The sequence below is a fragment of the Leptidea sinapis genome, chromosome 40 (genome assembly GCF_905404315.1).
Source record: "Leptidea sinapis chromosome 40, ilLepSina1.1, whole genome shotgun sequence".
Taxonomy (NCBI): Eukaryota; Metazoa; Arthropoda; class Insecta; order Lepidoptera; family Pieridae; genus Leptidea; species Leptidea sinapis.
The window spans coordinates 728,823-873,001 of NC_066304.1; the positions used below are offsets into that span (position 1 = coordinate 728,823).

The window sequence follows — 144,179 nt, forward strand, 5'->3', positions numbered from 1 at the left end:
GCTGACGGTTCAGAACACTGTCAATAGAAAAAAAGTTGAAGTAAGTTTTCGGGAGTAATGAAGCCATCGGAAATGTGTAATGAGTTAAAAAATGAATCAAAAACGTATTTCTGCTTTTTTTATCTATTAAGGAGTAATTAAGTTAAATGGATTAGGACAAAATAAACGCCGAATTCACACTCTATAGAAATAATTGACACCTTTTGACAGTAATCGTCAAGTCTACATTAATATATATATCATCTGCGGTCTTCCATATGACATCGAAAACTTCAAAAAGTTTTTGGAGTCGTCGACATTTCTATAGAACTATAAATTCATTCAAAGTTTAAAGTTATAAAAGTTCTTGATGCCATTTATGCCCGATAATGTTAAGTTTAAAATTGAAAAACATTATGTTACGATAAAGTGTTATTAAAATTTGTAGTTATAGAAAATTGCTACACTTTTTTAAGAAATTTGTTATATCAACTTCTAATAACTGTTTATTGTTTTGTGTAGGTGGCTATGTCGGTATAGTTTTGAACAGATGTGAAAGTGTATTTTCGCATACAATTTAGACCCCATTGTCTAAACTTTCCGGGTGATTGTTGAGTTATTATGCCGAGCAAGTGCTATGTGTGATATATTTATTATTTAGTGATGCATAGTGTTGAATTTCAAATTTAAAAGATCTGAATTGGTAAGTACTTTTTTATCCAAACGGTAGGTAATCAATCTAAACATAGATAACAAAGTATTTGTTTACATCATTACATGAAGAAAGAAACTTATATGAAAACAGCTATTTCAGTGACATTAATTACGTTTTGAAAATGAAACTATCGAATTAATTAATTTAATTACTAAACTTATGTATTGTTTGGTTCATGTAATTGGGTGGTAAGGTGAATTGATTCAAGTTCATGCAGTGGCCAAGCAAATAAATCTGGTTAAGTTTGCAACACATAATATGGCTGACATTTATTTAAAAAGAAAGTATTTTCATTTGAAAGAGCAGGACAAATGCATGGATGGGTCACTTGATGGTGAGTGATCACAGTTGAAATTGTCACACACCCTTGTTGTACTTACTTTATTTCTGGTACATAATGTATTATATCAATTGGAAAGCACTATTCAAGGAAAGTTATTTAACAATTTAATGATTTTCAAGTCTAGAGCATCAGGTAGCTCAAAAGGCAGCAACATATTTCTTTACTTTTGGTATTGCAGATGCCTTTAGGTGGGTAGTTATTTTAACTTTCCATAAGGAAAAAAAAACTGAGCCATATGACTGCAGATCAGAAGTGAAAACTTCCAAAGTAGTTGTGAAGCTATCTTCACAAATTTTTTAACATTATTTTTGTGTTTGTATGGCATGTTTTAGGAAGTTTTTTAGTAGAACTTATTAAACAGCTATGGCATTATTATCATCATCTCTAAAACTGATACTATTGGTTAGTAACATAAGAAATTAATATAACAAGCATGTTAAGATCAACAGTTAAACTTTTCTCATTTCATAAATGGGAAATAAAGTTTTGACTTAAAAATTTATATGAGGCATAACTGTGCAATCAGAGTTTCCCAGAACGAAAAGGATAAACTTGAAAAAATACTTGCTGATTGGCTGCTTTTGTCCCATTTTCTCAGGTACCCTGTATTTTATCTAGGTACCACCAAGTATTATTATATTACTAGGTATAATTTGTAAAATGAATGTAAAGATAAGTGTTAAGTATTTAATGTCTTTATGTTCTTCCTTCATTATTCATGTTGGTAACATATCTTTCTCAAAATAATATTTCATACATCTTGTACTAGAAATATTTTTTTTATTTCTTTTTTCTGACCCAAGGGTATGTCACAAATTGAATGAACTTTATCAATTTTCTTGCAGAAGGGGATCAGACATGAATTTGCCATCACAGGACAATGTTGCTGCATTATCATCAGGTTTTTTTCTTTAATCTTATTATTTGCCTACTCTTTCCAATTTTAATTTTTTGAAAATTTTAATTTTAATTTATATCTGTGGGTGAAATGGTAGTGTATGGGTGTTACAGATCATAATATATTGTTTGTTTGTGTGTGCAACAAACATACAATATTTTATATTATTTTGAACCAATAATCAGCTTTGAGATTTTACTAAGAAAAAAAATTTTTGCATTCGTTTTTTTTCTAACAACATTAAATATCACCTTTCATCCAACCTTGTATGGATCACAAAATCTTTACAATTTTTTCTAGTTATTTTGACTTTTGTTGTTAATTTCATCTATCCATACATCTTCGATGAAAGGTGGTTATTGCTCCAATTCCTGGAATAGTTGGATGAGGGCAGCAGAGAACCTGTCATAGTGAACATCTTTGAGGAGGCTTTTGTCTTGCGGCTGAAATGAAGCCCATGTTGTGTACAATGTGTTGCCGCCGTATCATATATTTACACATTAATTATTTATAATATTTAACACCGTATACCCCATTTACGGGCTAACTCAACATGCAATTAATTAATTAAATTACAAGTATACTTAATAACATTATAAACATAAGAGAACTTCCTTGTTTACTTACCTAGATTACTTTAGAAAGTAGTTACCTACACAAAAATATAAAAAAATTATAACTATTTTATATAAACTAAATTTAAAGTACAGCAACTATTATTAAATACGAAAAAACGAATGATATTATTTAATTAAATTATTTTTAATTTTGCGCTTGGAAATCGATGCAGAGTTCCGAAATATGTCCGATTCTGCTATTTTAAATATATTGTTATAGGACATTACAATTCTGTTAATGATGATGATGATTGCTCCAATAATGTAATATAATAATACTTAAAATATGTTCGTCTCCAATACTACAGTGTTTGAAGACAAAGGTCAAATCAGTGTGTGTTCCTAGTGATGACTTATGGTATGCAGACATGGTCGCTAACTATGGGCCTTATGAGACATTCTTGGTCGCTCAGAGGGCAGGAGAGGCTGGAGAAGGCTATGCTCGGAGTTTCCCTGCGAGATCGAATCAGAAATGAGGAGATCCATAGGAGAACCAAAGTCACCAATATAGCCCAAATAATTGCGAAACAAATATGAGAGAGTTGACCAAGACATACCAAGATTTATGAACCAGGCGTCACTCGAACGGTTGGCTCAGTGGAAGAGCGCTCGAACGGAACCCGAGAGGTCACGGGTTCGAGTCCCGCAATGTTCATAAATTTTGGTTACAAATTTAATTTGTTTAATAAATCCCAGAAGTGAGTGATATCACTTTAAAAGTGAGTGATATAACAGATTGTTTAAATATGTATCTTGGATTATTAAACTTTATTTGATGGAAATTTAACTTTTCTTGTGTTGTCGAAAGCACATACTGTTTTTTATAAAAGGCATAAAAGGCATTTATTTTCTCAAAATTGATTCCTTTAGAATTCTTTTTGATGTCATTTCTTATACTACTACCGCTTCGGAAACAAATGGCGCTCTGAGAGAGGAAGCGGCGCAAGAAACTCTCCCAGCATTCTTTTTTTTGCGCTCTTTTCAATTAAAATATACAATACAATATATTCAAAAGTTTGTACAAAGGCAGCCTACGTTTTGTAGTGATACATAGTGGTCATTAACAACTTATCTTAAAACAATGAGTGACTGTTTTGAAGTCATAAAACCTGTGATAATTGTGGTATGTTAGGAATGCTGTATGCATTTTTAAATCTTACTGGAAATAATTATTTATCAAAAGTTATAATGATGTTAAGATGATTTTATTGAGATTTTCAGTATTTTGTGTGAAGTTTTCATTTTATTTTGTGTTATTACAAAGTCTCAATACAGTTATTATCTTTAAACAAACAGAATTCACGCTCATGAAAAATGACTCTCAAACTTTAGCCGAAAAACTGCGCTGATATTTAATCCTTATACCAGTGGTGCTCAAACGGTCGATCGCGAGTGCTTTTTGAGTCGATCTCGAGAAAAAAATCCGATATAGAACTATTCACAGATTTAGTTGTAGGTAACTAAAATCGGTAATTACCTACGATCTTATGATAAGTATGCTCAGGACATGCAGTGTCATGCAGATTCAACATCCGAAGTCACTCTTAAGTTTAGAACTATAGAAACTAGAATGCGTTTGTTTTATAAGAACTAATAAAACTTACGAGGTTATTTCATTGATGTTTTAGAGCAGACCTACGCTTACCTTGACCAAAAAAATGCATATTATTGTTCGCAAAACACTTGTCATCGTGACACTCCACATACGATAGACGACAATCTTTCATCACACATACTTGAAGCTTCTCAGAGTCGATCGATCGTAGTCTAACAATTTTGAGGTAGATCGCTAGCAGTTCAAGCTTGAGCACCCCTGTCTTATACCCTTTTCTATACCACTTACAATAAACCCATATACTGGTGTCCCGCAAGGCTGCGTGCGGTGTACAATGTTTCTTCTGCATATCAGCGGCATTCATTGCTATGCAGATGACAATACAGGTTGTGCTTCTTACAACGGCCACAAATATCTCTCCTGATTGCGTAGAGAAGAACATGAACAAACTTGAGTGTGAAATCGAGTCTCACTACTAAATAGTATCCCTTTTTAGTATCTCCTCGGCTTACCACAAATTGTAACTCGACGACACGTCGATGCCATGTATGCCAATACATACTGTATGATGACATCGATAAATCGCGCGTGGTTTAGAGCTCTGGTCACTTGGAAAGGAACGCCAGATTGGCCACAAAAATCCTGGTGTGCATAGAATGACGAGACAGTACTTCAAGCCATCGCCTTCATTTATAATAGACGAATTTGACCTCACTTACAGTATTTTTGAACTCTAGACCAATTTTGTATGATAATGATATCAATATCGTCATCATATGTGCCTTTCTGTTGCTTTTGATATTTTTGTTTTTCTAGGTGTGTATGACTTGACTAAATCGCAAAGAGAAGCCTTGTAAGAGAGCGAGTAAAAATAGAATAGATTAAATATATTAATACATTAAAAAGTCCGACACAGAATATATCGATATCGATATATATATAGAATGATGAACATTCAGTTTCCAAACTTCCGTTACGATGTTTTTGTACCCAGGTATTTTAGCCTAAACTGTTTCTTATTGATCTCTATTTTGTGCCACCCGCGATTTCGCGACAGTTATATTCATTTACAATCCTTCAATTTGAGACGCATTACTCACCAGTGGGAAGGTACCACAACGGCGCCTATTTCTGCCGTGAAGTAGTCATGTGTAAACATTACTGTGTTTCGGACTGAAGGGTGCCGTAGCTAGTGAAATTACTAGGCAAGTGAGACTTAACATCTTACCTATGTCTCAAGGTGACGAGCGCAATTGAAGTGCCGCTCAGAATTTTTAGTGTATCAATTCCCATTAGCTGGACCTCCCGCTCGTCTTGTCCCTTATTTTCATAAATAAAAAAAAACTCTGCTAGGTGACGCAAAAGAAATTCTCGATTTTTTCGAGTTAATTATTAAAAAGTAAATAAGTGATAAAAACCCTTAAAACATATTTTAGAGAACAGTTCTCGCCAAATTTTATCCGCTCTGAAATAAAGACTTGTAACAATAGCAATTAACACTAAAGGTCGGGTTATTTGCTATGCCGTTTATTTGTACAATTCAACTTCAAACTTGATGTTATCATATGCAAGTTCTTCCCTGCGACGATGTTCGGAGCGCTATGTCATAATCTTTGACGAGAACGAATGCATTAACCTATAAACACTGTGAATAAATTAAGATATCAATTTGGTACCTATATAGAGTAGCACCCGCATAATGCCCTGAAACTTAAGACATGTTTTCATAAATTTCTTAACGCTGCATACGATTCGTCATCCCTTTTAATACGCCAACGTGAAGCAGTAATGTGTAAGCATTACTGTGTTTCGGTCATAAGGGCGCCGTAGCTAGTGAAATTACTGGGCAAATTAGAATTGAGACTTCACAGCTTATGTCTCAAGGTGACGAAGCAATTGTAGTGCGGCTCAGAATTTTTGGGGTTTTTATTAAAACCTGAGCGGCACTGCATTGTAATGGGCAGAGCGTATTAATTAACATCAGCTGAACGTCCTGCTCGTCTCGTCCCTTATTTCATAAAAAACCGAATACTGCAGGGTTTTCCTGGATATTCTACCATTGACGACAATGTGGCACCCTTCGAACTTCAATGAATTGAAGATCTTATTGAGAATGTGATTAACACACAAAATGGAGCCCTAAGTGAGAATGATAAAGACGAAGAGGAGTCAACTCCTATTTTGTCAATCGGCCAGGCATTATCAGCTGTTAGTTATTTAAGACGCCTTGCAGCTTCTTTAAATCAAAGAAGTGTAAAAGTTAAATTATGTTGAAAATCTTGTAATTGCTAATAATAATAATATTGACACACTTTTACACCAATTATCTTGCCTCAAATTAGGCATATAGCTTGTGCTATGAGTTTCAAGACAACGATATATTTAATACAATATACTTACTTTAACATACATAAATAATTATAAACATCCATGACCCGGAAACAAACATCCCTATTCATCATATAAATGCTTGCACCTACCGGGATTCGAGCCTGGGAGCTCTAGCTTAGTAAGTAGGATCGCTAACCACTCGGCTATACAGGTCGTCAGGCTAATGCATCAAAATCTTTATTTCAAACCAACATAAGTGATTTATTCAAATAACGTAATATAAATTTCATTCTGTCTTTAATTTATTAATGTATAATTAAATACCTAAATACATCGATATTAGAACATAATACCTTTTTTATATATAAAACATTTTATTACCAATAAAAGCAGTGATAGGGCTAAACCGTTACACCCAAGCAGCATTCGTTCAAGAGCATGACGCATGGATCAGCCAGCGCTTCCCTCGCCCTATCTTAGGGAAGGCAACGAAACTGCTGCAAGCAATGACATTAAGCAAACAATAATTATATGGTTGTTGGTATATGGTTGTCAAACCATGTGTAAAAAAATAATTCATAGATTTATTCTAACAATAAATAAATCTTGAAATCTGAATCTTGAATGAAGTTGAAATAATAAATAATATTTAATAATTAATTATTAAAAAATAATTCTTTTAACTATTTCAATTTGAAAAAAAAATATTTTGGGTCTCGACTCGAAATAAAAACTATCCTATCTCTCAAGTTGGATCAATTAGTACACAGTGTGCGAAATTTGATTAAAACCGGTTCAGTAGTTTAGAAGTTCATCGCGGGCAAACAAATGGATACGAAATTTTTATACATAAAGATATTGTTCGTGAACCACGTCTTCTACAGATTATGTATAGACTAGCTAAATACATAAAGGTCACTACTACGTAAAGGCTTTCTGAAATGTTCAGGTAATAGTTGCGGATCGATTCCGCGCAGGCGCCTCACTCCTCACAGGCCCACAAAGACACGCCAGCAGGCCTTCGAAATGGCCGTGCAAAAATACAATAAAAACACCACGAAATCGAAACAAAAATAATACAATAGTGTAACGAAAAAGATAATAGTGCAGCGGAAATACTGAACGAATACAAAATACTGATATTAGTGATGTGCTTGTATAGTGTCGAGTCATCACTTGCTTATATCGATAAAGTCATGAATGTGTATTTAATATGAAGAATTCTTTATTGCCTTGGCGCGAGCTAATATAAAACATAATCCATACACTTAACGGCATTGTAAATGACACGAACCGTAATACAGGCGTTGAATGATTAATAAAGTAGTTAGACCCCGTTTGACCTCCATTGGTACGGGACCCAAATTTGGCAACTCGAAGATTGCACTTAAAAAAACTCGACATGTTTGGGTAAGTATTGTTTTTTTCACTTGTAGAGTTCACTTGTTGCATCTCCATTTGGCACGAGTTTTTACGCATTACGTAACTTGATATTTTAGAGCGCTGCTTACGGCGGACTATTTATGAGCCATGAAATGAATTTAGTTCGGTTTAATGGTAAATTTAGATGTATAATCTATATATTAGTTATAATAAAACTGTAGAGTCGACGTTCATTGGATATTTTTTTGTTTAAACGGATAGTTTAAACAAATTTTGTTTAAACTTTCCTGTCCTTGTCCGCCTGTCTGTTCTTTTTTTGTACATGCCAATCTCTGGAACTACTGCATAGACTTTCATAAAACTTTTACGAATACCTAAGCTGTGCTTAAGCATATAAGCCTGGAGCAACATTTAAGCACGGACTCAAGGAGCACAGAGAAAATGTTATGGTTTAATTGCATGGTTTACATTAATAATAGGGATTCATATATATGCACCCTAATTACACTATTGTAGTTGCGGGCTCAGTTAGTATTATTTAAAATACGATTAAATGTGAACATTTAAATGCTTGGGGTTGTCTCAAGGTGAATTTGTTTCAATTTTCCACGTCTTTACTAATTAATTTTTTTTGCATATAAAGATCATTAAGTTATTAAAGTATATACCTAGAATATATACGTTAGGTCCTAGATCATAACTAGCAGCTAAGCATCTAACAGCTGTGAAAACATCGAAAAAAATTGAATGTAAAACTACCCTCTATTTTGAGAAATGCACCCATACTAACACAAAGTGTCATACAAATCACGAGTGTAAGACGTAGTTTGTCACGCACACTAAACTAATATTCCTGGCCTGTTGTTATCGGTTTTCTTCCAGCAAGAGACTATCTAGACGTTTAATTTATCTTAGCGTTAAGTATAGAGGACCTGACAACCTGATAATTTGTGACTCAATATTCAAAATGATTCAAATCGTGGCTGACTGACCTCACCCCTTCCCATCACAATGCCCCTTGCCCGTTTGCCCTCTCTTATATACAGAAACATGACTATTAGCTTAATTTTATTGTACGGAACCCGCTCCAAGTGAGTTTGCCTCGCACTTGTCCAGTTTTGTAGTTACCCATGTCTTGGTGTAGAATTACCTACTGCAGAAGAAAGTTCGTTCACAATTTGATTGTCCGTGGAAGAGTTCGTTCACAATTTGATTGTCCGTGGAAGAGAGTTTCTTGAGAACCCCAGTGTGTATCAACGCCACAGAGCCATTAAGAATTTATTTTAGTGAAATTACTGAGCCCCACAGATTCTCAGTATGATTTGCGTAGGGCGTTCAATTGAAAGTGAGAATACTTAAGTTACCGGTAACTTTTATTAAAACTAATTTTATTTTTGGATACGGACTATTGTGTACCTTAGAAATTCTTTTTTATACACTTAAAATTCCTTTTTTAAGTAACTCTTCATCCTAATCATCAGCCGGAAGACGTCCACTGCTGGACAAAGGCTTCCCCCAAAGATCTCCACGAGGATCGGTCCTGCGCTGCCCTCATCCAACATATTCCGGCAATCTAGATCGTCGGTCCATCTTGTGGGGGGGCCTACCAACACTGCGTCTTCCAGTACGTGGTTGCCATTCGAGGATTTTACTGCCTCACCGGCCATCTGTCCGTCGAACTATGTGCCCTGCTCACTGCCACTTCAGTTTCACATCTTCTGCCCCACCGGCCATCTATCCATGGAACTATGTGCCCTGCCCACTGCCACTTTAGTTTCGCAATCATTTCTGATGTGATCTCGCAGGGAAACTCCGAGCATAGCCCTCTCCATTGCTCTCTGAGCGACCTTGAGTGATCTACCTATGGATGGATACTCTTGGATGTCTAATTTGTGTGTGTGTATGTTTAACTAAGTATATCGTATTAAATATGTCGTTGTCTTTCAACCCATAGTACAGGCTATGCCTAGTTTGGGGCTAAATAATTTGTGTTAAAGTGTGTCAATCTTATTATTAATTACCCAATAAAAATAATATGGTTATAGATCGTTTTAAATATTTTACAAAGGGAACCCTTAAATAGAAGGGAACATTTAAATGGAACGGGCGTATATCAAAGGAAACGCTAAAAGCTTTGCGGTTAATGCTTTTTAATAAACTTATCACTTCATTTTAGTTGCAGCGAAATGTGCAGCAGTTTTAATTTAATAGAAACGGTATTGTGGTCGTTTATTCATAACCATCCGTTGTTCATTCTAACTCGGATGTGCTAAGTATAGACAAAAAATTTTTTTTTGATGAATCCGCCGATGGCTAAAGATTGTGTAGTATTATCGTTTCTTATGACTACCTTCTGTCTCTTGGACGTCTTAGATCTGGAATCAATATAAAAAGGCAAAGTTTACCAGTGGGAGGCACCTTTGCACAGGATGCCGGATTATGGGTTACCACAACGGCGCCTTTTTCTGCCGTGAAGCAGTTATATGTAAGTATTACTGTGTTTGGTCTGAAGGGCGCCAGACAACTTGCAACACGTAAGGAAGGAGTGTGCGCTTTTTTTGAAGGTACCCATGTCGTATCGTCGCGGAAACACCGCATAAGGAAGCTCATTCCACAGCTTTGTAGTACGTGGAAGAAAGTTTCTTGAAAACCGCTCTGTGGAGGACCGCCACACATCCAGGATTATCATAAAGTTTAGAATTATCATAAGATTATCACACACTATCATAAACTTGCTCACGGCGCGGAGTCATTCTTTTTTTACTAGTCCGTGATTTGCTTGGCTGCTACTGGTTTTTTACCCGCTTTTTATTAGCTTCACCTGCATGTATATTTGTTTGTAACCGACTCATTTGGGCGCGATTTTGACCCACTTTTAAGGGCCCGATTTAGTTCAAACTTCGATATTTATCAAGGACCGATGACAATATAAAATGATTCAATTTTTGAATTTGCCAAAATAAGATATTTGTTAATTTATATAATTTTCATCAATCGTCTATAAGGCAAGAAATGGTGTTATTTTTTAATTTCAAAATAAATTTCAATTTTCGGTTTTCTATAAAAAGCTACATGCAGCTAAAATTATTTATTTTAAATTTAATCTATACTAATATTATAAAGCTGCAGTGTTTGTTTGTTTGTTTGAACGCGCTAATTTCTGGTACTACTGGTCCGATTTGAATGATTCTTTCAGTGTTGGGTAGTCCATTTATCGAGGAAGGCTGTAGGCTATGTTTTTTTTTTCAAAATTAGGGATCCGTAATAAAATTGCTATTTTGTAACACAAGGTGTAAAATCGAAAACCTATTTTTGCGTGCGCTGCAAAAACTATTGACAATAGAACAAAATGATGTACAGGCTATAATATAGGCAATATTTTATTACTTATAAAACTATCGCGTGAATTATACTTTATATGGGAAAACAACGTTTGCCGGGTCAGCTAGTATATTATAACGATCATTTTTACCCAGAGATTCTTAATTTATTTGTATTACAGTCATTTTGCGCACGATTGCTAAACACTGCACAATTCTCCCATTATCTGGAGCGTTGTAGGCTTCCGGAGCAATGTAATGCAATATACCTATGAGATAGTCGTCCTCCAAGGAATTAGTATTTACAACATTTCTATTACCTTCTTATAGAAATTTCTATGGTTCGGGAATACTCAGCTGTGATTTCACAAAGTGGCTGAGCGAGGCAAGAAGTTTTATGCGTAACGAACTGTTTTGAAATGCAAGGCCTCAACGTGGTGCGGTATTAGCCTGGACAGTTCCTTCGAACACTCCTCGTGATAAAACGGTGTCAAACCGATTGGAGAGGCTCAGGATCGATTGCTTAAAGTATAAATGGGGGAATAATTAAAAAAAACCGTTGAAGTAGATTTTCGTCCAGGATTCAGGACTGAGCAAATTAATTAAATTTTTAAAATAAAAGAACACTTACCATATGTTATGCTGTTGCTACACTTTGTGTAAATAATGATGTGTTCACGGTCGTCTAGTACATTATCTTATTCCATCATCAATGGTCTTGGAGGCGCACGCGATATTTTTGTTATGTTTATGAAAATGATACGTCATGCCCATTACAATGCAGTGCCGCTTAGGATTATTGAAAATCCCAAACATTCTGAGCGGCACTACAATTGCGCGCGTCACCTTGAGACATGATGTTAAGTCTCGTTTGCCCAGTAATTTCACTAACTACGGCGCCCTTCGGACCGTTACAGTAATGTTTACACATTACCGCTTCACGGCAGAAATAGGCGTCGTTGGTTGGTACCCAGGAGCCTCCTACTGGTATAAAGAATATTTTGATGTAAAGAATATTTTAGCCAGTTTTTCCTGCGTGGTAGTCATCGCACCCTTATTAGGTACACGCTCGTTTGTCCTCCTCTTAAAAATACAAACCTTTTATCATATCTATTATTGTAGATTGGGCTATTTGACTGTTTTTTTTGAAATTACCTAAGAAATCCGAGCAATTTTATTACACCTAACAATACGTTGCTATCTTAAATCAAGATTTAACTATTAAATCGAGAGTTTCTTGCGCCGCTTCTTCTCTCTCAGAGCGCCATTTGTTTCCGAAGCGGTAGTAGTATCTAGTAGTATAGTATAAGAAATGACATCAAAAAGAATTCTAAAGGAATCAATTTTGAGAAAATAAATGCCTTTTATGCCTTTAATCATACTTATCAATTCAGTTGTAATTTTGCTGTAGGGGCGTGTTGATTGTCTTTTTTTTTAAACTAATGAAATCTAGATTAAATTTCTATTAAATTGCCAAATTAATTGTAACGCGGGCGAATTGACTAACTCTAACTGCCAGTATTAGACTATATTTAAATAACAATAGTAAAATACTGCCACCACATACTGTATTGGAAATGCTGAAATAAATTAAAAACAAAAAAAAATGTTAAAAAAACAAGTCAGATTACTTTCATTCTTCGAAGTGGATAGATAAATAATACAGTGTTATTGAGTCGGCGGAAGTTGAACTCTTTTTGTGAAAATTGTGCAAAAATATTTAAACAAGTCTATTTTATTGCAGACAAACGATTGGTTTGAAGGGAGACATGCCCGCTAGCGGCCGTTTTCAATAACGTATCTCTAGTTACGGATACATTGCTGTCACCGTTTAATGACAAGATCTTATCTATCCATAGTTATGTCCAATATAGGTAGTTATATAACCGTTCCCAATATACTATCTACAGATAGAGATAAATTACTACCTTCTCCTGTCAGTAATTAGCTGTCAATAGTCTGAAGCTGTCCCAATATACCCGATAAGTCATTCTTATCGCCTTATATTGGGACGCGTGAATTGCAATTTCCATACAGACTTTATATCGCTGGTAAGCTATACGTCGTCCTATTGACAGACAGCGTGCATGGATAAGGTGAGTTACCGTCGATATGTTTATTGGGACAGAAAAGTCAAGGATAGTTACGATTTTTATCTCAAGTGATAGACTGAATATTGGGAACGGCCGATAGTCCAATACTATCTGTCAAAAGGTTATTGATGTGTAAGTAAGCGTAAAAGGATAGATTTGTCTATTTCTAGTAAGTTTAACTAAGGATAGATAGGTTATTGAAAACGGCCGTAGATCAGTACCAAGCATAAACTTACATTATATCAGCGTATAGACAAAATAACTAAAATACCTATGGAGGCTAGTCTCTTCGGTCGGGCGGTCTGAAACAGAAAGTAGCAGTATTACAATCAAAATAAAATAAACTTTATTCAATAAGGCGTAAACTGTGCGCTTTTGAATCGTCACTACAAAATATATATCTTTTAAATTACTGAGTTTACCATAATATTTTTGTAAAAAGTTGAGCTCGTGAGAAGAACATAATATAAGAAACTCAACGGCCGCTCTTTTCAATCAAATAGAGTAATTTAAAATGGCTGTAATGAATAACAAATTAGTCTGTAAGGTGCTGCATCCAATATATGAGTCCTCTTTAAATGATATATAAACTATTTCATAAAAAGTAATAAAGAATGAACTGTTTTAATATAAATTATCTTATATTGGATCCATCAACCTTAAGAGCTTGAATTCGAAATTTGAATTGTTTGTGTAAGGATGCTTCGTGAACATTATAGTCGTGATTACTGTCACAATCCGACTAGTAAATACATAGATAAGCGCGTTTAAACTATCAATCAATTCTTATTTAGAACTCTTCAGCATATTATAGTATAGATTATGAAATACCGACGTGAAGTAGCCTAACGCCTATATGTTTCTCAAGGGTTGGTGCCGATAACAGGCAGGCGGCGAACCTATCTGCACCCTATACTTAGGGCAGGAGCAAAGCCTTTGAATAACCCCGTGCCTGTAACTTTCAAGTGGCCATTTAAGATACTACAGTGGATCGATTGAAGATCACAGCACTGCTCCAATGTGTCAGTTACAGCACAGGTGACTGCCAAAGATCGATTTAAACGTATGAAATTTGGGATATAGATATTTAACCGCCAGCCCTTGTATACTTACGGCCGTTCCCAATATTCAGTCTATATCTTACTTGAGATAAAAATCGTAACTATCGTTGACTTTTCTGTCCCAATAAACTTATCGACGGTAACTCACCTTATCCGTACACGCTATCTGTCAATGGGACGTATAGCTTACCAGCGATATAAGTTTGTATGGCATATACAATTCACGCGTCCCAATATAAGGCGATAAGAATGGCTTATCGGGTATATTGGGACAGCCTCAGATTATTGACAGCTAATTAGTGACAGTAGAAGGTAGTAATATATCTCTATCTGTAGTTCGTATATACCACAAGGCGTCTCTCCCGAAACTTATCGTAAATTCTCTTGGGAACATCCCGCAATGTGGTAAAAGGAACTTTGTTTTTTACTACCTTCCAAAAATGCTGATAACGCACCTGTGATTTCTCTGGTGTTGCATGAGAGTGTGGTTGATGACTTACCATCAGGTGACCCTTGTGCGAACTCTTCAAAAAGCGGCCAAGTGCGAGTCGGATTCGTCCATGAAGGGTTCCGTAGCAGCAAATAACATAATATAAAAGTTCATAAAGTTCGTTGTAACGATTTATGACGTATTAAAACAAAAGTACTTACTAGATCTCGTTCAAACCAATTTTCGGTGGAAGTTGGCATGGTCATGTACATCATATATTTTTTTAGTTTTATCATTCTCTTATTTTAGAAGTTATGGGGGGGGGGGGGGGCACATTTTACCTGTATGGAAGTGTCTCTCGCGCAAACTATTCAGTTTAAAAAATGTAAAATATTTGAAACCTCAATATCATTTTTGAAGACCTATCCATAGATACACGTATGGGTTTGATGAAAAAAAATTTCGAGTTCCAGTTCTAAGTATGGGGAACCCCCAAAGTTTACTGTTTTTTATTCTGTTTTGTGTGAAAATCCTAATGCAGTTCACAGAATACATCTACTTACTAAGTTTCAACACTATAGTCGTTAGAGTTCCGGAAAAGCTGGCTGTGACATACGGACGGGCAGGCAGTCATGATGAATCTATAAGGGTTCCGTTTTTTGCCATTTGGCTACGGAACCCTAATGAAAAACTTGAAAGTGAGCTAAAACTCGATATAGGGGTACAAAATGTTACTACAATACCAACTGCAGTAAAACAAAACAGATTATTGAATGATAATAACGTGAGAGATATTGCACGTAGTTTTGTAATATAAGATTGTCTCGACTGAAATGCGATAGCGACAGTTCCCACAAGGGAGCATTGTGTGCCCTGCGTTTAATACTGTGTGAAATTGTTGCGCCCGCAAAAAACTTTATTACTCGCTACTAATACCTTTACATTTTATGTCGAAATTTCGTATCCATTGAGAGGGCTATACAATAGAATCAATCACGTTTGTCGCACAGGAGGGTAGACAGACATTTGCCAGGGCACTGACAAATTTGCATACCTATTGCTTTTGCCTTATGGAATAGCTACATTTTAATGAATTTATCATTGATATTACAGTTTCTAGAACCTGTTACACTTAGCAACTCCTAAAAATAACAGCACGCTACATAAAATCAATAGATTGCTTTGGATTTAATCTTCAAGATATTAATTTATGATAAATGGCCTTATGAATTTAAATATTTCTATAAAACTCGAAATTTAGAAATGTTTTAATCTATTTACAATAATATAGATGATTTTCTTGTGTTGTTTGTTCATTATCATATCACGGATTGGAAATGAACCGACCGCCCTCAGGCTATAAATATATATTTTACTGTAACGAAATTTTATTTAACAAAATGAAGCTCGCTGAGTTTCTTGCGCCTGTTCTTCTTAGGTCTAAAGCATTGAGTTTCGAATGAGTACCTAGTTTTTGACGATCAATAAGTGACTTAAAATCCTATTTTGAATAAAACTATTTAAATTTGCATTTAATTCGTCAATATCCTTTTCCTTATCCCATCTCAGTTCAAGTTGAGATTTTATTTCTCTAAATTGTACTAGACTAAAGATAATGAAAATAATTGCAGTCGAATTATGCAGATAATTAATTATTAAAATAGTTTGATTAGCTTCTGTATCTCATGACGGTAATGTATTAATGGTGTTATTAATAAAGATGATTGCATAAAATAATTCGATACCAAAACTGAACGATGCAGTATTCGAACTTGCGCCTTTTTAGTACACGACTCCAACGGCCTAATCGCAAAGCTAAACGTCTGAATTACACTTCCCTACTAATTTTATAAATGTGAATGTTAGTTTGTTTGTTACACTTTCACGCCGAAATTACTCAACCCTTTATCATGATATTTAGTACAGAGATAGACTAAAGTTTCAGAAAGGACATACATTAATAGGCTACCATTAATCGCAAAAAGAAGGTTTGGAGGGGTTAATATTGGGGATGGAAGTTAGTATGGACGTTCTTCATTTTTGGAGATAAAACCATGTAAATAAAATAATGAAAGCAATTTATTTACAGTTAACCACAGCAGTTTGTATGTATATTTTTGCAAATTAAGTATCATAAAAAATAAATTTTGCCCAAAGTAATTACTCCACACAGACTAAGTCGCGGGTAAATAAAAGCTAGTAATCCATAAATCTTGGTATGTTTGTTCAACTTTACAGTTGCCATAACTGTCATCAAGGATACAGGATCTAATATACAGTAGACCTGCTCATCCCTAATAATTGCATAATATAGAAAGTTAACTTGAGATATCATTTTTCAAATGTAAACGGAAACTTCAGAGACGCGAGTATGGATCACCATCGACCATACATTCTGGTAAAAACTACTACATTTGTATAATATAAGCCGTAGAAATGAGGGAAATAAATTAAAATAACAATTATTTTTCTTGTTAAAAGATTTTACAGCTTTAATGGACAATAAGCTACTAATAGACAGACGAACATTAAAGTTATCCAACAAGGGTCTCTATTTTCCTTTCAGAAGCAACCCTGCAAAGAAAGTTGACATAAAAACATAGGAAACTAAATCCGCTAAAGATGAAATGAAACTGATATTGAAAAATGTACGAGTCGGGTGCCAGGATATCATTTGAAAAAAGTATAGATGTAGCACCTTCACGTCACCGTCATCAACTTTCTGTTCAACTTTTCGAAAAAGATTGAATTTTGGTTATTATTTAAAATATTGCCAAATATATTGGGGTCAGAACAATTCGATTTTAGTTTCAGTGTGAGTGTACTGTGGACATCTTTTTTGCATGTATAGTTGAATATGCGAACGTGGACAAATGCTCCCTCATGCTCAACTATCTTTTGAGTTTTGGCTTACAGTAGATCGAATTACTTTGGAGAGTGCAGTTGCAACAGTACTGCGAGCCCCTTTTGGAATTCGCTTTACTACTGGAACCGAATTCTTTAATTTTCCTAACAATTCCGAAAAAATGTTCATGATAATCGTTATTTGTCGAGAACAAGGTGCTATGATATAATATATCCAAACTAACACGGAACTGTGCTCTTAACCGGTATGAATTTTTAAGCATCTTGCACCTCTAAAGTAACGTGTAGGAGAGCATAGGTCACAATTCATAAGATTACTGGCTTGGCTACAAACATTGTATGTATTTTGATTATTATGACTCATATTTCACTATTGGTCCATTAAACAGTCACTTCACACACAAGCTCAGCTATTGGTTCTCGAATTAGAATGCAGAAGATAAAATCTGAAAACAATAAATACCTTAGCAACTATATAAACAGGACAAAAATACTTCGGAAATATAGTATCCTAAAACATTGTGATGGGTAGCCACACCGAAACACCAACACTAGAACCGGATGCAGCACCACTTCATGAGGCTGGAATGGGGCAGCAAGCACTGATTTGCAGCGAAAATAATCAGAAACAGAATTAAAATATGTACCAGTAGTATGCTCTGTGTGACAGCTCAGTGACAACAACGTATTAATAATTATTACACACAATAATCAATTTAAATGTTTTGTTTCACCCTTGGGAATAAGTGAGTTAAAAGTGAGTTAAAATCCGTCGGAAATTTGTAATATAAAACATTTAAGATTTAATTTTGAATGATTTATAATAAATACTGGTGTGTTTCAGACGAAGGTGGCGGAAGTTCGGATAGCCGCTCGGACAGCAGCGAGGACGAGGTCACGGAGCACGTCGCTGTGACCACACCCACCAATATGGCCGCTGCTAGGGCACAGGTGAGAGAACTTTCTATTACAAAAAAAATTCAAATATGAATCACTCCGCAAAACCCGAGGGTTTCTGCTCTTCTTCCCATCTATGTTAAAAAGTAACTCACACGTGCCTATTTGGCGCTTTTTAAAGTCCATTCCATCTAATTCCGGCTTTCCCAGATGGGGATGTTTATATAAATATAAGGGACGAGACGAGCAGGACGTTCAGCTGATGGTAATTAATTTTTATTTAGATTCTTTGACCTGATATCCGATCTGAACTTCTGCCGTTCTGTTAAATTTAAATTATAGCAAAAAATTCTGTTAAAAAGCTGAATATCCTATAGGTTCAGTTTGTCGAGCTTGTTGTTATTTCAAGCTTAATCCGTTCAGCAGTCTTTGGAATGTATCTGTTATTAGCTGACAACTCTGTGACTATAGAGCAAAAGGTTAATTAGCGGCATATCATGAAATGAATGAATCGCGAAATTTAGCATTCTGACGTAATGTCCCGTGGTGGAATTAGACTGCAGCCAATATAACGCGTCTTTTTTAAGGAGTTTCTGAAGAGATGCCGAGACGCCGATGATCTGTCAGGAATTAAAATCGTGGCATTATAATATACTAAACGATTATACTATTAAAGTCACCAAAGTCCGTCGTCGAAGATCTTCAGTTCATTTTATTTAAAACTTCATCTGTAACCTAATCTAACAATAATAATAGCCACGACCAGCTTAACAGCTTTATATCACACATTGTTCTCCGTTCAGGTACCAACGATAAGCGTGACGCCGCATAGTCCCGGTGTGCTAGACGATAGCCTGCAACAGCTGCGGAGGTTACATGCGGCAGTGCAGCGGATGAGGGCGGCGCCCTTGCCTTTACTGGTGAGTCCTTGTGAAGAGAGTCATACACGAAAGACCTACTTTTTGGAATGTTGATCGGCACTGGGTAGTGTTATTTTGTCAGATGAATAACAGATGACCAAGTTCAGTTCATTGACGAGGTCATTTTTCTCTGCTTTTGATTAATAAACAAACCCCATATAATGTTTAATTTCTTTTTTCTGAATGATAGTCGAATTATGACCTTATAGAAATACGATATATATTTGTAAGAATAAGAGACGGCCATATAACCTGCTCCTTATGAGTCAGCCGGGCTCGGAGTTAGCTCCATACTATTTTGAATATTAAAGTAACTTACCTCTAGCTAACGCACACATTGAGAAATCAAAATTGGTCATGCATTAACAAGCTGTGCAAGTAAAGAAATTCCTCATAAAATACGTGGTTTTGGAATGTGAAATTCAGCTGCTGGTATCAACCCGAAGAACTTATCGGAAGAAAATTCCGGGAGATTACACATTTCTACGCAACGTCAAAGAAAGCCACCACAATAACAATATTTTGATTTTGAATCAAGCCGATCGTCGATCAAGATGACGACGAACGAAGTTCATGATTCGAGCCGCTCTTCTTTGTATGAAGTCAAATGGAGCGCCTGCCTAGAGGTGAGAACAGAACTCCATATTGGCCGAATTTGCGCCTTATGCAGTTGCAGGAGGTGGCTTGAAGTGGAGTACTGTCTCGCCCTACTGAGCACACCAAGCTTTTTAGAAGCCCATCTGGCCCCAAGTGACCAATAAACTGTACGTATGTTACGAGGATTGCCCTCGAATTGAGAGGATAATGCAAAAAGAGACTTAAGAAAGGACTTTAGGAAGGTTTAGGTCTGGACTAAATTTTGTCGGCCCCACTCCGAGACTCGATTTCAGACACAAGTATGTGTAAGTAGGTGTAAAAGGAATACCCTGTGCTATAGTCTGCATAGCAATAAATACCGGTAGTTTGCAGCATATTATTGATATAAAGAAGATACAGTGTAGGGGATAGCACGCCTTGCGGGACACCAGCGTTTATGGGTTTTAAGTCGGAGCATGCCCTGTTGATAGCCTTGATGCTCCGTTTAGCCACAAAGCTAGTGACCCATTTGCGCAACTTCTCAGGAAGCCCATAGGTTGGCAGTTTCGCTATAAGCACTTTGTGCCACACCCGATTTAAGGCCTTCGCCATGTCCAAACTCACCGCCAACACCTTTCCCGTCTACTCCACCGCTAGTGCTCATTTATGGGTGAGATATTTAAACCGTACTGGCTGTCGCTGATCAGCTGATGTTCTTCCAGGTATCCAAAGAGCTGGCGGTTGATAATCGACTTCATAACTTTTGTTGAGATAATGGCAAGGGGGCGGTAGTTGGACGGATCCGAGCGTACACCTTTCTGAGGGTTCGGGTGCACTAAAGCCACCTTCCATAATTTCGCGACTACGCTTCCACTTCCATTATACTTGCTTTAAGTAACTTAGTTTCAATAATAATTGTAATACCTGTCAATTGTATGTTGCAGTCTACCGGCACAAGTCGTCTAAGCACATCATGTCCTTCCTTGGCGAAAGATGGAACCGTGGAGACGGAGTGCTCTTCACCGACTCATCTTGACTTCTATCCGCAAAGCAGAAAAGGCAGCAGTAAGTTATATCTTCTGTTCAACATCGACGTAATGATTTTCACAAAAATTGTCACTAAGACCTACGTTCTAGAAATGATCCAAAGTTGTTTGAAACGTCTGGTCTTTGTACCAGTAGGGAACTAAACTACTGTTCCATTAAGTGATGAACGTTAAAAGTTCTTCTAGCCATAGATATTAAAAGATACGACCACTTAACACTTTCCATTGATAGAAAATTTTATTTAAAACTTTAAAAAATTTAGGTGAGTCTCGCCAATGGATTTCATGGGATCGGCGCGAGGAGGGGAGACGCAGTTCCTGGGCGGCATTGGAACCTTCGCCTCCTGTGCTCGACACGCAGCGACAGCGCGGGTATGTGACTATCCCAACATAATAATTTTTTTAGACTCTTTCGTATCGAGTAGGTATATCATAATATGTATAAAGTTCGCAAATTGCGCTTCGCCGCCATATCAGTGACCTTTGCCTCAGATGCATGAAAAATTAGTACTGTTCAGTTTTTATGTTTTCATTTTAATTTGTTGATAATCAGCGTTATTATCGTTAGTAAATATTATATTTTAATAATATATAGGAGAAATAGCTTCATTATCTCTCACTACAATCTTTAAATGACCTTGGCATGTCGAGATCTGCAGTAAGTTCTCACCTAAAACGAACAGCTAAAGCTGCACTAAAAGGTTCTTCCCAAATTCTCCATTCGACTAAGGAAGTGCGATCGGTCAGAGAACAATTTCTTTTTATATTAAAATAAAAATAAATAAAAGTTTAGTATCGTGTGTGATTATTATTTATTGTATATGTATTGCAGTTTTAAATCTGTGTCTGTTTAAATTTATTTCCTTAATACTTTGTACTCTACGGCTCTTTTCGTAAAGCGTACAACGGATGTTGGAATTCAAATTGAATGAAAAGTAACTTATCGAAAAATGTAAACATTTGCCATGTATGTTTTCGAATGAAATTCCAGTGCTTTGAATGGTCACAGCGCTTCGCTGTCATCGATGGAGTCGGAGGGCGAAGTTCCACGACCGGTCCGACATTCGACGCATTCGCTGAACGACAATGATCTCGCGGTAAGTGTTAATAAACACACTAACATACACACACATTGTTGTATGGAACACGATGGTACGTCATCATCACCGCCCGCACTCTCTCGTGATGCTGGAGGAATCACAGGAAATTTACCAGAGTTTAAGTTGGGTTTTATACGATATATGTGCCATATAGACCTAAAAACAACAACAAGCAAGGAAGTTAATACCACAGTGGAAATACAATCGCACTCTAGTGCATCAATCCAGGAACGGGCGTGTATTACTTTGTATATTTACCGTACTCTCGTTGTTTCGCGAGTCAACGGATCCTGAAGATGACGTAGAGGCGATACACTCATCGAAGTGATTTTGTGAAACTCAGAAGAATGCTACAGACTATAATTTATAATATTTTAAACAGGAATAGATTGCCGCAAAATAGCTCCTCATCTTATTCATTTTCGGCTTTATCCAACCTAGTAGGCAGAGATTCATCCGGATCATTCACCGGACCATCATCATTTGCATCGATCCCGGCATATTCTTGGCTGATTATAATCGTAACGCTTAATAAAGTATTGATGTCGGTAAAAAGTGGATTATATTTAGTATAAAATTAGTAACATGAATGCTTGGAATTTGTAAAATTGAGGATATAATCAAATTAATATTCATTTAAAGTAGCATAATATTCAGAAAAACATTAGAATATTTAAATAAAATAAATATTGATTATATTGCAGAAAGAATTTGAGAAAGTAGCTGCGGCGCTCCGTGCGACAGGTCCATCCGCGTCGAGCGCTGTGTCGCGACTGACCGCGCGCTTGCCGCTACAAAAAAGTGTATCTACCCCCAGTATTGTCGCTGCCATACAACCACCACAACCTGCGCCGCCTGACATGTGAGTCAACCTTCTTGCACAATTTCATAAATAATTTAGAAGGTATAGAAGTGTTTATTTACTACTGACAGCGTAGAAGTATAAACTTAATGATATTTAACCGTCACTGATAACAAAATAAACTAACAGTTATATACTGTTATAGTAGGAAGTCAAGATACGGTCTACGTGTATAATACGTATAATAGTAACTGATGAATTAGAACACAACCAGTAGGAATACCTACCTTTAAGCAATAATTTCGATATAGAAACAAAAAGGGGAAACTATTAAATGGTGTAAAATGTTCACACTATTATTTAGTAATTAAGTTATTGTAACACTGTAAGTTTTCCAAATAAAATAAAATAAAAAATAATAACATAACGATATCTTTATAAGTATCACTTGTTCATATAATATCTATTCCAAAAAGTTTATAATAAATTAATGAATCGTCAAATACTTCTACGCTACTTCGATGCTGTATGATTTCTGATGATTGAGTAACATGAAAAAAAATGTGCGTTGTGCTCATATAGATTATTGAATTTTTTTATGTGAAAAATACAGTATAGAGCAAACGTCACATTTGTATGCGATGGTGATGGTTTATTAAAAATAATGATAGTATAATTAACGAAAACATAAGTAAATACTGATAAATAAAATACTTATTAAACGAAAAAAACTATATTGTGAAAGTGCAATTGGACGTTGTTCCTGAAAAATGTTCCAATTCACAAACATCACATTTTAAGGAATTCGTCTTTAAAGATTAATAAATATGAGTGTATTCCATACATGTGGGTTGGGCTACTAAGTCATGAGGTCGTTTAAAGAGTGACAGTAGGGCTGGCAATTTTTGTCAATCCGTTAATATGAATCACGTGACCAGTTTTGTGTTCTTAACTCAATTTCGACATGTTTGTGATTTGGAATGTTTTTCTGGAATTACGTCCAATTATAACAGCTAAATTTCAACATTTATTATTTCGAAACATTAATATGATTATTATTATCCCGACGTTTACCTTAACTTGTTAAAAATTCAGTTATAATTACCACGCAAATAAGTCTTTAAAAAGTATTTTACTTAAATGTATTCCTTTGTCGCGTTAATCAAATAAAATACTCTAAGAGAATACAATATTACAAGATTTTTAGACTCCAAATATCATCGACCTTATGATCCAGGAACCTACCAATGCCAATATTATATTCGCAATACCAAAAGAAAACGGTCAACTGATTGAATTATTCCCAGGACGATATGATGTGGGTACATGCTCAAAAAGACTCGTATATCTTCCTAAAAGGATGGCAACGCTCCTGTGATTTCTATGGTGTTGAGATTTCTTCCCATCAGGTGATCAGTATGCTCGTTTGCGATGGAAGACCTTAAAAAATGCTCATTCTTTACATAACGATGACAACATATCGTTATTGGTCACGTAAAAATCACAACATATCGTACACAATCGCTACTTTAACTTTGTTTAACATAGTGGTCCTAATGTTATACCTGGAAGCATTCGCTCTTTACAATGGTATGGATAATAAGGTCTATGTTAAATACAGATTAATTAAATTACAGTTAATTTTTTTCTTGTTTTCAATGATAGAAGGGCAATTGTTAAAATTAAAATTAAATGTTGATAATGAAAAAAGTGTTTGCATGTTTGCCGTGTTTTTTATTTTAGTATTGTGCTATTGCAAGTTATTGTATCACATGTGATGTTTTTTAAATTTTTAATCTTTCTATGGTTATATAAAGGCCGTTAATGTTAATCAAGATAACATGCAATAACATAATTTCACTTTATAATAAATACAGTTCTCTTTTGTTAACTTTTGTTTTTCGTTTGATTAACTATTAATAATTTTTGCCTAATAACGTAGTCCTTCGTAGGCTAATAAAGCTTTTCCCATTTCAGATGGTTGAAAGACTTTAGTGGTGATGATAACTATCAGATCCAAATTAAAATTTTCTAGATTGATTATTAATGAACTCAAATAGAGAACTGAATTTTTATAAAATATGCATAATTCTGCGTTTTATAACTGTTATTCTTATGTTTGATATATATTACTGGAGGGGTCCTAGAATCATAGAGTTCAGGGTAAAATTATTTATTTAAAATTAAGCTCAATATTAAAACACTAATTCGGTTACTCATATAATTATCTCCAATTCGAAATCATAAAAATTGAGGGAGCGGTATTACCTATATACCGCGCTCGCTCGCAACTTTGAGGTTATTGAGAGATGGGTACAATATATTATTTTCTGGCAATTTATTATCTACCTGTCTCTTGCCTAAGTTAAAATAGTGCTTGCAAGTAACAAATTTGAAATTGAATTGGATTTGCTTAACATAGTTTACATATAATGTCAAGTAATAAAACGCAGAATTCAAAAAGTTTTTAAAGCACATTTTGCTTTGCAGTTTATGTTGTTTCGCACCTAAAACCAGACGCTACTGGTTCTGGTTGTGTTTTGTTTTGCGCCAAAATGTGTTTTGTGGGACGCCATTTTGGACCCGGGTGGGACTAGTGTTTGTGCCGTAAAGGTTTAACAACTCAACGGTTCGTAGCTGTAAAATGTTTTTCGATATTTGAAAGTTGTCTAACTTTTTATTGCAGCATGTAACTGTTTGAGCAAGCATGCATCGGTTTTTGTTATTGACAAGGAAGTTTAAGTGACTAAGATCGCGTCACCACGATGCAGCCGATTTGATCCTTATGTGTTTTCAAAATTCATGTCTATTCTTACAAGGTCGGCATTGCTCTTGATAAGAGAGGTGTTACATATCTTTCATATATCTAGTGTTACGTTTTTAATCTATATTTCGAATAAAGTAACAGCCCTGTGCATCCGAATGGCCTCTCACAACAATATCATGGTTAATACATCAACGAGTTTGTCCAACTCGTTGGGGTACCGCTTCATTCGTCCGTCCCGCTCTATGTCAGCTTGTCCGCCGGCGGTGCGAGCGAGACGGAAAGTGACGAAGACGCTTCCTCGGCCACGGTTAGCGCGGCCCAACTGACCAGTCGCCGAAATAATGCGCAGGAACATTTGGGATTGCATCGCTTGGCATTTTTGGAACAGTGAGTTTGGAGTTTGTGTCTATGGTGGTTAGGTCTAATTTAGATTGCGAGCTAATTAATAAACGCAGTCAGCTGTGAGGGTTCAATATTTACTTTATATTTCGTAAAGGTTAGAGAACGTGAATTATAAATTTAGATTTGTTTTGATTGTGCTAAAACAATAGTGTTATTAGGGTCCCGTCCAATGTTGTTTTTGAAACAAATATGTAAGTTCCTGTTATTATACTAAGCATACTTAAGGTGCTATTGAGACTTCAAATGTAAAGAAATTAAGGTATAATTCCTGTTTGCACCTGTCTATAAATATTTTATCCTTTATTAGCTCTATAGAATTGATTGGAATGCAGATAATAATTATTTAATCAAGTATTATTGTTTCGTATTTATACAATGTTCAATATATAAGGCTACCTCATTATTAAACTTTGAGATAAAATTTACCCTAAAAGAGGCAAAAAATATTTATCTGTTGGTAAGACTCAAACTCAATTATCATTGATATAAGGTAAGAATTACTTTACGCTTAGTGCGTTTTGAATAGGACATTAGTTGAGCGTTGCACAAAAGCATTTGTTAAGTCAATTTTTGTTTAAATTGCATGGTAATAAGGCACATTTTGCTTTGTTTTTGTCTTAGTTTTCACACCATATTAAGAATAATTTTCGCATTGCAATTGAACGCTTTCTGTTTCATAATGAGTTGTAATTGATTAGCAGAGCGGCTTTCGACCATCACGCTGAGAAGAGAAGAAAACGTGGAAGTTTGTTCTTCAGGAAGAAAAAGGTATTTTTTTATGAACAATTTAATTTAAGGAGGGCCAAATCCTTTGGGTCTTTTCTTCATATGAATGTCAATCACGTCGCCGAAATAGCCCAAATGATTGCGAAACTGAAGTGGCATTGGGCAGGGCACATAGTTCGACGGACAGATGGCCGGTGGGGCAGTAAAGTCCTCGAATGGCGACCACGTACCGGAAGACGTAGTGTTGGTAGGACCTCCACAGGATGGACCGACGATCTGGTCAAGATCGCTGGAATACGTTGGATGAGGGCAGCGCAGGACCTATCCTCGTGTAGAATTTGGGGGAGGCCTTTGCCCAGCGGATGTTTATCGGCTGATGATGATGATGAAAATATCATTAGAATAACGATTTCATGGGAATAACGTTTAGTTGGGAATGTCTATTTAAATATATATATATATATAGCTCCAGACTTTATATAACATAATATTGATTTGATTATGATTCCGTAGACAAATTGACCTAAGTGAAAAATGCTGACCGTATTACAACAAAGTCTAAAAAAATCCGACTCTTGTGATATTGTTTGGAACTTCATTGGTTGATACATATATATATATTTTATCTCAATACAATCTCATATAAATAGATAATTCAGACAGATTCTTTCGGTAACAATTACGCTCGCTTCTTCTTCTCAGAGATACCATTTCTGGAAATGTTTATAATTTTTACACAAATTATCTTGCCCCAAACTAGGCCTAGCCTAAAATTAGGGTGCAAGACAATGATGTAATATTTAATACGATATACATATTTTGTTTAATTAATGTATCCGAAAAAAATTCATCATATAAATATTGGACCTTTGGATTCGAACCCTCTAGCTCAGTGGAAAAGGTCACTTAACCAGTGTTATATGGCTCATCTATACTATCATGAAATAAATATTTTATGTAACGAAATTTTCCCAGTCACTTGACTATTTCACACAATATCTGTTGAAATTGTGATTTTTTTTTGTATAAATCTTGTCACGACTTTGAGATTCTATAATCTATAATCTCATGTAATGGTTCCAGGATAAGAGTCGGAAGGCGACACACTCGTGGTGCTCTGTACAGACCAGGCCGGGGATTTGTGACTGGTGCCAGCGGGAGCTCGGGGACAAACCAGCCTTGTTCTGCGATAGTAAGTATTTATTATGAGTATAAGTTATAATTAAATAAAACAACATTACTAAGACAGTAAGTAGTTAAATAATTATTATTAATTGTGATATCACGTGACAGTGCATGACGTTGGTAACGCTTGTTAACACATCAACTAATTAATATAATATTGCTGACACAAGTATTTTTTCTGTGAAAATAAGGGACGAGACGAGCAGGATGTTCAGTTGATGATAATTGATACGCCCTGCCCATTACGATGCAGTGCCGGTCAGGATTCATGAAAAACATTCTGAGCGGCACTACAATTGCGCTCGTCACCTTGATAGATAAGATGTTAAATCTCATTTGCCCGGTAATTTCACTAGCTACGGCGCCCTTCTAACCGAAACACAATCATGCTTACACATTACTGTTCACGGATGAAATAGGCGCCGTTGTGGTACCCATAATCTTGCCGGCATCCGTTGCAAAGGAGACTCCCACTGGTAAAGACCTTGATGTGGTATTGCAAGACATTATAACAGGCCTATAAGCTCGTATTTCCTTTTTTTTCGTTTAAAAATAATTACATGACCTACCACAGAAAGTTGAAAGCTTATAAATATATTCTTTAAAAAATGTTCGCCAACATGCTGTATCATTATTTTATCTGTTCTCAGATTGTACAATGACGGTACATCAAAATATCTGCAAGGACTACATAACCGAGTGCAATAAACCAAAATCATCAAAGGTTTGTAAAATATACGATAAAATAGAAAGTCATATAATAATTGAAGCCTACACGTTGAATTTATCGGATCCGACAGTGTGGGCAATGTTTGACATTGAAATAATACAGAGAATAAAAATAAATTTGTTTAAATAAAATACTTTTAAAAGGATTAATTAAAAGCAATTTAAAAATAAATTTTCTTACCTAACCTGTTATCAAATGAATTAAGTTAATAATAACATAATACCGGGAGACCTTGTAGAACATTCGTCGACCAAATTGACGACGTTTTGAGAAAAGGAAAGGTCCGAAGCACCCGGAACCGACGACCATGTATGAAAAGAGTAATGAATGTAGAGGAACCGAGTGAGGTTTGTAAGGATAGAAGCAAATGCATTATATTGTCTCTGCCTACCCCGACGAGATGTGGACAAGGCGTGAGTATGTGTGTGTGTGATAATAACTTATCAGTTAACATGGCCTCAAGATTCTGAGTTATAATAACATGAATTTGTATCCATTTTAAAAGTAGTTTAGTAGTAGTTGTTTGCCAACGCTTAACGCTTGAATACTAGGTTTGGTGCCTACGATTTATTACAACGTGACCTAAGAATAGAATAGCAAAAGTAGAATGAAACTTAGTGTGGCATTGGAAATTTTATCAGGAATAAATATCACATCATCCAAAGACTGGCAGAGTCTGTTCTGAACTTCGTTTCGTACGCCGTGTAGAAGCGCGTTATCTCATGCAAAAACAACACCAAATGAACGATAGCAAAAGGAATCTAACAAATGAAAGAAAAAGAGTGGACGATTCACGGAAGGCGAGAGAAAGATAAGGGATACGTTTTGCTGGCTTTCGATCGCCCTTGTTCTTTATGTGTTTGACGAGGCTTAAATTGAAACGTTATAATTCACTTTTTTAAATTTGTATCATGAGATTTATTTTTACGTTAATTAAATTAGTACCACCGCCTTAAGAAATCGCGATGTGAGAGGGATGAAATGGTGCAAGAAACTCCCAGTATTTTTTTTTACGCTCTCTTAATAATGTTACCACTATATTGAATAAGTTATCGCTAACGACAGTCATACTCTAGTCCCAAGCTGTCTCCTCTTTAGATAATCTACTTTGTTGAGTAATAAATCTTCATTGTAGTTTGGGTCAGCGTCCGAACATAAGCTAGGGATTTATTATAAAAGTGTACTCAAACAATTTCACGTAAATTTTAAATTTTCGTTTACATTTGACCTTTTATGAACTCTACTAGAATTATTAACCAGCAAGTTGCTTTTCCCGTAGCAACTATATCAATACTTTGAGTAGAAAGGTTCCGATCTTTATAAAATAGTTATTTATGCAACTCGTGTGTAATAAGGGGTATTAAAACACGAATGTGGGTTTAATCGGCTTCGCCTCGTGTGATAATGAGTGAAATTAATAACTAATTATCAACAGTTGTATACAAGACTTTATCTACAATCATACTATGAATCCTCTATAAAAGATTCTGAAACAGCTTACTGCTAACATTAAAAAAGCCATTCCTAGTAACCATCATACAAACGAGTGTTGTAATGTTGTACTGAATTTCATTACAACACTCGTTTGGATGATGTAAAAATGGCTATTAGGACATTGGGTGTATTAATGTTGGCAATAACTTAACTGCTTTAGAATCTGTAATAGAGGATTTAAAGCATGGTTGTAGATAAAATGTATTACGTATAGAACTAATCCAGCCACAGTAAATAAACTAGCAATGATTATGAAGGGTGCATAGCATTCCCTGTGTGCCAAAAAAGGAGACAGACCGCAATTTAATAAGAATAATAAGTATGTTAGTAAATATATTAGGTGTTTTATAAATAATATATTAATTATAATATATATTTCTGTTTCAGACTTCTGTAGCTAAATCTCTTAGTGCGACCAGTGGGAAGAGCAGTAAAAGAAGTTCAGTTTCTGGACAGTCGCAAAACTCGAATAGGTGAGCCAAAAGCTTTGTGTTGCCTCTAATTTCATCCCCTATGCTCGAAAGATACAAATATGAATAACTTAAATGAACTTATGTAATATAATTAATATGCGTGACTATAGATTTAATAATATATTTTATAGCTTTTGTGCAAATATTCTGCTGCGGATTTTAGTGTTGATTCGCTGCCGTTTTGTTACACGCATTTCAAATTAATTTGCGTGCAAACATTTTTTTAATATTCGTATGAGGAATATCTTCCCACAGTCACATTGACTTTGAAGTTGATGTCGATTATGAGAAGATACACAAGTCTGTATGTGTGGTTTGTGAAATGATTTTCGTCTAAGTGTTCCAATCGATTAGGCTGTTTTTTTCCGATTTTGCCTTCTGTGTTGGCGTTTCTTTCCGTTGTCTTTTATGTTGAGCTGTTTTCTTATTATTTTACTTTGTTTTTATTGGTTTGTGGAGTTTATTTTTTTTCTAAGGTATGTCTTTTTCATAACTTCTAATATAATAAACTTGTTTAGTCTCATGTTGGAATTTAATATCAGTGTAAGAAATTAGAGGATGTATTAATTTACAAATACATGTCCTTTTTCTTGGAATAAGTTACAGAAGCAAAGTTTCCTATCATTTGTTTCTTTAGTTTATGTCTCAATTCATGTTAATTTATTGGGACTTATTTGTTGAACTCCAGCAAAAATCGATAAATACTATAAAGCAACAAAATTACAAATGCTATGCTAAAGTGTTGGCTTTATATAATAAATAATATTACAATTGTAATTTATTTGTGATTGTTACTATACAGTACGTTAAGAATGCTTCTAATATTGCTAATATGTATTAGTAATACATTATTGTAAAAATAAATAAAGTATTTATAGTCAATTTATTTATGAGATTACCGTCACGTTATTGTTATCATGACGCCTAAATAGGACATAACATTACTGTAATTCCACTGCTATTACCTATAAGCAAGGGCCGGTGATTGCTTTTTAAAAGGTGTTAACAAGACCCTGAACAAGACATTCGTATTACGTTTTAATGCGTTTATATACGCGCAGCAAGAAGTCGAGTGGATGCTACTCGCCTTGGCGTCGCGTGGCCACCAAACTGGGAGTGCAGTAAGTGCACTTGAGAACGCATACACCTTTCTGTCATTAATTGCACTTATAGATATGTACGCGATTTTATCCAATGCACTTTTAAACTGATATTGATATTCATTTAATCCAGCTTGAAGGACCAATAAATAAAAGTTATGTAACACGTCTTACGTCAGTTTCAAGAGTATTTTTTTTTAGTAAATATCGTTTCATAGTTATTTTAGTACGGGTAATCATGAAATATAATATTTTATTTATTTGAAGCCGATATTTCGATCCAATTCCATGAATCGTGGTCACAGCGAAACTGGAGGCAATTCCCGTTACCGGTAATAATAACTATGTTAAAATTCTACGACAATATAATTTAAAAAATATATTGTTTCACACTTAAGTTTATGTGAGAGAGCGCATAATTTAGAACATACAAGATAATTTTTCAAAACAACAACCTGCAATTATTTATTTTGCTATTCAACTTGTCATAAAATATTTAATAACGGCGGGACAATGAACGCGTTATGAAATCCATTTCTTTATAATACAACAATTACATTCAAACAATCCCAAAATATTTTCATATTAACATAAAATAAATATTTTAACGAAATAAATTATATTATATATGCAAAATTAAAGTCGCGTTACATATCTATGAGTAGCTGTTCTCAAAACTATTTCAAAATTCTTCGGCATCGACGTTCTCATACTGTACTGATTCTGTTAGGTTCAAAATGTTTTTGTTATAAGTTTTGTATTTATTAATTTGCAATCTTACATCGATAGCTCTTAAAGTTTATGATTGAAATAACTTTAATGTCAAATCGATTCAATAAATGCTTTTGATATTGTTTATGTATATACATGCTAGGCCGAAAACCTTAAAATTTTTGTTTGTAATTTATAATTACTATAAAATAATAAATTTTTTTATCAACATATTATTTAGACTGAGAGGCGTTAAAATATCGCTGAAAATCTAATGATGAAATACTGGTACGCCTCATGGTAGTTTATTGGTACCCATTATTAAGTTTGCATGTAAAACTTTCGGAGCTGTCGCAAACATATTTATAATTCGTTATAGTCATCGTATATTGAATTTTAATCCTTCTATATCGATCGCCAATCATGATTAATATAATAATATGCCTTTCTTGTGTATCGTTCTATCTGTTGGTAGCCTGAGAGATTTTTGTTACAGATGTTGTTGTAGCAGTTAAGGTTTCGTGATTATTGTTTATTTGTTGATAGTTTTGTTTTCTTGTGTATGTGTGATACTTTTGTATTTCGATGTGTTGTGTTTCGAATGTTGTCGTTTTAAATCGATTAATTCAAATATTTGCTGGACAAAATATTGTGGGTTTTATGATTTGTATAAGTATTATTTTATCTGGTTGTTCAAAACAGGAACAATTTTCCGAGACTGTGGCAATATTATTAGTTGAGTATTGTTTCGTAAATAGACGTAATAGAATGATATTTTTTTAACTACATTATTTTGTTATATTCATCACATTAGTATTTTCAAATAAAAGTATATCTAAAAACATTTCAATTTAACCACATTAATGTAAATTGTAATTATATATACCATCCGCTAATTTATTATATAAGGATAATGCAGAAGGATAGTGCTCATGTTATCATAATTTCTTTGATGATGATTACTTTTATGGGGATTCAATAATTAATTAATTAATTTTATGGGGATTAATAAATGCATTATTTGAATGTAATCCACTTCAGTATGCATGTATTCTTGGGCAACACTCTGAGCTTTTTCATTATATTTTCGGCTTTGCTGAACTTCTGCAATATTTAATTAGCATGATGTTAAACCATTTCTAATCTTTCCACTGTTCAGTATTTTGGATATTCCTTCTCTTTTTTCTGAATGGCAGTAAAGTGATCGAAATTGTTTGGCTTATTTCGATCTATTATCGTAGTGGCCGTCTAAAATAAAACTTTAAGACCGAGTACTTTAAAATAATTTTTCGATATTTTCATTTTTTGAATCATTCACGGATTAGGTGCTAGCTAATAATTTTTAATACATATCCAAATAGCCGCGCAATATATTCACCTGTTTTAATCAATTTGGTGAAAATTAAAATTTGGTACATATTGTTAATATCACTTTGAACAAGTTGTTCTACACTTGGGATAATTCTAGCAATTAATTGAATGATCTGAAGTGAATCCAGTTCTAGTTTAGACGATCCCTACCTTTATTGCCATTCAGTAAGGCTCATTTTTATTTCTGACTATTTGTTATTTAATTTCAGCACAAGTATTTATAATGACGAGAAAGATGGCTCCGATCATAAGCATGACCAAAGCAAGTGAGTATTTTTTTTCATTTGGCCATATTCTTAATTTGATAATATGAATGCTGTATTTAGAAGCTGAGATTCGCAGCTAGTTTTCCTGCTATATACATGCAATCACTTGATCATCTACAGGCGAAGCAAATCTAAAATTAAATAGATAAATAAATACGTTATTTGTCATTTCGATTTTAATTGATTATAATTTTATGCTTTAAATAGATCAATGTAAATAAGGAAATGGAATGTTTATAGATAATTAGTGAGTTATAGGTTTGTTGGATCTGAATTTAGGTTAAATTTGAATTAACAATTTTGAAGGTAGTTAATAAAAAGGTGGCATGGAAGTTTCAGTTTTTATGTTTATTGATAGGAACCTTGAACACACTTGGCGGATGATCACTCAGGTTAATAATCAAGAGTAAATAAATTTCTTAAGTGTTTTTATTTTTAAATAAGTGCTGGTACGACTTATTAGCGGTTGGACGCGACAATTCAATAATATATTAATTTTTTTTGTTACTTCCTAGTTAACCGGGGTCGATTCCAGCCGAGTAATCTTCAACTGTTTCCTGTCTTAATATCTGTTTTATATTACGGGCGGTTTTATAACGGGATATAATACAAGAGTCATATTGCGGTCATAGTGATCAACACCGCCCATGTTACACCTCAAATAGTTAATAAATTACTTCTTATGGGGCAACGAATTGTACTTTACATTTGTAATCGCTTACTTTTTTGTGCACTGTTGTTATTAAGAAGGGCGTAAAGATGGAAATAATGTTTGATTTATATAAAATAATCAAGCCAAATTGAAGATATGTTTTTTTTTTAATATAATTTATTTTAATAAATTGGGGTCAGTACAATAGTTATACCTAAATAAAGAAGGAGGTTTGTGAACCAACATAAATATTTGAAATAATTGTTCTAAAAATATCATGTTATTATATAATTTGTGCTGTATGATTTTTATGTGTGCCAGTTTGGTGCTTATCAAATATACTTAATTGTGATTTAATATAGTAAAGTTGTAATCCGAGTACCTTTCAATTACACCAACTGTACGATGGAAAAAAGTATGACGTGCGTTTGCCTACAATTTTGCTCTTCGATTGTCTTCAAGCAAAAACTACGTTTTTCCTTTTTCTGTATCCTGCTTCTTGGCAATCTGTCTGTCCGATATGTTGACTGAATATGTCTGTATCGTGTTGTATTTTTGAGGCTTTACCATTCAATAGTGTCTCATTGTCCACGAATCTTGCTGCTAGTCCTTGAATGGTGTTGCGTTACTGCCTAGAGAATTTAAAGCGCCCAGGACCCTCTACGTTTAGTATTAAGTTCGTTTCTGATTCTGTTGTGTCTACTACGTATGTCACTAACCACCCAGAACCTTCAACATTTTATTCTTCTATAATTTCAATGCCTATTAAAATTATCGTTAGCGAAGGTTAGTAGACCGTTCTTGTACCAAAATTGGGCGCAAACCCCATCAGGTAAAAAGGCATAAAAGGCATTTATTTTCTCAAAATTGATTCCTTTAGAATTCTTTTTGATGTCATTTCTTATACTACTACCGTTTCGGATACAAATGGCGCTCTGAGAGAGAAGAAGCGGCGCAAGAAACTCTCCCAGCATTCTTTTCTTTGCGCTCTTTTCAATAAAAATATACAATATTTTACAGTCATTTCTATCGCTATAAAATAATCACAATCTAGTCCCAGGCTGTCCGATCATTTAGATATTCAGCAGTGGAGTAATAGGATTTACGACAGAGCCATTTTTTTATAAAACATTTAAATTTATTTGTAGATAATGGCTGAACAGTGGCTGGGACTTTATTATAGAAGTGTATACATTTACCCTTAAAGCTATTATGTATCTTATGAAGCCTACTAGAATTAGTTACAAGCAACCCCTTATTTCTAGTGTTATAATGATGAAAATCACTATTAAGAGCAAAAAGGTGACGATTTTTGTGAACATATATTAAATTTTCATAAATATACTGACAATGAACAGTCATAATATTTATTTCTTTAAATTTTTCTTTGAGAGACTGTCTATAACCAAACTGATATATAGCACGAACAGCTCTCTTTTGCAGAGCAAACACTATATCAATGTCAGCAGCATGACCCCATAGTAATATACCGTACGTCATGATGCTGTGAAAATAACTGAAGTACACTAATCTAGCGGTCGCAACATTCGTGTACTCTCTAATCTTTCTAACTGCATATGCCGCAGAGCTGAGTCTATCTGCTAGATGGGCAATGTGTGGACTCCACTGAAGCTTTTTATCTAACGTGATACCCAAGAAGACCGTAGTGTCCACAAGTTCCAATATCTAGTCATTTATAAGTACGTTGGTTTGTACCTCCGCTGTGTTCGGTGTAATGAACCGTAAACACTTTGTTTTTTTACTGTTTAAGTGCAGATTATTCGTCTCAAACCAACGCAGTATCTTTGAGAGTGCATTGATTACCTCGTCATCAATATCCGCACGTCGCTTCACTTTAAAAATAAGTGAAGTATCATCAACAAACAATACAATCTCATGGCTATCATCTACCACAAACGGTAGATCGTTAATATATATAAGAAACAAGAAAGGACCGAGAATAGAACCCTGTGGAACACCTATTCCCACAGGTTTACCCGAAGACCGTTTGCCATTTACATCGACTATCTGAACTCTTTCGCTTAAATATGATTTTAACAGATTTAGGGCTCTATTTTTCACTCCATAATGTTTTAGTTTTAGGAGTAAAGTTTCATGGTGGGCGCAGTCAAATGCTTTGGACAAACCACAAAAAATGCCCAATGCATCCTGTGACTCTTCCCAGGTGTCAAAGATGTGCTCAATGAGTCTAGTACCCGCATTAATTGTTGATAAGCCCCTGGTGAAACCAAACTGATTTTTGTTCATTAATTTACAAAAATGCATTTGTAGAAGTAAAGTTTTTCAAAAAATTTTACTAAAAACAGGCAGCACTGAAATAGGTCTGAAATTAGCAGGGTCAAAAGAACTGTCCGATTTAAACAAAGATATAACTTTGCTGTATTTTATGAGGTCACACACCTTCATCTATGCATTCATTAAATATTATTGCTAATTCAGGTGCTATAATGTCAAGTATGCAAAGTAAGCCCATCAAACTCGGTACCTCTAGTTTTATAATCAGTATCTATAACCACTGGGTAGGAATTAAAATAATATGTACCTATCACTTATAAACATTGCATATTTAATATGTTTTTTTTTAAATAAGTGGGTGACAATCTGGTTTTTATCGTATAGTTTGAACCATACATCCTTCCCATACCATAATTGACCCTCCACCACACGCCTCTTTTCAAATGATTTTGCTCTGTGCGTACCGCACTCCCGAGCATCTCCACACTTTAATCCGTCTATCACCTGGCACCTTCAAGTCCTTCAACTCCCATCCTAAAGGCCGGCAACGCATCTCTTGACCTTTGGTATTTCTGATGTCTATAAGTGCCTGTTTTTTATATTGTTTAGTTGACGATCTAACGTTAGGGTGTCGAATTAGGGAATCCATGTCGGTGGAAGGGCACAGTAAAAATTGCCTCTGATAATTAAAATGCAATAAGCATAATGCGCAAATAGAAGTATAAACTCAAAAAATCTATTTAAACTTTGATGCTGTTGGTTGCAGTGCGTCCGACGACGGAGTGACGGAATGGTCGGAGGTGAACATCACGGCAGACCAACTGGGTGATGAGGCGATCATGTTGGGCTTGGGAGCCTTGGAGCCAGACACGTGGGCAGCCGGGGCGCCTAAAGGACTCGCCAAGTAACATTCTTTTTATGAAAATAAAGGACGAGACGAGCAGGTCGTTCAACTGATAGTAATTCAAACGCCCCGCCCATTACAATGCAGTGCCTTTCAGGATTCTTAAAAAATCCAAATATTCTGAGCAAGCAATAAGATGTGAAGTCTCATTTGCCCAATAATTTCACTAGCTACGGCGCCCATCAGACCGAAACACAATTTCAAAAATGCCTCACGTTATTAATCCACGCCCTATGATCATTTTGTCAAAATACTGGAGAACTAGAAGAACCCCATTAAGTCTACCTAGGTAGACCTCCATTATTTCCTGATTTTTCACTTACATGATTACATGTGGTATTAAGCGCATACTGTTTCTTATTTCTTAGGAGTCTTGGCGAAAGGGAGACTAAGCGTCAGGAGCACATCTACGAACTCATATTGACGGAAAAACATCACTGTCTTACGATAAGACTCATGCAAAAGGTACTTCTTTATTTATGTAATACTACTCCGCTATGTTATTAACGCCGCTATCTGTCTATCCTTTCCTTCTTCTATCATACTGTCTTTCTTCCACACTACACTGCACCGCGCCATTTTGAACGACGGAACTAGTCTTCGCCGAGGCACGGTGCTCGCACGCGTTTTGATACCAAGTGAACCCGCTCGGCTAGCAACTCGCAAATTGACGCGCCGCCAAATGATTTGTGAAGAAGAGGAAAACCGCTTGAACCAGTTAGACTACGAACAAGGACCAGATTCAGTGTCGCCAGACACAGCACACACAGACAGCTTCATCGGGTTAGGCTGGTGCTACATTGGAAGCAGAATTTCTCCCGACAAGACGGTCTGAGCGGGTCTGGTAGGGACTGAACAAAACAATCATTGACGCGCCGTGTCCTCTCCTACATTGGAGCAAGTGCTCGCTCCGGGGAGGGGGAACAAGTCTGAACTGGCCTGACAACAACCAAAGAGGTTTGTTTTGCGTCTAGTCCAGACTCCAGTTGCATGGAAGCTTTGGTAGCTTTCAGAATGTAATCAAAAGTTTCGACGTTCATTCTATGATACTTTTCGAATTTATCAGGGTGATTACGCATAGGCAGGCAGATTGTGTAAAATTCACTTTTACGGTGGACTTCATTGAACTCATGAAACATTTTCTTTTACGTGGTTTTAATAATATGTTCCTGTCCAATAACATGAATTATAAGTTCGTCGTCCATCTTTTAAAAGGTCAAAGGTATATATAGAAACCAATGACGTTCTATATATATGGACATATCATTCGCAGTCTGACAGTGGAACGGCAAAAGTGTGCATAAAGACAATGTAAGCACCACTTTTCTCATTAGTCGTGTGACACCTATGTGTCAATCAACAAGCCTAAGTGTGCTATAAAAAGTCCTTAAATAATACATTAACGACTCATAAAACAGATGGTGTGACTTATCATCGGTACGGTTATTTTATTTATATAAGATTGATATGCAAAAAGCGGAAGTAATTTAATAAAATGAATATATTTCATTAAATATGGTACAATATTATTGACAAGACCCCACACAAGACCCGCTTGTCAGAATGGAATTGATGAAAAGACAGTAAAGACAAACAATAGAGTCGCTCTTTTTAACCGACTTCAAAAAAGGAGAAGGTTCTCAATTCGTCGGTATGTTTTTTATGTTTGTTGTCTCATTTATGTTTGTTACCTCAGAACTTTCGACTGGGTGAACCGATTTTGATGATTCATTTTTATTTGAAAGCTGGTGCGTCCCGTGTGTCCCATAGCAATTTGGTCCAGATCTGACAATGGCAACCATGACAAAACCATAAAAGTCTTAAATTTGCTATAAGTATGTGCGCAACAAATATATGATGATGATCAATGGAACTCCTTAACGACTGACAGTAAGGGCTCGATCTGTGACAGAATTTCTGTCTGTAATAAAATTGCAATGTGCTTACGTTCATTGCTGCAGTGCAAAATTGAGTATATCTACACAAATTTAGACAAATTATTAGTTAGTGTACTAGTTCAGAAATTTCACTAAAAAAATAAAAATAAAAAAGTAACAAAAAAGCAACCGACTTCAAAAAAACTATTCCAAAACAATAGATATGATATGCACTAAAAGTTATAAAAATAATTACGTATTTTTATACAATCTAATTAGTAAATCTAATTCTAGTAACGATTATTGTAATTTTTGGAGTCGGTTGTTTTAATGTTAAAATATTTTTACGGGCCTAGTGAACAATGATTTGCAATATTGTACTTTGTGTAATGTGAAGGGCTTACAATACGTGAACAATTATATACTTGAGCTATTTACACTTTATCAAGGAAGTATCGTTACCTAGTGATAATTGATAGATATTTACTTCGCAAATATGTAAAAGCTTATATTTTTCAGCATTCCCGTACACGAGAGAATAAAAGAGAATTGGCACCAGTTGGTAGCAAGAGAGAGATGTGAAGAAATTTACAAACCAAGCATTTTATATTTCACATATTTTGATTTAAGTTTTTTGGATTTAACCACATTGGAAATTTGGCAAAATTTTTTACAAATATATTATGTTGATGTCCGCTTACACTACATATATGAAAAAGATACCCTGGAAAATATATAGTCTAAAAGACAGATTCTATTTTATTACGGGAACTTAAATTTAAATAACCAGTTAAACATTTTTTTTTATGTAATTAAAAATATTATATTTGTGTATTAGGAGAGATTAATGAGAGAATTATTAAATGTTAATCCAAATCCTTTTAGAACGTAAAGAAGTAACAAATATAAGCACAAGCAAATAAATAAACATAAAAAAGCTTTTTCCATTATGCACTCATAATGATTTATTATTAAAAACCTCCAACTGAACACGGATCAAGATCTGTGTTTTAAACGTCAAACTTATACCAACCCTCTTTTTCGTCTGGGTTTAAAAAAATACCTAACTACTCCACTGATGTCACTGTCCAAATCGGGTTCTAAATTCAAAATTCGCAGCTGAAACTGAAATAGTGTTTACATTGCTGCCTATTGACCAATATAATTTAAAAAACTGGAGTAAACACAGAAATATATAGACATAGCAGTCGAAGGTTATTATGATGTCATTTGTGGCGTGTACCGTATTTTGGCTTTGATTTTGTATGAGGTGCATTGTCTATATGTATGTATATAACGTTAGTGATAGAAACTCACAAAATTTGCACTTTTCACTATATAGACATCTTTCCTTGTTGAGAGTTCACACAGTACTCTGGATCTGACTGGTTCGTTCGCTTCTGTGTAGGAGCGCCGAGTTTGGATTAGTTTGGTCTGGCCGGGACCGATTCCGCTTGCAATGTAGGATCGGCCTTAGTTTACTAGTTCTTTTGATACAGCCCATTTTGCAAGAATTCCGTTGAATTACGGTTGTGTTGCTTAGTCGACACTGGTCTTTACAGCTACTTTTATGTAAATCATTATTATAATAGTGTTACATAATGCAATTTTGTCTTTATTATTTTACTATGTATTAGTTTATTGATTTTTATATTTTAGGTCTGTGGTATACTCGGATGTAATTCAAAGGTGTTTGATTTTTTCTTAATTTTCAATAAGTAATTTGTAATTTTTTATCATGTTTTGTTTTCAGCGTATTAGTTAAAGATTTATCATATATATAATAATATTTTTTGATTATTATTAGGGTTACGGATGTAATTGTTAGATGTTGATGAAACATGTAGGTAGGATGGTATTATTTTACTAAGAATTTTACATTATATGAATATGTTGTTTAATAGGGGGTTAATAATGTGATTTGCCCACTACAAAACAGGGCTTATACAGATTATTAAAATTAAATTCAGGCATCACTGTGTTTACGCTAGGCATTGTTAAGTCGGGTGTACACGGGTGACTCTACCGCGTCGCTGCGGCGTAAATCTACCGTTTAAATGGCAATTCTAGTAGGTCGGAAGTGTTTAAAGCCGCAAGCCCCAAAGTTGGGTAGCATCCGACTTTGGTCGCGCGGCACTCGGCCACATGCGACTGGTAATTAAAGTCGATCGTATAAAACGATCAGTTAAGGAGGGTTAACCGAGCCGCATGCGATTTATTAACCTTTGGCAATGGGCTCGTCGAGGCAATCTGTGAAGCGACTTGCCGCACGGCGAAAATCGAGTTGCGGAAACGCAGCATCAAGCATCAAGCATAATATAATGTTAACACAGTGTGTACGCGGCAGATGTTCGCGGCGGGCATGAGCCGCCTGGGCTGCGTGTCGGCGGCGCAGGTGGCGCGCATGTTCCCGCGGCTGGACGAGCTGTGGTCGCTGCACGCGGCGCTGCTGGCGCGGCTGAGGGCGCGGCAGAGGGCCGGCGCCAGGGTGGCCTCCGTGGCCGACGTGCTGGCCGCCACCTTCGGGGGGCCGCAGCCCGCGCTCAAGGCGGCCTACGGTACGTTGTAATACAGTGACTTCAAACATAATATTTAATATAATACAACTTTCACATTATATATCGACACTCCTTCTTTATAATATAATATCAAAATATCTCAAACACGTATTCGAAGTTTTCGCGTCGCGTGTTTGTGTTTGAAATAGGAATACGGCGAGATATATTATATCCACCGGAAACAATGGTATAATGTTATTGTACAGGAGAGTTCTGTTCTCGTCACCGCGACGCCGTGGAGGTGTTCAAGGACTGCTGCGCGCGGGAAGCCAAGCTATCGCGCTTCATCAGGAAATGTCAACAGAACCCGCTACTCAGGAAGAAGGTTTGAACTGGAATACATATTCATGTTTCACTGTGCTGCCCTGAATGCTCTTTAGTTTTTTATAATAGACTAATTAAATCTATCCGAGGCGAGGCAATAACACAAACAAATCGCTTCTCGTTTGTGTATAATATCTAAAAAAAACGCATTGTAGCATTTTTTATCTATATCGTGAATTACATTTTCATTTTAATAAAAAAATAAAGTAACAAATATATTTTGCAACTTTCTCACTTATACCGGAAGAAACAATATTTGGACCGAAATTTAATTTATGAACCATCAAAAAAATTATATGGAAACTTCCACAGCATACATTTTGGTCCTTCGAGCACGATTTAAAAGTAATGCATGTTGAAGAATCTCATAAAAGTTAGGGGTCTTCTGGAATTATACAAGAGAGTATAATTTCCTTTAGATTCGATCATTTCTACACACAGTCCTACATAAATGCTAATCTTATCAAAAAGGGAGTTCAAATCAGTTAACTTAATCTGGCACGTTCTCAATACTTAAAGCAAAACCATTTAATTGTACACCTTATCTTCTTTTTATAAACAAAACAATAAAAATCTCTGCCATGCTTCTAAGTTTGTCTGGGTAACAAAGAATCGGAAGACATATCAAAAACTTATGTTTGATAAACATATTGATTATATTCTAGGTAAGGCTCCTAAAACTCTAGGCTTTGTAATTAGAATTTCCGCTGATTTTAAAAAAGCAAAAACGTTTAAAATTTTATTTTGTGCTTACGTACGCAGCATCATAGAATATGCATCAGAAATATAGAATTCACGTTATGATAAATATATATCCAGAATAGAACGAATACAAATGAAATTTTTAAAATTCTTATGCTACAAATTACATGTTCCTTACAAATCTGAAGATTATTTAGATGTCTGAGTGAAAGATTTCACTACTTACCTCTATCATACCGCCGTGAAATTGCAGATATTTTGTTGCTTATAGCCATTACAACTAATAAAATAGATTGTCCAGATCTCTTATCGAAAATATCTTTTTACACACCTTCAATTTTAGCTCGTAAATATGCTCCTATCTTTATATCCCCCGTCAGCACCATCTATCGTCAAAATTCATTCATCGTACGTGTCAATAACTTCAACAAATTATCAAAACAATTAGATCTTGACTTATTCTGTAGCAGCTCTGATTCCATTGAGCGTCAATTAGGAAATGAGTTCTTTGGTCAATTTGGTGGGGGAGCTGTTAATACGTAATTATATAATTAATACAATAGTGTTAAGCATTTGATTCGTATACGTAACTCTCACTTTGTTTTTGATTTATATTTTACATAGCTACTCGTGAGAATCTGTAAATGGCTTTCAGTTATTTTATCATGTGACTATTGTAAAGTATTCAGCTGTAGATTCTCCAATAATATAAATAAAATAAAATAAATACTCACGGTGCGGGCGTACAGCTACGACGTCGCGCTTTCTTCTTAATCATGAAAAATACGATTTATGTATACAGGGTGTTCCGGAATGTGTGTTGTTTGTAGCACAACGTCTCACAAAGTACCCGCTGCTGTTAGAGCCGCTGTTGAAGACTGCGGGTGATGACGCCACAGAAAGAGAGCTGCTACAGCGGGCGCTTTGCGGCGTCAAGGTGAGATTGAGATTAGTTGAACTTGAAATTTGTACACCACTATACAGTGCCGCTCCGGATTCTTTAAGCTAATTTTTTCTTTTAATGAAAATAAGGAACGAGACGAGCTGGATGTTCAGCTGATGGTAATTGATGCGCCCTACCCATTACAACGCAGTGCTGCTCAGGATTCATGAAATACTCACAAATTCTCTGCGGCACTACAATTGTAGTGTCGCACTGCAATTGCGCTCGTCACCATGAGACATAAGATCTTAAGTCTCATTTGCCTATCTTTAGTCTAATTTAACTAGCTACGGCGCCCTTCAGACCGATACACAGTAATGTTTACACATTACTGTGCAAAGGAGCCTCCAACTGGTGCGCAAATTCAGGTATCACTTTGGTGACGCTCGCAAACTTGAGGTATAAAAATAATGTTTGTCATACCGATAAATACTGCTAAATTCTTATAATAATTTTTGCAGTAGCAAAGGGGTGGTTTGAGAATTCTTTTTAATCGGGTCCCAGATAGTAGCTGCGCTGTAAATGTAAGGCTTTGTTTTTCTAAATGAAAGTGCGATGTTAATATATTATTTTATACAATAAGCTAGTCTTTGTTAGCCCGAAAAAATAATTTCTATTAAGTTTTTACTTCATTTCAGGAAATCTTGGTGGATGTCGACAACCAGGTAGCGGCCAAAGAGCGCGAGGACAGGAAGCTCGAGATTTACCACCGGATAGACGCGAAGTCGTTTGCGAACTTCCGCGGCGTCAAGTTCAAGAAGAGCGACATACTGCAGGGAAACCGGACGCTCATGTATGTTGCTGATGAAATCACGACCCGTTTAAAGAGTTTTAAATTCATCTTTTTTACTTGCCCTTTTCTTTTACTTGGTGTCGGCCCTCCTCCTTCGTAAGCCGTTCTGTCGTGGATTTTCTGTGTATGCCATTCCATTTAAAATCTGTCTTAACATTTGTCCACCATCGGCAGTCTTCCCCTGCTCTTTTTCATGTCGGGAATGGTCACTGATTTTTTAACTCTTCATTTCGCCTCATCACGTGCCCGAACCATATCATTCGGCTCTCGACTATCTATCGCGCAATATTAGCTACTTTGATAGATTAATTTCGTTGTTCCTCTTATCTCTTATATTTAAAAATATTTTATATCAATTAGAAGTTATTCTGTTATGTTTAAGAACTATTCCAAAACGAACCTATAGATTTGTTGTTGAGTTGAAAGTGTAACAATTATCTTCTCAGATTCGAAGGCGTGGCAACCCTAATGCAGGGTCGCAGCAAGATGCAAACCCTACTAGTGATAGTGCTGTCTGATGTGCTATTCTTTCTGCACGACAATAATAATAAATATACGTTCTTCACACCTGACAATAAGGTATGTTTTACTGTTTTTCATTTATTTTCATATTAGAATAAAATTTGATTAAATACATTCGAGTCGTTACTTACCTATGGTTTCGTAAGATTTTGTGTAAATATATACTGTTTTGTTTATATAATGTTTTTTTAATTGTGATAGTAAGGGTAATCTGTAAACTATAGACCAGGGATTCCCGAAAGTGGTTAAAGTCGGTTATCTAAGGGTCGACGAAAACGAAAAATTTGGTAGATCGGACTAATCATCGACCCCTATTAATCAACTCAAGTTCCTATTGGAAACTTTTGAGATGTATGTTGTATTACGTGTACCAACTTGTTATTAGAATAACTAATATTGCAGTAGGAAATATCACTGTTGTACTTTCAAATTTGGTAATGAAGGTCTAGAGATATCAGTTGGTATATATATTTAGACAATGGTCTCTTTGCCTGAAATAGTTTGGGAATCCATGTTATAGAATATATGGATCATGTATAACCCTACATGAAATAGAGCAAAAATAATTTTTATGTTAAATTAACTCGCGTATTATCTTTAGGGATTTCCTCATACTATCTGAATTAAAAAATCAATCTGTATCTACAAGAATTGCTTTAATGAGATGTAATTAATATACAATGTAGGAATTGATTGAATAAACTATTCGATTTATTCAGACGGGTGTGGTATCGCTGAGCAAGGTATTAGTCCGGGAGAAGGCGGGCGCGGAAGGCCGCGGACTCTACATCATATGCAGCGGTCCGTCCGACCCGGAGATGTTCGAACTGCGTGCTCATAGGCCTAAGGATATCTCGGTGTGGATACATGCTATCAGGTATAATAATAATAATATTGATACACTTTTAAACCAATTATCTTGCCCCAAACTAGGCATAGCCTGTGCTATGAGTTTCAAGACATTGATATATTTAATAAAATTTACTTACTTAAATATACAAAAATACATATAAACATCCATGACTCGGGCACAAATATCCATATTCATCATATAAATGATTGCACCTACCGGAATTCGAACCCAGGACCTCTAGCCTAGCAGTCAGGGTCACTAACCATTCGGCTATATGGGTCGTCTCCTATTGAATTTTATTTACATCAATCATAGATAGCGCTGGTGCGGCCACGTATGGAGTATTGCTCTCATGGCTTATGCAAGCTAGTATCAGCTCGTTTTCTCTTAATTGCCAGAGATTCAATAATCTGTGCACTCGATCGATCGAGGTTGCGTAGAGGCGACATTCCAATGTGTCTTTTACTACATTAACACGGGGAGTATTCCGAATTTTTTAATAATTGTGTCTCCATTGGCTGTGTATTTATACGAGGAAGAAAGTTTAAAACCGCTAAACTTATGTATAAGTATGTTTGTTTTTACTAATGTGTAAAACATTCTTAAATAGATATCCGATATCTTTTATATCTAGCTGGTATCACCGGATGTATGCGGACCCGCAAGAATTGTCATCATTAAAAATTCCATTTCAACCCAATAGCCAGCCAGGTCATCATTTAGAAAGTTATTTATCATATGGTAACGCCGTTTTTATTAAATTTAGAGCCGCAGTACAGAACTGTCCGGAGGAGAACGAACAGAATGAGAACAACCAACACGTGCCGTCTGCGGAGGAGAGACAGAGGATACTGGAAGCGAGGCACGAGAACATCGCAGCTATTACCGGTAAGCCACCTCACTTGCAGAGGTTTTTGTGATAAGAAGTGGTGAGACGCTTAAGTCGTCAACCCTGATGGTAACTGATACTCTTTGGGCATTGTTATCAACGCAGTGCCGCTCAGGATTCCTGATAACAGATAATTTTACAACTGCCACCTTGAGACGAAATGTCCTAGTAGCCTAGTAATTTCAATTGATACTTGCGGTGTGCATTGTGTGCTGCTAATCTTAAGATTGCCTGAAAATTTTATCAATATAGGTTTATAGGGAATATATACACATCGTCGTTGTAAAATGTTATTGGTGTAGTGTTTTAATTTCTTTTCCTGCATTAATGTGGCGTATTTTGTGTCGTTACTGTAAGTTTACATAATATAAGCGTTTATCTTGCCCCATGTCTTGTGTCCAACATTTTATTTCTCTCAATTCACATAATATACAAGTGCAAGTCACATAATATGCAAGTTTCTTGCATCGCTTCTTCTCTCTCAGAGCGCCATTTGTTTCAGAATCTGTAGTAGTATCTAGTATATTAGAAATGACATCAGAAATAATTCAAAAGGAATCAATTTTGGGAAAATAAATGCCTTTTATCCGTATAACGCGGTCTTTCGTCTACTACTAGACGTCTGCTGTGCTCTAATTTTGCGTAAGTTTTATCAAGTTGAGATTTATCAAACCTCTTATGTCACCATTGACCTCGGTGACCGCATGTGTTTGGCCCGATATGTGGCCTTCTGCCTCCATGCACGCCCTTCACAGAGGATTGTCGGTGTCACCTACATTAAAATATGTTTTAGGGCCGTAAAGTAATCACGTGAGTTATTTTGTGTTGCCTTGGGCGTTTAAAATAGCTGACATGATGAAAATATCCTGATCCTAATTGGTTTTGTTTTTGCAGATGCACTTCGGCTAAAGGACAAAGAGCACGCCATGTTGTTAGAAGAGAAAATGGCGCTGCATATGAGAATGGTGGGGTACACCGGGACCTCTGCACTGGAGTTGCCTAATACGGGTGTGTAATAATAGTTAAAGTATTATAAAAAATATCAAGTGGTATGTATTATGCAGAAGAGACATAAAAAGCTGGGTACACCCAGTGTTTTCAGCGATATAAAGTGGAAAATCGTTGTGGGAAAGATTAAAGGTTGCCCTGATAGAATCAAAATATCGAGGGCTAGAATTGAAGAAAGAAACGAACCAGAAATATAGATGGCAAGCGTTGTCCATTGTCAAGCCCTGCATAGGGGATTGTCGGTGGTACCTATATTGAACAAAAGCTCGCTAAAAGTGCCCTGACCCGTTATCAATCTTATGACACAAGAAAACTGTCTTAATATATGGTTGGGATATTGTCGTTGCGTACCGGCTCAGACGTATTATGTAGTGTATTCTGCAAACAAATAACTAGTTCAGAACCAGTATTTATATAGTTTAGTTCTCTACCAACCACGGGGTTTTATACGCCACTTTATAAATAAATTTAAACATCAATAATAGTCATGCAAACCTAAAAATCGGGCTGATCTATGGTTTGTGCGGTAAATACCGCCGGGACCAGACTTCGAGTTGCAGCGGGCAGCATGTGCGGAAGCTGACCATATTTTACTCAAGTTGCGTTCAAAATATTGTGTACCCGGCTTATTGGGTTGATGGATGGTGTTGCTAACAATAGGCCGATCATGTGTTAGCTCATTTTATCCCTTGCCCCTTTAATAAATCAGTTGTATGTTGGTTGTTTTCAGGTGTGATGCCAGTGTTCCCCGGCGGGCTGTCGTTCCCGGACTACGTTCGTTTCGCGGCGCCCTCGCCAGACTCGCACGCGCTGTGGCAGGAGGTGTGCACGGTAGTAAAGGTTCGTCATTTTACTTTTCTGATAAAAGGCGTCTGTCGCAGAGGCTAGGGCCGTTGTCTTTTATCCAAGAGGAGTCGGTTCCAATATATTTCTGAATTCATATATATGTTTATTTGATGCCCTGTAGGTGTAGGAAAACATAGTGAGGAAACCTATACACATTTGCTAAGATATTCAGAGGTTGTGTGTAAGTTGACCAACGTGTATTTTACATGGCAAAATATTGTTTGACCACACCAATACAGAGTAGGCTGGGGTCTCTCGGTGGAAAAATATGACCTGATAACGGCTTTTGTAGTAGCTATTGACAGTTTAGCGTAACTTTTACTGCGTATTTGTAAGATTCTTAGCTCTGTTTTAATTTCTTTATTGAAACTTGTGGTTAATATTACATAGTTTTATTTTTTATGCCGCTCCGAAACAAGTCAGCCATTTTTTTTAAATGTTGTCTATAACTCGCATGACCTATATTGATGATGTTGTGTATACAACGTGAACCAGAAAGGGTATAACATCCCTTCAATGGTACGTTATTTGGGTCATATGCAATAGTTTGGTGATGTTTAAGTTTTAATAAAGAAATAAATTAAAACTTCCCTACGAAATAAAACTATTATTTTTCAATTTCTTTTCTTAGACAACCCTAACTTTTAAATAGACTGCCATTTTTAGGCGGGGGCCTTTGTTTGTAAACAGAGTGAGGTCACCTACATATGGACTTAAACATAAACAAAGCGTAGGTACGTACCATTCTTTTTATTTGTATCTTGAGCAGCTTTTAAATACACCTGGAGTTACACAATAAATACACAGAAAATACCACATCACTTCTTGTTGATTATGTTTTAGGTACCCGGTTATTTCATCACTAGTATCTTCAAAACAGCCCAGGTACATCATGCATACACATGATCAAGTGAAGCATTACTCCTCTGTCTTCCACCACGATCAGAACTACAAAACGACCCAGTTGAGTGGAGCCTGTGCACCAACCTCACCGGACCTATACACAATATCATGTCGTAATATTCATTGTTCCCATAATCTGACATAATTATCACACGAAATCACTGCAATCAAAATTCCACGCGACGAACTGACAAACACTACACCAGGAAGATAACTAAATTTTAAAACTATTTACTTTGGTAAATATCCATTGAAATTGGATCTATGATTAAGGAGTATGCACACTACATGAAACGTGGCTTGTGTCTATGTATTTATTCATTCATTTTTTACTTCCAGTATTGCGAAACAAATAAACAAAATAAGAAATTACATAACATTACACAGTTTCACGTCTGTATTCCTGAAGGGTTAAAGGTGTATTTTTTCCACCCACGTTACACTATGTTTAATTCCCACGTAATAGGGGGCGAGCCTCTACATTTCTGAACTATGAGCTGCTAGTGAGAAATTTCCTACGAAAAACTCAATAACTACCCCATTCCATACCCAGGCTGGGTAAAAAGCCCGACCCGGAAATGGAATACGTACGTACCTATTATTAATACGAGGATGGTCAAAGATATCCATATTTGACAAAAAAAAAATCCGTGAAGAACAATTTCTTAATAGGAGCCTATTAGAATTATCTTTATTGGCTAAAACATTTTTGAATTAAGATGCTAAGTCTCATTTGCCATGTAATAATGCCAGCTACAGTGCCATTCAGACCAAACGATAATAATACCTACACATTTTTGCTTCACGGAAGAAAAAGGTGCCGTTGTGGTACCCATAATCTACAATTACAAATTTGGAATTATTATCAATGTCACTTGAAGAAAACTTCAAATAATTTGAAGTGCTTACGTAATAACTTATCAAAAATGTGAACTAATTTAATTTCGAACATAACAAAAAAAGCTTGAATTAAAAATGGTGCAGTGTGTGCCTTTAGAAGCGGTTTCGTTTAGTGAATGTCGATAGAATTTGAGTGATTGTGATTGGATAATGTCTTTCTCACATTTTCACACACACACAGCAGTAAATATCGTGTTTGAAAGCACAGTTCAAAGAGTATTAACACAGACAGGCCGATCTTTGCATGTTGTTGATTATGCACCACTTAATTAAACGATCGATATCACTTTGTAGTAGCTGAGCATCTGCAGGATTTCTAATCACTCGTAATAGTTTGAGATCATCGGCAAATAAATATACTTTTGAAAATTGAAATATGTTACTTATGCTGTTAATAAAGACATTGAAAAATAACGGTCCGAGCACTGATCCCTGAGGAACTCCAGATGTTGCAAGGTAAGGTTTTGAACTAAATCCATTAATAACAACAGTGTTGGGTCGCTTACAAAGATAAGTTTCACACCAGTTTAACAGGGTATCTGTTATCCCAAAATTCTTTAACTGCGTTAGTAGCAAGTTGTGGTTAACTTTATCAAAAGCCTTTGAAAAGTCTGTGTGTATTGCATCTGCCTGCTGATTGTTGTCTAGTGCATTAATTACTTCATTGGTGAAGCTAAATAAATTAGTATTCGTTGATTTACCTTTGATAAAACCATGTTGATGAGGAGTAAAGTTGTTTTTAATAGCTGTAGTGATATGCTCATCTACTAGGCTTTCGAAAACTTTTGACGCTACGCTTGAAATTGAAATTGGTCGATAATTAGACACGGAGTTATTGGACCCTTTTTTAAATATAGGCACAACTTTTGCTTCTTTCCATTTGTCTGGAAAAGTACCGGTGCTCAAGGACTAATTATAAATGATTGCTAGCGGAACCGAGAGAACTTCAGAACACCTATTAAAGAAGAGTGGAGGGATATTGTCCAGACGCTACCTTTGGAACAATCAAGTCTTTTTAGTTTTTTAGAGACGTCACCAGCAGTAAGATATATATTTCCAACATATATCTTAGGTTCACTGTTAGTTAGGGTTATTCTATTATTTAAAGTTGAGCTATTGTCATAGACGGAAGAAAAATGAGATGCAAAAAGATCAGTGATATTTTGAGTGTTGGAGGCTGTAATTGTACCTAAATTCATTGTGGAGGGATAGTTATTAGTGCTCCTACGCAAGTTCTTAATATGAGTCCAGAAGTATTTGGGATTATTAGCTATTTTTTGTTCGATTGAGCAAATGTAATTATTGTACGAGGTAGTTATTAAGTGGTCACAATCTTTTCTTAAATATTGGAATTCAATTCTATCCATTGGGTTATTGTATTTTTTTAATCTTTTGTGATATTTATTTTTCAGCCTAAGCAGGCGTATGAGATTAGGTAGAAACCAAACAGGATATTTACAGCTGCGTGGTTTGGTTTTAGGCACGTGCTTATTAATTACAGATTCTAGAATTATATAAAATTTTTCAATCATTATATTAACATTCTTGCATTTGTTCAGTTCTTCAAACCAATTCACTTGGTTGAGGTTATTTACAATATTTGTAAAGTTAGATTTGAAGAAATTTTATCTGTATCGAGATTTCATGAAACTGTTGTATTTTCGTAAGCTAGTGCGGATATTAATATGAAGCGGAGGGTGATATGGGTCTACATCCCGCAATGGAGAAATTCAATGTCCAAACGATGATTGTACGAACGAAACATTTTTCGATATTATCGGTCCTAACCCTACTCTTAGTTGAAAATGTCAGAGACGAATATTCGAATTTGACAAATAATCAAACGTCACTTTCACGATAATCTCAACGACACCTTCTAGGAAACGAGGACACGTTTCAAGTTGTATAGATATATTTGCCATACAATATACATACTTAATAAATATTATTAAAATAATTACATGTGACTTATTATTATTTTTTTACTAGTAGTTTTAAGTCATTTTGTTGATCGTTTATGCGTAGGAAGTAATGCAATTGGCCGCCTGAGAAATAGGAAGTCGACGAGAAGGGTTGAGTTACTTTTTTTTTACATTTTATTATCCGCAAGTTTTATATTATTTATTCAATTTTAAATGGTCATATTATATTCACTACGTAATTTTTGAATATTTACATTTTGTGTAAATGATACCAAATTGGTGATGCAGAGTTTGACATAGTCCTTAACACCTAAATTATGTTTTGGCTTTTGACACTTATCAGCGACATGGCACAGATAATATTTAGTTTTTCAAGGTTTGCGCATAATTCATTCACCCTAACATCGTAAAAAATTAAAATATTAGTCTATGGTTACGATGTTGTTACGATAAACGATATGGAATGAGAACATTTGTTAGAGTAGGGTATGAGCGATATATTCGGAGTATTATCGTATCGTTCCGAATATATCGTTGTCGATATTGCGAGTAGACCTCCCGAGTCGAGGCATCGGTTCGAGTCCCGAATCATTCATAAATTTTGGTCACAAATTTAATTTGCATAATTAATGCCAGAAGTGAGGGTTATCATTATCTTACCAATTATCTCCTTTGCACGGATGCCGGCTAGATTATGGTTACCACAACAGCGTCTATTTCTGCTGTGAAGCAGTAATGTGTAAATATTACTGTGTTTCGGTCTGAAAGGCGCCGGAGCTAGTGAAATTACTGGGCAAATGAGACTTAACATCATACGTCTCAAAGTGACGAGCGCAATTGTTGTGCCGCTCAGAATTTATGGTTTTTGAAGAATCCTGAGTAGCATTGCATTGTAATGGGCAAGGCGGATCAATTACTATCAGATAAACGTCCCGCTCGTCTCGTCCCTTATTTTCATAAAGCAAGTTTCAGTTTATAAATAACAAATTGTACGTAATAATGGTAACAGGAGGCGTTGGAAGTGTGCAACGCCTACGGCTCGGCGGGTCCCGCGGGGGCTGCGAGCGGCGCCGTGCTCGTAGGACGCAGCACCAGCTCGGCGGGCGAGCGACACTCCGCGGCCTACGAGAGCCCCGCGCTGCCGCGCAGAGCCGACACCTTCGCCGGCTTCGACGCCAGCAGGCACAGGAGCCACGGTACATTACTATTTACCCGTCCTGCATCTAAGGATGCCATAAGTCTGTTTGAATCCATAAGTCTTATTTGTGAAAACTGTTTAACTTGCTTTTCTTTTTTATTAATTTTTAGCCGACTTAAAAAAAAGGAGGTTCTCAATCATGAAAAAAATATACTACTTGTATGGCTTTGTCTTAATTTATTAAACGGACAATTCTTGTAAATCTCGGAATCTCTAACTACTTGCATGAAATACACTACACGGGTATCATCAGGGTGAAAGATCTCTTCGTCTGAAAACAGTCTTTCCAGTACCTGTTTTACTTTTTTTCGCTACTAGTTTAGGTCAGCCATTACCTTGTAGTACCAAACACGTTAACCTCAAAAGTTCACCCTATAAATTGTAAACATTTTACCAAGCCCAATTTGGTAACGAGTGTTTATGTTGAACACTCGCTGCCCGTGGTGTCTTCATCATCGGTTTGCATTGTAAAATTGATTCCGCTGGTGATCGATTTTAACCTCCACCCATCCATGCTGCAGTATCTCCCCATAATTAAGTCTTTAGTGGCCCGTTACTGTTCGAATAAAAACTATTTGGTCTCTGTTTAAAGAAAGTTGTTATCAAAACTTTTGAAAAATGTCTTGAAAGATTGTTATATTAATAAAAAAGCAGACAGGCAAATTAGGCAGACTGCAGATGAAAGATAAATTTTAAATTTTGTGGAGTACCATAAATAATAAAAATTATAAGTATCTATAAGTTATCACTATCTATATAGGGTGCTTTTTTGTCCTTCTGTTCCATATATAAATCGACGTTAGGTAATATATAACTACAGCCAGTACGTTTACGTTGTAGGTGTAATTCCCCGTATGTCAACAGACGGGAACGATCGCGACGCGGGCACGGAGAGCGAGACAGAGCGTGGCGCGGCCGGTGAGCGCGAGAGAGACGGAGCGATGCGGCTCCAGCACGCCATATACACGCTCACTTGTATCGTGTGGCAGCAACTTACTACGATACACAGGTACAGACTGTAGGGGAAAGTGGGGGAATTGGGAACACTTAACTCTTCCAACGTTCAAAAATAATAGAAAAAAGTCAATGAGATAATCAACTTTTATTAAAAATTAACTTTGCTTATTTATCGACTTATAAGTAACAAAAAAAATTTAAAAATCAACGGGTTATTAGATATTTGCATGAAAACAAAATATATTGTAATCTAATTTTACCCGATACCCCTACTCATCTCTGGGCAATAGTCTCCCCAGTACTAACTTCGTCCATTTGACAGCATACAATGTACAGTAGCTTGAATCATCGATAGTAGGCTTATGATCTGTGATCCGATACAGATGTGGGGTCCTCTCCATGTTCTACCGCATACATTACGGGGAGTTTTGTTTATGAAAATAAGGGACGAGATGAGCTGGACGTTTAGCTGATGGTAATTAATACGCCCTGCACATGACAATGCAGTGTCGCTCGGGATTCTTGAAGTACCCCAAAAATTCTGAACGGCACCTTGAGACATAAGATGTTAAGTCTCATTTGTGCAGTTATTTCGCTAGCTACGGCGCCCTTCAAAGGAAACACATTAATGCTTATACATTGCTACTTCACAGCAGAAATAGGCGCCTCAAATTAGGTTAATATAGGCATTTGTATTTCACCAAGTTGTTTCATCATGTAGATGTCTGGTGTTTACAACCACGGAACATTTAAAACAAGTGACAGTGCCCTGAAACTTTCTAAGTATAGGGACCAATATCGCGACAACTGACACTTATTTCGCAAATTAAAATGTATTTTTATTAATGTTCAAAATTTCCTTAGTTTGTGTCTGGAAGAAAGTATTATGAGAAACGCGACGTAATTGAACCCCATTCGGAATGAACCCAATTCGACGATAATCTCGTGACACAGCTCTTCGGAACACTCCCTGTAATAGATTTCTTATAAAGGATCGGAGGACGAACAAGTATGTGAGTCACCTGATACGATCTTCTCTCCTAATTTTTGATAATATATATAAAACAATACAGAATCGCGTGGGGTTTATACACCAAGATAGCCATCATCATCAGCCGTAAGACTCAACTGCTGGATAAAGGCCCCCCCTAAAGATCTCCACGACGATCGGTCCTGCGCTGCCCTCATCCATCGTGATCCGGCGATGTCGGCCAGATCGTCTGTGTATCTTACGGGGGGCCCACCATCAATGCGTCTTCCGGTACGCGGTTGCCATTCGAGGACTCTACTGCCCCACTGCCACTTCAGTTGTTCGCAATAATTTGGGCTACGTGTTTGGATACCTACGGCTCTCCTCATTTGTAAAGAGGACACTTCAATTGGAAAGAGCAATTAGATAATATATGTAAGAGAATAAATAAGTTCGTATATGCGCTTAAGCAAGTCAAAAGAGTAACAAGCTTAAAAACTGCTATAATGACTTATCACGCACATGTAGAATCGGTACTGCGCTACGGGCTTATATTATGGGGACACAGCACAGATATCAAAAGAGCATTTATTGCTCAAAAAAAGTGTATTAGGGCAATGTACGGGATGCATCCTGAGCAATCGTGTCAACCCATATTTAAAAAACTAGGATTGTTACCTTTGCCGTCGCTTTACATCTTCGAGATATGTATGTTTGTAAAAAAAAATAAAGAATTGTTTAAATCAGCTAATGATCTAAATCCGCGGAAACGACGTGATCCACAAAGACTCGTTCTTCATGATGTTCCAAAAATTACCAAATATAATAAAAGTTGTGTATGTAATTGTGTTCGTATTTATAATAAGTTACCGAGTAGCATAAAAAATTTAAATTCTAGATTATTCAAGAATAAGCTATATAGTTGGCTAAATGATTATAATTTTTATAGTATTAAGGAATTTATGGAAATGAAATTCTGATTATATACATTGTGTTTAAATATTTGCATGCTAGGAATAGTGCTGGCAAAACATGTAAGCTCTTATTATTTATTTAAATTTAAACACCATTGTATACTATGTTTTTTGCAAATAAATATATTATTATTATTATTATTATTATTATTACAATCTCTCTCTGTTTGTTGTAGCTTGGAGGCGCAAGTATCGGCGTGGCGCAGCAGTGGCGGCAGTGCGGCCCGGACACACGACGCGCAGCTGGAGGAGCTGCGCCACGCGCAGTCGCGGCTCACGGCCGAGCGAGCGGCCTGGGAGGCGCAGCGGAACGCGGACAGAGACGCCCTGGCGTACGGTACGGACCGGCCAGAGACTCTCTCATAAATTAAATAAGCTGCGCCACGCGCAGTCGCGGCTCACGGCCGAGCGAGCGGCCTGGGAGGCGCAGCGGAACGCGGACAGAGACGCCCTGGCGTACGGTACGGACCGGCCAGAGACTCTCTCATAAATTAAATAAGCTGCGCCACGCGCAGTCGCGGCTCACGGCCGAGCGAGCGGCCTGGGAGGCGCAGCGGAACGCGGACAGAGACGCCCTGGCGTACGGTACGGACCGGCCAGAGACTCTCTCATAAATTAAATAAGCTGCGCCACGCGCAGTCGCGGCTCACGGCCGAGCGAGCGGCCTGGGAGGCGCAGCGGAACGCGGACAGAGACGCCCTGGCGTACGGTACGGACCGGCCAGAGACTCTCTCATAAATTAAATAAGCTGCGCCACGCGCAGTCGCGGCTCACGGCCGAGCGAGCGGCCTGGGAGGCGCAGCGGAACGCGGACAGAGACGCCCTGGCGTACGGTACGGACCGGCCAGAGACTCTCTCATAAATTAAATAAGCTGCGCCACGCGCAGTCGCGGCTCACGGCCGAGCGAGCGGCCTGGGAGGCGCAGCGGAACGCGGACAGAGACGCCCTGGCGTACGGTACGGACCGGCCAGAGACTCTCTCATAAATTAAATAAGCTGCGCCACGCGCAGTCGCGGCTCACGGCCGAGCGAGCGGCCTGGGAGGCGCAGCGGAACGCGGACAGAGACGCCCTGGCGTACGGTACGGACCGGCCAGAGACTCTCTCATAAATTAAATAAGCTGCGCCACGCGCAGTCGCGGCTCACGGCCGAGCGAGCGGCCTGGGAGGCGCAGCGGAACGCGGACAGAGACGCCCTGGCGTACGGTACGGACCGGCCAGAGACTCTCTCATAAATTAAATAAGCTGCGCCACGCGCAGTCGCGGCTCACGGCCGAGCGAGCGGCCTGGGAGGCGCAGCGGAACGCGGACAGAGACGCCCTGGCGTACGGTACGGACCGGCCAGAGACTCTCTCATAAATTAAATAAGCTGCGCCACGCGCAGTCGCGGCTCACGGCCGAGCGAGCGGCCTGGGAGGCGCAGCGGAACGCGGACAGAGACGCCCTGGCGTACGGTACGGACCGGCCAGAGACTCTCTCATAAATTAAATAAGCTGCGCCACGCGCAGTCGCGGCTCACGGCCGAGCGAGCGGCCTGGGAGGCGCAGCGGAACGCGGACAGAGACGCCCTGGCGTACGGTACGGACCGGCCAGAGACTCTCTCATAAATTAAATAAGCTGCGCCACGCGCAGTCGCGGCTCACGGCCGAGCGAGCGGCCTGGGAGGCGCAGCGGAACGCGGACAGAGACGCCCTGGCGTACGGTACGGACCGGCCAGAGACTCTCTCATAAATTAAATAAGCTGCGCCACGCGCAGTCGCGGCTCACGGCCGAGCGAGCGGCCTGGGAGGCGCAGCGGAACGCGGACAGAGACGCCCTGGCGTACGGTACGGACCGGCCAGAGACTCTCTCATAAATTAAATAAGCTGCGCCACGCGCAGTCGCGGCTCACGGCCGAGCGAGCGGCCTGGGAGGCGCAGCGGAACGCGGACAGAGACGCCCTGGCGTACGGTACGGACCGGCCAGAGACTCTCTCATAAATTAAATAAGCTTTAGAAATCCAAGCAAATCATCCCGTTCCCGCAATTCATTTTCCACAGATATGTGTCATCCCAACTATGCAAAGAATACGTCTTACATTGCTTTGTGATACGTTACGACTCAGATGATGTGATGTATGTACATAATATAGTTTGTGTGATCTTATGTAGTCATATAAGTAGTGAAAGTCTTTGGAATAACAAAAAAGAATAACTTAAAAGCTTTTACTTAGGTATATGTAACACTGAAAATGTTTAGAAAATGAAAAACGACAGTGTAGATAATTGCCAATACTTTTATTGTTTTTCGAAGTAATCTCCGTTCCTCTCTACACATCGTCGCATTCGATGGAAGCACTGAGAAAAGCAGTGGGCCCGTTCTTCCTTAGGGGTCTCTTCTATGGCATTTTTGTACGCTTTCACCGAATCTTCAGGGCTCGTAAAGCGAATACCTCGAATTTTATCTTTAGTTCTTAGGAATAAATAAAAGTCGCAGGTCAGGACTGTATGGCGGATGACTCATTATCTCGACACCTACCATAGTCAAATATTCAACAGACCATTTGCAGAGTGCGCTGAAGCATTGTCGTGGTAAAGGAGTATCTTGCTTCGAGAGCTGTGCCTTCGAATTTTTTCCAAGACAACAGGCAAACATTGATTGACATACGAGTCTGCAGTAACTGTCCTTCCTTCTTCTAGCACAACTGTCGCGAACCTTACCGACCAAAGAAAGAGGCAACCATCTTTTTTCCTTGACTTCTTTCTTTCTTTCTTTAGCTTTCACTGAGCTGATTGTCTTTTGGTTTCAGGTTCTTAGTAATATATCCAGCTTTCATCACCTGTGACGATGTCAAATACAGCAATTGAGTCACCGCCGTTGAACTTAACTAACATTTGGTGGCACCAGTCCATGCGGAAGTGTTTCTGATCGTCGATTAAAGTATGGGGAATCCATCTAGTACGACGCTTCCTGACACCTAAATGTTCGTGTAATATTTTTTGAACTTGACTCATACCAATGCCTAGGCTTGCCCGTATCTGCTGATAGGTCACTCTCTTATCTTCCTCTATCATGCGTCGCACAGCACTGATTTTATCTTCAGTAGTCGCTGTTAAAGGACGTCCCGCACGCGGATCATCATTGAGATTGCTACGTCCACGCTTAAACTAGTTAAACCAATTGCAAATAGTGGCACGAGATAGGGCTTCATTAAGAAATGCTTATCGCAGCCTATCATAGCTTTGTTGTTGAGTAAGCCCACAACGAAAATCATAATAAATCATTGACCGAAAATTTTCTCGCGTAATGTTCATTTTCACGTGTAGTTTTAGATTTGCCGCCAATTCACAAAAAAAAAATACTACAGTAGGTTAACAAAGAGTTCTAAAATTGAAATCCAAAAAAGTTTTCATTAGCAATGTTTCTAACTGGCCAGTTCTAAACATTTTCAGTGTTACCCTCGTAAATGAAATGTTGATAATGCTATATATGTAATGTTAACACTAAGAACAATCAACAAACATAGACCGGTTATGACTACTAATAAGTAAAGTCGAGATAGTAAGTCTTTTGTTGGGCGATATACATTTGCTTTTACAACACGATCCCAGATAATGTAAAAAACTGACACGGGAGTGAGTCAGGGATTGGAAATAATACTCCGCTTATAGGAACGAGTCTTTATTTGGGTTCACTTTTTCTGAGCTTGTACTTCGCCGGTCTGCCGCTGTTCCTCTTGTGGGCGGCGGTACCTTCTACACGTCTCATCGCACCGAACACTAAGTCTCTTCTATCTTCTTCTTCACCTGGATCACTTTCCACTTTTCACTACTTCTTCTTTTCTTCTTCCTTTACATTTTCCAGTCAGAAATAGAACTGCCGTAGGCCACGCTTAGTACGGCTTATATACCCCCGAACTGTTCTATTTTCAAAATGATTCTCCCATTCCATCTTTAAATTTAAATTGTACTAGAAAATTCTTTTAACTATTTTTATCCTCCTTACACATTTTCCATCCCTTTTTTTCTGTTCGATTTGATCCTGAACTTACTAGAAATTTCCATTTACTTAACAAAACCCAAAAAATTCCATACACTGGTAGGTGTATCGAACCCAGGTCTACAGCGTTTAAAGTAAACACTTTTACGCTGAAGCTACGAGTATTGCTGACGGAGCTGTTTAAATTATCAATGTCTTGAAGTTTGACAACTCTCGTCGTTTACGTCGAAGCGTTGCTACGCGACAAAACAAATGTATAAGGAAATACAAAAGAATTGTAAAAAAAAATTGTGTGGTAAAGGATACTAAAACATAAAGGATTTTCTTAATGTTACCACAGATTGGGAATGAACGACCGCCGTCAGGCTATTTAAATTAACATTTGATTTTATCGAAATTTTATGACAAAGAAAGAACCCCGCTTAGTGTCTTGCACCCGTTCATCTCCGGTCTTAGTCAGGTCTGTTTCGAATGGGTTCTATTTTAAATATAGCGATAACGCAAATTGTGATTTTGTACGATCAGGTTGCCTAAGAAGTTTAAGCTATTTAGTAAACAAACCGGCTTAGTACTGTAACGTTTTACTTACCATAGTTACCCATTCTTATGTTCATCACATCGGGCTCGTATCATAATAATATGTTATACGTACCTTAGGTCGCTTTATATTGTATTACGACAGTGTTATGGTAGGATATGATGCTTGACATTATTTTGGATTTATTGGATCATCTTGTCGTACTTATTTATTGCCATAAAAAACAAACTTATCTAAATTTAACTAATCAATTCCTATATATCTCGGTAAGAATGTTAAAATAAATTTTGAGTTGGCAACAAAATATGATTTACACGAGTACAAATTTTTTCTTAATTCTATTAAATACTTTCACAGCTTCGTGAAGTAGTAAGAATAACACTAAAGTATTAGATACTCTGGGTATTCTAATATTAATAGTTTTTAAAATATTTAGTTTACGAAACCTTCATTCCATATCGAGAAGTGCTTACGTTTTGGTTTTGGGGAGCGCGCTGCCACTAATATATATCGTGTAACGGTCCTAAATCTGACGTTTTCGTGTAACGCAGACTAGACAGCCTGCGTATCGAGCGGTCCAAACGTCCGTTCGGATTAAAAAAAATTATTTCGTTCACAATAATAATGTCGTATCTGTACAGACAAGCGGCAACTCCAACTTCAACGGCAGCAACTCGAAGAGCAGCAGAAAGATGTGGAGCAACAGCGGGACAGACTCTACCGACGGCTGGAGAGGTTACAACAACATGGTAACTTTATATACTCTTTTCAACATTCACGGCTATTTATAGAACTTAAACAGTCTATTAACAGTGGGAGGCTCTTTTGCACAGGATGGCGGCTAGATTATGGGTACCATAACAGCGTGGTTGTGAGCATTATTATGTTTCGGTTTGAAGGGCGATGTTGCTAGTGAAATAACTGGGCAAATGGGACGTAACTTCTTATGAGTCAAGATGACCAGCGCAATTGTAGTGAAGTTCAGAAGTTTTAACATCAGCTAAACGTCCTGCTTGTCTCGTCGCTTATTATCATAAAAAAAAGTCTCTCACGGATAGTTTTCGTTAAGCTCCCATGTTATATTACGTTATTCCATGATTACTGCGGGTTGACATGAGTAGACTCATTTCTGCAGTTAAGTGGTGATTGTGGCGCTTTACGTCCTCATCGAAAATCGACACCAGAGGCGATTTTTCTGTACACAGTAGCTTGTTATCTAAAATATATAATTATATTGTAAGCTTACGAATTTTCTTTAAACTTCTAAACTATATCCCTGAAGTAAGGGAAATCACTTAAAACTAACAAATTGATTATTTTAAAAGTGCCACAATCCCACAGTTAGCTAGTTATTTAACCTCATTTCTTGTATTAATTAAAATGTTCGGACAGGATGTTCTTAATCTAAAGATATAGGAGGCTTTAGAATTAGCAGTGTTCCCGATTCTTTAGTTAATTCCAGAATGATCGGTATTTAAAATTTGTATGTCTGTTAATAGTTCGCCAACTAGTTTAGAACACACTTATTTAAATGAAATACTGTAATTGTACATCAGATTATTGCGTAAAAGTTACATTTTATTATTATTTCATCAACCCGACTACCTCAAATGGGGGAAAGTGAGCTTGCAAATAAAATATAATAAGATGTGTATATACAATCCATCACACATTTTCAGACCAATCTTCATAAGACAGCTGAACTACAAAATTTCATAAAACCTCAATCCCCTTATTTGATTAAGATTTACAGATCAGATGTAACAATGTTAGAAATAAATCCATTGATACAGTTGTCTACTATTAACCAAAACCTTTGTTTATATTTCTCAGCAACTTATTGCAATATTCTTAAGACATTTTTAAATCATTGCAATATTCTATACTCCATTTTAATTGTATATATTAAAATTGTAGGTGGGTCACAAGAAGAGATCGCTAGTGTGGGAACTCTGTCTCCTGACTCCAGCGTGAGTGATACCAACAGGCGGAAAGAGCCCAAGTGGAGAAGTGAGTTTCATTGTTTGATAGGAATCTGTAGTAGATAAATTCCGATCGAAGTATCGAACCCTAACTAATTTAAAGTCGGTGACAATCCCTCTCGCTAATCCATGTACTATTCTTTTTTACGTATAGTGTGGTTATTACTTCCAAGTTCAACATTTTATGGGTGGAATAAATCGCCCCAATATATTATTTTTATTTAATTTTTGCTGACTCAGAACTATTTAAGCCAAATTCAGCCAAATTCAATATCCGCCTGATGTTCAATTTTAATACTTTGCTTAGAATTTATATTTCCATTTTGTAGTTTTTCCAGTATAAGTAGGGGTCGTTGTTTATTATCTATATTTGTTGCCAAATGTTTGCAGGTAACCGAGGGTCGACGGGCTCGGAATCGTCTTCAGTCGCTGCACTGCCGCCGCCTCAGCTGCTGTCGGCACAGAACGAGACCCGGGCGGTGGTGCGCGCGCAACAGGTGTCTATATATCTATATCGCAGTATAACACGGACCTCGCACCCATAAGTTTATGTAGTCTTGCACCCGCAGTGTTGTTCCCATCACAGTAGTAAATCAAGTCACTACAAATAGCATATTATTTTCATAGGGTATGTTCCGATATGCACTGCGAGCACTGCACAGTGCTATCACTGTAGAAAGAATTCGTTCCGTTATGGACTGCCAGTATACTGCCACAGTACCCAAGGGAAATATATGACGTCATAAATCGCCACCATATTCTACTGTGAGCACTGGCGATTTCGAAGGTACTCGCAGTACTTTGATCACGTGATCAGTCAAAACCACTCGAGTGCCTAACGTTTTATAAACAATACCTACAGTTTAATACCAAAATTATTTTTAATTTGACAGTACTCCAACAACAGTTTTTTTTAATGAACTAGAAAACTTTAATACACTCATTTGAATGCTGTGTCAAAAAATGCGACTGACAGTATACGGGATTGCGTTCCGTTTTAAATAGTAACCAGTATAACTGGCTATAAAGGAACGGCTTCACAGTATACTATATTGACGTCACACTGTACAGTGGTCGCAGTGCATACCGGACATACCCTATGAAAATAGTTTAACTAGTTTGTCAAAAATCACAATAATTATAAATATGGTATTATTAGTTATGTGGTGTCCAACGGTGTTACAGAGAAAAATCACATATAAAACGTGAATCTGGTGATAACTTGACTAAGATATTATTGAGATACGTTTGATTATTAAGTACATTTCCACAGGCAATGGTCAAACAGCAACTACCTCTAAAGCTGGCAAGTGGTAAGACGCAGCAGATGCCTGCGACCACCGGATACCATCGCTTGCACGATTCTCCGAGTGACGTGAGTACATCTCTGTCTGTGCTTAATATGTGTATATGTAACAAACGATTGGTGTCCTTGAATGAACAATTCATGAACTCTGGTCTTATTTTGTCTTTGGGGAAACCACTTGTCTTAGTATTTAATAATCATAAAAAGAGAGTGATAACATAAATTAAGTTTTGTGATCGATAGAATTATGTGTGCACTGGGACACTGACTACCACCATATCTATTTCTTTCGCAAAAACTCGATTAAACAATAGTAAACAAATTAAACAACACTCAAGACATGGCTATGACATGGCTGTCTGGCCCTTTATCATTTTGCGGGCAATGTGTGACATATGACACCGCTTGACATCAGGTGAATGATTTGTTCATTTTAATCATAATTGAAATTTAATTACAATAACAAAAACTAATAAAAATAACTTTTTACTGTAATATACCTACCATTTTTGTAAAAATAATATTGTTGACCTCATTAAACGGATGAAATGGTTGTGTTTCAGGATATCGAATTTCCGAATGTCTTTTAGGATAAATTGTTTATGTCGTAAGTAACACCCAACACCTGTCAAATATTTTTTGTAATTTTTGTTCAAATTTTTTTGGCGATAGTTTTTCTTTTGTGAAATTGGCTTTGGTTTTGTTTTCTTCACCAGCTGTCAACCATTTTGTCTGTTAGAAGCTTTTGATGTTGCATGAAATAGAGTTGATACGATTATAACTTGGCGATGTTAATGTTTCTTGATTTAATATCAATTGGAGGGATCGCTTTATATTTTTATGTATCTGGAAATGACAAAACTAATTCTTATCGAATCAGTTTTTTTAGATTATCATTAATCTAATATTGAACATCTTAATAATATGGAACAGTCCTGGCCAAATAAAAATATTATGTTTATCATGATATTTACAGAATAATTTTTTTTTATAGATATTCGTCGACGTTTTTCAATACAGTTGTGGGAAATGGTAAAAAACAAATCAATGTAATGAAATATGTTTATTTCTACATATTTTCAGAAAATGGCCGTTTTTGCAACAGGTATTTTTTTAGAACGAAACTAGAGAACGGGATCGTACGAGTATACATATATATATTACGACTCTATTGATATTTTGCAAAATAAATTTCCTAAAAAATACCCAGCAAGAGGTTCTATTTTGACTCTAGAAACAACCGGATCTATCTATCTGTCAAACTCAATATTTTTCGACGTTTTCACATCAGTCGCAGTCTATCTAGACGTACCTATACGTATAGATAATCTAAGTTTTAAATACATTTTTACCAGTGGGAAGTTCTTTTGCACAGGATGTGGGCTAGATTATGGGCCTATTTCTGCCGTGAAGCTGTAATCTGCAAGCATTATTGTGTTTCGGTCTGAAGGGCACCGTAGCTATTGCAATTACTTGCCAAATGAGACTTCTTATGTCTGTTGTGCCGCTCAAAATTTTTGGATTTTTCAAGAATCCTGAGCGGCACTGCATTGTAATAGGCAGGGCGTTACAACTGCCATCAGCTAAACGCCCTGCTCGTCTCGTCCCTTACTGTCATAAAAGAATATCGTAATGCACCTTCTTTTACTTCACACTGCTCTCGAAATTGCAGAATCAAGGTCTGGTCATACAACACACCCGCACTGGCAGTTCCCCTGCGCCGCTTCCAACGCAACAGCATAACAACAAAGCAACCAGGTATGTATTTGATATACTGGATATTCGGATGTCTGGTGGGGAACCCGATGCTTGGATAGTAGGAGAGTCTGCCTAACCAATTAAAAAGGCGATATTTATTCACTGTTGCATATGATTATTGACAGTAAGAACTTCTCATTCATAATACGGTTATTGCTGTTTCAACTTTTATTATCTCGATTTATGAACTATACGTCACTCGAACGGTTGGCTTAGTTGGAAGAGCGGCCGGATGGAACCCGAGAGGTTCCATCCGGCCGCTCTTCCTACCAAGGTATCGTATCCCGCATCGTTCATAAATTTTGGTCACTTTTTTTTCTTGTGTGGTGTCCATAACATATTCCTGGGTATACTAATTCGATGTCAAATTTATGAAATTCTTTTTGTCAAATATATTGAAGTGAATCGGGCTTCCTGGAGGTGTTAAAAATTAAATTGAAGGGAATCTCCGTTATATAGATAAAATGATATTAACTAAATTTAAATCAACACAGTCCGTCTTATTAATAAACGCAATGTAAAGCTACTCCAAGTTTAAAATTACTTCTCCCTGTCATATAACTCTGTAGTGACAATGTTTTTTTTTTTTAATTTGGAATAATTTTACTTCGCGTTTATTAATAACCCAGAGTATGAATTGCTCATATTAATCTTTTTCAGGACAAACACATACCCCAAGCTGCCGGATAAGTTCCGCGTCCGATCACCCGATACATCACGTGCGTCTCTTCCGCAGAGCGCCATCAACCCTACACAGGCCCCGGAAGAAGAAGTGATATACTTCTGACATACGACCCCGAAAAGCAGGCACTCGACGTCCTGATATTGTCGAGTGACGTAAACTATCTATACGAGTGCAGCCTTCGTAGCAGCGTTTAGGTAGACCAATGTCTCACAGTGCGTAGTTAAACTTAACATACCCCGGAAGATCCGGTCGTAAAATACTATTGACAGTAGACGTCAAAAAGTAGGTATTAGAAAAGTTAAAGAATTTATAACTGCGTGTTAGCTACACGATAGATCAATTTTTAATAGTTCGTAATTAATCAATAGTATTAATCTCGGAGGAACAATTCATTATAAATTTCTTAACATACGACAGCAAAAACTAATATTTATAACTAGTCAGTATTAACACCGTTTCAGATATTATTGTAATTTAAATCTTTAAATAAGTCGTAAATATAATCTTCACAGATTCTCCTCGGAAAATCAAGTCATCTGATACAAATATTAGATGCCTCGACATCTTCAAGTGACTACAATTATCTATAACAATACAGTGTTAGCAGTATTTCGACAATAGATAAACTGCCCAGAGATCCTTATTATATATCTACCTTTATAAACTTATTGGTCCTTCGAGCCGGACACAAAATATTTTTAATTTTTCCTAGTGAACAATTAGTACTTATTATAGCATGCGTTTAATTTGGAGGACGGATAAAATAGATATAGATTTACACTATATTATATAAATCAATGAACGAAATTTTTGATGGTATAATCTTACTAAGTTATTGGTTTATTAAACCAGACGCAAGCAATAATATTTTTATCGTTACAAATATACGCATTACATACTTACTTAATAAAATGAATTTGAAAGTCGATTTAAATTGTGATAAATTGAAACTTCTTCTACAATAATCCGCCGATAATATGTTTACCAATATAATCTGATATGTTATTGTTCCTTCAAGTCAGACGTAAACCAAAAACTTATATCGTTGCAACTATGGGCAGACATTATCGAAAATTATACTCTAACACGTATCTCCCAATAATTTTCATAGTAGGTTCACCTATCTTGACATGAATATCTTACATAGAAGAAGGGTGAATTTGCAACATTTCAAATATCGGTCGCGGTTTGTTAAAAATTCGTTTAGATATAAAATGCATATTGTGTACAATAGTAGTGAAAGTATCAATAATAAAGTTAAAGGAGAAACAGATATAATGTACGGCCATTACTTGTTGATTCAGCATACAAACATTTATCTCTGTATGCTACAAATTTGCAGAAAAGAGACAAGATGTAGCAGCACAGTTGCTTGGTATCCTTAGAGTCATTCATCTTTGTACGGGTAGGCGTGTAATTATTGTATGACATTTTTGACAATTTTGAAACACTGTCATTTACTATGTGCCAAAGAGTATATAAAAGTTGCAAGTGAAGTGACTGTCTGTATAAATTAATTTTAAAGATCGGAATTTTCCTATTGCAAGATTTATTTTTATGAGAAAAAGTGGGGAAGATGTTTTGATGATTATAGGATTAACTACATTTTTTACTGCTAAATACTAACACTGTTGTCTTGACGTCTAATTGTTAAAAATATGCAAGAGTTGTCACAATAGTAGTTTATGTGACTGTACATAATAAAGGTAATTAAACACGAGTGGCTCGTTTCATAATAATAACACACGAGTGTTTTAAAGCTTAATTATGTATATACTACTTTATCTACCCACATATCATAAGCCTCCATGATGCATTCAGGAGCCGCATATTATGACCACCATAAATTTATGGTAATGGCGGTAATGAAAAATTTTCTGGCAGCTGTCATAGTTTTGTTAATTCAGAGACAAAATAGAGTCGGCCCCAACTATCGTTCGATATCTTACTTACGTGCAACATAATTATGCCAAATTTGTTTGCAATTTGACATTTCATTTCGAACTAAACGTCATCTCGACTGATATTAGCATCGAGTTTAAATCAAATTTCTTTGTTCTTCAGAGATGTTCGAAATTTGAATGATATTATAATATTATCGAATTCGTTGTTATTATTTAGCAATAGTAACATTTTTAATGATAATAATTTTGTTCTAATAAAACAGCAGCGCCGGATTAAGCAAACGCGGGGCCCGTAGCAAATTCTTTCAAAGAGCCCTTGATCTGTATTGGAAATCTATTACCGAGTGTCTGACGTGGATTGTCTTAGTTGGAAAAGTGTCGCGTTTTTGTGACATCAAGTAAATTCAATATACCACATCTTTAAAAGTTTCATTGAAAAAAATACGCTCAAGCAGAGATGAGTGTGTTTAAATATGCGAGGCCCCCTTTCGAGCGGGGCCCGTAGCAATTGCTACTTTTACTACGTGGTTAATCCGGCACTGAAAAATAGTCTTATTTTTATGGTGGTCATAATGAGTAGCAACATAGTGGCATTAGAACACCAAACACGTAAGACTGATTTCATGAAGGTGACATTCTAAATACGTGTACCGAGATGCAATTAAGCTAACCGGTATGATCGAGGACATCGCGGGTAGGAGGGGGACGCCGCTCTCATACCGCATCTATTCGACGCTCCGTCTAGCCGATGAGTTGACTCGCTGTATTAATATACTAATTCTTATAGTGAATGCGGCAGAACAAAACCAGCTCTGTGGTACTCATTTATTCGAAATCTCGCGTGAAATCATCATAACATAATTAAATACAATACAAAACTACCTTCAAATCCTTTAGTAAAAGTTTTATTACGTAGGGACTTGTCACAAAATACAGTTCATTGTTGTATTTCAATTTCTTATTCATTAATTAATTGATTTTGTTGAAATTTATTTTAGTTTTTCACATATGCCATTACGCTTCTGCAGTTCTGTTGGACCAAAAGATCTCTCAACTATTGGTTGTTGCCAACCAACTTACCATGGAATGTTTACGGCCCGTAAGTCAAAAGAGCACCCAATGTAATGTTTTCTTTATATAAATGTAAGATATATTAATTTTCCATCTATAGCCGTAATGTATGAAATGATTTTGAGCTTACGCGTTAAATTTTGTGAATGAATAAAATAGAGTATTTTATATGTGATATTTACGAAATCCGCGAAAATGTATAGATACAAAAATGAGCTTAAGTGCGCCGTAATAATGACTATTACTAACCCTACTTACTACTTATAATCTTATCATTCCTGAACATATTCCTATTTTACTATGATCTCTTCACTGTCTTATTTATAAAAACTTAGTTTAGTCTGACTACTAGATATAATGCAGCTAATTTACTCCTTACTACATACAAAGAGGCAACATATTTTTAAATGTAAAGCCATATAGACATAAATAGATTATGAATCCGCTGTTTGGATTTACAAGTTAAGATTTTTATTCGATTATAAGCATGTAGGTCAGATTATTATAACTTTCGTAAAACATTGTTAACTTATTTATTAATAGGGCTTTACTCACGATTTATTGGTGTGGGTACCTACTAGTTTCAGACCATTCGGAGGTCCTTCATCAGGGTGAGTGTAGAGCACAAGTCCGCAGTAAGAGACGTGACGTTATCGGGTACTGTATCAAAATATAGAATGGTTATTTGTTTGTCGGTTTGACTGTGCATGCTAATCTCAGTCAAACTTAATTTAAATAATTCAATGTAATCTATGCGAGGAATACATTATTATTGGTATACATTAATATAATAAATGCTTTAGCGACAGAACCAATATCATTCGTACTGGAATAGTAAATCAATTGGCTAGATTTAAAAAAATAAAATTATCGAATTAAAAAAATTCCAACTACATAGCACTTAAGGATTTTTAAATATTACTAATATGGGATGATAATAAGTAAATAAAATCAAATGTTTGAATTATCTACAATGTTGTTTGTCATATTTTTGTTAATTTCTTACATACTCATTTTACGCAGTTTTGGCAACAATAATAAATTAACAAAAAGTCAACAAAATAGGATAGCGAAAAATACATAAAACAATATTTGCGTTTATTTGCGAACTGTACAAATTTTTTCATGTGGTCTGGACTTGATTTTGGATTTGTGATGATGGTCATTCCCCTAGCAATTTGCGGGAATTATAAGAATGCAATGGGTTTTATAGGAATATTCTTGCATACAGCTAAATCATGACTTATTATTTATGTATCAGGCTTTGTGTGATTATTTTTGTGTAAATGTCTTCGAATGCATCTTTTGATCTAGTTATATATTACTATTGTTTAGTAGATAATTACTTCCTTATTGTAAGTATAAAAAAGTGTGGCAAATGCGTGTTATGTAGGTTATACTTTTAATGGATATAATATAAAACGCGGGATATATAAGTAAGTGTTGATTTGTAATATAAATATGAGAACATACGGATAGTAATAATTGTTGAATCATGATCGCAAGCGTTCCATTGGCACTCCGCCATTACGTTTGCATAAACAAGATGGCGTCGAATTAACTGTCAAATTTGTTAGTTTAATAATGAAAAGTGAAAACTAACCGTTATTAACGCTTAGCTGTTGTTAATGTAACCTAATAAGACTATTTAACTATTTTTCGTGCATTTACTGTAATCATTTTTACTATTTCGTCTTTTGAAGAGGTGATATTTTTAAACGATAGATGTCCGCGCGACACTTTCTCTGTATATAAATGTTGATGTTTGAAATTACGTAGATTTAGTGATTGACACTTAGAAGTTTTGAACACGCATTGTCTCTCCGACTATTCTTAAATACTGCCTTGTCGCAATACGAAGATCTATACAGTCGTGCAAAACATTGTTTTAAAAACACGTATCTAATTGATTATATATGTTAATACTAACATTAAAACTAAGTCATAAAACTAAAGAGCCTAGGAATTATAACCAGGTCAGGCCTTCTCTGACTCTCTTTTTGCAATAGATAATACACCTAATCTACCTAACTTAATAAGCATAGTTCCTATCGTGGTAAGACTAAGCATAGTTAAAGAACCCACCAGTGATCCCCAGAAATTCGGGTCAGTTCCAATATTCGCTGCTATATCAGCAAAGCTCTCTGATTGTATACTCCTCATACTGCTAATCTCCCCTCGGAAGACGTATTCAAAATCAAAATCTAAGGTTTGATTAAGCTTTGGTATTTCAACTCTACAATTTTTGTTTGATGAAATTTGCTTGACTATGTAAGGCTCATTAGAACATTGAAAGAATGGCACATCCCATGTGCAGTTTGATATGTACTCCACTGCACCATCTGTAGTCATCTTATCTGAGGACATCACGGCAAAAGGCTTATCTAAACATCCATCACAGGCAGATGTCATTATGATACTGACTCTGCATTTTGCATCAATAACAACTAGTTCCTTGAGCTGCACACTTCCAAATGATATTGTCACTGTCCCTGTGACATCTTCATTCCTGCTCACCCAGCTCTCACTTTCAGATACCACAGTTTTGAAGTCATCTTTGGACAGTAAATATGGAGAGTTTGATGTGAGCCTGTTTAATGCTGGCTCCTTAGTCGTGCATGATACTACACAACCTGCAGTAGAGCAGGGAAGGTGAATTTCACTAAACACAATGTCCTGAGTAGCACCAAGTGATATCTGCAAGTCACCTATTATGTTTTCCTGAGGCATGTTTAGTGCACTAGCAATTACTCCATAATATTTCCCCCTATATGATAACATGGTTGGACGAGAAGCTGGTCTTTCATATGTGAAGGTAGTTATCACTAGTGGTATGTTCAAGGCAGTTGAAGGCATCATTGTCTCCATGTTTACAAAAGGTGTGTTGCTATTCAAGGTGACAACCTTCTTGATGCCTTTGTAAGTTGTTTCCATTTCTACAATCCACAGCTCAGAAGATTTAGCATATACAAACCCACAGTTGCTGTAATCAGGGTTGACCTGCCATCTATACCACACACATCTAGATGTGTAATGGCAGTACACATCACAGCCTAATGAGTCTATTTGGCATCCATATCCATGCGGCTCTTTTGTCACTCTACTCAGCATATTTAATTCATAATTGACAGTGCACCTATTTCCTTCCCAGCATGCACCACTGCCTTTGCAATTATACCATTTTGTTGTCGTCACATTGTAAGAACAGGTCTTATACAGTTTGGTGTACCTAGAAACATGGGTTCCCTTTTTCATTCTAAGCTTAAGCATGTCTCCGTTAACGTCATTGAAGCATATTACTTGACCTTGTGTTATAGTAGTCATATATGTGTCTATAGGTTGGCACTTTTCTTTTACACATACTGTCCCCTTACTAGAAAGATACAAAACCTTGTCACATGCATGAGTTAATGTGCCTGACAGGCTTACGATAAATAAGCATGTTAGAAGATACATATTAGCATCACAGCCCCTGTAATAGACACATCTTGACTGATTCGAGTTTGCTCTTGGTGGTAATTCTGGCAATGATGGTTCTGTTCTTGGCTTTGGTAAATTCTTTGGTTCGTGGCTTCTGTTTGTGTCAGTTCCCTTCCTTTCCTTGTAAATGATGTCTCCATATAATGGCTCATCACCGTTGACATTTTTTCTTAGTGCCAGTCTTATGTCAATAATTCTGTCCATTAGATCATTGTTGGGAACATTAAATTCCCTGAACTTAACTTGATCATTCCTCCCAGTTATTTTGTTGTGTCTCTTCACCTGAGATGCTCTTCTTTTGTCTGATCTCGTCAACAACCAAGCACCCACTTGTATGGATATGGTGTAAAATGAGTTGTTGAAGCAGCACAAGAATGTTAATATAATGACAAGTGCCAGTATTGCTGCAACGACAAATCCTAGAATATATATAGTCCAATCATTTCTACATTTGATAAACTGCTGGTTATATAGGCAGTATGATCCGCATGGCATACATTCAAATCTGGAGACAGTTAATCCGTTCGTTTGGTTATCACAAGTCCATGTTATTAGCCCAAAATGGATGCCAGGTACAATAACATTGCCGTCATTGTTGATCGTTCCCAAAGATAGTTCATTATTTACCATCATGTCACAGTGCTTGAAACCATGAACAGTCACCTCACCGTAGCGAGCAGTCACTGTTTTCGAAAATATCTCCGGCGTCTGAGTTGCCATGACCAATATAATCAAAATGATAAACATTTTTACTTTACCCCTGCGTGCTGCTTAACAAAGTGCCATCGAACTCTATCTATCACAATACGTCTATAAAGTAATAGTAAAAACGCGGTGGCGCGATAGTTAAAAACGGCTGACTCACATCACAGTGCCCCAAATTCGGTTCTCGCCCTATACGTACCAATTTGTTTGGTTTTTGAATTCATGACGCTCCTTTTATTCTTTTGGTGTTACAGTATAGGCCGCGGTGTGTGTGCCATCAGGTGACACGTATCTAAGATAATTTATACTTACGTCTAGATAGAGACAACCGATGAAAACAGGCCAGGTTTATTACTTTAACGTGCGTGACAAGCTACGTCTTACACTCGCGAATTGCATCAGTTTTTTCGACGTTTTCACAGCTATCAGTCTATCCAGACGTAAAAATGATCTAAGGTATATATGCTCATTTGTCGTCCTCTTCCATAAATAAAATTAGCCTTCCAAAATTGGGAAGTGCCCCCGCGCCGCGGTTATCCCTAGATTCGCACAGCAGCCTGACAAAGCGTATTACGTTACGTGTGTTAATAGATTGCTTATAAATATGATGATTTGAGTGAATGTATGAGGAGACTATTGCAAAAAAGGTATAAGACCATGCAAAATAAACCATCTTATAAACCAAATGAGGATCAGAACTTGGCGAGGGCGTAGTGTGACGTACGGCACTTCCGATTTTGGTGTATCTGAAATATCTAGTGAGTCTAATTATCAGGGTTAAATTGACACCGGCTCAAATTTTTAGCACACTGTATGGATGTTTGTAGTGTGATATTGTTTAATGTTAGGATTGTAGAAAAGCATTAAAGTTAAATCGGAATGGTGAACATCATGACAATAAGTATTAATCTATTTTTCTGAACGGTGAACGCAGGGCAGCGCACGCGGCCCTTGAGAGTGATATTTTTGATGTATTAAAAACGTCTCGACACTATTTTCTTCGATGGCAATACAGATTAGCTATATTTAATGCATTTATCGTATTTTTATTATAAAATTTATTCTATAGATCGTTAAGCATAATATTGCATTTAAAAATATTTTTCTGCGTAGATAATGTTTATGGGAATAAAAAGTGTTAAAAGTTGTCAGTGTAATGACGGATTGTATTCAAATTAAATCTAACCTATATAGATCTAATGTTTTAACTTATTTGAATGCATTTAATGAAACAATAATATCACTTCCATTTCGATTAATTTTTCTAGCATATATAAATAAGGACTTCCTAATATTTTTAACACTATGTAATTATATGGTAATTTAGCACGTCTACGAAGTTCGGTTTTTTGATTGATGAAAAATACTAAAAGATCATATTGAAAGCACAGACTATCTTTGCTCGTACTATGGTTTATCTTAACGAATAATTCCTGGGTTCATTAAAAGTAGAATAAAAGAAGCAATAAATCTAAATAAGTTTCTATGTATATTTGTGATATTTGGGATGCTCTATGCAACTATGAGCAGTACAAAGATTATCTTTGAATTATTCTATTTATATTGACAGCTCAGCTTAAGTTTAGTGACTGACCTCTACTATATACCACTGGACTGGCGGCTGTCAAAGTACTTTATTGCCTGTTTGTACGTTGTAGGCCATGAAGCGAGAGTCTGCGGTACTAAAACTAGTAATGACAACCTCAGCAAACATCGAAAGATGGTGGGAAACTATTACAAAAAAAATAAAAAAAAAATGTGTACTTTATTACGTTGATTTTTGAAGTATAAATAACACGGAAAACGAACGAAATTAATTTAAAATACTTCAGAGTATTGCACGTTGCTTCTCAGCCATTTGTAATATACGTCAAAATTATTTCTTAGGACGCTCGCGAGTGGCGCTTCAAGTAGGCACAAAAATTTGCTGTCAAACATAATATGGAACAGCCTGACCAGTGGTATTTATACAGGTCAGTGAGTTTAGTTTTATGACTCCACAGAGTCTGTAGTCAAACATGACGCGTATCACAGTATTTTTGTCGCTCATGACAAATCATATAGTTTATAGTTATTATATTTAGTGAGATATTAGGTACTTCCCCGTTTTGTGATGTGGCAATACATGAGTAAGCTTTAAGTGTAATTATCATTTTAATTATATTGAATTCCCTCCAAAATTATTTTACTTGTAGCAACATTTATCTATATTTGCTCAAGTGTGCTTATATTATTGTTTTTTTTATGTAATCAATATTATTTTATACCTAAGCGAAGAATATACTGCTACCATGTTTTTCAAGGCTAAAATAAAATAATTGCAACTTTATTATTTGTAACAGATTTTTGAAAATCTTAAGGCCAAAAAGCATTTCAGTTCTAAAAGTTTCGTTTTGGTAAAATTTTACTCTTAAAGGTTCTTCCAACTGATTTTTTCTAGAAATACATGTGGTTTTACGGTGTGGTGTACAAAGCCTTACTTGTACCTTACATCTGATTGTAAGTTACCAAAAAACAATGAATTTAAGTACTCTTTTAAATTGAACTTACAGTCAGATGTGGTACTTACACACTTAATATTACTGTATCACATATTTCTTTTACAATGTTTGTCATGATCTGTAGGGCCCTGTCCGTTTGTGTTTAAAATGAATGAATAAACGTTTACTTAGAATATTGTGTGATTTTTATTGAAATATTTAATTTTTCAGCAAATATTTCGGTTACCATCAAGCATAATACTATAAACAGTATTTTGTGTGACATGTCGCGTCTTGGTTATGCCTTCGATTAAACCGAATGTAAAACGAAGTTCGGCCCATCCCTAGTATTTTGTTTACTTTTTTTTATAGAACAGTAAAGAGTATTAACGAGCGAAAAAAGTAATACTGTTTTTAACTTTTAACAGTATGGTTGGCTATCATAGGGCATGTAGTGAGTAAAGCAAGCTCGTGATGATATTATTGTAGATAAATACATATTGTAAAATAATTTTCAGGGGTAGTTTTCACACATTCCCAATCGAGTCTCAGTTTACAAGGAGTCAGCACAGTGCTGCCCCCTCCATAGTACACACAGCAACTCGAGCTTTCACAATCAGCCACTACTCCTGCTGGAGAACTTCACAACTAATTCGTCTGGGAGTACTCCATTTAGGAACGAATGAGATATTTTGCCTATCTTACAATATACTTATTGCAAGATAGTTTTAGTACTCTAAAACACAAAAATAATAAAAGCGTCTCATAGCCTATTGCGAAATTCACCCTACAAGCCGTAGCATGTATTTCTCCGGACATGCCAGGCCAGCCACTAAGCACACAGCTTTGCAGTTGTCACGACCAATCATATAATATATAAACAATATTAAAAAATACAAGTACATTGGCGGATGTAGCTGCGGTAAACCACGCTGACTGTGTGTCAGTGCGTTTAATTCAAATGACTACCCTGATATAAACACAGTTGGCTTATACAGTGTGTATAATATGATGTTTACGTAAAATAAAATATTGTCCTTATATATTATTCGCAGTTTCATAGCGGAACAGCAAATCTGTGCTTAAAGACACTGTAAGCACACTTTTGTCCGTACTCGTGTGTCAACTTTGTGTCAATCACCAAGTCCTGAGATGGCTAAGTGTACTATAAAAAGTGCTCAAATAATACTATGACGCAAAAATATATGGTGTGCCTTATCACCGGTAAGTTTATTTTATTTAAAAATAATAAGTTCTGTTATTGACGTCATAGCACCATATCTAGCACTAGTTTTTAATAGCTATATTGAACATGGCGTGTTTCCTGACCTTCTGAAGTATAGTAAAATTACACCAATATTTAAATCAGGACTCACTTCTGACCCGAATAACTATCGCCCTGTTCCGGTGTTGCCGACCCTTAGTAAAATTTTTGAAAAAAATATTTTAAGCCAAATGCTTACTCACTTTATAATATATATTAAGAGAATTAGACGGTTAACTGACATAGATACGGCGAGATTAGTATACTTTAGTTATTTTCATAGTATTATGTCCTATGGTATATTGTTATGGGGCAGTGCGGCCGATATTAATACTATCTTTGTGCTGCAGAAGAGGGCTATTCGCGCGATTTATAACCTAGGTCCTAAAGAATCATTAAGAGAAAAATTTAAAGAAATAAACATTTTGACTGTTGCTTCTCAATACATTTTCGATAATGTTTTGTATGTTCATAAGCACATTGAGGAATTTTCTAGAAACTGTGACATTCATAATATTAACACGAGGAACGGTGGCCATAATTTTGAGGGTAGGGAGGTCCCTAGACTAGAGAGTGGACAGGTGTCCACTCTCTGGCTCCGCGTAGATTTAGAGGACCGCGTCCGCATCTATGCGTGTGTCTACAGGTCCCATAGTGGTAATGCAGAAACCGATCATCTCATGGGCTGCGTTCAAGCGGCAATTGACGACGTGCTTGCACAGATCCCCTCCACTGAAATCGTAGTCTTGGGTGATTTCAACGGGCACAATGTCGAATGGCTTGGATCACGTACCACAGACTACGCAGGGCGATCTGTGCATAATTTTGCATTGGCGTATGGTCTGTCCCAATTGGTTGAGTCGCCAACGAGGCTCCCGGATGTGGATAGCCACATGCCGTCCTTATTGGATCTTCTGCTGACTACACATCCCGATGGTTACCAGGTCTTTGTCGACGCCCCTCTCGGAACGTCCGACCATTGCCTGGTCAGGAGTGTAGTGCCTATCCGACGCCAACGTCGCCGACCACCAGCGACCCGCCGCGTTTGGCACTACAAGTCAGCAGATTGGGATAGGATGCGTTCCGTTTTTGCATCCTTCCCTTGGGGCAGGGTTTGTTTCCCTTCGGATGATCCTAGTGCCTGCGCCGTTGCAGTAGCCGATGTGATACTACAGGGTATGGATATTTTTATACCAAACTCTGTAGTACCCATCGGTGGCAGATCACAGCCCTGGTTCGATGCGTCAGTTAAAGCAGCATCTGACTGCAAAAAACAGGCGTATCGAACTTGGGTTGCGGCGCTGGGCACAAAGGATCCGAACTGCACAGTTCTTTAGAGGAAATACATCCGTGCCTCCAGATTTTTTAAGCGGCAAATCGCCCGTGCAAAGTCAAAACACGTCGTCAAAATCGGCGAGCAGCTTTCCAGTTACCCGACCGGAACACGCAAGTTCTGGTCGTTGTCGAAAGCTGCTCTTGGTAACTTCAGCCAGCCGTCCATGCCGCCGTTGCACATGAGGAATGACACCCTGGCCCATACGGAAAAAGAGAAAGCCGATCTCTTGTGCACTCTTTTCGCCTCACACTCGACTCTTGACGACAACGGAAAAACACCGCCGACCATCCCGCGGTGTCAGAGCTCTACTCCTGAAGTACAGTTCAGACAGAAAACTGTTAGGCGAGCTCTGTTTTCGTTGGACGTCAGGAAGTCGAGCGGGCCGGATGGCATTTCTCCAATCGTGCTTAGAACGTGTGCCCTTGAGTTGATGCCGGTGCTAACGCGTTTATTCCGGCACTCTTATTCTAAAGGCGTAGTCCCTGACTCATGGAAGTCTGCCCTTGTCCATCCGATCCAAAAAAAAGGAGACAGTTCGGATCCGGCAAACTACAGGCCTATTGCTATTACCTCCCTGCTCTCCAAAATCATGGAGAGCATAATTAGCCGTCAGCTCTTGGTATACCTAGAGGGTCACCAGTTGATCAACGACCGACAATACGGGTTTCGCCATGGTCGGTCGGCAGGTGGTCTTCTGGTATACCTGACACATAGATGGGCTGCGGCTATTGAAAGCAAGGGGGAAGGCCTGGCAGATAGCCTGGATACAGCGAAGGACTTTGATCGTGTATGGCACAAGGCGCTCCTCTCCAAACTTCCATCATTTGGGCTTCCCGAGAGCTTGTGCAAGTGGACCTCCAACTTCCTCACTGGGTGTACCATACAGGTCGTTGTCGACGGATATTGCTCGAACTCGAAGCCCGTGAATGCTGGAGTGCCCCAAGGCTGTGTGCTGTCTCCTACGCTGTTTCTTCTGCATATCAATGATATGTTGGACACCTCCAACATTCATTGCTATGCAGACGACAGCACCGGTGATGCCATATACACGGGCCATGCAGGTCTCTCTCGGGAAATCGTCGACCAGTGCCGGGAGAAACTTGTGTCTTCTATCGAGTCCTCTCTTGAGAAGGTCGCGGAATGGGGAAAATTGAACCTTGTCCAATTTAAACCCCAGAAGACTTAAGTTTGCGCGTTTACCACAAAAAAACCCCACTTGTCGTATCACCGCTCTTCGACAACACTTCCCTCAAAGCCTCGCCTAGTATCGGAATACTGGGTCTCGAAATCTCGAGCGATTGCCAATTTCGTGGTCATCTGGAAGGCAAAGCCAAATTGGCTTCAAAGAAACTGGGCGTCATTAATAGAGCACGGCAATACTTCAAGCCGGCCCACATACTAGCGCTCTACAAAGCGCAGGTCCGGCGACACATGGAGTATTGCTGTCATCTCTGGTCTGGCGCACCCCAGTATCAGCTCGATCCATTTGACCGCGTGCAACGCAGAGCAGCTCGAATTGTCGGGGACCCAGTGCTCTGTGAACGGCTGGATCACTTGGCGTTGCGTAGAGACGTCGCTTCATTGTGTGTCTTCTACCGCATTTATCACGGGAAGTGTTCCGAAGAGCTGTTTAACCTGATTCCTGCCGCCGAATTCCACCTTCGCACGACACGCCACAAGTTAGGATATCATCCTCACCATCTGGATGCGTGGCGGTCCTCCACAGTGCGGTTTTCAAGGAGCTTTCTTCCACGTACTACAAAGCTGTGGAATGAGCTTCCTTGTGCGGTGTTTCAGGGACGATACGACATGAGTACCTTCAAAAAAAGCGCGTACACCTTCCTTAAAGGCCGGCAACGCTCCTGTGATTCCTCTGGTGTTGCAAGAGATTGTGGGCGGAGGTGATCACTTAACAACAGGTGATCCTTACGCTCGTTTGTCCTCCTATTCCATAAAAAAAAAAACAAAAGAACAAACATAAACTTGTTATGCCTACTACTCGGTTGGGTCGAGTTAGTAAGTCTTTTGTTGGGCGATGTATATGCTTCTACAATATGATCCCAGAAAATGTACAAAACAAATGTGTTACGAAATTTAAAAGAATTGTTAAAAAACGTTTGTGTGGGAAAGGTTATAAATTTATTGTACGATATTACATTGTAATCCATATTTTATATTAAAAAAAAAAGCCCGCTGAGTTTCTTGCGCCCATTCTTCTCAGGTCTGAGGCAGTCTCTTTTGAATGGGTGGTAGATTTTGACGTTCAATAAGTGATTTTAAATCCTATTTTGAATAAAAATATTTGAATTTGAATTTATATAGGTAAGATTGACTAGTATTCGCATTCCTTTCTCTCCCGCTTGTCAGAGAAGAGACAGATGAAAGGACGCGACCAGCACACAGTCAGTAATGAAAACAAGAGAGTCACTCTATTTTTAAAAGGCCCAGTGAACTATGATTTGCAATATTTGATTTGGTGTAGGTACAGAATGTCATTGCCGGTGAATGTCAGCTTACTTTGGAATTGTTCACAATTACAAACTAGTACTATTTACACGGTATCACAGACGTATCGTCGTTACCCAGTGATAATTGTTACTTGTTTTACACTGCAAATCTGTACAAGCTAATCTTTTTCAGATTTCCCGTCAGTGAGATAATGAAAGAGAATTGTCGCAAGAGAGAGATGTGTAGAATTGTACAAACGACTAAAGGATTTTTATATTTTTTATTTATAATTTCTATTTCACCACTAAAGGATTTAGGCGTTTAAAAAAGACAGCTATTCCACACTGAGGTCAGTAGTGACTAATGTTATAGACTAGTCATATTCAAGTTTGCCGGTCATATTATATGCACACAGTCTACACAGCGATAGCTACTAACATGTGTGTGGCGAGTTGTAAGTGGAGTACAGCCACATTTATAGTTTGACAAAAGCTGTCATCTTTGTATGACAGCTTTTGTCAAACTCTTAAAAATATCTTTATATTATGTTGATGTACACTACAGATGCCAACTTGATACCCTGGTCAAGATGTCTTAGGCTGTAATCTATAAAGCATACTAAGACTTTAATTGCGTAAATCCTAGCTGAGTGTGATAAATCGCAAACCTAGCTTTTGCATTGGGCTCTTAGCTTAAACTCAGTATAAATTCAGCTGTCAAATGACTATAAAAACGAAATCAAACAAGCTAAGTTTTACGTAGGTAAGTTTTACTAAGTACTCTCTATAGATCTCAGTCTTTGTCTAAAAAATACATACAAATCAATAAATAAACATACAAATCTTCGCCTTTATAATGAGAGTGATTTTTTATTAAATATGAAAAAAAACCTCCTGAACAGATCTTGATGAGAAAATGGAGACAGACTGACAAACGTAAAACTTATAGCAACCCTCTTTTTTGTCAGGGTTTAAAAAATATCTAACTTCTACTCCACTGATATCTCTGTCCAAATCGGGTTCTAATTTCCAACATACACAGCTTAAACTAAAAAAATCGCAGAAATGTATACAGCAGTCAAAGCTTAATTATTATATTAAGGACGCGTATCGTAAAACAGAGAGGTATCGAATCGCACCACTACACTGACACCGCCCAAACTCATACACGTACTTAAAGTTAATTGCGGGAATAAAATGAATTTGATACTTTAGCAAGTTTGAATTTTTTTCACAGACAACTGTTTTTTTTAATTTTATTTTATTTATTTATTTACAAGTAGGTACAATAACAGATAACAAGATAAAACTATCATCTAATAACAAGTACAGCATATTTTTATGATCCTGAGATCCAATTAAAATTGTACACATCATTCACCAAATACAGTAAAAAAAAATAAGTGGACACAACAGTAATTAGATTATAACGAAATTAAGTTAAACGTTAAATTATTTTACGTAAACTAGAAAGTTTTATAAAGAGTATTTTTAAAAAAGTCCATATTTGAATATATCAAAATCAGCACACACTTCGTTTAATTCTCTACAAATTCTCATAATCGGGTTGTTATGCGTTACATTATTATTTGAGGAATTGATCGAAAATAAACATGGAATACGCACAGATCGTGTTGGAACTTTAAAGTTTATCAAACTTAATAGATGACTGATGATCCATAAAACCATTCGCGATGTTATGTAAGATGCACATATCAGATACCCATCTTCGTTTATCAAGACTATGCATCTAAAATTACGTAAGCACTCAGAGTATTCGGGAATTTTACGTCTAACAGCCAACCTGCTACAGAGAACTCTTACAAACCGCCGCTGAATTGACTCTATTCTATCACGGTGAACATTATAAATTGGAGACCAAATCACTAAGAAATATTCCAGGATACTTCTCACTAAACCGTTGTATAATAGTATCCAGGAGTTTTCCTGATTAAATGGTCTGCCGAATCTAATAACAAAGCTTAACATCCTATTTGCCTTTGAACAAATATCATCGTAATGGATTTTGAAGGATAAATCCGAGTCAAAGATGACGCCCAAGTCCCTTATCACATTCACACGATGTAGAACATTACCGTCGATAACATAATCATGAACAAATGGATTTTTCTTGCGAGTAAATGTAATCAGTTGACACTTTTTTATTTTAAGCATCATGCGGTTACTTTTACACCACTGCCAAATAGTCTCGATGTCCCTTTGGAGCAATGAGGAGTCTTCTGGACCTTTTATTTTACGAAAGATTTTTATATCATCGGCGTACGCCATTATATAGGATAATAAGCCATTTATAAATGCCAAAAAAAGCAAAGGACCTAATTTTGAGCCTTGAGGCACGCCAGAGCTAGCAAGAAATGGGACTGATTCGAAGCCAACCAACGAAACTAGTTGCGTACGATTTTATAAATAAGATGTGAGCCATCTGTGAAGATTACCATGAATTCCCAGGTGATGCAGCTTACATAAAAGCACTGAATGGTGAACGTAGTCAAAAACATTCGCAAAATCTGTATATATTGAATCAACCTGACTCTTATCGTTAATTGTGTCACATAAGAATGAAATACCAGTAAGTTAGAAACAGTTGAACGACCCGCAAAGAAACCTACATAAACGATATAATACTACCAAAACATACCTATCTATTTTTGATAATAATTGGTTGATGTGTTCGTTTAGTAGTTAAATATTAGAACTTTAGATGGCAATTCTGTCGCATAACGTCGTGTGCAGTAAACGCAGTATTTTATTAAATCCAAGATGGCCGCCGTTAACAATTATGATTTCAACATTATGGATATCGTATCCGAGTTTCTCGAGGGTGCAGAGAACGATTTTGAGATCATTTTTGAAATCCAAGATGGCCGTCGCGCAAATTTATGAATTCAACAATATGGATACCGAATCCGAGGTTCTCGAGGGTACAGAGAACGATTTTGGGATCATTTTTGAAATCCAAGATGGCAGCCGCACAAAATTATGATTTCAACAATATGGATACCGAATCCGAGGTTCTCAAGGGTACAGAGAACGAATTTGGGATGATTTTTTAAATCCAAGACGGCCGCCGCGCAAAATTATGAATTCAACATTATGGATATCGAATCCGAGGTTCTCAAGGGTACAGAGAACGAATTTGGTATCATTTTCGAAATCCAAGATAGCCGCCGCGCAAAATTATGGATATCCTATTCGAGGTTCTCGAGGGTGCAGAAATCGAATTTGGGATACATTTCTAAATCCAAGATGGCCGCCGCGCAAAATTATGATTTCAACAATACGGATATCGAATCCGAGGTTCTCGAGGGTGCAGAGATCGAATTTGGGATCGCTTTTGAAATCCAAGATAGCCGCCGTGCAAAATTATGATTTCAACAATATGGATATCGTATCCGAGGTTCTCGAGAGCGCAGAGAACGAATTTGGGATAATTTTTTAAGTGAAACTTCTTTGCCCGCATGGGGGTATAATTTTTACGGATGAAACGGAATAAAGTGGAAAATGAAGGACGTTTTTATCCAAGAAGAGGGGAGGGAGATTGAGTCTGATTGAGATAGAGTGAGAAAGGGCGAATGGAGCATGAAGCAGATGGTACCGCTTTGAAGTAAAACAACCTCACTACTAGGGTTGTATCATGCAGGTTTAGCGCGCGGCCGCTAGTAAGTAGAACATCTTCTCTACTAGCTTTGTATCGTGCAGGTTTAGTGCTCAGATGCGAAAAAGTAGATCTTCCGTATTAGCGTTGTATCGTGCGGGTTAAGCGTACGGCCGCGAGTAACTAGAACACCTTCGCTTCTAGCGTTGTATCGTGCAGGTTTAGGGTGGCCGTGAGTAAGTAGAACATCTAATAATTTCTAATATTGACAAAAAACAATTGGCTTAGAGAACAGATTAGGATAATTATTAACATAAACGAGATTTAAAAATTAGTTTTCACAAAGAAGTTTCACTTGTGTACTTTGTACGCACGCCATTTTTTGTGTTGTCTGATGCTTTAGACGTAGCTTCTCCCTAAAAGTGGAGATGAAAAAAATACTGGAGACTTACCTTGTAGGGTATCTTTGAAAGTTAGTTTCAGGTTTGATACATGACATTTCCTCTGGTCTTTTGAAAATAATGCATGATTAAGGAAAATATACGTTTATGTAATAGCTTATACCTTATGATTACAATATGTATTGAAATAACTCTTCTTGACATAATATGGTGGTAATAATTTATAAGAGGGGTAGAGCTTCTTGTGGTTAAAAAGGGGATGAAATTTTATTTGCATGTAGTGTATCATTAGATAGGTCTTTCAAAATCTAATTTTGAGATTTTTTTATTAGATTGGAAACGGAATGTGTTATGTAAATATTGTGGGTGAAAAGTTATGTGTTGTCTGATGCTTTGGACGTGCCCCCCCCCCTTGCGGTATCGTAGGTTAGTAAAATTATACAATTCATAAATGATACTTTATTGGATATAATTAACTTTTTTTTTCTAAGGTATGGTTGCAACTCTCAGCTTATTTAGGGAATGAAGAATTGATTTAGTATATTGTTGGACAGGCCTTTTATAATAAAATTTAAGTTTTTGTATGAATTCTACTTTTGACGCTGTAAATGACACCCTTGAAGAAAAGTTTGTAGATTTCATAGGCGCCATGATGGATTTTGATTTTGACCCGATATTCGTTATTGTTGACCCCACCAAAACCATGAAAATGACACCCATGAAGAGAAGTTGGTAAAGGAGAATGCCGGAAAATGAGCTATATAGCTCACTAGCATGCGTCTGAACCAGATATGCATACAAAATATTCTTTTAAATTATAATTTCGCATATATTTATTTTAGTCAGATGCGAACAGGGGTTTAAAAGTTATATGAATAGAAAGTAATTTATCTTTCGAAACAAGCGGAACTGCCATATTAGGCCGGAAACGTCATTGTCAGTAAAACACTCGCCGAATGATACCAATATATTATGAACTCCCTTTTTAAACGGAAAAGCAAGAATAACTACATATTATAGGAAATAAATCGAATGAAAACCGAAACAAACCTAACTCTTAGCATATAACTGGTTGAATATTATTTTATAAAATCATATGAATATGTCCGAATATTAAAAAAACTGTACAATGATAAAAATTAATATCAGTATTCATAGAAACGTATAATATGGATAGGTAGATCGATATCTATATAAATGGTAGCTTTGGTATGAGAATTAGATCTGCATTTCGTGTTTCTTCAACTTATTTTCGTAGCTGTTTATTGAAAAGCAATTTATGCTTCGCGGAACATTTTAACTGCGGCAAACAGCAGCGAGCAACTCCATAGAGTACTTTACTACTACTACACACGCAACAGACTCTTTATACATATATTGTGTTATTTGATATATTAATGCATACCTAATTTTAAAGAAAATATAAAACATACCATCTAGATCGTTAATAAATACGTGGCTTAAAATCTATTCATTTAAAATTATTATAATTTCCATTAAACAGTTGACTCTAAAGTTACCCATCGCCACCGTTGAAACTAGGGTAAAACCAAAATCGTAAGTAGAAACACTGGTTGAATAGCCATGATGACAGGTTTTGTCTATATCTGTATGTTTTGACATATTACATTGTCATCAATCAACTTATCACTGATCGCAGAACCGTTGGAAAAGAAAAGTATTAAATTATTAAAGTAGAATTTCACATATGGAAAAATTGCAACACCCAGAGATTTTCTGGATTTACTTACTCTTGTGGTCGGTGATTAGAGTGATGAGTGTTTTCTTGCTTAGTTTAACGTTGAGTCCAGCAATCCTACACTGAAACTAACAACATGTTTGTTGTAAATTGAAATTGAAAAAATCAGATTACTACCAATGATATTATAGTATTAAAAGAGGTAGATATGTCACCAGCGCGCTGAAAATCATTCCCCTAAATTGAGTCAATTGGTTCCTTTGGTCGTAGTCACTCTCTCGATTCGAAAAAGGTACACACGCGTTTGTTGTTGACAGAATTGCTTACAATTTGATATAGGTACAACATTAAAATGCCGTCTTGTGCTATGGGAAGATGCACTAATTACGAAAGTAAAAAAAAATCATAGAATTACATACCACAGTTAAGAAATCATGAATTATAACATTTTATTTGATTTCATTATTTATCCAACAAAATAAATATGTTGCCATGACAGCGCCGATCGCTGCCAAGCCGATCATAGATTAACGTCCAGATATAACAAAATATTGATGCTGTCTGTTGCGGGATGATCGAGGTAGAATATTTTAGGAAATGATGTAAAAAAAAGTCATTGTTGCAGTGAATTTAATAATTTTAATAAACAACAATAGCTGAACTATATAACTACTAAAACAAGTTTTAGCGTAGGTAGCGGATGTAGACAGTGAGTGCTATTTGTTTACGTAGGAGTTTTTTCAGTATATCCCTTGCTAACTGCAAAAGAATCAATCATTTTCTTCTTCTCCCATTACCTTATTGTAATAAACCCAATAAAACAAAAAGAAATTCATACATAATATAACATACAAAATATAATAATTGTAATCATAAAACATTTTGCGAGCAGTTGCTAGTAACCCTTACTATAGATACCTTTCGATTTTGTTTTGGTGTCTGTATGTTTTTTTTATTATTTTACATATAAATAATTAATATCATCAATGTGGCTATATATTATAATCAATATTTTTTTTTATAAAATCAATGACACATTATCTACCTTATTTCAATGCAGTTTTTCTACTTTATAGCTTTTACTACATGAACTCATGAATGAATCGTAATTAATGCATAAATCACGGTGTTCGGTAAAAAATCATATCTGATGAATTAACTGTATCTCTATACAAATACGAAGCAATTAGCAAATTAGAGTTATCTCTTTTTCGCTTGCGATAATTGCATTTACTATCCTTCTTTGACGTGTAATTGTAATGTAGTGTGCTATTGCAATGTTAAATTATTCATGTTTGCGTTAGTGTATCATTTTCAAACACCGAATGTTGTCTAAGTAACCTATCTATACTTTTAAATATCATTGATTACTACAAAGTCCCTGTTCATATCTCACTGATATTTTTTTTACTTAATCTTGAGAATATTTTTAATGATTTACCAATGAATTTTCATACAAGGATCGGCATTGTCCTTTCATAGGCGCCATCTTGGATTTCAATTTTGACCCGATATTCCGTATTGTTGACCCCGAAAACCATGAAAATGGCACCCATGAAGAGAAGTTGGTAAATTTCATAGGCGCCATCTTGGATTTCGATTTTGACCCGATATTCGTTATTGTTGACCCCGAAAACCATGAAAATGACACCTATGAAGAGAATTTGGTAAAATTCATAGGTGCCATCTTGGATTTCGATTTTGACCCGATATTCGTTATTGTTGACCCCGAAAACCATGAAAATAACACCCATGAAGAGAAGTTGGTAAACTTCATAGGCGACATCCTGGATTTCGATTTTGACCCGATATTCGGTATTGTTGACCCCGAAAACCATGAAAATAACACCGATGAAGAGAAGTTGCTAAAATTCATAGGCGCCATCCTTGATTTCGATTTTGACCCGATATTCGTTATTGTTGACCCCGAAATCCATGAAAATGACACCCATGAAGAAAAGTTGATAATTTTATAAGCGCCATATTGGATTTCGATATAGAACTTATTTATTTATTTATTAGGAAGACCAACAGCTATTAGCTACCTTATATGTTAATTTACATAACTGTGAGCCAATTATAGGTCTCCGCCAGTAGCTACAGAATAATTAATTTCAACGATACTAATAAACACTAAAGTAAACTAATAAAATACAATGCACAATTTAAATCAATTTAATAATTAAAACAGTTAATACAGCACTAAAGATTCAGTGACATAACAGTACTACTTTAACTACTATCTTAATACTTATTAAAGAAACACCGGCTTAACATGCTCCTCGCTGACATAAAGTTAGTCTGGAAAAGATCGATTGTATTATCCCTAGATAATTTATTGAAATTATTACTTGCTCGCCAAAGGAATGTATTTTGTCTATAGTTGGTACTAGTATGAGGAAGATATTAAAGTGGGTTGAACCTAAGCGGCCTAGACGGGATTCTGAGTCTAATTAAGGATAAAAGTTCGGGACAGTCAATAAAACCAGAGGCTATCTTCATGAGAAATATTAAATCGGCGATTTCGCGTCTTTTTTCAAGAGGAAGTAGATGGTGCCTTTTGCAAATATTAATATATTCAGATGAGTCATAGGATTGACCAGTGCGGAAGCATAAATGCCGCACAAACCTTCTCTGAATGTTTTCTAAACGGCTAACATAAGTAGAGTACACTGGATTCCAAACCTCAGAGCCATATTCAACATGGCTGCGCACAAATGTGCAGTACAAGATTTTAAGTGTCTTAGAGCGTTTAAAATCTTTAGAATTACGCAATATAAATCCTAGTGCCTTTAGCGCCTTGGCTGTGATGATATCAATATGACTGTCAAATATTAATTTACTATCATGGTGCACTCCAAGATCTCGTATGACATTCTCTCTTTTCAGTAAATGACCTTTTAGCTTATAATTGAAGAGAATGGGGTTGCGCTTACGACTAAAAGTTACCAAATTATATTTGGTAGGGTTAAGATCCAAACAATTTATATCACAATAGTTCTCCAAACAAGACAGATCATATTGTAGTGCTTGAGCATCTGATTCAGAAGATATAGTGGCAAAAATTTTCATGTCGTCAGCGAAACAGAGAAGCTTGGAAGATCGGAGACATAGGCCGATATCGTTTACAAAAATAATAAAAAGTAATGGCCCGAGTAAAGAACCTTGTGGGAAAAAAAAAAACCTCCGCTGCGAACGATTACCCAGCTAGAAATGTAGTTATTAACCACCACTGCTTGTGAACGATTATTTAAGTATGATGTAAACCATCTAAGCAAGTCACCACTTATACCAATGTCACAGAGTTTCGATAATAGCAGGTTATGGTTAATTTTATCAAACGCTTTGCTGTAGTCTGTGTATATGACATCGACCTGTCCACCATCCTCCATAGCCTCGGTTAGTGAATTGTTCAGGAGCACTAAATTGGAAACCGTTGAACGACCTCTAAAGAATCCATGCTGGTTATAGCACAGGGAATTCTTTATTGACGGATACATATAAGTATAAACCAGCTTTTCGAATACTTTAGCTATTATACACAATTTGCATATCGGCCTATAATTAGTAACATCATTCTTTGGGCCCTTTTTGTGTACTGGCGTGATATAAACACGCTTCCAAATTTTGGGCACAACGCCTTCAGATAATGATCTGCTGAAAAGTATTGATATTGGGACAGAAATTACATCAGCACAAGCTATAAGAAAGGCGCCTGGTAGTTGATCAGGTCCTGCCGATTTGTAAGGATCAAGGTTTTTAATTAGTGTGCGCACCATATTGACATTTACCGGTATTGTGGATATACCCGAAGTGGTCGCGATAGTAGAAACGGAGTCGCGAGACTGCCGTTGAACGCAAGATTGTACTATAGAAGATGGACTCAAGAAAGTGGAATTAAAGTATAATGAGAATAAATCACAAATTGACTCACCCGTATTAACTGTTACAGTACCATATTTCAGACAGCTCGGTAACGAATAAGATTTTGATTTTTGTTTAAAGAATGACCAGAAGTACTTTGGATTGCTTGCGATGGAATCCTCGACAGTTGAAATATATTTTTCATAGCAATCTTTTTCAAGAACTCTCATTCTATCTCGTAGTAATTTGAATGACTCATAATCAGAGCGGTTACCGTAGATCCTATATCTCTTAAGATGTTTATGTTTTTCTTTTATCACTTTCTTGAGAGCGGGTGAGTACCATTTGGGGTATGTATCATTCTTAATAAGCTTTACAGGAATATGTCGGTCTCTCAATTCAATAAATACTTTATAGAAAAAGTTAACGGCATCCTCAAGTGACCTTGAGTACAACTCATTACTCCAGGGAATACCAGATAAACTCTTGTTGATACTTTCGTAGTCGCCCTTGTGAAATAGAAACTTGTTATAGGAGGGGCTAGTCATGTAATCACTAGTGGATATTGTCATTAATTGTATAATAAGGGCAGGGTGATGGGGATCTATTGGTAATGATAATGGATCATAACAGTTCATGACAGTTACCAAATCGTTAGATAAAACTAAGTCTAATATTCTGTTAAGATGATTTTTAATACCGTTATATTGACTTAGATTATGTAAAATTAATTCTTCTACTAATGTGCCCTCACAATAGCTGTGGTAATTCGAGGGCTGAAATGTGTTATCACCGATATTAGACGGCGACCACATAATGTTACCCATATTAATATGGGTGATATTATGTGGTCGCCGTCAAATCACCCGTAATTAAATAGGTATCCTCCGGGTGCTCAGACATAATAATGTGGAGTTTATTGAAAAAATTAGATAGTTGTTGAGAAAAGGTGAATCCTAGGTTTTGTTCGATTAAGTATAATACAGATATGTTAATTTTAGTAGGTACACTAGCATTCCGTTGTTTAACGAATAAGGATATCCAAAGATCTTCAGCACTGGAATGAAAGTTAGGTTGAGGTGTAACAGAAAGTTCTCTTCGAGTAGCTATTAAAATACCGCCCCCTTTAGTCTGATGCGTTAATGCATAATCACGGTCTCTTTGCCATACAACGTACCTATCATCGAATAATTCGGTGTCTAGTATGCTACTTACTAACCACGTCTCAGTTAAGATAATCACGTGATAATTACTAGCACATAAATTACGATAAAATGTTGTAGTTTTTGTACGCAAGCCTCGAGTATTTTGGTAGTATATATTAAGCATACCGTTAATAGCAACTGTAAAAAGAAATTAACAACTCCAAAACTAATCCCAATGAATTAAATTCTCCGTTTAGATATACATTAATCACCGCAAAACATGTATAAATTGATCTACAGTAACACATGCAGTTTAGTTTCCATGAGTAAAATAAAGATAATATAGGTATAATTATGCAAGCGAGTAAGTAATAACGCGATCGAAATAACAATATACAAATTTTAAGCAAAGCAGTTGTGAGTAATACAATAGTTATAAATAGTAATACTAATTCTTCAAAAAACTACAGAAACATAATTTTTAGAAAATCTGACTGCGTACAAAATATGTTAAGTATCAAAGACAGTATTGTAGAGCTTATAAAAAATATTCATGTTCGTACAGAGATCTTTCCGAGCACGTACTGCTGGTTACAACCGACACAATGTCCACCCACGACGGCGGACTGACGTTTTTTCGATAGATCTTTCTGGTCAATGCGTACGGAGTGACAAAATAAAATAACCCTTAATACCACACATTAAAGCTCATGCTTATCAGAAAAATATATGAATTTTAGACGATTTTTTTTTTCTGAGATTATTTATAGCATATTCATTAATTCATTTCCCGTGTTTTTGAAAATATTATATCTGCTTTCCTTACGTATTTTTTAAGAGACAAAATTATGACAGTAGTCGCAGAAAAATGATCCTGAATGAAGCCCCATTTCGTGAATTTTGTGTGAAGAGGTAACGGATAATCGTTTTTACGACAAAACATCAAAATTTCAAATCATAAATTGCCCGCAAATTGGAGATAAAGAAGTAATCTATTTGTGGCAGTTTTTAGTTTTGTTAGATTTAGTTTCATTTCATCACAAACTCTACCGAAAAATATCTTATTTTTGTCAGATTCGCAAACGCGTCCTTAAGCAGGTGTAATTTGTGGCATGTGCCATATTTCAACTTTGATTTTGTATGGCATGAATTGTATATTCATTCGAAGTCCCAAAGTTATGGTACATGAAGGGAAAGTACCTTAAATATCGTAGATAGGGTATTTTACTGAAAGAAGACTTTATGTTATTTTTAAAAGTTAGTTATTCTGCATTCAAAGGTTTTCTAAAAATTACTTGCCTCGTCTGGGACTCGAACCGACTTAAAAGTAAAAAAAAAACACCCTAATTTTATGATGCCAATCGTAAGAATGGCCAAAAACTAATAAATCTTCTTATGTAACATAGTATTTTAAAAGAAAGGAGCAACGTAAAATGTTTGAGTCAAATTTCAAGAAAGTCAATCATTGCCGACGACGACGTTCGAAAATTAGAGATATTATCATTCCATAGATAGCATTGATTATGCGTAAATAAGTACCCACTTCATAATTAATAGTTATTTATGCAACTGTTGTGTAATAAGGGGTATTAAAACACGAATGTGGATTTATCATAATATTATAATTTATGATAATAGTATCACATGAGTGTTTTAATACCTAATTATCAACAGTTGCATACAAGACTTTATCTTCACCCAGAATATGAATCCTCTAAAAGATTCTGAAACAATTGGCTTACTGCTAACACCAAAACACTAGTCCTTGTAGTAACCTAATATCATTCATTACTGATTATATATACATATAAAGTAAGTATTGAAACAATTATTTATTTTAGTAGTAATTTACATTTTGTATAGTGTTAAAATTCACTCGAATATAATGTTCTTTTGCAGCGTTTAAAATGAATCGCTCATTTTTTGTAAACAAAACAATAAAAATATTGAAAAAAATGGCGGGGATTCGAAAAACGTACTTTTTTTTACGGCGTGCGAAGTTCTGGTAGTGTGGAACGCGCGTAAACGAAAATGTTCTTTTTTTGAAATTCATACAGATACCACGCATCGAGCAATAAGAATGTTGCTGTCTGTTGAAACTCTATGCGCATGGGATCGAAAAAAAAACAGGAGTGTTGTTATGAAATTCAGTACAACATTACAACACTCATTTGGATGATGTAATGGTTATTAGAACATTGGGTGTTTTAATGTTGGCAATAAGCTAACTGTTTCAGAATCTTTAATAGAGGATTTAAAGCATGGGTGTAGATAAAATACTTTACAGCATAGTTTTAGTTTAAAAGCGATACGAGAATGTGGGTGAGTTACAAACAGAATTGTGCCATATCATATCGAGTCGAGTATTCACCATAAAATGATAAGAAAATCAAAAGGCAGCGGACTCATTAAAAGATTGGCGATTTGCGTAAGACATCACATTTTGATCATTTAAATAATTTATTAACAAAAAAATACCCAGTAATAAAAGTAGGGGTGTTTTTTTTAGAGATGGGCCGAATATTCGTTTTATATTCGGCAGCTTTACCGAATATTCGGCTGAATCACCTAGTATTCGGCAAAGTGATACTCAAAGTTTTTACTGTTATTGACCCGTGTATTATCATGATTTGAGTGTACAGTGTAATGAGGTAAGTATTTTAGAGTATAGCTTTCTGTTTTTGTCGTCACTGAAGCTTTATTTTCAATTAAAGTAGGTTGGTAAAAAGATAATAATTTAATGCAAAATATAGGTATCTACTATCTAGCTGTTTTGGGATTAGGCTGCTGTGTAAACTCTTTAGAATAATATATTATAATCAGGTCTTAATTGAAGGAAAATAAACAAGATATTTATTTCGATCAGTCTTTATTGTGTTAGAGAATAGCTTAATCAAATCACAACACCTTAGTAGATTATAAATAATATTTTTTTCTAGTTTCTACTCAGCATAGCGTCGCAAAATATATTAATTGATATTAAACTTTTAAACCTATCCTATTCAACCAATATAGTTCTTTATAAAGAAAATAAGTAATTTGTTTGTACTTTTCAGGTTGTAATTTAAGGGATCAATCACTCAATCTACACATTAAGAGTTAGGAACTTAATTATAGTCTACTGAGATATATGACATCTCATATAATTATTTAAGATAATTCAAAATGTCATTAATTACTTAAGTATGTAAAATAATAATATAGGAAGATTATTCCTAAAAAATCACAATTCAAATCTTCATTGACTTACACGAAAGTGTTTTGTTTATCTATAAACAGAAAAAATATAGTTCTTAAACGGTAATGGAAACTACAATAAAAAGAAACGTAAACACAAATGTTTTGTTACATAATTAGAAAATAAGCCTGGTGTAATTTAGTATTTAAAATTCACAAGTGGCAAGTTGTGGTGTAAAAAAACAAGATGCTCAGCTTTATTTGGCAATAGTTTGTTTCGTTTTTGCTCATAAACGTTGCCTGCTTCGGAAAACAAACGTTCACTGTAAACGGAGCTTCCTGGAGCTGAAAGAAAAATTTTAGCCATGTTGCTCATAAGAGGAAATCGGAATTTATTTTTGGACCACCACTTGTAAGGGCACATATCCCTTGACAGCAAGCTATCTGCAATGTATCTGTCTAATTCGATAGCTATTGGGCTTTTTTGTTCTTCGAACTCAGGCTGCTTTGCTGATGCTTATTCTTCATAGCACGTCCAGAGGGCTTTATGAGTACCTTCCTGTGATTGAAGACCACTGTACGGTAACGGAGCTGGCGGTTCACTCTCATTTTCACTGTTACTCGTGCTATCCATATCTGCGCTTCTTCTAACGTATTCTGCAAGGAATTGGCGTCTCACCCACGGAACTTTTTCTGGAGTGAAAAAATTCATCTTGTGCCTTGGGTCGAGCAGTGTAGCAATAGTGTAATTCTTTTCATCTTCAAATTGTCCGACTCGCCTTTCCAATCCTTCTTTTAGTGCCATTCGAATCCACGTAGCTGCACGTTCTTTGCACTTCTTCTTTGATTAGAAACTTTTGCAAGATTTTTGTGTGGGGGATCACCTCTGAAATGCAAGAGTATGTAGAGGTAATTTTTGGTAATCTCTTCTACCAAACAATGTTGCAGGAACATCCACTCTCTTTCTGACAGGTTTTGTATATTAATGGAGCCACTGATGTCAGAAATGTACAAGCTGTACATGTAATATTTACTGTTCCACCTTGTAATTACATCTTGCACAAGTTTGTGTTTAGGCAAATTTAGCTCTTCTTGAATTTTGCTGAATTTTTCTTGTGCTTGAGTTGAGTGATTAAAATGTGAGACTATTTTTCGTCCTTGAGCGATGGCTTCATCAACTTCCTGTTGAACTTGTAAGGCTTCGAGGATGACGCGTTGTAAAATATGTAGAAAACACTTCTGACCGTTAAATGGGCTGTCTCTAACAGCTTTCACCATGTTACTTCCACTGTCTGTCAATATAATATGGATCTTTAACATTATTTGCCAGACGTCTGCTATTTCCACAAATTGTGTGCGTATGTTATCAGCATTGTGTTGGCCAGCAAATGACTTCATTTGAAGCACTCTGTGCTGAAGTGTGAATTCGTCATCCAACCAGTGGAGAGTTAAGCTCAGGAAGGAAAACAAATTATTTAAGTTTGTCCACATGTCAGATGTAACCGTTACGGTGTTGGTCTTAGACAGCTCATCTTGAATAGTCTTTTTCAATTGTTCATAAAGTTGTAGAATGACAGTTTCACCTACGTGTTTTCGGCTCGGCATTTGGTATTTAGGTTGTACTAACTGCATAAGACGATAAAAACCTTTATCTTCAACAACGGAAATTGGTTGGTTGTCTACTGCAATCATTTCCGCTATTGATTTCGTAATCGGAACTGATCTTGGGTCGTCTATTTTCCATTTAGATATAAATGAATCTTCTAGTGTGGATTGAGTAGTAGTAAAAGTTTTAGAATTTGAAGGTTGAGTACCACTGGTTGACGGTTGGACATCCTGTGCTGCGACAGGCTCCTGCTGCATCGCCTCGTCATCTGGAGTATTCGAGCTTACCCGACACACAGCTCTTTCAAGGTTAGTATATTCCATAGCGTGTTTCAATTTCAAGTGGTTGCTCAAAGCTGAGGACGAACCCTTTCGGCCACTGCCTCCCCGTGAAATCATTTTATCACAAATTGTACATTTCACTTTGCTGCGGTCTTCTTCACTCTCCCGATAATAAGTCCATACATTTGACCTTTTTCTGGCACTCATTTTAACGCTCACGATAACTAAATCACGCAAAAACTGTTCAAAAATGAATCAAAACAAACGCACGTGTCAATGGTCTACTCGTTACTGCATGACGTAATTCTTAATTACTTCTTTCAGTAAAATACCCTATCTACGATATTTAAGGTACTTTCCCTTTATGTCCCATAACTTTGGGACACCCTGTATATTATGTGCATAAAGAACATCATTGATAGTAAAAAATGGGATTCAAAAAGCTATTCCATTAATTAATCCCTATTTTATTACTTAAAGTAGTAAAGATGGTATAAAATATAAAAAAAACGATCAAAAACAACATTTAATAAAAAAACCTTAATTTGAGTACATTTAATAGCTGTATAACAGGCATTTGCATTATGGGGATTATTGCATAACAATCAATAGAAAATGGTGCTATTCTGTATTTTATTGTTGAGTTAGTAGTTCCTTAGCATAATTATATGAATATCTCACAACCAACTACTAAACTCACATTGCACTGCAGATGGAACTATTGATTTTAGCTCATTTTTCATAATTACAGCAGTACACACAGGTACAGTAATGTGTCTAACTCTAAGATGCACTTCAAATGTGTGGTTTGAGTAGAAATTAATAGAATCAAGTTATTCTCGCCAACCACTTTTTGCTTTTTTTTTAACAAGTAACATCAGATTTTATCATTGTAGTTGAAGAATCAAATAATTTTAAATACATATTGTTTTCTTGATAATAGATTTGCAAACTTTACTGGTAATATTGATGTAATAATATGGTAGATTTCTAGTGAGTATATATTATAAAAGACATAATAAATTACTACAACATATCCCTGACTACTTCATTGTTAGGTTTCTCCCAAATTTGACCTGACCTATACAATCTATATATCTTGTTACTGATTAGTCTCTCTCCAAACTTCATCATGGCTCCTTCAAACTTATGTTGGAAAACCTGCATTTCTGTTTCATTATAACCTTCTGAGTTAAATTTCTTTGCATCCCTGCATACTATATACTTATGAACTCCTAGTACATCTACAGGAATATTTTTAACATTAGCAGTCAGATTAAATATGTCATCAAAAGTAGTCATTGTTTCCAAATTCCTAATTGCAATTGGTGTCTTTTCTTGAGGCACATCATAGTAATGGGTTTTCTTCATGATATCCGGATATGCTAAGTCTATGTTGTCATCATCATTTTGATTCAGACAGAATAACAAGGGCTTAACCATGGATGTATGCACAGTCAGCATTGGATCATCATCTCTTAATAAAGCTTGAATTGTGTTATGTACTCTCGGAACTAGGAATTCATCCCAAGACATAACAGCAATATGAGTGACTTTATTGATTTCTTCCTTGTCAAATTTGAAGTGACGAAACATACAATCAAGTTCCACAGCACTTCTTATAATACCATAAGATTTTGAAAATATAAAAGGATAATTTAGTGGGTAAAACTGTATGTTCCATTCTGTTAGGTCTGCTGGAAACAAATTCAACCTTCTTATAACATCTTCAGAAATCATACTGTCATATATTGTGAATGAATTAACACCAGCTATGTGATGATAAACTAGAAACTCTATAAAGGCATCTCTAGACACAATTGGAATATCATTAGGTATAACACATATTGCTGGGACCACAGTGTTAACAAATCTTATATTGCTGTGTTTCCTAACCAATCTCTTTGTATTTATTCGAATTAATCTATTAATTGGTGCATGAAGAGGATTTACATTATAATCATTAATATAAAAGCTTACACCAATTGGTTTACCAAAGTTTTTATTAGTCACACACTGAAAGACATACAAACGGTAGTTGTTGATTGGTTCAGACATTATTTTATAACTAAACCTTCCTGATTTTGGTTTTGAATCATTTTCAAGCCAAATATAGCATCGAAAGTTTGGTGTTGAGTATGCCTTACCAACAACGATTGTATCAATAACATGTGCGGAAGTTTGCTTTAGGTGCTCATATTTTTCATAGGAATGCAAAAATGATGAATATGAATGGAAATTTTCATCAATTTCCTGAAATAGTGATGGTGTTTCTTTGATCTCCATCGATGAATTTCTTAATAACTCTGACAACATCGTAGCATTGAATCCAGGGCCACAGAATTCTATCTCTGATAACCCAGGTTTTCCGAAAAAATTGAGAACTTCGAGAACATACCGCAACTTGTAATATTCATGACGGTACATGAGTAATGTGACGATACTCACGCAGCACACGATAATGAGGATTAACTGATAGTATTTCCTCATGATTCCCACTGACGATTTCCGGTGAGTCTTCATTGATTTAGTGCCTCTTTAATTATCATACGTAAACAGGCACATTTTTGTTTCTAAGAAAGAAACAATAAAAGCATTGATAATTCCTCGATCCTCCTAAATTAAACACTGTAATGCAGTCTTTTAAAACCCAATCAGATAAATCTTATATTACTTGGGTTGGATCGTCTTACAGATTACAATGTTATTATTCATTAATTAGGTCACATAATAAAAACCCTTGCAATGCAATGATAGTATCAACAGTTAATTTTATTTGGGTACTTCGTAGTAGGAATTCAATCAATAATTGAATAAATAAAATAAGAAAGCTTGATAATTTTATAAATTTTCACGCGTAAAACTTTAATCTAGTCGTTTAATTTTTTTAATGGGTATTGACAATTGACTAGGTACTTTTTTTACTATTGACATTCAGTTGACATTGAGTACCTATTTTGAGTTGAGTGAGAATTGAGTAGTCAGATATTAACATGAAACTTTGAAAGACTTGACGGTGACGTCGTTGACATGAGCAAGGTACGATTTAGAGATCAATCAAAAAAGAGAAAGCTGATCTCCTGGGCTCCCTCTTCGAGTCCAAATCGACTCTGTATGACCAAGGTGCACCACCATCGCATATTCCGCGGTGCGAGTCATACATGCCGGACGTAAAAATCCGGCATGGCACCGTGCCTAAGGCGCTTCTCACCTTGGACATTCGTTGGCGGTGAGTTTGGACATAGCGAAGGCCTTCGATCGGGTGTGGCATAAAGCGCTTATAGCGAAACTGCCATCCTATGGGCTTCTCGAGAAGTTGTGCAAATTGGTCACTAGCTTTTTGGCTGATCGGAGTTAAGAGACTGAGCGTTTGGCGATTAAATAAAACAACTGCTTGACTGTGAGGAATATGTGTAAGATGATTTATTAGAAAGTTACATGATATATATACAAAATCCTTAAAACTAGTTAACCAATTACAATTGTTACTTAAAAAATATTTACAAGTTCAGAAAATACTAAAGCTTATATTTTGAGCAATAGTAAAACGCTTCATTCAATAAGAACTGAGAATAATATTATGTGGTCTATCTCGCTTTAAAACTAATGCTATCGCAGTAAACCGGCCAGCGAGCGCGGGCTTGTGTAAACTCGCGTCGAACCTCGATCAAACGATGTCAATGAGTACTCTGTCGCTCATTGATTAAAATTGCATGAATAGTGATCGACGCCCCGACGCGTCAGTCGAGTACGCTCGGCCTTGCTATGCGGTTGTGTAACGCGGAGCATATGACTGATCACGTGAGTATATCTGCAGTCGTCGGGAGAACGTGACGATGCTTGTACTTCGATGAGGTGACTACTGGTGATCTGTATGATTCTATGAGTTGATGTACAGCATTATGAAATGGTTCTTATCAGAGCTAATATTACGTTATATAAAATAAAATGTTCTTTTCGGAACGAATCTTTCGTCATACGCTTATTAAAGTTATTATGCACGATTAATTTATATGATCTATAGTGCTACGAAGGTATTACGTTACAAGTTAGATATTAGACATTTGTATTAATTGATATTATTGGTTGTAGGTACAGCTACAGGAGTCCCCTTCAAGTGAAACGCACCGGCATCTTGATGTGTAGGCCTGTCCTTGACATTTTGATGGGCTGGGACGTCAAGTTGTTCGTAGGGTCTGGTAACTTACGAGTAGTATCTTGGGTATTGGTGGTATGTTTGTCAGGTATGGTATCGGTAAGGTTTTTGGTAATTTGCACAGGTAAAGGTAATGAATATAATGTATTGTTTTCTTCAGTTTCATTTAATAAATATGCAGATTTTAAACGGTCGATCGATATGTTTGTTTGTCGACCTGGTAACTGAATGGTATAAACTTTACTGCTTCGTTTGATAACACGGTACGGTCCTTCATATGGTGTTTGTAATGGTGGTTTTACTGAATCTATTCTAATAAACACATGACTGCATGTATGTAAGTCTTGATGAACAAATATGTGTTTGTTATTACGATGTGAAGTTGGTGAGTATGGTTTATTAGCTGCGATATGGGTATGTAATTTATCAACGTAGGTATGATCCAATGAGGTAGATAATGTTGGTGTGCTTATGTCGAATAAATCACTTGGTAGACGAAGGTTATAGCCGTATGTTAGTTCAGCGGCGCTAACGCCTGTGTCCGATCGTAGAACTGCGCGCAGGCCGAATAATACGGTTGGTAATTCATTGATCCATGAACAGGTTTTTATTAACCTTGAACGAAGGGCTGTCTTGAAGCAATGATGAAAGCGTTCTACCTTTTCGTTATTCTTTGGGTTATAGCTAGTACTTCGTATCCGTTTAACTCCCATAGTTTTTATGAGGTTGGTAAACAGAGTGCTTTCGAAACGTCGACCTTGATCACTTGTTAGTGTCGCTGGGCATCCAAATCTTGAGATCCAGTGATTGTATATGATATCTGCAATTGTCTCGGCTGTAATATGGTCGCTAGGGATTGCCTCAGGCCAACAAGTATGTTTGTCGATCATTGTTATCAGATAACGATGTCCTTGAGCAGAGGTAGGTAGAGGTCCAACAATATCTATGTGTATATGCTGAAAACGATCGGTTGCGTCAAAACATTGAATTTTGCTGACTGTGTGGCGTTGTATTTTACTTTTCTGACAATTTATACAAGTTTTACTCCACTTCCCGATGTCGATATTCATTGAAGGCCAAAAAAATTTTTGAGATAATAATTTACGTGATGTTCGTATTCCTGGGTGAGTAAAATTATGTACACTATTAAAAATTTGTTTGCGGAATTCTGTAGGTATGTAAGGACGTACATGACTTGTTGATGTTTCGCAATATAATTCTAGGTTCGTGTTAGGTACATTTATTTTTTTGAAGGTTAAGTTTGGTTGTTGAATGAGTTGTGTTATGCTGCTGTCTCGCTCTTGTGCGTAAGCTATCTCGCTGTAATCGATCGTTTTATTCATAGCGAATGTGAGGGGTTTGTGGTCTGTGAATATAATTAATTCACGTCCTTCAAACATCTTACGGAAATGTTTCACTGACTTATAGACAGCTGAGAGTTCTCTGTCATACGCTGAGTATTTCTTCTCCGCCTCTGAGAATTTCTTTGAGAAGTAACCTAGTGGTTGCCAATTATTTTCGATGTATTGTTGTAGGACGGCACCTACTGCATTGTCAGACGCATCGCAGAATATTGCGATAGGGGCATCATGTGAAGGGGTGAGCGAGTAAGGTAGCTTTGTATATACTATTCTTGCACTCTTCGAATGCTTGTGATGCTTCGTCGATCCATTCGATTATTGTTTTATCACGTTTCTTATCATGGTGTAGGTAAGCGTTTAGCGGAGCTTGTATTGATGCAGCATTCGGTATGTGGTCACGATAGAAATTTAACATGCCTAGAAATCGTCTTAAACCTTCTATAGTTTTCGGATTTAAATATTCGGTAATGGCTTTAATCTTCTCTTCTGGTGGTGGTGTATACCGTTTTTTGATACGATGTATCCAAGAAATTTGACTTCCGTTTGGCCTAAGTTACACTTCGCAGGGTTGATAGTGATACCGTTTTCTTCCAATCTTCTAAGAACTGTTCTTAGGTGATCGCGATGCTCAGTCTCGTTTGCTGAGGCTATGAGCAAATCGTCGATGAATGGGAAAACGTAGTCTAATCCACGGAGCACTTCGTGAATAAATCGCTGAAATGTTTGTCCCGCATTCTTCAGACCAGGACACATGCGAGGAAATTCGAATAAACCCATTGGTGTGATGATAGCTGTCTTCTCTATGTCCTGTTCCCTGGTCTTCAATTGTTGGTAAGCGCGGTTAAGGTCGATTGTGGAGAATATTGTTTTGCCAGACAGATGCATGCCCTGTACTTTCCCCGGGGCATAAAAAGAATAGGGGAGTCCCAGGCCCATGGGTGTCGTAAGAGGTGACTAAGGGCTTTTTAGAAGTGGGAGAGTCACGCTGCCGTCTTTTGACGTCAGCACAATCGGGCCAGACTCGTCCGGGTTAAATACCACACTCGCACAGAATACCGGCGTTTCGTATAGGTTAGTGTCGAGGACCGGAGGCCATTTCCCCCCCCCCCCCTCTCCCCTTCCCCAACAAAGATTATGAAAGCGGTCCCTAAAGAGATAGTACCCCAAGAGGGCACAGTACCGCGCATGACCAAGGACAAACGAGGCAGTAACACCACGGCACCCCGCTCCACACTCAACGTGGACTTTTGCAATATCAGAGGAATTCACTCCGAATTAAACGCCGTCCACCACCACCTTGAGACGGCGAAGCCGGCCTTGTGTTTCCTTACGGAGACGCAGATATCTCGACCTAGCGATACGTCATATTTAACGTACCCCGGGTACAAAATTGAGCACAATTTTTTGCCTCACGCCGGGGTTTGTGTGTACGTTAGGGAGGATATCTGCTGTCGCCGTCTGCGCAATTTGATGGTAGGGACCTGTCCACTCTCTGGCTCCGCGTAGATTTAGAGGACCGCGTCCGCATCTATGCGTGTGTCTACAGGTCCCATAGTGGTAACGCAGAAACCGATCATCTCATGGGCTGCGTTCAAGCGGCAATTGACGACGTGCTTGCACAGATCCCCTCCGCTGAAATCGTAGTCTTGGGTGATTTCAACGGGCACAATGCCGAATGGCTTGGATCACGTAACACAGACTACGCAGGGCGATCTGTGCATAATTTTGCATTGGCGTATGGTCTGTCCCAATTGGTTGAGTCGCCAACGCGGCTCCCGGATGTGGATACACATGCCGTCCTTATTAGATCTTCTGTTGACTACACATCCCGATGGTTACCAGGTCTTTGTCGACGCCCCTCTCGGAACGTCCGACCATTGCCTGGTCAGGAGTGTAGTGCCTATCCGACGCCGACGTCGCAGACCACCAGCGACCCGCCGCGTTTGGCACTACAAGTCAGCAGATTGGGATATGATGCATTCCTTTTTTGCATCCTACCCTTGGAGCAGGGTTTGTTTCCCTTCGGATGATCCTAGTTCCTGCGCCGTTGCTGTAGCCGATGTGATACTACAGGGCATGGATATTTTTATACCAAGCTCTGTAGTACCGATCGGTGGCAGATCACAGCCATGGTTCGATGCGTCAGTTAAAGCAGCATCTGACTGCAAAAACCAGGCGTATCGAACTTGGGTTGCGGCGCTGGGCACAAAAAATCTGAACTGCATAGTTCTTAAGAGGAAATACAACCGTGCTTCCAGATTTTTTAAGCGAAAAATCGCCCGTGCAAAGTCAAAACACGTCGTCAAAATCGGCGAGCAGCTTTCCAGTTACCCGACCGGAACACGCAAGTTCTGGTCGTTGTCGAAAGCTGCTCTTGGTAACTTCAGCCAGCCGTCCATGCCGCCGTTGCACATGAGGAATGACACCCTGGCCCATACGGCAAAAGAGAAAGCCGATCTCCTGTGCACTCTTTTCGCCTCCAACTCCACTCTTGACGACAACGGAAAAACACCGCCGACCATACCGCGGTGTCAGAGCTCTATGCCTGAAGTACAGTTCAGACAGAAAACTGTTAGGCGAGCTCTGAATGCTGGAGTGCCCCAAGGCTGTGTGCTATCTCCTACGCTGTTTCTTCTGCATATCAATGTCAATCCAACATTCATTGGTATGCGGGCGACAGCACTGGTGATGCCGTATACACAGGCCATGCAAGTCTCTCTCGGGAAATCGTCGACCAGTGCCGGGAGAAACTTGTGTCTTCGATCGAGTCCTCTCTTGAGAAGTTTGCCGAATGGGGTAAATTGAACCATGTCCAATTTAACCCCCAGAAGACTCAAGTTTGCGCGTTTACCACTTAAAAAAACCCCATTTGTCGTATCACCGCTCTGCGACAACACTTCCCTTAAAGCCTCGCCTAGTATCGGAATACTGGGTCTCGAAATCTCAAGCGATTGCCAATTCCGTGGCCATCTGGAGGGCAAAGCCAAATTGGCTTCAAAGAAACTGGGCGTCATTAATAGAGCACGGCAATACTTCAAGCCGGCCCACATTCTAGCGCTCTACAAAGCGCAGGTCCGGCCTCACATGGAGTATTGCTGTCATATCTGGTCTGGCGCACCCCAGTATCAGCTCGATCCATTTGACCGCGTGCAACGCAGAGCAGCTCGAATTGTCGGGGACCTAGCGCTCTGTGAACGGCTGGATCACTTGGCGTTGCGTAGAGACGTCGCTTCATTGTGTGTCTTCTACCGCATTTATCACGGGGAGTGTTCCGAAGAGCTGTTTAACCTAATTCCTGCCGCCGAATTCCACCTTCGCACGACACGCCACAAGTTAGGATATCATCCTCACCATCTGGATGTGTGGCGGTCCTCCACAGTGCGGTTTACAAGGAGCTTTCTTCCACGTACTACAAAGCTGTGGAATGAACTTCCTTGTGCGGTGTTTCCGGGACGATACGACATGGATACCTTCAAAAAAAGCGCGTACACCTTCCTTAAAGGCCGGCAACGCTCCTGTGATTCCTCTGGTGTTGCAAGAGAGTGTGGGCGGTGGTGATCACTTAACAACAGGTGACCCGTACGCTCGTTTGTCCTCCTGTTCCATAAAAAAAAAAGTTCATAGACTCTCGGCACTGGATAACGATCGGGTTTGGTTATGCTGTTCAATCGTCTATAATCACCGCATACCCGTATATCGCCATTCTTCTTAGGTACTATATGGAGTAGTGAAGACCATGGACTTTTACTCGGTCTGCAGAGTCCTTGTTGCATCATGTTTTCAAATTCTTTTGTCACTATTTCATATCAATGAGGTGGAATGGGACGAGCACGGCAATGTAATTCAATATAATGTTCCACGTTAATTTTTGGCGATAATTGCATCGAAGTTAATGTCGTGGTACCGGGGAATTCAGCGAGTATCGCGTGGTACGGGGCCTGTATATCGATACTTCGTATTGTGGGTAAGGTCGTTGACATTACTGGCGCGTTGATTTTAAGATTTGTGACGGCATCAATTAATCTTCGATTTTTTAAATCTACGATGAGTTGATGGTGGTTGGGAAAATCGGCACCTAATATTGGTTTCGTGACGTCAGCTACAATAAACTTCCACTTGTATGGTCGACGGAGGTTGAGATCGAGTTCTAATATTTTTTCGCCATAAGTTTAAATTGTTGTGTTGTTTGCAACGTACAATTTAAATGGTAGAGGCGTTGCTTTCAGGCCTAGTTTTCTTGACGGATATATTAGCACCGGTATCTACTAAGAATGAAATCTTTGTTTTCTTGTCTGTGACAAAAAGGCGGTATGAAGTGTGAAGGACGCTGGGTTCCGCCGCAGCTAACGTCCGTTCTAGTTTCCCGATGGCTCTTTCTTGAAGCTTTCTTTAATTTTCTTTCATAAATTATATAATTTAACTAAATAGTTATATAAACAAAATATCATAAAAACTTTAACATAGATCCCCTGACGGTATCAGAAGCGGAGCCATACTCAAGCTACTAGTGGCAGGGCTATAGATAGAGGCTTTACCTGATTTCTGAGCCAACCGCTTAGCGAGAACCTCTTTATATATTGATCTTCTTCTTTGCTATAAGACCGTTCACCGCCAGGACTTTTTTTATTAAGGAAAAGGAATTACTTCTGCGTCCGTCGTCATCAAGCGTGAGAACTGTATTTAGAACCCTGCGACTTGGGTACACCCCAAGGAAGCTCTCGCCGTCAATTTTGCTGCTCCAAATTCACGCGAGATGCTCACGTAACCGGCTCATATTGAAATTTTTTTTATGACAATAAGGGTTGAGACGATCAGGACGTTAAGCTCCTGGTAATTTATATGCATGAAAAACCTAAAAACTCAGCGGCACCACACTTGCGCTCGTCACCTTGAGACATAAGATGTCTTATTTGCCCAGTAATTTCACTAGCTACGGTGCTCTTCAGACCTAACCACAGTAATGCTAACACATTACTGCTTCACGGCAGAAATAGGCGCCGTTGTGGTACCGTTAATATAGCCGGCATCCTGTGCAAAGGAGCCTCCCACTTTTATAATCGACGATTCTCTCGCTACCGACACGGAGCAAAATGCGAGTGAGGAGTCAACAGAAGTTCTCGTCTGTTCTCGCGTTCTTAGATGTTTTGTCTCACGCCAAAAAACCGATAAAAATTGGAGATCAAGACGAGAAACGGCGTAGATCATGAGTTCTACATTAGTGTTTTTCTCGCTTTATCGCGAGATTCTGGCGTGAATATGGACGGGCTTAAGATTTACGTCAAATATTCTATTTGACACCATACTATTCCGTGTTTGACACATGTGAGATTTGACTGTTGACAAAGTGACAACCGTGACTTGCGTTGATTTCATGCAAATTGAAATTTTCATGTTTTTGATTCAACTGGCTGCTTGTGCATAGACAGAGTTATATAGTTAATTTATATATCTTTTGTCGAATGAAGTTCTTTGTCGGCAAGTTTTTGCTGTATGTTTACTACGATAGTTCTAACTTCTGTTCGTAATAGATACACGGTTTCGAAATGGCTGCGAACCGGGAAGAAACATTGAGACAATTCTGCGACGTGACTGGTGCGGATGAGGATAGAAGTAAATTCTTCTTAGAGTCCTCCAATTGGCAGCTCGAAGTGAGTTTTGATATTTGATTCAAATTAATAAAGAAACTGATGATGTTTTTTTTCACATACATTTATTCAAAAATTCTCGCTCAATAATTGTAGGTAGCATTATCGAGTTTTTATGAACACGGTGGAAACATTGATGATGCGCCTGCAAATGCAGCCCCAACTTTGGCATCGCCACAGCCAATGTCGGAAAGTGATTTGGAGTCACCACCAGGCTCACCCGAGAAACCAAAGAAAAAAGATGTTAAGAAAAGGACGAATACTAAGTTTGCTACACTGGATTCTTTGCATCAAGACAGTTCAAGTGATGAAGAGGAAGGTTTGTACAAAATTGATTGTCTTATTTCACTTTAACTTTAGGTTCTCTGAACGAAATTGTATATAAGATAATGTTTCCTACAAATTTTATTATGTTATGAAGTATAAAATGTAGTTATAAAATAGAATATTAAAATAAAATAGATGTTAAATTTCATATTATTATTATAAAGTTAAAGTATCATAATATGTTATCATCTTAATTTGCAATATACACATGAAATTTTGATTTTTATTAATAAATGTACACAAATAAAAAATCAATAAATATATAAAAATATTCAACAAAAATATAATATTGGGTGAATAGAGACAACTTTTGAAGACCCATTTCAATCCTCCTTCCCAAAATATAAATTTCAACTAAACAAATCCCACAATAATATGTGTCAAGAAAAAGAAGCAGAAATTTCAAACCTCAAAGAAGAAATAGCAAAGTTGAAAAAAGAAAATAATGTACTGAGAGAAGAAATAGAGAAACTGAAAAGAGATTCTGAAGAGCAAGGTTTGTTTGTGGTATAGCTTAGTTGGTTATTAGAATGTGGTACTTAATTACAGCGTAATTCTCTAAGAAAAAAGTGATTCGTTTGTTTGTATGAAAAGTGCAGTCATTGATAGATTGACATATGATAGCTATAATCTTGTAAAAGACGGCGATTGCCGACATCCACTATATCCTAAGCAACTGTTCCCTTCCAATCTGCTGGATTATACTTTATTGCCAATCGCCAAACTGTAATTACTACTATATCAAATAACTGCATGTTTCATACTAAACTAAATTTCAACTTTTACTTTGGCAGTTCTCACTCTTATGACATAGTATGTACACCCTTTTCGCTTATTTATTAAAATTCATATTCACAAATTGGAGGAATATTGGAAGCAAAATTGATATCAGAATAGCTGTAGTTAATAAATGTTTTTTATTGGTATGATTATGATTTGAATTAAAGTGAAGAATTAATTTACATTGTAGTGGTATCATATTAATATAATATCATAAAGTAAAATAGAATACAATTTGCAAAGTTTACTGCGTAGATAGAAGCTCAAATATTAAAAGATAACTCTTTATAACTAAACAAACTCACATTTTTCATCCTCTTGTAGTAGGTAGAAATCAACATAATACACTTTAAACTAAAACAATATTTTGTATCTTTTTCCTCTATGGAGAGTAATACACATAATATTATAAAATACTTTTAAGAAATTTAAAGGACAGTGGATGTTTCCATAAAAGTTACATTTTAATTTGTTTCCGACTCATGGATGTTTATATCTTTTCCTTTGCATGTTTTAAGTAAGTATATTGTATTAATATTGTTATCTAGTAGCCATATTACAGGCTATGCCTAGTTTGGGACAAGATAATTTGTATAAAAGTGTCAATATTATTATAATTAATTATGCACTAGTTAAATACAGCCTTGCTTCATCCATACATTTAACTTGTATATAGATTTATTAAAACTTACTCATATACAAATAATGTGTAAAAATAGCAAAATGATTGACTTGAAGAGATTTGTTTTTTTATAAACATAATATTTAATTTTTGTATACCTATTAGGTACTCGATTTTTGATTATAGGTCTAGGGCCTAGGCTGTCTTAAAGTATTAGCCTTAAGTAAATGGCCCAACCTCATTTGATTGATTTAGATGTTTTTGTTATAACTTTATGTGTATACAAACAATTACTTGTATTCAAGATAATTTTATTTATCCACACATTACAGAGAAAAAATAACAGACTTAGACAGACTGAGTATGTAGTAGACTGAGTAGTAATGAAATATTAGGAGTGTAGGGAAACATTAAATAATTGTTACAACATATTATATATAATTTTATAATGTAATATAGTATAATAAGTGTTTTTATATCAGTCAGTTCACATGAGTACTTTCAGTATCTTGTTGCAGGGGAAGCATTTTACGCAGGAGGATCTGAGAGGTCTGGACAACAGATTATAGGCCCAGGAAGAGGTGTGACGGATATTGTCAATGATATGTTTAAAAGTGTCAGAGAGTGAGTATTTTTTCCTAATAAAATGTTTTTGAACGAATGTGAATGTACCCATACTTTGTATTGTCTGTTGTTTTTGTTTTTAGGTGTACAACATGGACTTTTGCAATATCAGGGGAATTCACTCCAATTTAAACGCCGTCCACAACCACCTTGAGACGGCGCAGCCGGCCTTGTGAGATGCAGATATTTCAACCTAGCGATACATCATATTTAACATACCCCGGGTACAATTTTTTGCCTATGCCGGGGTATGTGTGTACGTTAGGGAGTATATCTGCTGTCGCCGTCTCGGCAATTTTGAGGTTAGGGACCTGTCTACTCTCTAGCTCCGTGTAGATTTTGAGGACCGCGTCCGTATCTATGCGTGTGTCTACAGGTCCCATAGTGGTGACGCAGAAAAGGATCACCTCATGGGCTGCGTTCAAGTGGCAATTGACGACGTGTTTGCACTGATCCCCTCCGCTGAAATCGTAGTGATTTCAACGAGCACAATGCCGAATGTCTTGGATCACGTAACACAGACTACCCAGGCCGATCTGTGCATTGGCGTATGGTCTGTCCCAATTGGTTGAGTCGCCAACGCGGCTCCCGGATGTGGATAGCCACATGCCGTTGTTATTAGATCTTCTGCTGACTACACATCCCGATAGTTACCAGGTCTCGGTCGACGCCCCTCTCGGAACGTCTGACCATTGCCTGGTCAGGAGTGTAGTGCCTATCCGACGCCAATATCGCAGACCACCAGCGACCCGCCGCGTTTGGCACTACAAGTCAGCAGATTGGGATAGGATGCGTTATTTTTTTGCATCCTACCCTTGGGGCAAGGTTTGTTTCCCTTCGGATGATCCTAGTGCCTGCGCCGTTGCAGTAGCCGATGTGATACTACGTGCCATGTATATTTTTATACCAAGCTCTGTAGTACCGATCGGTGGCAATCACAGCCCTGGTTCGATGCGTCAGTTAAATCAGCATCTGACTGCAAAAAATAGGCGTATCGAACTTGGGTTGCGGCGCTGGGCTCAAAGGATCCGAACTGCAAAGTTGTAAAGAGGAAATATAACCGTGCCTCCAGATTTTTTAAGCGGCAAAGCGCCCATACGAAATCGAAGCACGTCGTCAAAATCGGCGAGCAACTTTCCAGTTACCCAACCGGAACACGCAACGTTATCGAAAGCTGCTCTTGGTAACTTCAACTAGCCGTCCCTGCCGCCGGTGCACATGAAGAATCGATCTCGACGATCGACGATCTCATATGCGCTCTTTTTGCTTCCAACGCGACTCTTGACGACATCGGAAAAACACCGTCGACCATCCCGCGGTGTCAAAGCTCTATGCCTGAAATACAGTTCAGAGGGAGAACTGTTAGGCGAGCTTTGTTTTCGTTGGATCAGGAAGTCGCATTTCTCCAATCGTGCTTAGAACGTGTGCCCCTGAGTTGACGCCGGTGCTAACGCACTTATTCCTGCACTCATATACAATAGGCGTAGTCCCTGACTCATGGAAGTCAGCCCTTATCCATCCGATCCAAAAAAAGGAGACTGTTCCATCATTTGGGCTTCCCGAGAGCTTATGCTAGTGGACCGCCAGCTTCCTCACTTGGCGTAGTTTACAGGTCGTTATGGACGGTTATTACTCGAATCCCAAGCCCGTGAACACTGGGGTGCCCCAAGGCTCTGTGCTATCTCCCACACTGTTTCTTCTGCATATCAATGATACGTTGGACACCTCTAACAAACATTGCTATGCAGACGACAGCACGGGCGATGCCGTATACACGGGCCATGTAGGTCTCTCTAGGGATATCGTCGACCTGTGCCGGGAGAAACTTGTGTCTTCTATCGAGAAGGTCGCGGAATGGGGTAAATTGAACCTTGTTCCAATTTAACCCCCAGAAGACTCAAGTTTGCGCTTTACCACTAAAAAAACCCCATTTGTCGTATCACCGCTCTTCGATAACACTTCCCTTACAGCATCTAGTATCGGAATTCTGGGTCTCGATATCTCGAGCGATTGCCACTTCCGCGGCCATCTGGAGAGCAAAGCCCAATTGGCTTCGAAGAAACTGGGCGTCATAAATCGAGCACGGCAATACTTCAAGCCGGGCCACATCTAGCGCTATGTACAAAGCACAGGTCCGGCCACATAATTATGGAGTATTGCTGCCATCTCTGGTCTGGTGCACCCCAGTATCAGCTCGATCCATTTGACCGCCTGCAACGCAGAGCAGCTCGAATTGTCGGGGACCAAGTGCTCTGTGAAAGGCTGGATCACTTGGCGTTGCGTAGAGACATCGTTTCATTGTGTGTCCTGTACTGCATTTATCATGGGGAGTGTTCCGAAGAGCTGTTTCATCTGATTCCTGCCGCCGAATTCCACCTTCGCACGACACGCCACATGTTAGGATATCATCACCACCATCTGGATGTGTGGCGCTCTTCCACAGTGCGGTTTTCAAGGAGTTTTCTTCCACATTCTACAAAGCTGTGGAATGAACTTCCTTGTGCGGTGTTTCCGGGACGATACGACATGGGTACCTTCTAAAAAAGCGCGTACATCTTGCTTAAAGGCCGGTAACGCACCTGTGATTCCTCTGGTGTTGCAAGAGAATGTGGGCGGCGGTGATCTCTTAACACCAGGTGACCCGTACGCTTGTATGTCCTCCTTTTCTATCAAAAAAGATTGTTGATGCTACAAAATGGCATCACATGAAAGGTCTTTTTCACTACGCCTTCTAAAGGGGTATCAAACGAAATGGAATACTGTATATTATGGTTTAGAGCAACAAAATTACAAACTACAAACTTGAAAATAAAAAATGAATGATTTTTTTTAAGAGAAACGGTTTTATTGAAAATAAGAATTAAAATGATGTAGACAAAGTAATAGAGAAATTCCACCCGTTACATGTTAACATCTGACATTCTACAACCGCGTGTTTACATGAAAGGAGATGGACAAGAACGTATGGAGCTGTGCTCCAGAATGTATATAAAAAAAAAATCATAAAATGAAAAATCTATATCATGTAATCTGGATAGCTTACAAGTGAAATCAGAAAAATGCTTTTTATTATGCGCCTATTTCTGCCGTGAAGCAGTAATGTTTAAGCATTACTGTGTTTCGGTCTGAAGGGCACCGTAGCTAGTGAAATTATTAGCTGAACATCTCGCTCGTCTCGTCCCTTTGTATTAAAAGTTTTTGTTAACATCAGCTATTGTGAATTAATAAATTAATAATATTCTTAACTTTTTTTTAAATTGTTATTTGTAATAACCAGAGAGTAGAATACTTTCGTATTGAATATATTTATTTTTGTACACTTTGGGGTTCATTTTGCACATTTCCTTTCTTGCATCGCAGAAGTGGCTGTACTTTATGGAATCAATTACCGGCTGCCGTTTTTCCGAAGTGATTCGACTTAGGCATCTTCAAGACAAGAGCATACTCCTACTATTTAAAGACCGGCAACGCATCTCTTGACGCCGGTGTTGTGAACGTTCATAGGCGGTTGCCTCCCTACTTACTATCGCGTGAGCCTCTTGCCCGTTTGCCCCCTCTTATATAAAAAAGTTACCATAATTGTCACCAATTTTCAGACGTGGGGCGGCAGTAGCTTTAGACGGTGAGTCCACTTCATCCGGTCGCGGGCGCGGTGGCGGTTTATTCGGCGGTGTTGGATACAGGCTTGGTAAGTTTTGTTAGTCGTGTGGAAAACTTAATAATTTCCGCGCAATCAAAACGGTGTACGTGTTCAGAAACTTTTGTAACTTTAAAACTTATACTTCAAGAAAATGCTTCACAATATAATAATTGAAAAAGAGAAAATATATACACTTTTGTAGTAATTTATTTTTATTATGTATAAATGGACTGCCTAGTTAGATGTTTTTTTTTATTTTTTTTTTTTGGGATTTAGGCAAAGATGAATATGTCACCCTCGTAACTTTAACAATTCCTTAATTACATCACACAACAATCCAAAAAAAAACAAAAAAATACAAATACATTAATGACACGTATCTTAACGAGCGACCGCGGAAACACCGCACAGCTTCCTTGTGCGGTGTTTCCGGGACGATACGACATGGGTACCTTCAAAAAAAGCGCGTACACCTTCCTTAAAGGCCGGCAACGCTCTTGTGATTCCTCTGGTGTTGCAAGAGAATGTGGGCGGCGGTGATCACTTAACACCAGGTGACCCGTACGCTCGTTTGTCCTCCTATTCCATAAAAAAAAAAAACTATTACACATACCCACATTGCAATGATTGTTAAGGAGAGTCGGCCGCTTTGAATGGTTCCGAACACATTCCATCAAAAGAAGGAAAACATCATCGATTTTTGTGTCTCCACAGTCTATACAACTGTATGTTAGCGATCTTTTCATTATAAATTTAATTTTTTTTTGATGGAATGTGCCCGGAACGAAGTCTTAACATTGTTACGATATTCGTCCTTTTTAACTTTGGATTCTGTATGTCCATGGACATCGAGGCATTCAAACATTGCAATGAGCTCAGTATCATAATATTGGTATCCGATTCAATTTTAAATTTCATGTTGATTCCTGCCTGAGGGTTAAAGACCGCCACTCCTAATCTTGACACAACTTTAGATCCATCAGTATACAATTTATAAAATGAGTTATATTTATCATATAGAATCCTTTCATAGAAGTAAATCATGTTCCCTCTATTACATTTTCTCTTAGGCATATTTAACCATCTATAGATGTAGTGATAGTAGTCCAAACTTTGGGTTTTCCTTTATGCCGATAGTGAAAAGTTGTTTGTTTAGTGGTGGATATGTGTCTAGATAGCGTTTCAACCATAATAAAGGGTATAGTGTTTGTAAACGAATGTGTCTATGCGTCAGTTTTTCGACTGTCTGCAGCTTGTGAGGTTTGCCAACCTGGAGTGGAAACCTTGGAAAGAGAGTGTATCCATGAACATATTTGGTCTAAGGGCAGTGGCTAGAGTGGTATAGGGCCAGCCACTTGTGCTACTGAGCCCTCCAGTATTTTCTGATCCTAGTATTGTTAATTACCTTAGACAATTTAAATGTATGGATAGAGCCTCCTGCTGCTAGACAACCGATGAAAACAAGTCACAACAACATAGGGATGATATATCATGGTTCGTCATGATCACTGAATGGCGGCGGCCGCGGCGTCGTGTGCAACAATGATTTTTTTTTTTTAAATATTGACACACTTGCACAAATTATCTTGCCCCACTAGGCATAGCCTATGGGTACAAGATAACGATATATTTAATACAATATACTCATTTAAACATTCATAAATACTAATCCAGAACTCGGAAAAAAACATTCATATTCATCATATAAATGATTGTACCTAACCATTCGGTTATATGGGTCGTTATTATTATAGTATGGTCAATAGTACCTTTGAATTTGCAGGTCAGACGTCGGATGACCACGAGGAAGTGACACCACCAAACACAACCAAACAGGTAAGTGTGGCCACATAATACCACGGTTCAATTTCAGAGAGGTTAAATAAACAGTACAGAGTGTTACAAAAGTCTTTATCAAAGCAGATTTCTTCCTCCAACTACTTACGGCCGTTCCCAATATACTATCTACAGATAGAGATAAGTTACTACCTTCTACTGTTAGTAATTAGCTGTCAATAATCTGAAGCTGTCCCAATATACCTGATAAGTCATTCTTATCGTCTTATATTGGGACGCGTGAATTGCAATTTCCATACAAACTTCTATATGGTATTTAATTTTTATGGGAATGGGTTTTGCCGGGTTAGCCCTTGTACATACTAGAATAGCAGTCTATTAAATTAGTTTATTATTTTGTTTCATTTAATCTACGTGAGATTTAAATATGAATACGACATGGGACGGGTCGTCCCCTTCCCTAAAATATGGTCGAGGGAGGCGATGGCTGGCCCATGCGTCATGCTCGTAAACGGGCGCTGCTTGTGGTGGTTGACCCTGTTACGGAAACTCTGCTTCAGATTCTTTTGTTTTTTTTTTCATAATCACTTATAAAATGCTCGCAAAATACCTTTATTTATTTACGGTGTGTATGGATGATGCAGCTACTGTACTCAATAACTTTTGTTTTGTATTAATTTACATTTACTTTTTTTACTTACTCGTGTGAGGCATTTACTATTTGACGTTTGAATATGTTTGTAACATCATTAAATATATTGTTATTGAAATGATTTTTAAAACAATGTAAATGTACATGTTGATCAAAAAAAAGAGTGGCAATAAGTTTGTTGCCACTTCTTCTCATTAGCTCAATCCACGAAGTAGCGATATATTCAATAAAATAAAAAATTTTGTTGACGTCATAAGTGTCATTTCCGTGACCCTTTTTTTATGAAAATAAGGGACGAGATGAGCAGGACGTTCAGCTGATGGAATACGCCCTACCCATTACAATGCAGTGCCGCTCAGGATTCTTAAACCCAAAAATTCTGAGTGGCTCTACACTTGCGCTCGTCACCTTGAGACATAAGATGTTTAGTCTCATTTGCCCAGTAATTTCACTAGTTACGGCGCCCTCCAGATCGAAACAGTAATATTTACACATTACTACTTCACGGCAGAAAAAGGCACCGTTGTGGTACCCGTAATCTAGCGGGCTTCCTGTGCATAAGAGCCTCCCACTGGTAAAACTACATGAATAAAGTGATTTTGATTTGATTTGATAAGTTTGTATGTGTTATATACAGGATGACGGACGTAACGTGCGGCTCAGACTGTACCGCGAAGGATTCACCGTGGACGACGGTCCGCTGAGACATTACATGGACCCACAGAATGCCGAATTCTTGGCGTGTATACGTAGAGGGTAATAATAATATCAAATATTTGCGCAGCCACAATCAAGGAGCCAAGATTATCCAGGAGCAACATGCTCAATACTGCAGATACGATACTGCAGTGGCTCGGGTATGTTTGCTGAATCAAGGCTCCCTGATTTCTATGCTGTTATGAGGAAAAGAGTTGCTTCCTTCTGAGATAGACTCCGCAAATATCAGAACTGTATTATCCAAACGGTCTGTGACGGTATGCGTAGCCATATTTTTCATATTGGGTATCCGTGCATCAAAACTAAAATAGGAAATAAAAGAAGGTGCCTTTACCAAGGCCTGGGAAGGGCTTTTTTAAGCTTTCCAGATATTTTATAAGTTTTATGTATATTTAACTTTTTATCTCTATTTATAATGTATTAGAATATTATTGTATTGAAAAGAGTGGCAATGACTGTCTTGCCACTTCTTGTCATTAAAGCAAGAATAATTTTTTGACCTAAATGAGTAAATAGAATTTTTGAAGTGAAAACTTCTTTAGCATCATTCATAAGATTTAATGTGGGAGAAAATAAAATGATAGTTGAAGAGGAGATTGTCTTACGTATGACGAGAGTATACTTTTATATATAACGGTGATAGTAATGTCCTTCATAGCGGTTGAATATGTGTCATCCTAGCAACATGTACCAGGACTTCATATGCTTCTTAGAGGTTCATGTGGAATGCAGGTTTCAATTCTGAGAGTTGCACTTTGTGCGCACGTAATTTTGTTTGTAAAGCGAAAAGTGGTTGGGTTAAGAGTATAGAGAATAATATGAGATTCAACGAGAAGTTTGATAAAAGATGATTTGAGTCGAAGAAATCAAGCATGACAAAGCCATGAACTATGGAAAATGGTGCTTAGGCCAATTAACTACACGTATGTTTAAAATTATTATTATTATTTCCCCGTGTTACAGTGAGGTTCCTCAAGAGTTAGTGGGGAGGGGACAGGTGCGATTGAGTCTCGAGGATAAAAGACAGGAAGAGGCTCCGAGGAATGTACCAAAGTCGCAGCCCTTCAGCGGCAAGGGACATCTACTCGGCAGGTGAATATTGTGTTTGGATTCAACCTGTTGTGAATCTAAATTATTGTATGATGCTTTCTTTTATGCCTTATATAATTAAACAAGGTACGAGGTCTTGCTGAGTGATAATAACTGTATATTAATATGACAGTGTGACGACGCTAAAGCAGGCTTTACACTATTTTATTTTGTAAGAGAAAACATAGTGTTTACTATTCTAAGTTTAAATATAATATTGAAACTAAACTGTTTGCGAGAGTTTTGAAAACTACTTCGACTCCAGTCTAATAACGCCATTTCTTGTTATAAATCTGTTTTCTTTAAAAATGTTTACGTCTCAGTCCATTTTGATCGGCTGCCAACGTCCGAGTGCGCTAGAGTCATTCGTTACATGAATTAAGTACTCGCATAGTGAAAAGCGTACTTAGCGCTCGTATAGAGAACGACAAAAACATGTCCCTGTATGAACTAGCGAGAGAGACATAATAAGTAAGTTGACTTTGTCTTTTTGTATTAGTATTATTGACCTTGTCTGTAATTGCAGCAGTGTCGGGCAATATTATACAGAACTGAACAGAACTGCTCAGTATTCTTTTCGTTATTTTGTATTATTCATGTGGGAACAGTATCTTGGCGCTCACTGTTGCGTTTGAAAAAGAGCCGTTTGCCCATTTTAAAATTACGCGCGAGATTTTTCGTAAATGAAACTGTTGTTTGAGGGCGAATAAAATTATAATTTAAGCTATAAAACGAATATGGAGTCGGAAATAATGCATAAATCGACGCATTTGTAATACAAACTAATATGTACAACTAATGGATAATTGACAACGTCACACGAGTTGCACAGTAAACTATTTAGTGATTATCTGTTTCAATTTGATTGTCAGTCCGACTCCGGCCATCGTCGGCGCCGCAGAGCCCGCGCCTCCTGCGCCGGCGCAGGACCGGACCCAACACCTGCGACAGGCACAGCTCATTCTCGCCACCGATGATCAAAAACCCACCACCACTATACAGGTATATTTACTTCGTACCTCATTGCGGCGAAGCACCAGTTGGAGGCTCTTTTACACAGGACGCCGGATGGATTATGGGTACCCATCGGCGTATATTTCTGCCGTGAAGCAGTACTGTGTTTTGGTCTAAAGGGCGCTGTAGACTAGTGAAATTACTGGGCAAATGAGACTTAGCATCTTATGTCTCAAGGTGACGAGCGCAATTGTAGTGTCGCTCAGAATTTTTGGGTTTTTCAAGAATCCTGAGCGGCACTGCATTGCTATGGGCAGGGCAATCAATTACCATCAGCTGAACGTCCTGCTCGTCTCGTTCCTTACTGTCATAAAAAAAAGAAGTAAATGAAATGCTCAAGTTTTAAAATGTACCAAAATTTATTGATTGTTTAGATAATCCTCCAGCGCTCTTAAGCTAACTTCACGATATTATTGTTTTTGTGCTACAGAAAAGGGTTTTTGCGCTATATACACAACAAAATTAAAATTGATTAATTTCTTCTCTCAAAAAAACTGCTTTGGGGTCGCACAATTGTTCTAGTTGCCTGGAAACCTTATATTAAATGCCTATAAAGACAACAAAAAAAGTATACCTTTCTTGGTGTGATTCTGCCTTAAATTTTTAGAGCCATTCATTATTCATCATCATCAGCATCAATTCTGATGAATTTTCTCTAACTACTAAATGACTTTGTCTTTGCTGATTGAATCACATAAAATGCACATATGAGAATCACCGCGGTTAGAAGATGAAGTTTGCTGGCTACCATGAGGATGTTTCTTCTTGTGAAGCTTGATTAACAGCACCCATTGCAAGTTCCCATCGTGATCACAAACAGCACCATCATCAGTAGTACAGATATCGCGCCAGTTTGAATGCAGTCGGGGCGTGAGGTAGAAAGGGGGAGCATCTCCTCGAGCGCCTGCAGTGTAGTGCTGTGCCATCCTTGTCGCTTAACGTACGCTTACCGTGTTATCGCGATAATACTGAAGTTGTGACCCCGGGTTATTTGTTGATATTAATAATTGACTGATCCGATCCAAAAGAAAACGAGTTTTTATTCATTGCTAATCACGAGCTGGCGAAAAATGTATTAGACATGTAAACAATTTTTTATGTTTTTAAAGTGATAACACTCACTTCTAGGATTAATTCTAATATATAAAATTCTCGTGTCATGGTGTTAAACTTTCAACTCGTCCGAAACGGCTTGACCGATTCTCATGAAATTTTGAGTGCATATTGGGTAGGTCTGAGAATCGGACAACATCTATTTTTCGTCCTCCTAAATGTTAATGTTACACGATTCTTTTTTTAAATTTCTTTGATTATGAGTCAGCATTAAAAAATACATACAACTTCATATTTTCACCCATCTACCATCAACAGTTACGTTTGTATCGCGATTTTAATATCGGCAATACGGGATGCAGGACTCGAATCCACGACCTCTGGCGTTCCGTGCCAGTGCTCTGCCAACTGAACTAACCGTTCGAGTGACGTATCGTCATAAAATCTTGTATGCTTTGTTCAACTCTTAGGTTGTGGCTTCATCTACAGGATCTACTTTACAGTTGATAACCTGCTCAACCCCAATATTTGCATATTAGGAAATTGACTTGAGATGTCGCTCTTGTAAATCTAAACAATTTGTTATGTTTTAAAAGTGATAACCCTCACTTCTTAGATAATAATACACAAATAAAATTTGAAAACAAAATTTTATGAATGATGCGGGACTCGAACCCACGACCCCTAGCGTTCCGTGCCAGTGCTCTGCCAACTGAGGTAACCGTTCGAGTGACGTATCGTCATAAAATCTTGTATACTTTGTTCAACTCTAGGCAGAACAAAAATTTGAAATTTAATTATTTTATAAAATTATTTTATAAATTCAAAAATTTGAGATTTAATTAAGAGAAAGCTCATGGTCGCTCAAAGGGTAATGGAGAAAGCTATGCTTGGAGTTTCCCTGTGAGATCGAATCAGATATGAGGAGATCCGTAGGAGAACCAAAGTCACTGACAAAGCCCAATTGATTGCGAAACTGAAGTAGCAGTGGACAGGGCACATAGCTCGACGGACAGATGGCCGTTGGGGCAGTAAAGTCCTCGAATGGCGACCACGTACTGGAAGACGCAGTGTTGGTAGGCCCCCCTACTACTACAAGATTGAGCGACGATCTGGTCAAGTTCGCCGGAGTAAATTGGATGAGGGTAGCTTAGGACCGATCGTCGTAGAGTTCTTTGGGGGAGGCCTTTGTACAGCAGGGGACGTCTTCCGGCTGATAATGATGTTGATATAAATGCTGCAGATTCTGCTGATCAGACATAATATCAAGTAATTACTTACAATGTTTGGATAGAGTCAATTGCAGATATAGGACACTCTTATGTCAAGTTTCAAGGCCAATCGTCGTTGGGTCTTGACAGAGAAGTTGCAATTTTATTCACGAGTTTATTTTGCGAATTTATTTTTACAGTGATATCTCTCACTTCTGGGACTAATTATACACTATAAAAATAACAAATTATTTAGATTCGAATGATGTTAATTTCCTAATATGTAATTATTGGAGTTGAGAAGGTTATCAACTGTAAAGTAGATCATGTAGATGGAACCACAACCTGAGAGTTGAACAACGACATACCAAGACTTACGAACCATGCGTCAGTCGAACGGTTGGCTCAGTTGGTAAGAACGCTCGGAAGGAACCCGACAGGTCGCGGGTTCGAGACTAATCGTTCATAAATTTAGTATACAAATTTAATTTGCGTAAGGGATCTCTATAAATAATTAAATAAACCTTAATTCTGATAAATCGAGCGCAAATCCTTGGGTGTCTGATTATAATTTATTACCTTCGCGAGTATGTTGACAAACTTATGAAACTTGTTTGCGTTGCACTGTTCACGATACTCTCGGTTCCCTTATCGCTCCACACCTTATGCGTAATAATCAAATATAGCACACTAGTTTTATAATGTGCTATTAGTTAGTCACCCTAGATAATTTATACGTCTAGATAGTGCCTCTTGCTGTTAGACAACCAATTTATTACATTCTGTGCGTGACAAGCTACGTCTAACAGGCTGTTCCATACCTATGTTTGACAGCAAACTTTTTGTGCCTATTTGAAGCGCCACTCGCGAGCGTCCAGAGAACTAATTTAGACGTATGATACAGATGGCTGCGAAGGAACACATAATTCTCTTAAGTATTTTTGCCTTTTAAATTAATTTCGTTCGTTTTCCGTGTTATTTATACTTCAAGAATCAACGTTATATAGTACACATTTTTTTTTGTACATAATTTCCCACAATCTCGATTTTTGCTGAGGCTGTCATCACATCATCAGTTTTAGTACCGCAAACTCTCGCTACATGGCCAACAGCGCTAAATGCCGAATATCAAAGAGGCACAAAAGCACTTTGACAGCCGCCAGTCCAGTGCTATATAGTAGAGGTTCACAGTCGTATCTAGACGGTTAAATGATCTAAGCCCGCGCAACATTGTTAACAGATTCGTCTGGCTGATGGCAGCCGGGTGACGGGTCGTTTCAACGAGAGCCACACAGTGGATGACTTGTACCAGTACGTGACGAGGGCAGAGCCCCAGTACGAGGCGCGGCCATTCATTCTGCTGACGGCGTATCCCAGCGCCGAGCTGACCGAAGCCGATCGCGCGCTCACTCTAAAGGCTGCTAATTTACTCAACTCCACTGTAATGCAACGACTGCAATAAATACCTTCATACCACAATGTGTCTTTTTTGTCCTCCTCTATGTTATGATTGAATGTTATATGTACATAATTTGGTAGAAACAGTCAGAACCCATAATGTTAACACCAGGAACAGACCAGAGGGCCTACCATCAACTTTTAATAAGCGATGCGATTCCGATGCAGTTCGATTTAGGTACCTAAACTGAATCGCTAAAATTCGTACCATGAAGTGCCTTTTACTGAATCGCATTTGGATCACTTAAGAATGAACGAAATAAATTTGTCTGTGGTGAGAAAGAGATGACGCTCTACAGTCGTTGCATAAGTTTGTCTCTCTTACTCGAACCATATGCGTTGCGTTTCGAAACCTAAAATGATATGACTTTAGCAGTTTTTTGCGTATAAAATACTAAAAACCATTTTAAAATTGCGCTTTATAGCGTCAAATTATAAACCATTAAGCCTTTTTTGTACTTTTAAATAATAGTAATATAAATAAATATAGTTCTTTGAATTACAAATTAAATGTTTGCTTAGCTTTTTTCGAAAAAATAACGAGTTATGAACGCACCTCCATCGATGTTTGATTTGACAAGACCACAGAGTACATTTTTTTTAATTCGTTCTTGCGAACATGCTATAGTCCGGGCCCTAACTGCCTCGTCTTTAGTATTCTCATTTTTGGTATTTATTTTCAGTATTTTGTTTAACAAAAAAGTCCGATAAACTATTCTCACCTAATCTTTCATCAATAAAATTTTCCTTTTCTGTATGTTTTCAATATTTTTAAAAGTTTCAACAACAACACGATTCACTTTTCTCTAAGGAAGTAGGAACTTTTTTCGAATCGCTCACTTTGACACATAAGTTTAGGTTGAAATATTACCTTATATGAATGAACGAACTAAATCAGTTTGCGATTCCTACATAAGATAGCTCTAATCACGTCGTGGTACGAAATACCAAAGCAGTTCATTTTAGGTTGTCAATTGAATCGCAATAAGATTTCATGGTAGGCCCGCAGGACATACTTTATACCATACAATAATAACGCTCAGAACGATAGTTTAATTCATAGTTCCTGTCAATATAGAAGTAACATTATAATTAATGTGTGCGTGAGCGTCACGTACTTACATTCACCAACACGCACACAGACAGCCAAATAATGTTGCAAGTGAATAGATATTTCTCTAAATCAGTAATTTGTAAGAAATACAAGATTATATGTAATAAGAAAGAAGAAATAAAATATAAATTTTGAATTTAGTAAAAACATCACGTATTTAATTATTGTTGCAAAAATTTTTGAAGTGTAAGTAAAGAAGTTCTTTAGGGTTTTCTAGGGTGCAGAGAACGAAATGCAATGATTTATTTGTATGAATCGTGGTAACATAGTTGTTATCAATTAATTGGTGTACAGCACAATTCGCCAATATATCGGCATACAAATATTTGATTGTCAATATTGGAATATCATATTTAATTTATACTTATACGTTCTTAATACACATTACATAGAATTACACGAATTTGGGATAATTTGTGAAATCCAAGATCGCCGTGCAAAATTATGACACCCTCGAGAACCTTGGATCCATATTGTTGGAATAATAAATTTGCGCGGCGGCAATCTTGGATTTCAAAAATCATCCCAAATTCGTTCTCTGCACCCTCGAGAACTTCGGATTCGATATCAATATTGTTGAAATGATAAATTTGTGCGGCGGCCATCTTGGATAAAAAAAATCAAAATGGCGCGTAGCCGAAAATCGTGACGATTTGCTATGAAATTTCTCTCATACGTCGATAAAGAAGTTTCACTTCAAAAACATACCGAAATATTGAGACCAGAAGGGTCCTTTTTTGTAGTCGGTTAAAAAAGTGGCCGATAATGTTCTCACGAGCTCAACTTTTTTATGTGGTAAATTCAGTAATTTAAAAGAAATATTTATATTGACTATTCAAAGAGCTTAGTTTAAGCCTAATTGAATTTAAATTATTTGACTTTGACATTGACATTGAATACTTATAACATCATGTGGCGTCGTACATTATAGCCTCCTTTCAATATCTACCAATAAACAGATTAGACAATTAACTGACATAGATACGGCGCGATACTTTAGTTATTTCCATAGTATATTGCTATGGGGCAACGCTGCGAATATTAATACAATATTTGTGCTGCAGAAGAGGGCTATTCGCGTTATTTATAACCTCCTCAAGAATCATTGAGTGCAAAATTTAAAGAAATTAACATCTTGACTGTTGCTTCTCAATATATTCTTGATAATGAAATGTATGTTCATAGGCATATAAATGAAATTGCTAGAAACTGTCATACCTATAATGTCAACACCAGGAACAGATATAACCTTACAATGCCTACTACTCGGCTAAGTCGAGTTAGTAAGTCTATTGTGGGGCGATGTATATAATTTTACAACAAAATCCACGAAAATGTTAAAAACAAATGTATGACGATATTCAAAAAAAATGTTATAAAACACTTATGTGGTAAAGGTTACTAGTACTTGTAATATTTGGAGTCGTTGTCCTTCCGCCGCGACCCGCACTCGCCTCTCGCCTCCTCACAACTCAAGCACATGTCACCTATAACTATGTCTGTAGTTCCAACCATTCGTGGATGACACCAACTCCAAAAATTACAATAATCGTAACCAGAATTAGATTAATTAATTAGATTGTATAAAAATAAGCAATTATTTTTATACATTTTAGTGCATATTATATCTATTGTTTTGTTTGAATTTGCAGTACACTAACAAATAATTTGTCTAAATATGTGTAGATATACTAAATTGTTCAATGCAGAAATGAACGTAAGCGCTTTGCAATTTGATTACAGACAGTTAGAATTCTGCTACAGATCGCACAGTTACTGTAATTCGTTAAGGAGATTGATCCCATTGATCATCATATTCGACTACAAAAATTACTTGACCATAACTAATGTTATGTTATGGTAGATGACTTAAATATCAGGTTAGCATAACAAAGATTCGGCCGAGTATCGTTAATTTGCTCCTAAGAATTGAAGAGTTCCGTTACTTTGACATGGATTCCATAATCAGAACCTAACCATCTTTGAAGTATATCCTTTCCAATAAAAAAAAATCATAGAAATCGGTTGGCGCGATATTGAGTTATTCGTAAATTTATCATCCACTTTGCTATATTAGATAATATACTAAATATATTTGGTGTACATAGATATGTACACCAAATTTAAGACTTTTATGGTTTTCTCATTGATGCCATTGTCAGAGCTTTCAAATAAAAAAAGAATTATCAAAATCGGTTCACCCAGTCGAAAGTTTTGAGGCAACAAACATAAAAAAAACATACCGACGACTTGAGAACCTTCTCCTTTTTTGAAGTCGGTTGAAAAGTGATATTATATCCTATCTATATATATAAAACAAAGTCGTGTTAGTTACACCATTTATAACTCAAGAACGGCTAGACCATTTTTTCTGTTTTTTGATTTTTTGGGTTTCTCTTAGTCCGGAATAGGATAATAAGTAATAAAATATCGAAAAATATACAAAAAAATATTATTATAAAAACATTAATTTTCTTATACATTTTGTATGGATTGACATTTTCATGACATCTCGAGAATAGAAAGGATTCAATGAAGTTTTTTGTTATTTTCACGCTACATGAGTAATTAAATACAACTGACAGTGCACGTCATCTTATTCAAGTTGACTGGTGAGTGCAATGACGTTCTTATGTATAGAATGTCATTGGATGGGTGTGTTTGTTTCGAGTTTCTATTAGCTTATTGTGCCATCTTTCCCGACATGAACGTAATGCAACTAGGATTCGAAACATTGCGAATTGGACTGACGAAGAACATGAAATTGCAGGTAAAAAGCACCGCGTTAGTAGTTATGGGCTCGACTTTGTGTTACTGAATCACAAGAGCAAAGCGAGGCAGCTAGTAAACCTCAGAGATCAACAACTAGATAATTTTCGACGCACAAGAAGAAATTTATGATTTGAATCGAGCAGCGTTTCGATTGCAGTACTGATTACCGCTTGCATACTAACGTTCACATTGGGTCAATGGACGTTGTTTGCAAGTATTTTCCGGAGAAACACCAGGATTGTGCTGCCTTAGTGGGAAACTACCGAATCGCGACATTTTCTAGCAAACACTCAAAAATACAATGTTTGTTTCCAAATGTCCACATTTGGGGCAGACATTTTCTAAGAACGACGATTTATATTCTTACACACAATACAGTAGAAGAATAACATACCTACTATACTTATTCTTATGTATTATGTATGCTAATTCTAAAAATAAGTGTTTACAAATCAGTAATACGGACTTTGCTTTTGATTTTGTAGATGCAATTCACCAGATTCACCATCGAATTGGATCATTGCAATCTCTTGAAGAAACACACCATAAATTTTAACAATTATATTTCATGGGCACCATGGAGGAACAACGACACGAAGAGATCAATACAGCAATGATAATAGCAATTCTTCATGATCTGCAGCTACTACTTCATGAACATTTTGCATTTCGAGTTAGCCCGCAAATCTTTAATTTCCTATCCGTCTTGCATTCGCCATGACCATTAACAAATCTCAAGGCCAATTCTTGAAAGTTTGTGGTCTGAATCTAGAAAATCCATTTCCCATGGTCAATCTGTATATATATAAGAGATTACTACGTATATAGTCACTCATCACGATATCTCTGGAACCATAAGGCGTAGAGACTTGAAATTTGGTAGGAATATTCCTTTCGTCGAGTAGAGGTCAGTTAAGAACTGACGAAGATTTTACGAAATTCCATCGGCGAGAGTTTTTTTTTAACAGAACAACGTCTGTCGGGTCCGATAGTTTTGAATAAAAATATTTGAATTTGAATTATGTCAATCTTTTCCTGCCCGCAGTTCCATAATCCAATACACTGCCCATAACTACTTGCCCGCCTTTTGTGTAATAAAAAATTAAAAAGTATAAAGCTTAGAATAATAACGCTTAGACCGTGAATAGGCCCAAGCGAAATGAAGCACTTTCAATGTGGTCTTTTATGACGTTTCCCGCCGCGTCAGTGTCATTCTATCAACTTCCAGAACAATCGGTGCGCGAAATTTAATTGAAATATTACTAACTGTGCAGTGAAACGGTCACAAAGCGTCTTATAATAAAAAATTTGATAAAAAAATTACATTTCACACCTAAATACTATTTCACAACTTTTAATTTAAGCTAATACATTCGTCAAAACAGCAAAATATTTTGTAAACAAAACGGACGCCATTAAAAAATATGTTGCCAGCTATGAAAGTACTATATACCCCGAGTTCCTCCGCTGGGATAGTTTTTTTTAAAGAATGGGCCCACTGCTTTTCTCATTGGTTCCATCGAATGCGACGATGTGTAGAGAGGAACGGAGATTACTTCGAAAAACAATAAAAGTATCGGCAACTTTCTACATTAAGCCGTTTTTCATTTTCTAAAACATTTTCAGTGTTACCTAGGTATTGGGACGCGTGAATTGCAATTTCCATACAAACTTCTATCGCTGGTAAGCTATACGTCGCCCCGTTGGCAGACAGTGTGTACGGATAAGGTGAGTTACCGTCGATAAGTTTATTGGATCCATTGATCCAATTGTTCACGTAACTATCATTATAGTTACGATTTTTATCTCAAGTAAGAGATAGACTGAATATTGGGAACGACCGTAAGGCTTTCCACTTGTCTCTGTCTTTTGCTATACATAACAATTCTGAGCCCGCTGCTTTCTTAAAATCATCTTCCTATCTCCTTGTCTGTCTTCCTCTGCTTCGCGTGCTTTCTCTAGGGTACCATTCGGTTAAAATTATGGTCAATTTCTCTTTCTTTTCTCTAAAATATGTCTTGTCCAGCGCCATTTCAATTTTCTATATACTGTTTGAACTTTTTTGAACTTAGTTATCTCTTTTATCTTTTTTATCTGTACTCTATCTCGTCTCCTTACTCCCAATATGCTTCTCTCTATCCCATTCTGACATATATTTATTTTATTTTGCTGTTCTATTAAGGCCCAAGTTTGGCATGCGTATGTCATGATATAACTTTGCGTTTCTCTGACATTGGCATCTGTTTGTTTTTTCATTATTTCACTTAACGACCAAAATCTCTTCCATGCGTTAGCTATTCTTCTTTCAGTTTCTTTCTGCACGTTCTCTGTTGGTGATACTAAATGCTCTAAATAAATATATTCGTTTACATTGTTGCAACGCAACGCATTTCTGGACACACCTGTTGTTGCGGATGTCCATGGGCGGTTGCCTTACCTCTCCCCATCCCGTGAGCCTCTTGCCCGTTTGCCCCCTCATATAAAAAATCATATTGATTGCTGGTTATTTATTGTAATAAGTCTCTTTTGCTGAAGAATTGCTCATTATTTTTGTTTTCGCTATTTTCATAGAGAGACCTGCATTTTCACCTTCATCTGATAATTGTCAATAAATCATCTTATACCCAAGTATTTAATATAAAAAAATGAGTTTTTATACTATAAGCTTTTGTACCTAAGTCAATGAATAAAAGAGGATATCATTGACCTAAGTAGAATTATAATTTCAAAGGGGTCGCTACGATGTTTACCTACTGTGTGGCAATGAATGACGGGATTTTTAATAATATTCTGAAGGTAATACCAGAAAATCACACTTTAATATTTGATGAATTTACATCGATATTATACACATCGCACATAGGGGGGGGGCACATTTACCATTTTGGAAGTGAATTTTGGAATATTTGTATATTAGGAAATTGAGATGTCGCTCTTGTAAATCTAAACAAAAAGGAACGCCGGAGGTCGTGGGTTCGAGTCCCGCATCATTCATTTTTTTTTTCAAATTTGTTTATTAATCCTAGAAGTGAGGGTTATCACTTTAAAAATATATCAAATTATTTTGAATAAATCATAATTCTCCCCTATATTATCCTCATTTAATAATTAATAAGTCCTAGCGGAGCTGCGGTGGTTATTGCGACTAGGCGCCCGACGTAATCGCGGCAGTGGAAACACATGAGTAAGTATATGGTAAACGATTAAAATTATCACCAAAGGTATATCATATTAATAATAAAAACTATAAGGCTAACGCCTAAACTTTAAACGTAAATTACCTCCAATCTACCTACCACATGTGAGCTGTGAATTGAATACAGTTTAGTAAAGTTTAAAAATAACATAAAAATAATTATAATACAATTGTTGTAAGAAGGATGATATAATAACATATTGTCCAATTACTTATGTGATGAAAGACAAAAGTCAAAGCGAGGGCCATCGATGAATCACCGCAAGTGAAGGATTCCAAAGTAGGGAGTGTTGCATGGTGATTGATTCAAGATTATAGATTTCCTAGCAACGCGAGCTATTTAATAAATTTCTCTCTAGTTAGTTAATACTTAGTTCTAGTTCTGAGCATGCTTTATAGTTTATTCCATGGCTACGAGAAAAAGAAATTATCACCAAAGGTATATTTTTATTTAATGAAGAAAAAAAGGAAGATTTTATTATTAAAATTTAAATTTCTTATTATTATCATAATCAGGATGCTTAACTTGTAAAACGATTTATTTATACTATTAAATAATTATATAATAATATCTACAAATAATAATACCCTAGAAGTGATGCTTTGATATCCCAAATTTTTAGTTTCAGATTGAGTGGCACTCGCTGGCAGAAGCTAGTAGGTACCTACTATTTGTACTGAGTCCATTGGCATAGTTTAACATTTAGAAATATCAAAAACTATTAAGTGAGCTATTTATTATATACTACTAGCTGACCCGACAGACGTTGTTCTGTAGATAATAAAAAAAATTGCCAATAATGTTTCAAAACATCAAGAATTATTACGTAACGCATGCTCCTTGTTGTTATAATGAAATTGTATCACAGCAGAACTGTCAAACCGTACGTCACTAAATTCTCTCATAAAAAATATTGGAAATAAAAATAATTATGGGTCCCAAATTGAAATGAAAACTATCCTATCTCTCAAGTTGGGCTAAACTGCACTCCATGAAGTAATCCCCATTTAATTTTTAATTTTAATTTAAATTAGTTTATACTATGGGGTAGTGCAGCGGAAGTCAATAATATCTTCATACTTCAAAAAAGAGCTGTACGTGCCATATACCAAATGAGCCCACGAGAATCTCTAAGGGAAAAATTTAAAGATATTCATATTATGACCATGTACGGCCAATATATTTATAGCAATCTCCTGCACGTACATAAACATTATAATTTATACAGTAAAATAAGCGACAAACATAATTTGAACACTAGAAATAACTATAAGCTTATAGTACCCCCTACTAGGCTCTGTAAAATAAACAATTCTTTTTCATGCGATAGTATTAAATTTTACAATAAATTACCAAAAAGTGTATCTGAATTATCAATAAATAAATTTAAATCTTTTATTAAACGCAGACTTATGTCGAAGGCTTATTACAGTATTGAAGATTATGTAAACGATATTACAATATCTTATATCTTTAAACGAGCAATTCTTGTATATATATAATCTGAATCTCGGAAACGGCTCCAACGATTTTCATAAAATTAAGTATGCAGGGGATTTCGGGGGTGATAAATCGATCTAGCTAGGTTTCAATTAAAAAAAAATGGTTTTATCCATGTTTGAATGAGAAACACCTACAATAACATTAGAATACAAAGGTAAATTTCGCCACTATATACAAGACTATTATAGCTCAGATGGGACATTGGGTGATCCGGAAAGCAGAAGACCCCGGTTCGAATCCAGATGTCCTATTAGTTTTTTTTTTGTTCAAGTTTTGTACATTCTTAAAAATCCGAGCAAGGCTCGGTCGTCCGGATATTGGAATTAAATAGTATTATAGTTGTTTTTTATGGATTATATGGTTCAGCCTTGTGTTGTTTCACTGGTTTGCATTGTTTTGAATATATGTTTAAACTTTTATGTAATTAATATGTATGTAACCGAATTGTATTTTTTGTGATTGACGTTGACGAGCAGTCTTTTGATTTTATGTCAATAAAATATTTTGACTTTGACTTTAAATCCGTTCATTAGTTTAGGAGTCCATCGCGGACAAACAACGTGTCACGTAATTTATGTATATTAAGATTAATAGTCACAGACAGAAAACTGTTCAGCGACTTCTGTATTCCTTGGGCGTTTAAATGTCGAGCGGCTCGGATGGCATTTCTCCCATCGTGCTCACAACGTATGCCCCTGCGTTTACGCGGTAGGTACTACACGTTTCTTCCGTCACTCATACTCAAAAGGCGTAGTCCCGGTCTCATTAAAGTCAATACTTCTCCAGAGGATGGCAAAAAAGAGACAGTTGGTATTCGACTAACTACATGCCCATTGCTATTACCTCCCTTCTCCCCAACATCGTGGAACGTATAATTAAACGGAAGCTCTAGTATATCTAGAGCATCACCAATTTGGTCAACGACCAACAGCACGGCTTTCTCCACAGTCGGCTTCTCTGGTATATCTACCAGCTCACACATAGATAGGAGAGGGAACGGATTGTTAGTTAGTCTGGATATAGCGAGGGCCATGGATCGTTATGGCGCAAGGCGCTCCATTCAAAACTTCCATTGTTTGGGCTATCCGACAGTTTCTGGCGTGATAAATAGAGCAAGTCCGGTCCAAATTTTAGCACCCAATAAAACGCAAGTCCGGATGAAGCCACATATTATGAAGTATTGTTTTCATCTCTGGTCTGGTGCACACCAGTATCAGCTCGAACCTTTTGTCTCAGTAAAACAGCTAAGAGAATTGTCGGCAATCCCTGAGCGAACGGCTATATGACTTGGCGGTTCTTAAACACGTGGCTTCAATGTGTTTTTTCTATCACATTTATCATGGAGAGTGATTCTATTTGTGTGTCTGAACAGTGCGGTAATCAAGGAAGTTTTTCAAGTCCACGTACAACCAAGCTATGGAAGCAGCTTCCTTCCACGGTGTTTCTACCTTTAAAAAAGGGCGTACACTTTTCTATGGATTACAACGCTCAGCGCTCAGCGTGATCCCTCTGGTGTTTCAGGAGAATATTGGCGGTGGTGACCACTTAACATCAGACCCGTACGCTCGTTTACCCCCTCCCCCCTCTCTTTTGCTGTTAATTTAATAATTTATGTTACTTTACTTCACCGAAAACTTTTATCAAACTTGATTAAAATATTTTCTGTCAAAATCAATCAAAAACCAAACTATGATAATAACGCATTAAATAGCAGGCGGTGAGATCTCAGTAAACCTAAATCCATACATTTTGGGAAATGGACTCAACTGACATGTAACATGCTTCAATCACAGCCTACCCCCTAGGGGGGTGTTTATTTTGTATGGAGGTGTGCGTTTCCATTGTTTTTTTAATGTTTTAGCACCTTTCATATATTCCCCAATATTTGTATTCCTTAAAATCATGATGTGTGTTAAACGTTTGTATGTGCTATGGCGTTGATAGTACATAAAAAAATTGTCAGCTTCTGTTTTTCTCGTGGATTATTTTCTTCGTGCATCTTGTTTTTTAATAAAGTACAAAGTTGGCATACGTCAGATGCTGGAGACCTAAATCCAATGTTAAATTTCGTTACAAAAACATGCCTAAAGAAACTCTTTCTCACTTTCAGTTCCTCGGACACAGAGTCATTGTACATTTTGTGCATCATTGATATCAATCATCAAATATATATTTAATGCACATGATAGGTATACTCGTTTCGATTTCATGCGATTTTAATGGCTCTCTTGAGCTGGAAATTTACCAATAAAATCCATCACAGATCTTCGCTTAATAAGCTGCATCCTTTCTATCCCCTCCTCGATTTTATTTGGGAATATTGCCATTAAATAAAGTTTTAGTTAAAGTAGCTAATCGCTCCCTTCACATCTTTAATGCAGCCATAAAAAAATTTTTGCACACCTGCACTCTAATTTTCTTTTTTCCAGTTATTAAAAAATAAGTCATACTCATTTTTTTTTGGTTTAGGTGTTGAATACAAAACGTTTCTAGGTCTTCGACGTTGCGGTTCATATGGTAATATCAAGCGACTGAGATACACATTTTGGCTTACATATGTCTTGTTAAGTAAGTTAAGTTACATAAGCCTAGTCTTTAAAAATAAATTTGATTTTTTGGCTGTGACATGAACACCTTTTGTTCAGAGCTGGGACAGAACACATAGGACATGAATACTTTTTGAAAGATTAAGGCAACCACTCATCACTATTGTCTGGACATAGACACAATTTGAAAAAATAGGGCATATTTATGCCTCTGTAAGTATTGGACATAAGCTGATTTTTAATCAACTGTATCACTCTAGGTGTGTAATTTATCCTTGAGATTTGTATCCAATAAAAAAAAAGTTTATGCTAAGTGTGGACATAAGTACCTTTTGATTTCTACCTCCTCAATTATTGTAAGTATTGATCCATTGCCATCTTGCAACCCTATAGCGGATTTGTGGATGGAACAGAATCATATAAAAATCGTGATACAAAAATAGGGGTTGATCGTAGAGGGTTGAAAATTTAGGTTTGTATGTATTTTTTAATTTTGTATAATAAAAAAATAATGGATGTTGCTATATCATTGTCTTGTACCCATCGTACAGGCTATGCCTAGTTTGGGGCAAGATAATTTGTGTAAGTGTGTGTCAATATGATTTATTATTTTTTTATTATTAATAAACAAAATAAATTTACACGTTACCTATCATGAGGGACACAAGGGATGTTCCATAATGCGGTTATATTGTGTAGATTGTACATTGTTTTTGTGGATAGGCACGAATGGCACCATCAGCGAGCCAGGCAGTGATGATGCGTGAACTTCGTACAATTTACGAAATAACCTCACAGAATTATGTTGAATGTCTTGTTGCACTCGGGGTGAATTAACGAAAGAAGCATAATTTACAATAAATTATAAAAGGGATAAAAAGGTGAAATGTAATAATATAGGTACGCAAGTACCTGTATTATTACACTTTACTTTTTGAGATGTGTATTTTGACAAAATTCATAAATTCTGTTTAGAACGGTTGCCAATGATTTCCACTAGGTATTATATATTTAGGTAAATAAATAATATATATATATATAGGTACAATATATATATAGGTAAGTAAATGTTTGAAATATATTTCAAATTGTTAACCAACTTTGATATTTTTAATAAGCATTCATTCAACATATTTGATCAAAAAATAAATAGCATAGTTTCAGTGATTTATTTACTAGCAAAAATCAAATGTTATACCTACGTTATCGATTCATGTACTTTATGTATACATGCTTTTCTTTTTCGTCCGCTATACATAACGTCTAAGCTAACATCAAAATAATTGTTCAAATGTATTGGAATATAAATGAAAACTATTTTTTTAATCCTACATCAAGTAATTTTCACATTTGTTATAACTCGTATCGTAGTGTAATGGACACGCTCCGTTTCTTCGTAGTGCAGAGTCAACATAACGTTCGAGCATTGCATTTGGCTGTACGCCAAATTTAGTAGATACGTGGAGAATAGTTTATAGCAGATAACCCAGGAGTCTTTAGTGCACGCTGTTAGCACTATTTAAAGCTTTGAAATAATAAAGAATTAGGTTAAAGAATTTTTGTTTGTAAAATAAATATTGGAAACGAATTTTGTTGCAATCATAATTTTACGCGGCGGCCATTTTGATATCGCCTCTTATAGCTACGTTATCTCTTCATTCGACGACATTCGTCATAGACTCATAGAGTGTGAGCTACGATGGCGACATTAAACACATTAAATACTTATCCCTAAATCATAAAAAATACGCATTTCACCAAAATAAATAACTTTTCTATAATTTAATTTCGGAACACTTGTAAGTAGTCTAGTTGCCGCGCACCACGTAGGCACTAATACAAGGGCTGCACTAAAAGTATCGGGAATGGAATATTTCCACTGTTCCTGTCATATTAAAATCTTTTTAATTGAAAACTCCTTGGTTTTAAAAATCGAATATCATTTATTTATTTAAAAAAAGATTCTCGGTCTTGTTAAACTTGTCTAGTCGTTGAGAAAATGGAATTGACTCGAGAAAATTCTAGAGCGATGATTTTTTATGACTTTCGAAGTGGTTTAACACAAAAACAGTGTGTTGACCGGATGATTTCTGCATTTGGTGATGAAGCCCCATCCAAAACCACAATTTATCGCTGGTTTGCTGAATTTCAACGTGGACGTGTCAAGCGATGATCCCCGTCAAGGTCGTCCAAAAACTGCAGTCACCAAAGAAAACGTTGATGCTGTGCGTAAGCTGATTGAGGAAGATCGACATGTGACATACCGCGAAATCCAGGCAACCTTAGACATTGGCATGAGTCAAATACAAATAATCTTGCATGAACAATTAGGTGTAAAAAAGTTGTTTTCCCGATGGATACCGCATTTGCTCTGTGAAGAGCAAAAAGCGGCTCGCGTTACTTGGTGCGTCAGAACTCTCGAAAGTTTCCACGCAGGATCCTCAAATGCTGTATACAACATCGTATCAGGTGACGAATCCTGGATATACGCATACGAACCCGAAACAAAACATCAGTCACGAGTTTGGGTCTTCGAAAATGAGTCAGCCAAAGCCAACAAAAATTGTTCGTTCACGGAGTGTTGCAAAAAAAATGGTGGCCATGTCTGTCTCCAAAACCGGCCATGTTGCAACTATTCCTCTTGAGGGACAAAGAACGATTAATGCAGAATGGAATGCTAGCATTTGTTTGCCACAGGTCGTTTCTGAACTCCGTAAAGAGAACTGCAACCGCCGCATCATCCTCCATCACGACAATGCGAGTTCTCACACCGCGCACAGAACAAAAGAGTTTTTAGAGCAAGAAAACATAGAATTATTAGACCATCCGCCGTACAGCCCCGACCTAAGCCCTTATGATTTCTATAATTTCCCTAAAATAAAGAATAATTGCGTGGTCAGAGATTTTCATCACCAGAGGAAGCTATGGACGCCTACAAAACGGCCATTTTGGAGACCCCAACTTCCGAATGGATTGGTTGCTTCAATGATTGGTTCCATCGTTTGGAAAAATGTGTTAAATTTCGCGGAGAATACTTCGAAAAGCAATAAATACATATTTAAATAGTAATGGTGTGTCACTTCCTTGATTCCCGATACTTTTAGTGCAGCCCTCGTACCTACTAGTCCCACGCCGCGTTTTTTATGGTTACGGTTACACGTTCAACGCGCATTGAATTTTTTTATAGTTTTCACATGGTACGCGTTTGTCAGGCGTTAAATACACCTGTTTCAGTTTGAGTTCTACATTTGTCAAAGAAGGACGTAGAAACAGTTTAACGGTGATTTTATACCGACGGCAGAAAGACGCGACAGAATACGGAGATATTGGCTCCACCCAAATTTGTAGGCTGACTGAAAGCCATTATTTACATTATTTTGTATCCTAAGTTAATTTAAGCCCAAATTCTTTAACTACTTCAGAATGTCCATCAAGTCAGTGCATGACTTACTTTTTTTTTATTATTTACTTTTTACTTTTATCCTTTTCTGTGCTCCTGACAATCTATTCGAGGTGCAGAATTTTATGATGATCGGGTCAGAGTTGTTAAAGCGGGAAAGCGTAACGAAAAATAAACAAACTCTTAATCGCATTTTTCTTTATAAAAGTTACTAGCCGTTCCCGCCCGCCTCGCTGGGCGCATTTTAAAAGGAAATAAATTAATTAAGGAACGTTGGTATTTGAAAAATAAGCCATAGCCATAAACCATCTAGGATAAAAAAATAAGTTTAAGTTTGTTGCCCTAGTGGTTTAGGTTATGCGTTGATGTATAAGTGAGTTAGTTAGTCAAATCAAATCAGTATCACTTTATTTATTTAAGGAATTGCACAAAAAATGTCAAAAGTTTTACATTTTACCATATAATAACATTTACCACATGGAAAAAGGTTCAGCTTTATTGATAAGGTTTGCCACTCTTTTAAATCAACATTTTCAGTTTGATCGTCTTAAATATATTTTATTTACATTCTGTGTAAAGTGATGCACAAAAACAAATACTCAATGACCTACCTACATGAGTAAGTTAAAAATAAATAAATGTAAATTAACAAAAAAAACTAGAGTTATTGAGTACTTACAGTAGGGTAAGGTGGGGCACAGTGTTACATGGGGTACACTGTTACAACTAGTAACTACGAGTATGTTTCTGACATTTGGTGTTCGTGGAATAGTACTAGAGATGTTTTGAAGTTATCTTTCTGAACGTACACATTGTGTAAGGATTGGCAACTTATCTAGTCAAGAGACAAACATTTACCATGGAGTTCCGCAAGGGAGTGTACTAGGGCCAACACTCTTCCTAATATATATAAACGGATTGTGCAGTCAAAAAATTACCTCTTGTGATATCATTTCATATGCTGATGACACAGTATTGCTTTTACATGGAAAAAATTGGAACGAGACCCGTACACATTCTGAAAATGCTTTGAGAGAAAATATGTGCTAGTTAAATGATTGTAAACTCACGTTAAATGTAGAAAAGACAAAATTTATTACGTTTAGTCATCGTCAAAATACTACCTAAACAAAATTATAGTATAAAATTGCATACATGCACTGATAGTACTAATATTTGTAATTGCCAATCTCTACATTCAGTAACGAGCATTAAATACCTGGGGCTCACTGTAGATCGTTTTCTCTATTGGAAAGAACATATCCAAAACCTTACTCTACGCCTGAGGAAACTAATTCCCATTTTTCGTAGGCTTAGAAATGGAGCTGATCTTGAAACACTAATGACAATTTGCTATGCTCTAGCTGAAAGCCTATTAAAATATTGTGTGACAGTATGGGGAGGCGTACATTTATGCAGCTAGAACGCGGAAACAGAGGAATTCTAAAAACCCTTCATAGAAAACCTCTCAGATATAGCACTAATTGCGTCTATTCAGAATCAGGTGTACTTACGGTCTGCCAACTTTATCTGCTAATGACTATCTTAAAGAAGCATAAACATTTAACTTTCGGACCTATTCTGAAACGAAATAAAAGTGAAGTATGTAAAATTCCCCCACATAAAACAAATTTCGCAAGACGACAATTCTATATTTACAGTAACCAGATATATAATGCAGCCAACGCAAGACTAAACATATACCCACATACTTTATTACAATATAAGAAAACAACCAAAAACTGGCTCCATGGACTGAATGTCCATGAGACCGAGAATTTTACACAATAAAACATCTTAATAAATATAAACAAATCATAATAACATATTTAAACACACACATACACACACATTCTTAGAAGTTATACTTTTATTTTAATCTCACTGTATTTTTTTATTTTATTTTATCTGATTTTGATAATTTGATTTGACTATGTAGGTAATTATGTCTGGTACCGAGAAGTCAATGACAGCTGAAACACAGTTCATACTATGCAGTTTAGCTGTCTTTGCTCCCTGTTTTGTATGTAAATAATTAATAATATAATTCAGAAATATTTGTAACTTGTAACTTTTATTAATTATTGAAATGTTTGGGAAATACAGTTATTATTATTATTATTTATTTTTATAATATTGAAAAATTTAATGAAAAGAATATAACACAAAGAAAACAAATTCATTTCAAGAGAGCTGAAAAACTTCGAAAATTACTGAAATCTTTTGAAATGATGTATATAAAGTCAGCTATTTACATTAAAGTGGAAAAGTTGACAAACATTTCTACTTTCCTCTTTAACCAGATATGGCAACGGTATCGTTGGAAGACATATTAAGATTTTTGTTTCTCTTAAAAACGTTTTTATACTATTTTCATGTTGTAACATTGTGCCCCACCTTACCCTACATAATATACCAACCCATACATAATTACTAAATAGAGGTAGGTACTATGCGAGGATTATAATATTAGCAATCTTTTATTAAAAATAAATGCGGGGCAAGTAATTATATAATAACTATATTATGTACAGAATGACGCCAACTTATATCTGATTTTTTTGATTAATATTTTTGACTTGTGTCGCCAGGTAGACAGCCAGAAAAGCCAGAGCTGTGTAGGTAATAATAATATGTTATTTGTTTTGTGTATAATTTGAGCATATTGTCATGTTGAATCCTTATCCAAATAGATATGCTTTTCACATTTCCTGCTCGGTAACGCCACGAAATGTCAAAGTAAAGCAAATCTTTAAATGTTTTCAAAACGCATCGCAGAGGTAGATAATATTGCAAAGATAGAATGCTTTATTTAGTGTGAAATCTTTTAGCATACACTGTATACTTTACGGCCGTTCCCAATATTCAGTCTATCTCCGGTTGTGGCCTACTTGAGATAAAAATCGTAACCATCGTTGACTTTTCTGTCCCAATAAACTTATCCGTAACGACGGTAAATCACCTTACCCGTACACGCTGTCTGTCAATAGGAAGACGTACAGCTTACCAGCGATAGAAGTTTGTATGGAAATTGCAATTCACGCGTCCCAATATAAGGCGACAGGAATGACTTATCGGCTATATTGGGACAGCTTCAGATTATTGACAGTAGAAGGTAGTAATTAATTATCTCTATCTGTTGATAGTATATTGGGAACGGCCGTAAATCGCACTTTTTTGTGTCGAATTTCGAACCGGTCACCACATAAGTTGGTACTTATACCTAGCACATAAAAAGCGAATAAACGCGTCCCAATATAAGGCGACAGGAATGACTTATCGGCTATATTGGGACAGCTTCAGATTATTGACAGTAGAAGGTAGTAATTAATTATCTCTATCTGTTGATAGTATATTGGGAACGGCCGTAAATCGCACTTTTTTGCGTCGAGTTTCGAACCGGTCACCACATAAGTAGGTACTTATACCTAGCACATAAAAAGCGAAAAAACGCGTCGATTTAGGTATACGAAAACGTCATCAAGTTATCGTGATTTGATTGCAGAGATTTTATGCCAGGATTGAATCTTCGTATAATTATTTTATTTTCAAACGAAAAAGAAATTTGATGGGGCTATTATAAACTCAAAAAAAGAAACAGTGGAATTGAGAACCCCTATGTAGTCGGTTGATAGTAAAAGTAAATAAGTTTCAATCCTAACCTAAACAATTATCTATTAAATAACAATTTCCCGGAAGCAAATTCAGTCTGATAGCATAGAACATGATGAGACGTTTCCAAATAATGAGCATTGATGTACAAATAACATGGATGCAATAATGATTTTGTACTCGTTGTTTGTGATAATTGTTGTTATTGAATGTTACATATTTGATAAATACACTTATCTACACCTACTTATATCAATTCGTTTTTATTATGACGCACGGGCCAGCCTTCGCCTCCATCGACTATATTATAGCGAAGGGAACGACCCGTCCCACGTCGCGTCGCCGCGGCGAGCATGCTGGAAACTGTTACGATAACTCAACCGAATAACAAAATAAGAATGTTCATCTACAACATATTAAGGTTCGACTGCTATTTCTTTATACCGCATTTGCTTCACTTGTTTAAAATATTCTTGGTCAATAAGTAGCAATGTAAAACTTAAAACAGTTCAGATTTGATTAGGACAGAGACAGTTGACACATGATTAAGGAGAAAAGTGTGCTTGCATTATTTTTAGCACACTTTTGCCGTTTCGCTATCAGACTAATGGCATAGAACGTTATTGAATAAAATAGACAAAGTGTAACGCATCGTCAAACGGATGTATAAAAAATATAAAGGTAAAGTTACCCTGAAATGATTATTTTAGAGATCAATTAATTAAAATATTGTATATATTATTGTCGAAATATTGTAGACCAAACAGTGTCTGTTGGTTCAACTCTTAGTATAAAAATGAGTGTTAAAAATAAAGCTGAATAGAACGAAAATATTATTATAAAATAATGCTTCCCCTTAAGTGATTTCAATTTCCAGCAAAGCGGAAAGCTCTCAGTACACATTAAGCACTTAACTATCTCAGTTTGCTTACTTTCAACTTAGCTCGCTTTTGCATACCAGATTTTTATAAGTTAAATATTGAAGAAAATACTTTTAGCATCAACTTGATTACAGAGTTTTATTTACACAGGAACGCGGAGTGCTTACGGCTTCAGAAAATTCATTAATCTCAAGGAGAATTAATTATAAATTTACTTAGGTACTAGTATACATTATTCTAATAAAGAAAAAGTGTGTGTGTACTTAGGTACCTACGCACGCAACAAGTTATAAGTACCTACTTCTTTGGCGTAACAAAGCAACATCCTTAAAAAAATTTGCTCGTGCTATTTTACGATTGTAGAAAGAACAGTATTGTAAAAAATAAGGTATCAAGTATCTAAAACCAATGATAATATTATTGTGCCGCATACCTAATTTAGTTACGTTTATTTTAATCTCATTAAGGCGAGGTATTCCCAACACTTTAGGCAAAAATCGCTCGAACGTATATCTATAAGATTCGATAGGTACACATAGACACGGGCATGGCTGAGACACAAACCAAGCGATGCGGGTCAACGACCCCGCTCCGGAAGGACCGCGTAATATTTTTCAAAACTTACAGTTCCGCAAGAGTACGATATACTGTGATATTTTTTATGCATTTTTGAAGTGAAACTTCTATATCGACGTATGAGAGAAATGTTATATTACGCGCAAAATTATTAATTCAACATTATGGATATCGTATCCGAGATTCTCGAGGCTGCAGAGAACGAATTTGGGATCATTTTTTAAATCCAAGATGGCCGCCGCGCAAAATTATGATTCCAACAACATGGGTATCGTATCCGAGGTTCTTGAGGGTGCAGAGAACGAATTTGGGATCATACTGCTCATAATTTAGATAAAGAAATGAAGATAAAGATGTTAAAAAATTGGAACCGTAGTATTTTGTAGAATTATTTTAAGCAACTTTTCTAAAATGTTAGTTTTTAGGACTATAGCGCATTAAACTGAAAAATATGTTTAATTTTTATTTTACAAGTTTCACATAGTACCTATTGTTATTGAAATTTACTTAATTCTCAGCCATTGGTTGCGGTTCGGTAGACATATGAGTTACACGAGGCTTATGGTAACTGAAGTATGATACAAATGGTATAGTTGACCAAAT

At 36.8% G+C, this 144,179-nt stretch overlaps 3 protein-coding genes across 3 annotated transcripts; 2 read left to right on the forward strand and 1 right to left on the reverse strand.

The window, feature by feature from the left end:
• Window positions 1-305: 305 nt before the first annotated feature.
• Window positions 306-77,189, forward strand: LOC126976301 (A-kinase anchor protein 13). Its single transcript, XM_050824577.1, has 33 exons — window positions 306-682; window positions 1,883-1,938; window positions 18,435-18,541; window positions 19,291-19,407; window positions 20,928-21,048; window positions 21,293-21,401; window positions 22,021-22,126; window positions 22,834-22,991; window positions 26,799-26,868; window positions 27,910-28,018; window positions 28,662-28,735; window positions 30,623-30,708; window positions 34,100-34,156; window positions 37,831-37,968; window positions 38,337-38,433; window positions 42,193-42,403; window positions 42,610-42,728; window positions 44,232-44,366; window positions 45,011-45,165; window positions 45,612-45,744; window positions 46,407-46,564; window positions 47,307-47,428; window positions 48,324-48,437; window positions 49,168-49,277; window positions 54,018-54,204; window positions 55,047-55,215; window positions 57,284-57,444; window positions 62,264-62,371; window positions 63,540-63,632; window positions 63,995-64,101; window positions 64,878-64,979; window positions 66,583-66,668; window positions 67,329-77,189. Exons 2-33 carry the CDS (start codon window positions 1,896-1,898, stop codon window positions 67,453-67,455), a joined length of 3,789 nt encoding a protein of 1,262 aa, XP_050680534.1. The 5' UTR covers window positions 306-682; window positions 1,883-1,895; the 3' UTR covers window positions 67,456-77,189.
• Window positions 77,190-98,337: 21,148 nt separating this feature from the next.
• On the reverse strand, window positions 98,338-100,734 carry LOC126976373 (uncharacterized). Its single transcript, XM_050824675.1, has one exon. The coding sequence runs from the start codon at window positions 100,350-100,352 to the stop codon at window positions 98,856-98,858; it is 1,497 nt and encodes a 498-aa protein (XP_050680632.1). The 5' UTR covers window positions 100,353-100,734; the 3' UTR covers window positions 98,338-98,855.
• A 7,987-nt stretch (window positions 100,735-108,721) lies between these two features.
• Window positions 108,722-123,996, forward strand: LOC126976374 (NSFL1 cofactor p47). The gene is made up of 9 exons (XM_050824676.1): window positions 108,722-108,994; window positions 109,088-109,310; window positions 111,239-111,344; window positions 114,941-115,032; window positions 116,768-116,820; window positions 118,071-118,189; window positions 119,114-119,242; window positions 120,112-120,241; window positions 123,758-123,996. The coding sequence occupies exons 1-9, from the start codon at window positions 108,890-108,892 to the stop codon at window positions 123,977-123,979; spliced, it is 1,179 nt and encodes a 392-aa protein (XP_050680633.1). The 5' UTR covers window positions 108,722-108,889; the 3' UTR covers window positions 123,980-123,996.
• Window positions 123,997-144,179: the final 20,183 nt, after the last annotated feature.

Excerpts from the sequence above, each read along its gene's own strand:
- LOC126976301 (XM_050824577.1), top strand. The coding sequence starts at position 1,896 with ATGAATTTGCCATCACAGGACAATGTTGCTGCATTATCATCAG. Across the intron at positions 28,736-30,622 it reads ATAAACCAAAATCATCAAAG|ACTTCTGTAGCTAAATCTCT; the intron begins GTTTGTAAAATA and ends TTTCTGTTTCAG. Across the intron at positions 45,166-45,611 it reads CAGGGAAACCGGACGCTCAT|ATTCGAAGGCGTGGCAACCC; the intron begins GTATGTTGCTGA and ends TTATCTTCTCAG.
- LOC126976373 (XM_050824675.1), bottom strand. The coding sequence starts at position 100,352 with ATGAAGACTCACCGGAAATCGTCAGTGGGAATCATGAGGAAATACTAT.
- LOC126976374 (XM_050824676.1), top strand. The coding sequence starts at position 108,890 with ATGGCTGCGAACCGGGAAGAAACATTGAGACAATTCTGCGACGTGACT. Across the intron at positions 115,033-116,767 it reads CGGTGTTGGATACAGGCTTG|GTCAGACGTCGGATGACCAC; the intron begins GTAAGTTTTGTT and ends TTGAATTTGCAG. Across the intron at positions 119,243-120,111 it reads AAGGGACATCTACTCGGCAG|TCCGACTCCGGCCATCGTCG; the intron begins GTGAATATTGTG and ends TTTGATTGTCAG.